The sequence below is a fragment of the Oncorhynchus nerka genome, linkage group LG24, assembly GCF_034236695.1.
Source record: "Oncorhynchus nerka isolate Pitt River linkage group LG24, Oner_Uvic_2.0, whole genome shotgun sequence".
NCBI classification, from domain to species: domain Eukaryota; kingdom Metazoa; phylum Chordata; class Actinopteri; order Salmoniformes; family Salmonidae; genus Oncorhynchus; species Oncorhynchus nerka.
Genome location: NC_088419.1, coordinates 17,069,299 through 17,201,137, shown reverse-complemented (window position 1 = coordinate 17,201,137; position 131,839 = coordinate 17,069,299). Strand labels below are relative to the sequence as shown.

The 131,839-nt window shown below is 44.7% G+C and overlaps 1 protein-coding gene across 1 annotated transcript; it reads right to left on the bottom strand.

Annotated features, from left to right (window-relative positions):
* Nucleotides 1–53,041: 53,041 nt before the first annotated feature.
* Nucleotides 53,042–124,033, bottom strand: kcnk3a (potassium channel, subfamily K, member 3a). Its single transcript, XM_029631018.2, has 2 exons — nt 123,647–124,033; nt 53,042–58,499 (listed from the first exon to the last, which is right to left on the bottom strand). Exons 1-2 carry the CDS (start codon nt 123,927–123,929, stop codon nt 57,535–57,537), a joined length of 1,248 nt encoding a protein of 415 aa, XP_029486878.1. The 5' UTR covers nt 123,930–124,033; the 3' UTR covers nt 53,042–57,534.
* Between the last annotated feature and the right edge of the window lie 7,806 nt (nt 124,034–131,839).

Below are 131,839 nucleotides of genomic sequence, written 5' to 3'. Positions count from 1 at the left end.
TCTCAGATTGAAGGAGTTTGTGGTGTTCACGGGTTGTATTCCCATAGCCGATGGACGGCTATGGGAATTGTAGGAGGGAGAGGGAGTCTGTTCCCTGTCGCCGACACTCGTCCTTGATTTCCACCTCGCCTCAGAGGAATCCCGGAAATCCCCGAAGTCCAAAAATTCCGAATGGATCCGTTGTCGGCCGAAGTCTCTTCCGGAGCCCATCCAACTGGGCAGGGCTAGATTGTCTCCTGCTGAGCGCTTACGCAGACTTAACATCCACTTTTTTAAATCTACCTGTCCATTAAAGAACCAGGCTCATCAAGAAGGTACTAGTATGAGTACGCTGGTGAGCCGTACGGGGAGTTTCCCATCTTCCATTGCTCATACCCCTCTCCATGCTACCCTGTTGTGGGATGACTGGTCCAAATCTCTCTGGGTGCTCATAGACTCTGGGGCCGATGAGAGCTTTATAGACGCTACCCTGGTGTAAGAGCTGGGAATCCCCACACAACCCCTCTCCATTCCCATGGACGTCAGAGCGTTGGATGGGCGCTCTAATGGCAGAGTCACCCACACCACATGTCCCGTTAACCTGAGCGCTTCGGTGAGTTTATGCAGTTCCTGCCCATCGAATCCCCTCATGCTCCCAGAGGCACAATCCCCTGATCGACTGGGCTACTGGTTTATATCCTGGGTTGGAGCATGTTTTGCCATGGGCATTGCCTGAAGTTGGCATTGCCTTAAGTTTGTGCTGCCTGCCCTGGGACGTCTTCCTAAGGGCTTGGGAAAAGCCCTGGATCTCTCCACCATTCCAGCGGAGTACCAGGACCTCCGGGAGGTTTTTAGCAAGAGCCGTGCCACCACGCTTCCTCTGCATCGGCCCTATGACTGGGCCACAACCTTCTCCCGGGCACCTCACTGCCTTGGGGTGGCTTTATTTCCCTGTCAGGTCCGGAGACCAAGGCGATGGTGACGTATATTGAGGACTCCCTGGCTGCAGTGGGGTATCCGTGCTTCTGCCTCCCCGCCGGTACAGGGTTCTTCTTTTTGGAGAAGAAGGACGAAACCCTGCGTCTATGTATCGGCTACCAGGGCCTGAATGACATCACGGTTAAAAAACGTTACCCGCTTCCACTCATCGCATCGGCTTTCGAGCCTCTCCAGGGGTTGGACCTCCGGAATGCCTACCATCTGGTACGGGTCCGGGAAGGGGATGAGTAGAAGACCGCATTTAACATGGCTAGCGGGCACTACGAATACCTGGTGATGCTGTTCGGACTGACCAACGCTCCTGCTGTGTTCCAGGCCCTGGTAAACATGTTGTCTGGGACATGTTGAACTTGTTCGTATTCGTCTACCTTGATGGCATCCTTGTGTTTTCCCACTCGGCTCAAGGACATGTCCTCCATGTCAGACAAGTCCTCCAGTGTTTTCTGGAGAACCAGCTGTACATCAAAGCAGAAAAATGTGAATTCCATCACCCCACCATCTCCTTCCTGTGGTACATCATGGCTGCAGGCAACATCCAGATGGATCCTGAAAAGGTGAGAGTGTTGGTGGATTGGCCACAACCCACCTCCAGAGTGCAGCTGCAATGATTCCTGGGGTTCGCCAATATCTACCGCCGGTTAATCTGGGGCTACAGCACCCGGGATTCCCCCCTGTCAGCACTCACCTCTCCCAAGGTCCCATTTATGTGGGCTCCAGCTGCAGACCAGACATTCTAGGACAAACACTAATTCGCAAACCGCCCCCATCATAATCCATCCAGATCCATCCTGGATGTTCATGGTGGCGGTCGACGCCTCGGATGTCGGAGTGGGGGCTGTCCTGTCCCAGCATTTGGCCCAAGACCAAAAGCTGCATCCTTGCGCTTTCCTCTCCCATCGTCTCAACCCCATGGAAAAGAATTACGACATGGGTAACTGGGAACTTCTGGCGATGAAGATGGTGTTAGAGTAGGGGTGACACTGGTTAGAGGGGGCTGAACACCCGTTCATAGTATGAACAGATCACAAGAACTTGGAATATCTCTGCACCGCCAAGCGCCTCAACTCCAGGCTAGCTTGATGGGCCCTGCTATTCACCCGATTTAACTTCACCATCTCCTACAGCCTGGAGTCCAAGAATGTGAAGCTTGATGCGCTGTCAAGCCTCTATTGCCCCACTGCTAGACCATCAAACCCCAAGACCATCCTCCCTACCTCTTGTCTCGCGGCTGCACTCTTCTGGCGTATAGGGAACCGGGTCCGTGAGGCCTAGCATTTCCAGGGACCCGACTAACCGGATGTTTGTCCCGGACTCTGCCCGTTCCTTGGTTCTGGAATGGGCTCATTCCCCTCAATTGGCCTGCCAACCTGGCTCCCGTTGGACCCTGGCCATTGTTCGACAACGTTTTTGGTGGCCCACCTTGGTTCCTAACATCTCCATGTTCATTGTCGCCTGCACCGTGTGTGCCCAGAATAAGACTCCTCTGCAAGCTCTGGCTGGCCTCCTTCAACCACTTCCCGTCCCTCACCCCCTGGTCACATATATCCCTGGACTTCATCACTGGTCTCCCTGTCTGATGGCAACACGGTTATCCTTACCGTGGTGGACCGGTTTTCCAAAGCCAAGGAGACGGTAGAGCTCATAGTGCAGCACGTTTTACGGATCCATGGACTTCTGGTGAACATAATCATCGATCAGGGTCCTCAGTTCTCGTCCCAGTTCTGGACGGCGTTCTGCACGCTTATTGGATCGTCAGCCAGCCTGTCCTCCGGGTTCCACCCCTAGTCTAATGGCCAGTCTGTGCGAGCCAATCAGGACCCGGAGACGACTCTTCGCTGCCTGGTCTCCGCCAATCCCACCACCTGGAGCCAGCTGCTCGTGTGGGTAGAGTACGCCCGCAACACCCTCCCTTGCCCAGCCACTGGTCTGTCTCCTTTTTAGTGCTCCCTATGTTATCAGCCCCCGCTCTTCCTGGTGCAAGAGGAAGAGGTCAGCATACCCTCAGCCCAGATGTTCGTCCGCCGCTGTCGCCGTACCTGGAAGAGAGCCCGGTCTGCTCTTCTCAAGACCACCTCCTGGTATCGACGACAGGCGGACCGCCACCGGACCCTGGTTCCCCGTTATCGTCTCTCCGGGTAGAGTCCCGCAAACTGTCCCCAAGCCTGCCTGCCGTCCTGTACCTGCCTGACTCTGACCTGATCACGAACGTCTGCCTGCCCTCGACCTGCCCTTTGCCTGCCCTGTGTTTCTAATAAATCATCTGAAAACTGTACTATCCTCCTCCCGTGTCTGCATCTGGGTCATATCCTGAGTAGTGATAAGTATGCTCACAACTGCATTGTGGTTTAGATATTGCTAGCTGTTGTACATATGTATATAATGGTGTTTTATATAATATTTTTTACAAGTGTACTGATAAGTGACTAAATGATTCCTGCTGCGTCAGAAACAAATAGTGTTGACTTCAACTTCTGGATCAATTCATTGTGATATTCATGAAATGTATTTGAATAAACTAGCTTCAATCTTACTGCTAAAACTAATTATGCAGGGAGTTGGTTCATCATTTAAACTTGAATTTGTTTGCAAGTTGTCACGGCTGGCTGAAGGACTGGACCAAGGTGCAGCATGGTAAGCATACATTTTCTCTTTATTAAAAATGACGCAGACAAAACAAAGAACAGAACAAAACCAAACCGTGAAGCTTTGGGCTATGTGCCCAGAACAAAGTCAAAGGTAACTTCCCACAAAACAGGTGGGGGAAAGGGTTAATTATGGTTCTCAATCAGTTACAACGATAGACAGTTGCCTCTGATTGAGAACCACACCCTCTAGAGCGGGGACCCTCGCCGCCGACCCCGGACTGGGGACCCTTGTAGCGGGCCCCGGGCAGGAGGGAGACTCTGGCAGCTCTGGACAGGAGGGAGACTCTGGCAGCTACGGACAGGAGGGAGACTCTGGCAGCTCCGGACAGGAGGGAGACTCTGGCAGCTCCGGACAGGAGGGAGATTCTGGCTGCTCCAGACAGGAGGGAGGCACAGGACTCACCGGGCTGGGGAGACACACAGGAGACCTGGCTCTGGGAGCAGGCACAGGATTCACCGGGCTGGGGAGACATCCAGGAGGCATCTTCCTTGGCCGAGGCACCAGATACACTGGGTCGTGGAGGCGCACTGGTGGTCTCGAGCGCAGAGCTGGCCCCAGCCGTTCTGGCTGGATGCCAGCTTCCACCCGGGAAATGCGGGACGCTGGCACCGAGCACACCGGCCTGTGAATGCTCCGCCTCGACACCGTGAGCATCACCCCATGGCACGGGGCCTGACCAGTCCCATGCTCTCCACAGGGAGTTGGCTCAGGTCTGCTTCCTGACTCTGCCACACTCTTAGTGTGCCCCCTCTCGGGCTTCCTTGCCAGCCGTGTTCCCACATACCGCTGGTTCCTTTCTCCAGCTGCCTCTGCTCTCCTAGCTTCCTCCACCTGTTCCCATGGAAGGCGATCCCTTCCCGCCAGGATCTCCTCCCATGTGTAGACTCCCTTGCTGTCCAGAACGTCCTCCCATGTCCAGGAGTCCACCTTACCATGCTGCTTGGTCCGTTGGTGGTGGGAAGTTCTGTCACGGCTGGCTGAGGGACTGGACCAAGGTGCAACATGGTAAGCGTACATTTTCTCTTTATTAAAAATGACGCCGACAAAACAAAGAACAGAACAAAACCAAACCGTGAAGCTTTGGGCTATGTGCCCAGAACAAAGTCAAAGTTAACTTCCCACAAAACAGGTGGGGGAAAAGGGTACCTAAGTATGGTTCTCAATCAGAGACAACGACAGACAGCTGCCTCTGATTGAGAACCACACCCGGCCAATCAGATAGAAAATCATAGAACATAGAACATAGCCTGCCCACCCAAATCACACCCTGACCAAACCAAAATAGAGACATAAAACTCTCTCTACGGTCAGGGCGTGACACAAGTAAACATGTTTCAATAAAACAGTAGATTAGTCTCAATATAGCAAATAAATAGACATCCTTTATTCAAGACAGTTTATTTGCTCTGGAGACACAGCAGTATGCAGGAACATCTGTGGTAATGTATGATATTCACTATAGTGAATAATTATGTCTGAAACACTCTCTCATCACTCATAATTATGTAGGGAGACTCGAAAAACACTAAAAAAATAGTGTCTAGCAGTGAGTCTCCCTAGCGTCCCACCTGGCCAACATCCAGTGAGATTGCAGAGCGCCAAATTCAAATACAGAAATACTCATGATAAAAATCCAGAAAAGATACAACTATTTTACATTGGTTTAAAGATGAACTTCTTGTGAATCCAACCACGGTGTCAGATTTACAAATTGCTTTACGGCAAAAGCATACCTTACAATTATTTGAGAACATAGCCCAGCAGACAAATCATTACAAACAGTAACCATTTACATTTACATTTAAGTCATTTAGCAGACGCTCTTATCCAGAGCGACTTACAAATTGGTGCATTCACCTTATGACATCCAGTGGAACAGTAATGCATCTAAATCTTTTAAGGGGGGTGAGAGGGATTACTTTATCCTATCCTAGGTATTCCTTAAAGAGGTGGGGTTTCAGGTGTCTCCGGAAGGTGGTGATTGACTCCGCTGTCCTGGCGTCGTGAGGGAGTTTGTTCCACCATTGGGGGGCCAGAGCAGCGAACAGTTTTGACTGGGCTGAGCGGGAACTGTACTTCCTCAGTGGTAGGGAGGCGAGCAGGCCAGAGGTGGATGAACGCAGTGCCCTTGTTTGGGTGTAGGGCCTGATCAGAGCCTGGAGGTACTGAGGTGCCGTTCCCCTCACAGCTCCGTAGGCAAGCACCATGGTCTTGTAGCGGATGCGAGCTTCAACTGGAAGCCAGTGGAGAGAGCGGAGGAGCGGGGTGACGTGAGAGAACTTGGGAAGGTTGAACACCAGACGGGCTGCGGCGTTCTGGATGAGTTGTAGGGGTTTAATGGCACAGGCAGGGAGCCCAGCCAACAGCGAGTTGCAGTAATCCAGACGGGAGATGACAAGTGCCTGGATTAGGACCTGCGCCGCTTCCTGTGTGAGGCAGGGTCGTACTCTGCGGATGTTGTAGAGCATGGACCTACAGGAACGGGCCACCGCCTTGATGTTAGTTGAGAACGACAGGGTGTTGTCCAGGATCACGCCAAGGTTCTTAGCGCTCTGGGAGGAGGACACAATGGAGTTGTCAACCGTGATGGCGAGATCATGGAACGGGCAGTCCTTCCCCGGGAGGAAGAGCAGCTCCGTCTTGCCGAGGTTCAGCTTGAGGTGGTGATCCGTCATCCACACTGATATGTCTGCCAGACATGCAGAGATGCGATTTGCCACCTGGTCATCAGAAGGGGGAAAGGAGAAGATTAATTGTGTGTCGTCTGCATAGCAATGATAGGAGAGACCATGTGAGGTTATGACAGAGCCAAGTGACTTGGTGTATAGCGAGAATAGGAGAGGGCCTAGAACAGAGCCCTGGGGGACACCAGTGGTGAGAGCACGTGGTGTGGAGACGGATTCTCGCCACGCCACCTGGTAGGAGCGACCTGTCAGGTAGGACGCAATCCAAGCGTGGGCCGCGCCGGAGATGCCCAACTCGGAGAGGGTGGAGAGGAGGATCTGATGGTTCACAGTATCGAAGGCAGCCGATAGGTCTAGAAGGATGAGAGCAGAGGAGAGAGAGTTAGCTTTAGCAGTGCGGAGCGCCTCCGTGATACAGAGAAGAGCAGTCTCAGTTGAATGACTAGTCTTGAAACCTGACTGATATGGATCAAGAAGGTCATTCTGAGAGAGATAGCGGGAGAGCTGGCCAAGGACGGCACGTTCAAGAGTTTTGGAGAGAAAAGAAAGAAGGGATACTGGTCTGTAGTTGTTGACATCGGAGGGATCGAGTGTATGTTTTTTCAGAAGGGGTGCAACTCTCGCTCTCTTGAAGACGGAAGGGACGTAGCCAGCGGTCAGGGATGAGTTGATGAGTGAGGTGAGGTAAGGGAGAAGGTCTCCGGAAATGGTCTGGAGAAGAGAGGAGGGGATAGGGTCAAGTGGGCAGGTTGTTGGGCGGCCGGCCGTCACAAGACGCGAGATTTCATCTGGAGACAGAGGGGAGAAAGAGGTCAGAGCACAGGGTAGGGCAGTGTGAGCAGAACCAGCGGTGTCGTTTGACTTAGCAAACGAGGATCGGATGTCGTCGACCTTCTTTTCAAAATGGTTGACGAAGTCATCTGCAGAGAGGGAGGAGGGGGAGGAGGATTCAGGAGGGAGGAGAAGGTGGCAAAGAGCTTCCTAGGGTTAGAGGCAGATGCTTGGAATTTAGAGTGGTAGAAAGTGGCTTTAGCAGCAGAGAGAGAAGAGGAAAATGTAGAGAGGAGGGAGTGAAAGGATGCCAGGTCCGCAGGGGCGAGTTTTCCTCCATTTCCGCTCGGCTGCCCGGAGCCCTGTTCTGTGAGCTCGCAATGAGTCGTCGAGCCACGGAGCGGGAGGGGAGGACCGAGCCGGCCTGGAGGATAGGGGACATAGAGAGTCAAAGGATGCAGAAAGTCAGGAGAGGAGGGTTGAGGAGGCAGAATCAGGAGATAGGTTGGAGAAGGTTTGAGCAGAGGGAAGAGATGATAGGATGGAAGAGGAGAGAGTAGCGGGGGGAGAGAGAGCGAAGGTTGGGACGGCGCGATACCATCCGAGTAGGGGCAGTGTGGGAAGTGTTGGATGAGAGCGAGAGGGAAAAGGATACAAGGTAGTGGTCGGAGACTTGGAGGGGAGTTGCAATGAGGTTAGTGGAAGAACAGCATCTAGTAAAGATGAGGTCGAGCGTATTTCCTGCCTTGTGAGTAGGGGGAAGGTGAGAGGGTGAGGTCAAAAGAGGAGAGGAGTGGAAAGAAGGAGGCAGAGAGGAATGAGTCAAAGGTAGACGTGGGGAGGTTAAAGTCGCCCAGAACTGTGAGAGGTGAGCCGTCCTCAGGAAAGGAGCTTATCAAGGCATCAAGCTCATTGATGAACTCTCCGAGGGAACCTGGAGGGCGATAAATGATAAGGATGTTAAGCTTGAAAGGGCTGGTAACTGTGACAGCATGGAATTCAAAGGAGGCGATAGACAGATGGGTAAGGGGAGAAAGAGAGAATGACCACTTGGGAGAGATGAGGATCCCGGTGCCACCACCCCGCTGACCAGAAGCTCTCGGGTGTGCGAGAACACGTGGGCAGACGAAGAGAGAGCAGTAGGAGTAGCAGTGTTGTCTGTGGTGATCCATGTTTCCGTCAGTGCCAAGAAGTCGAGGGACTGGAGGGAGGCATAGGCTGAGATGAACTCTGCCTTGTTGGCCGCAGATCGGCAGTTCCAGAGGCTACCGGAGACCTGGAACTCCACGTGGGTCGTGCGCACTGGGACCACCAGATTAGGTGGCCGCGGCCACGCGGTGTGGAGCGTTTGTATGGTCTGTGCAGAGAGGAGAGAACAGGGATAGACAGACACATAGTTGACAGGCTACACAAGAGGCTACGCTAATGCAAAGGAGATTGGAATGACAAGTGGACTACACGTCTCGAGTGTTCAGAAAGTTAAGCTTACGTAGCAAGAATCTTATTGACTAAAATGATTAAAATGATACAGTACTGCTGAAGTAGGCTAGCTGGCAGAGGCTGCGTTGTTGACTATGTAGGCTAGCTGGCAGTGGCTGCGTTGTTGACACTACACTAATCAAGTCGTTCCGTTGAGTGTAATAGTTTCTACTGTGCTGCTATTCGGGGCTAGCTGGCTAGCTAGCAGTGTTGATTACGTTACGTTGCGTTAAAAGAACGACAATAGCTGGCTAGCTAACCTAGGAAATCGCTCTAGACTACACAATTATCTTTGATACAAAGACGGCTATGTAGCTAGCTATGTAGCTAGCTACGATCAAACAAATCAAGCCGTTGTACTGTAATGAAATGAAATATGTGATACTACCTGTGGAGCGAAGCGAAATGCGACCGGGTTGTTGAGTGCGGAAGTTCTGTTCGGTAGACGTTGGCTAGCTGTTGGCTAGCTAGCAGTGTCTCCTACGTTAAGGACGACAAATAGCTGGCTAGCTAACCTCGGTAAATTAAGATAATCACTCTAAAACTACACACTCTAAACTACACAATTATCTTGGATACGAAGACAGCAGAGACAACTATGTAGCTAGCTAACACTACACTAATCAAGTCGTTCAGTTGAGTGTAATAGTTGTGCTGCTAATCGGTAGACGGTGGACGTTAGCTAGCTGGCTAGCTGCAGGGCAGATAGCAGTGTAGACTGCGTTAGGACGACGAAATACGATAATTACGTAATTATCTATGATACAAAGACGGCTATGTAGCTAGCTAAGAAGAAATTGCTAATATTAGACAAATCAAACCGTTGTACTATAATGAAATGTAATGAAATGTAATACTACCTGCGGACCGAGTGCGGATGCGACCGCTCGCTCCAACCCGGAAGTGTATGTATGTAACCAGCCAAGTAGAAGAGTTACACAAGTCAGAAATATAGATACAATTAATCACTTACCTTTGATGATCTTCGTATGGTTGCACTCAGAAGACTTTCATTTATTCAATAAATGTTCCTTTTTTTCGAAGTCTCTCTTTATATCTGAAAACCTCCATTTTGTTCGCCCGTTTTCTTCAGTAATCCACAGGCACAACAGGCAGACAAAAAATCCAAATTGTATCCGTGAAGTTCATAGAAACATGTCAAACAATGTTCATATTCAATCTTCAGGTTGTTTTTAGCCTAAATAATCGATAATATTTCAACCGGACAATAATGTTGTCAATACAAAAGGTAAACAAGAAAGGCACTATCTCGGTCGTTCGCATGAAAAAGCTCTGTGACACGGCAGGGTCCACTCATTCAGACTGCTCTTACTCCCTCATTTTTCAGAATACAAGCCTGAAACAATTTCTAAAGACTGTTGACATCCAGAAATCTGGCAATGGCTTCTGATTAAATTTAATTTTCACAGAACCGCTTGTTGCAATCTTTCGATGAGGCTCTCTTGTTCAGATATCGGTAAGTGGACTGGAGGCAGGGCATGAAAGGGATTACGAATCCAGTTGTTTGTGTCATCCGTTTCGGGAAAATACCTGCATAATTGCGAATAACCCAACGCACTCAGGTGCCTCGCTATATCACATTTGACATTGTCCGTAAGCTTGAGTTAATTTCCACGCAAAAAAATCATACAATGATGGAACGACCTGTGTGTTGTCCTTATAGTTGCAGAGAGTTCCTGTAATCCTAGATTTAGATCATTCATGTGGGAAAAAACACCCAGATAGGCCAGTCATGTGAGAAACTCGTCACCATGCAAGCGGTCAGACAAGTGAAAATTATGGTCAGTAAAGAGAACTTTAAGCTCGTCTCTCAATTTAAAAAAATGTGTCAATACTTTGTCCTGATAACCTGCGCACTTCTGTATGTTGTAAAATCGTTACATGGTCGCTGCCCATATCATTGCATAGTGCAGAAAATACATGAGAGTTCAGGGGCCTTGCTTTAACAAAGTTAACCATTTTCATTGTATTGTCCAAAACGTCTTTCAAGCTGTCAGGCATTCCCTTGGCAGCAAGAGCCTCTCGGTGGATGCTGCAGTGTACCCAAGTGGCGTCGGGAGCAACTGCTTGCACTCGCGTTACCACTCAACTATGTCTCCCTGTCATGGCTTTTGAACCATCAGTACAGATACCAACATCAGCAGCAGCTACGTTTGACTACATTCGGACCGTTAGTAGAGTTCCAGCGAGAGAGTAACGGTTAATGTGATTGTATGTTAATTATTTGACTAGGATACCTGTATTTGACATTGTGTTGTTATTTTGCTGAACACTAGATGGTTTAGTTGTATTTTTGGCAGTGAAATGAGACTTCTGAGGCGAGAAAAAAACTTAACCCAAATGTATAGCACCTTCGGAAAATATAAATGGACTGTTTGAAAAAGGTCACATTCAACCTAGCCTGGTTGCTGTCTCTGTTCAGCTATTACATACCACTCCTTGCAACTCCTGTCATTTGCCAAAGAAACGTTCCCCTGCTCAAACGTTGCATGCATCAACCTATGGTGGAGTGCCACGTCGTCGACTGTGCCACCTACGGACAGATTGCTATAACATACGTGATTAGTTGAAATGTAAAATACCTATCCAGGCATTTGTAAGATCTGACATGTGTCAACAATGCCTGGGGCAGAGGAACGCACCCTAAATGTTCAGATCATGATGGAGCTTACATCATGTTCACAAATTTAAGGACCAGACATTGAAATGGGTTTAGAATATTTATTAAGGCAATTGAATGGACGTGAGAAGAATTCAGGAGGGGAATGAGAATGGGCCAGATGAAGCTGAAGGCTGCAGATGAAGGATCCGGTGGGGACCTCCCCCCCCAGGTGTAATTAAAATAAACAATTAAGTATTCAACGTTATCATTCATGGATTACATTATGACATAAAGCACTACAGAGGGATACAGCCCAATACATCACTTGGGCCAACCTTCCAGCCATCAAGGACCTATTTATTTATTTTTTACCTTTATTTAACTAGGCAAGTCAGTTAAGAACTCATTCTTATTTTCAATGACGGCCTAGGAACAGTGGGATAATTGCTTTGTTCAAGGTCAGAATGCCAGAGTTTTACCTTGTCAGCTCGGGGATTCAATCTTGCAACCTTTCAGTTACAAGTCCAACGCTCTAACCACTAGGCTACCTGCCACCCCTATATACTAGGTGGTGTCAGAGGAAGGCCCAAAAAATGTTCAAAGACTCCAGTCACCCAAGTCATAGACTGTTCTCTCTGTTTCTGCACAGCAAGCGGTACTGGAGTGCCAAGTCTAGTTCCAAAGGGCCACCATTTGATCAAATGCACCCACCCCCTACAAATGACCTTGACTAACCTGTACCCCCGCACATTGACCCTGTACAGGTATCACCTGTAAATAGCCTCGTTATTGTTATGTCATTTTATTGTGTTCCTTTTTAAATATTTTTTAAACTTTAGTTTATTGAGTAAATATTTTCTTAACTGTATTTCTTGAACTGCATTGTTGGTTAAGGTGCTTTTAAGTAAGCACATCACAGTAAGGTTTACACCTGTTGAATTCGGCGCATGTGACAAGTACAATTTGATTTGAAATAAAGGTTTAATTAAATCAATAACAATTCAACTTTGCATTGAGTTATTCAATTTCTCAGAGAATAGAAACTACAGAGTATTTTTAATCCATGCTAACATCCAGACACAAAGGTCACTACACATTCATACATTAATTGATCCATAGATAGCTGATGTAAACATGCATTCATGACATGAAGGGTTAATGTTTCTTCTATTATTAGAATCAATGGCTTAATTGTCCTTAGTATAATTCTAGTACATCGGCTAACTCAGGTAATTCAATTTCTGTGGCAAAGTATCAATATTGACATGTAAATCTCCCATGATTTGGCTTAATTGAGGTCACATGAATAACTTGCTCATCCTCCAGGTTACTTGCTGTATTCAAATACATTAGGAATCATTGAATGTTTCAAATATGAACAGCAGATGGCAGCCAAGTCCAAAGTTGTTTGGCTGGCTCTGGCTTGTTCTGTCTCTGAGTTGCTCAGGGCTAGTGTTGATGTCAATCAAGGCAGGTCGGTGAGCAGAGCAGTTTTGTCAAGGACAACCATCATACTTAAAGAAAGGCCCCCAGACGTCACATAATACACACAGACCTGGCTTCATTGACATGAATACCCACAAGTCTTTTTCCTCAGGCATAATTTCAATCCCATGATGTTCACTGCCTCGACTAATATTAATTCCTTAAAATATTGAGGCATGAAAGAAATGCATAACATATAAGTTAGTAAGATAAGATAGATAAGAGTCTAGGGTTTTAAGTTCAGATTGATTTAGAATGACCTCATATCCAGGGCTCAGGCCCTCTCATCTGATGATTATTAAATGAACTGAAATGGGCTGCCTGTTGCATTCCCTCCTGCCTGCGTGTCTGTGCACTCTCCACAGAAATAGCACTTGTGATGAGAATGGTTTCAGGGCAGGGAAATGCCAGGGACTACTTCTCAAACCACTGAGCGAGTTAGGAACCCTTCTCACTCTCTGTGAAGCCACTTGTCTTTCGTCACTGCAGACTGGAGTCCTCTCATCTCTCACCACCACAAGGTCTGTTCAAGTGCCTCTCCACGTGACACAACAAATCAGCTCTCGCCTCGATCCTCTGAGAATGGTATTCCTATGTACTGTATCTTGTCAAAGTGTTTATGGTACAAGGTTTGCCCAGGCTTCCACTCTCATCTGGAGATGGGTATGGTACATACTGCATAGCTAGGGCTTCCAAACGGGAACAGACTATTGTCCTCGGGTTGTTTACCATTTTGGGATAGTGTTTGCAGTCAACGTTGCATTATGACATTAAAAATGAAAGATCACACCAAGCAGTAAGACAAGATACTGTAGGTGCATCGTTGGATCACTTTGATGAGATTGAGTTACTGAGCGGCATACATTTTTCAGTGCTCACACAGTTTCAAAAGCAGTTGAACTGACAGACGGTTGATGCGGCAAGGGCATTTTGAGGTTATGAACAGAGCAGGACAGGAAAATAGACAGTGTATTTATAATCATAATCTAATGGAGATTGCAAAAAAAAGGGGGAAGAAAGCAAAAACACAACATGAAGCTTCCAAACAAACATTCCATCTCTAAAGGCACTAAACCATGAATAAGGTTTAGTGCCAACAAAAAAATGGGGTGGAAGAAATCATAGGTAGATCATAGATGTTCACTAAACCATAGTTCTTCATATCAATAAGTTGACAATGTCAATCAGTCATAGCATGCAGCAAAACATTTGTGTACTGTGTACCTCACAAAAAACGAAATGCCTATGCAACATATGCTGCAAAAATGTTTACCCCATCTACAGAAGTGCCCTTGAAGTGCTGTAACATCTGTGTGAAGGAGACACATGAAAAACAGATGAATAGCTAGAAGCATGTTGATTTCATACCGTCTGACCACGAAGAAGCACTTGATTGACAGCTGCATCCAGTTTTGTCAGGTGGGACCTGAGGGAGAACTGGAGAAGAGGATGTCGGGGAAAACTGTACAGGCTGTTCTGTTGTCGGACCAAGTAGAACGCAGAAAGGTCAGATGGGGAGCTCTGTAGATGCCGGTTAAGGAGTTTGACGTAATGGCAAACCTGTTCTATCAACCTGCCTACTAAATAATCTAAACCGAAATTTGAAGAAGTAGTTTATTTCCATGTTTTATGGATATAGACTAGATCAGGGTTGGGCAACTTTGATGAGGCCACAAATAATCTGAACTCATCATGAGGGGCTTCAGTGGCAAGCAGGTCTGCATACCCACACCCACACATGCAATCAGAGTGGGCCAGTTGCCTATCCCTGGACTAGAGGCATGAAATGAAGGAGAAATAGACAGGAGATATAGTGTGGAAAAAGGACAGTGGGGCCGGGATTCAATCCCATGCAGGCAGGAGGAAATACAATAGGATATGTCCCGGAGGCCAATGCCTTTACGGCTCAACCAAGCCTGGGCATCATGATCCTGCCTTACATTAACCTAAGGTACACACATGATCCTATGGTCGTCTGATGCTCCTATGTTGTAGTTCAGTGTATGGGAGGATTATGTGCTGTCTGTGTATTGTGAGGGTAATATTATATTTGGTCAAATGAAGTAGGTTATTTTTGCTCTTCATCATATTATGCTCTTACAACATAGAGTTGATGAGCGTATGTATGTAGATGTTGTAACAGTGTTTGCAATTAAATCATGAATTAGTCGTATGTCCTACTACTGAGTGTGAATAAAAAATACAACCCCATACCCCCCCCCCCCCCAAAAGTAATGTACATTGGAATTGGGGGGGGTAGGACCGAGTTCGGAAGTCTTTAGAAAGGCTTACATAAGAACCAGTAAATATAAAAAGCTGTATTTAATATTGCACAGACCTTAATACAATACTGAGCGACCTTTTCAAGAGGTGCAGACCTCTTGGCATAATGGTTAAGATGTTGGCTGGACAGAGGTTCGAGTCCGATTTGGGGGTAATATTATTTTAAGCTAACCAGACGGCACAATTTTTGTATTTTTTTACTGATAGCCACTACACACTACAACACTCAGACATAATTTACAAAAAAGCATTTGCGTTTTGTCAGTCTGTACGATTACCAGTAGGGATGAACAGGGATAATCTCTTGATTATTGCGTGAGTTGAACCATTTTCCTTTCCTGCTAAGCATTCAAAATGTAATGAGTACTTTTGAATGTCAGGGAAAATGTATTGAGTAAAAGTACATCATTTTCTTCAGGAATGTAGTGAAGTAAATATAAGAGTTGTCAAAAATATAAACAGTTAAGTAAAGTACAGACACCCCCTAAAAATATTTTAAAGGAGTTTTACTTAAGTACTTTACACCACTGCTCCCAAATCGTCCTATAATAATGTTATGTAATGTCAACTCGAGGCAGACCCAGTTACTCAGAAAAGCTTAACCCCGCTCTCTTGCCTCCTCTTCAATCAAGCAGCTTTTCCTCGCTCACCTAGAACCTAACACTTCAATATTGACTATATATGTATAATTTAATTTGTAAAATGTATTACCTATTATACAGTATCTGGCATAAACACAATCAGTCACAATGTTTTATTCTGATTAGGCTTTTTCAAAAAAAATCCTGTAGGCATGCGCATAAAAGATCCCAGAAATATTCCATAAGCAAAAAAGCTAATTTCTCTCAAGTTTTGTGCACAAATTTGTTTACATCCCTGTTAGTGAGCATTTTTCCTTTGCCAAAATAATCCATCCACCTGACAGATGGCATATCAGGAAGCTGATTAAAAAGCATGATCATTACACAGGTACACCTTGTGCTGGGGACAATAAAAGGCCAATCTAAAATGTGCTGTTTTGTCACACAACACAATGCCACAGATGTTTCGAGTTTTGAAGAAGCGTGCAATTGGCATGCTTACTGTAGGAAAGTCAACCAGAGCTTTGAATATTGAATATTAATTTCTCTGCGATAAGCCGCCTCCAATGTCATTTTAGAGAATTTGTCAGTACGTCCAACCTGCCTCACAACCGCAGACCATGTGTAACCACACCAGCCCAGGACCTCCACATCCGGCTTCTTCACCTGCTGGATCGTCTGAGGCCAGTCACGCGGGCAGCTGATGAAACTGAGAAGTATTTCAGGCCTGCCCATGGCTGTGCCCCTGCCCAGTCATGTGAACTCCATAGATTATTGCCTAATTCATTCATTTCAATTGACTGATTTCCTTATATGAACTGTAACTCAGTAAAATCGTTGCAATTGTTGCATGTTGCGTTTATATTTTTGTTTCGTATACATGTGAGGGACTTAGTATAGAGAAGAGAAACTGCTTTGTCACTGGGGTGGTACCCTAGAAAGACAAACGTGTAGATTTTGGCTCTTTTAAGGTACGAACTGCAAGGGTAAAATTATGCACGTATAACTAATGGTACAATGGACGTACCTTAACAGGTTACCACTACAGTGACAACTGTTTGTACTCCTTTAAGCTCAGTTCAGTACCTTTTTTTTACAGAGCGTGCAGGGCTAACTGACTGTATTCGAACTCCCATTGGAATGTGACACAGTTAGTCACTGATACAAAACTTTCCATTGAAAGTCATATGTCTGTCCAATGTCCTTTGCACAAAAACATCCTCATTAAATTACATCTGTGTCACGCCCTGATCATAGAGAGCCCTTGGGGTTCTCTGTGGTGCAAATGGTCAGAGCGTGACTAGGGGATGTTCTAGTCTAATATTTCTATGTTGGTGTGAGTATGGTTCCCAATTGGAGACAGCTGATTATCGTTGCCTCTAATTGGGGATCATACTTAGTGTGGTCCTTTTCCCACCTGCGTTTGTGGGATATTGTTTTGTTTTGGTTTAGTGCTATGTGCGCTACGAACTGCACATTAGTTTATTCTTTGTTGTTTTTTGGAAGGTTCACTTTAATAAATATGTGGAACTCTACTAACTCTGCGCCTTGGTCCGCTCATTATGTATACGACGAACGTGACAATCTGCATATTGTCAAAAGTACATTCACAAGGTCTACATTCGCTGAATGCAAATCCCACCCACTCTTTAAATCCACACAGCTCATGTTGAGCTCAAGTGTCTCTGCAGAGAAACCAATGCACCATATATCTCTCTCCTTATTGACAGTTTGAATTTGAACACCATTGTATAATAGAACCAAATCCTCATGAATTCTTTAGAATATTGCCTCAACCCCACACTGTGCCTAAAGTATTACACAACTACATTTTATCTGTATAGAAAATGATCTGTAAAGCAGTGGGTTTCACGGAAAACAACGGGTCTGATCTTATAAGGTACCGATCTACAATTTCATATAAGAATGCATAGGTGCATTTCTGAGGTCCATCTTCAATCATGGCTAATATTTTCGGGTGAGACAAGTGTTCCAAACTTTTCACTAGGAAGGTATGTAATGAAAGAATATGTCTTTGATGGCAAGGCCACTGTACTGTACCTTTCAGCCTACATGCATTTTGCCCAATGTCCGATTCCACCATGCTAAACTGTTATTTTAAGGCATGGTCCTGCATGTGTGTTGTTGAAAGTCTGGCAAATGGATCTTCAAACGTATCAAATATCTCTGTTGACTGAATTGTGAAATGCCATTTTGAGCCGATCCCTCAGGTTGTTGAGTAATCCCTGGTACTGCTGCACCCCTGCCACAATGTTGTTAAGGCTTCTCTGAAAAACACAAGAACAAAATAGGGAGAATTGAACATTAATCAGACACTGCTGGATCATGCAGATCATGCAAAAACAATAAAGGGAGGATGACTTGTGATGATGATATACAGTGCATTCGGAAAGTATTCAGACCTTTTGACTTTTTCATTGCAGCCTTATTCTAAATTGATACATTTTTCTTAGAATTCTGCACACAATACCCCCTAATGACAAAACCATTTTTGCAAATGTATTAAAAATAAAAAACAGAAATACCTTATTTACATAAGTATTCAGACTCTTTCCTATGAGACTTGGAATTGAGCTCAGGTGCATCCTGTTTCCATTGATCATCCTTGAGATGTTTCTACAATTTGATTGGAGTCCACCTGTGGTAAATTCAATTGATTGGACATGATTTAGAAAGGCACACACCTGTCTATGTAAGATCCCACATTTGACAGTGCATGTCAGAGTAGAAACCGTGCCATGAGGTCGAAGGAATTGTCCGTAGAGCTTCAAATCAGGATTGTGTCGAGGCACAGATCTGGTGAAGGGTACCAAAACATTTCTGCAGCATTGAAGGTCCTCAAGAACACAGTGGCCTCCATCATTCTTAAAGTTTGGAACCACCAACACGCCAAACTGAGCAATCGGGGGAGAAGAGCCTTGGTCAGGGAACCTAATTGTCTCTCTGAAAGAGCTCCAGAGTTCCCCTGTGGAGATGGGAGAACCTTCCAGAAGGGCAACCATCTCTGTAGCACTCCACCAATCTGGCCTTTATGGTAGAGTAGCCAGACGGAAGCCACTCCTCAGCAAAAGGCACATGAGTTTACCAGATTCTCTGGTCTGATGAAACCAAGATTGAACTCTTTGGCTTGAATACCAAGCGTCACATCTGGAGGAAACCTGGCACCATCCCTACAGTAAAGAATGGTGGTGGGAGCATCATACTGTGCGGCTGTTTTTCAGCGGCAGGGACTGGGAGACTAGTCAGAATCAAGGGAAAGATGAACGGAGCAAAGTACAGAGAGATCCTTGATGAAAACCTGTTCCAGAGTGCTCAGGACCTCAGACTGGGGCGAAGGTTCCCCTTCCAACAGGACAAAGACCATAAGCACACAGCCAAGACAATGCAGGGGTGGCTCTGGCAAAAATCACTGAATGTCCTTGAGTGGCCCAGCCAGAGCCCGGACTTAAACCCAATCAAACATCTCTGGAGAGACCTGAGAATACCTGTGCAGCAATGCTCCACATCCAACCTAACTGCTATTGAGAGGATCTGCAGAGAAGAATGGGAGAAACTCCCCAAATACAGGTGTGCCAAGCTTGTAGCATCATACCCAAGACGACTTGAGGCTTTAATCACTGCCAAAGGTTCTTCAACAAAGTACTTAGTAAAGGGCCTGAATACTTATGAAAATGTGATATTTCCATTTTTTTTATTTGGATAAATTTGCCAAAATTTCTAAAATCCTGTTTTTGCTTAGTCATTGTGGGGTATTGTGTGTAGATTGATGAGGGAAAAAAACAAACAATTTAATACATTTTAGAATAATGCTGTAATGTAACAAAATGTGAAATGTCAAGGGGTCTGAATACTTTCTGCATACGCTGTATTTGGGCACAGCTCTTTGCCAATACTGTCCTGTACTTCTGTACTCCTGTCACATTCAAAATAATCTTTCATCCATCCATTTTGTGACTCTACACAGAAACATAACTGTGACAGGAGGTGTATTTATCTTGCTGTCTACACGAAAGCAGCTGCATGTCTGGCCATAATTTTGTCTTCCGAGTCCTGGCTTATGCTGCTCGCCTATGAAATCAAGAGTACAACGTTTTAGGCTACACCTTGGTGTCTGTGTGTGTATTGTGCCGATATAGTCAAAATAGCAATAACACGAAGTACAATCTAACTGGTTTATCCACAAACTCACTTTCGGTCAAATTTTGGCAAACCAGTAGAATCAAAATTCCCCAAATGTTCCGGTGCTTTGCCAACACATGCCAAATTCCCAAAATGTTTATTCTCTATGTTGGTTGGGGTGTGATAGTGACTAGGGTGGCTCATCTAGGTTTTTTGTATGTCTATGTTGGCCTGATATGTTTCCCAATCAGAGACAGCTGTTTATCGTTGTCTCTCATTGGGGATCATATTTAGGTAGCATTTCCTCATTTGTGTTTGTGTGATCTTGTCTACATTTAGTTGCCTGAGTGCACACCAGTAGCTTCACGTTTCGTTTGTGCTGTATTGTTTTGGTGAGTTTCAGTTTATTAAAATATGTGGAACTCTATTCACGCTGTGCCTTGGTCTACTCATTACGACGAATGTGACAAGGGGTTCTGGTTGCATGTGGTCGCATGTTGTTCTCGGCTAACGACGAAAATACCCCTTGGTCATGGTGATCCCCGGTTGTCCGTCTGTCCATACATCTTGGCGGCAAGAAGGTGCTGAAAGTGGGTTGGCTTGATATGGTACCAGAAAGAGTTGTAGGCTAGATAAGTAACTCTTCAGAGCAGCCATCAATGCCACATACAACACAATAATCAGCACTATGACTACGAGTACTATTTATGTCGCTCAATAAGGATTTAAGTGTCAGAGACACAGATTCATACCAGATCACACAGTGCCAACTAGCTAGCTACCTTTTATTCAGTTGTAGTACCCCATCAAACTTTAACTAATTCCCTCACTGATGCAGAATACAGGTGGAAAGACCGAAATGTTTGATGTGACAACAGTCTTTTCCCCAATGCAGATAAGCCAAAACCACGCCCCGTTACTCAGAGGGACGTTCTACTATGCTCCCATTGGCTAGCTAGCGTTGTCTCACTCACAGGCGATCAGCGCAGAGACAGTGGCTTTCCAAGGTAAGGATGGAAAGTGTAATTTAACAATTAGCTGCCTACCGTAATGCAGGCCTGTTATTATCCTGTTTGGTAACATTTGCCCATGTATTTATTTTCAATGAGTTGTAAAAATGTCTCTGAATTCCTTCAATTGAAGGTCAGCTAAGTTTACCTAGGCTACTTAAAGTTACTAGCTCGGTATTTGAAGTTGTTATATTATCATTAGTAGTCTATTATCAGGTAAAAGCATATGCTTATTCATAATTTCTCAAATATTGATTAGCTAATCATTCAGTTGAATACGCTATGCTACAGACATTGAATTTGTCTTTGAGCATTAAGGGACGTTAATTGTCACGCTGGTATGAAGGGATCGGGAGACAGGCGCAGGAATGCGTGAAATGGGTTTTTATTTTCCAAATTACAGTGTGCCGTGTAAAGGCACGGGGACGAAGACCAAACCAACACATATACAAAACAGGATAGAAATACACAATCGCACAATGATTATCACAAGGGAGGAGACCCGTAATCATCTGCAAAATATACGTGGCACAAAAGCCAAAACAACAGCACAGGTACTCACAGGACCAACGGACATTGGAACAATAATCAAATCAAATTAAATTTGATTTGTCACATACACATGGTTAGCAGATGGAGGCTGAAGAAATTCGGCTTGTCACCAAAAGCACTCACAAACTTCTACAGATGCACAATCGAGAGCATCCTGGCGGGCTGTATCACCGCCTGGTACGGCAACTGCTCCGCCCACAACCGTAAGGCTCTCCAGAGGGTAGTGAGGTCTGCAAACGCATCACCGGGGGCAAACTACCTGCCCTCCAGGACACCTACACCACCCGATGTTACAGGAAGGCCATAAAGATCATCAAGGACAACAACCACCCGAGCCACTGCCTGTTCACCCCGCTATCATCCAGAAGGCGAGGTCAGTACAGGTGCATCAAAGCTGGGACCGAGAGACTGAAAAACAGCTTCTATCTCAAGGCCATCAGACTGTTAAACAGCCACCACTAACATTGAGTGGCTGCTGCCAACACACTGACTCAACTCCAGCCACTTTAATAATGGGAATTGATGGGAAATGATGTAAAATATATCACTAGCCACTTTAAACAATGCTACCTAATATAATGTTTACATACCCTACATTATTCATCTCATATGTATACGTATATACTGTACTCTATATCATCTACTGCATCTTTATGTAATACATGTATCACTAGCCACTTTAACTATGCCACTTTTTGTACATACTCATCTCATATGTATATACTGTACTCGATACCATCTACTGTATCTTGCCTATGCCGCTCTGTACCATCACTCATTCATATATCTTTATGTACATATTCTTTATCCCCTTACACTTGTGTGTATAAGACAGTAGTTTTGGAATTGTTAGTTAGATTACTTGTTGGTTATTACTGCATTGTCGGAACTAGAAGCACAAGCATTTCGCTACACTCCCATTAACATCTGCTAACCATGTGTATGTGACAAATAAAATTTGATTTGATTTGATTTGAGTTGTCCACATATTCTAAGTCAGAACCATCCAGAGTAGTGATGCTGGACGGGTGGGAAGGTGCAGGCAGCGATCAGTTGAAGAGCATGCATTTAGTTTTACTTGCATTTATGAGCAGTTGGAGGCCACGGAAGGAGAGTTGTATGGCATTGAAGCTCATCTGGAGGGTTGTTAACACCGTGTCCAAAAAAGGGCCGGAGGTATACAGAATGGTGTCGTCTGTGTAGAGGTGATCAAAGAATCACCAGCAGCGAGAGCGACATCATTGTTGTTTACAGAGAAGAGAGTCTGTCCCTGAGAATTCAACCCTGTGCCACCCCCATAGAGACTGCCAGAGGTCCGGACACAGGCCCTCCGATTTGACATACTGAACTCTATTGGAGAAGTAGTTGGTGAACCAGGCGAGGCAATCATTTGAGAAACCAAGGCTGTTGAGTCTGCCAATAAGTTGTGATTGACAGTGTCGAAAGCCTTGGCCAGGTCAATGAATACGGCTGCACAGTAATGTCTCTTATCGATGGCGGTTTTGATATCGTTTAGGACCTTGAGCGCGGCTGAACCAGATTGCATAGCGGAGAAGGTACGGTGAGATTCTAAATGGTTGGTAATCTGTTTGTTAACTTGGCTTAGAAAGGCAGTTTAGAATAAACTTTTTTTTTTGTTGGAACACAGTATCTGCCTTGGCAGCAGCTAATGGGCATCCATAATAAATACAAATACAAATATCAAGTTTTTAAAAATACCTTATTACTACTTTTGAGATCACTAGCGCTTTCTCAACAACTAGCTATTTCTACTTATTTCAAGAAATCTTGTCAAGTGAAATTTGCTCATGCCATTGTCAGAATGTTTTACTTAATTCAAGCAATTGTTTCCCCATTCTATGTTTTAAAAAATATATTTTTGAGGTGGATTTTTAGCAGTGCATATGTCATGAAATTGGCAGCCTTCCATATCCCTTAGAGTATATGTAAACAATCAGTCTGCATCATCGTAATAACTTATTTCCAACTGAGGCATGCCGAAGCATTCCTGGATGCCATTTTCCTAGGAGATCAGAGATTCAAATTGGAAAGGCATTCAAACTCAACTGAACACGCACTGGGGACACGGTCATCATTGCCAAAGCTTGAAATCTCCGGTAGCTGTTGACATAAAAGGGAAAAGAAGGGGGATAAGGGCTGGATGGAGAGAGAGAGAGAGAGAGGGAGAGAGAATACAACATGATGGCAAAGTCTTCTATGTAACACTCAGGCAAGTATAAAAAAATATATAATCAGTAAATCAGATGAAAATGTGTAGAGGAGATAAAACGGCCTCTTCGTGTTGTAGAAGAATAACATTGGTCCTGTCATTGTCAGTTGCTTTATAACGGTGTCACATTCCTGAAGTTGTTTGTCTGTGTTTTGCTTTCTCAGCAACAAGTGCAATCTCACGTTTCCATATTTGGCTGTGAAGACTGCGACAGATATCTCTCCAAGTTGGAGAGTGAGCTCACCTAATTTAGTTGGATCTTAAATCTCCAATGGCAAAACACAAACTCTGCAGCCCTCAAATCTAGGTACTGCAAAAACATTAAAGGGATAATTTGACAAAATTACATATTTAGAAAAACGATACAAGTCAGTGTCAACTGTTTAGCATGTTTTTAATTTCATGGCCAAATCATTTCTTGAATGTATTGTGTTGGTGTTATATTAACAAGTTAGGTTTTGTGTGTTTGAGTCACATGGAGAATCTCAATTGCATACTCTTTGCGTCTTCTCTCGTCTCCTTCTGAAAACACATTGGATGAGAAAGCCAGAGGTCCGTCCCAGATTTCATCATGGGAGACAATGACAGGACTGATTCTAAGCAATTAGCCACTATTGTCATTCAGACCTTCTCTCTCACATATAATAGGCCCACTCTATTATAAACTATTGTCACATGGCCTTCATGTATTGTCCAACAAGAGCATCACACTCTCAACGGTACACAGGTAACAAAAGTTGATCAGCACATGAGACAGCCAACCCTTGGTTAGTGTGTCTAATCATCATGCATCAGCCAAAGTCACAGCAGGTTGTCATTGGTTATGCAATCACTCTCCAGTGATCCTCTATGTACTTTTGGATAGAATCGATGCTCTCAAGTTCTCGTGTTTGCCAGAGGAGGCTGTTGAATGCACTTGTCCATGAGAGAATCACTGTGCAGGCATCAGCGCATCCCCGAAGAGATGGCAGAAAGAAACAACAACAACATAGGCCAAGGGCGATGTGCAGGAACGAACAGTAGACATGGGGTACTGCCCCAGATTATGAAAAACATTTTAAAACACATTTCCTACAATTCTACACAGTTTTACATGACTTATTATGCCTCTCTTGAGGGTTTATTGTGAGGGGTTTATGGAGGAGTATTTTGAAAACTCAGTATAAGTGGAAAGATAAGTGGAAGGCCCCCATTTTTTTTGCTGCATTTCAATACATCTAGCCATGTGGTAGAGAATGATTTAATTTTCCATTTTATAATGCTATTCTACACATTTTGTCATGAATCTGAGAGAAAATGTTGCATTTTTTGAAGCAAATTTTCGTCTACTCCACACATTTTGACATGAGGTTGAGAGGAAACTGTCCAGTAGAAATCTCACTTTCAAATGTTAATATTCTCTTAATCCATACCCAAATAATGTTGTTGACTCATCCTATACTCGTATTTGTGGCTAAAGCATACATTGGAGAAAAAACACTTTAAAAAAACACTTCAAACTTGTATCTCAAAAATGCTTGCTATTTCGTCATTGAGGATGATGTCAACCTCCTGAGGAGGATGAGCTGGCCAGGGGCACACCCAGACGTCATATACAAATTGTGCATTTGTGTTTAGTGAGTCCACCAGATCAGAGACAGTAGTGATGACCACGTGTTCTCTTGATAAGTGCGTGAATTGGACCATTTTCCTGTCCTGCTAAGCATTCAAAATGCAATGAGTACTTTTGGGTGCCAGGGAAAATGTATGGAGTAAAAAGTACATTATTTTAATTAGGAATGTAGTGAAGTAAAAGTACAGATACCCCCCAAAAACTACTTAAGTAGTACTTTGAAGTATTTTTACTTAAGTACTTTACACCACTGCTGTTGAGGTATGCCCACACCATTCCAACACAGAAAATTACTATTTCTTACCAATCTCTACAGCTTCCATCCAAAAACAAATCCTGTGAAATGACGTCAGCACATACTGGAGGATTTGCTGGCTAGCTACAAGTGTCTAGCTTAGGTAACGAACTAAGCTAGACATGGGATGCATGACCGGAATGACACATCGATGAAACACCAGTCAAAAGTTTGGACACACCTACTTATTCAAGGGTTTTTCTTTATTTTTGACTATTTTCTACATTGTAGAATAATAGTGAAGACATCAAAACTATGAAATAACACATATGGAATCATGTAGTACCCAAAAAAGTATTAAAGAAATCTAAATATATTTTATATTTGAGATTCTTCAAAGTAGCCACACTTTGCCTTGATGACAGCTGATGAGTCCAAATTAGACATTTTTGGTTCCAACCGCTGTGTCTTGGTGAGACGCAGAGTAGGTGAACGGATTATCTCCGCGTGTGTAGTTCCCACCGTGAAGCATGGAGGAGGAGGTGTGATGGTGTGGGGGTGCTTTGCTGGTGACACTGTCAGTGATTTAAATAGAATTCAAGGCACACTTAACCAGCATGGTTACCACAGCATACTGCAGCAATACGCCATCCCATCTGGTTTGCGCTTAGTGGGACTATCATTTGTTTTTCAACAGGACAATGACAAAACACACCTTCAGGCTGTGTAAGGGCTATTTGACCAAGAAGGAGAGAGATGGAGTGCTGCATCAGATGACCTGGCCTCCACAATCATCCGACCTCAACACAATTAAGATGGTTTGGGATGAGTTGGACCGCAGAGTGAAGGAAAAGCATCCAACAAGTGCTCAGCATATGTGGGAACTCCTTCAAGACTGTTGGAAAAGCATTCCAGGTGAAGCTGGTTGAGAGAATGCCAAGAGTGTGCAAAGCTGTCATCAAGGCAAAGGGTGGCTACTTTCAAGAATCTCAAATATAAAATATAATTTGATTTGTTTAACACTTTTTTGGGTACTACAATAACACAATAACATTTATGAAAAAATCTGAATGACACAACATGTAAAGAAAACCTATGCATATTATGTGAATCAAAACATGTTTGCATGAAATATTGCATGAGAATCCATTCTGTTAAGCGTTATCTCATTATTTATTTATTTATTCTCTATTGCCATCAATTGTGAAGGACTACTGTCCTTTTCAGTCTCCAATGTTGTGTGTGAATTTCACTGAATCGTTTTGAATCAGGTCTGGCTAGTTATCTAACCTCCTCGATTCGAGTGGTAACATGATACAGAGAGCTGGAGCCGTTGAGCGGGCTTCCTCAACATCTTCGGGGAGGACACCTAATCATAACTGACCCAGGAGCAACGCGGCATATTTGACGCTAATAGGCGGTGAAGTCCGAAACATTTCAGTGCTCAGCACTCTGTGGTACTCCCTTTGAAAGAAAATGCAGTAGGCACCATTGCTATGGAGTCATTAGGAACTTTGTGGTTGTATAATTCCTTCTGTACAGCGCTTACTTAAGCAGCAAGGAATGAGGGGGTGTAGTATATGGTCAATATATCACGGCTAAGGGCTGTTCTTTGCACGACTCAACGAGGAGTGCCTGGATACAGCCCTTAGCCGTGGTATATTGGCCATATACCACAAACCACCAAAAGGGCCTTATTGCTATTACAAACTGGTTACCAATGTGAATAGAGCAGTAAAAATAAATGTTTTGTCATACCGTGGTGTATGATCTGATATACCACGGCTGTCAGCCAATCAGCATTCAGTGCTCGAATCACCCAGTTTATAAATATCTCTAGAACAAATCTGTGTATGTTCACTCTCACAAACCCTGTTGCAACATTGCCTCAGTAGGTGAGGTTTGATGAGGATGTTACTGCTGGGCGTTTCCATGTACAGTTGAAGTCGGAAGTTTACATACACCTTAGCCAAATACATTTAAACTCAGTTTTTCACAATTCCTGACATTCAATGCAAGTAAATATTCCCTGTCTTAGGTCAGTTGGGATCAACGCTTTATTTTAACAACGTGAAATGTCAGAATAATAGTAAAGAGAATGATTTATTTCAGCTTTTATTTCTTTCATTACATTCCCATTGGATAAGAAGTTTACATACCCTCAATTAGTATTTGGTAGCATTGCCTTTGAATTGTTTAACTTGGGTCAAATGTTTCGGGTAGCCTTCCACAATCTTCCCACAATAAGTTGGGTGAATTTTGGCCCATTCCTCCTGACAAAGCTGTTGTAACTGAGTCAGGTTTGTAGGCCTCCTTGCTCGCACACGCCTTTTCAGTTCTGCCCACAAATTGTCTATAGGATTGAGGTCAGGGCTTTGTGATGGCCACTCCAACACCTTAAGTTTGTTGTCCTTAAGCCATTTTGCCACAACTTTGGAAGTATGCTTGGGGTAATTGTCCATTTGGAAGACCCATTTGCGACCAAGCTTTAACTTCCTGACTGATGTCTTGAGATGTTGCTTCAATATAGCCACATCATTTTCCTACCTCATGATACCATCTATTTTGTGAAGTGCACCAGTCCCTAATGCAGCAAAGCACCCCCACAACATGATGCTGCCATCCCTGTGCTTCACGGTTGGGATGGTGTTCTTCGGCTTGCAAGCCTCCCCCTTTTTCCTCCAAACATAACAATGGTCATTATGGCAAAACAGTTCTATTTTTGTTTCATCAGACCAGAGGACATTTCTCAAAAAGTACCATCTTTGCCCCATGTGCAGTTGCAAACCATAGTCTGTCTTTTTTATTGCTATTTTGGAGCGGTGGCTTCTTCCTTGCTGAGCGGCCGTTCAGTTTATGTCGCTATAGGACTCATTTTACTGTGGATATAGATACTTTTGTACCTGTTTCCTCCAGAATCTTCACAGGGTCCTTTGCTGTTGTCCTGGGATTGATATGCACTTTTCGCACCAAAGTATATTCATCTCTAGGAGACAGAACGTGTCTCATTCCTGAGCGGTATGACAGCTGTGTGGTCTCATGGTGTTTATACTTGCATACTATTGTTTGTACAAATGAACATGGTCCTTCAGGCATTTGGAAATGGCTCCCAAGGATGAACCAGTCTTGAGGAGGTCTACAATTGTTTTTCTGAGTTCTTGGCTGATTTCTTTTGATTTTCCCATGATGTCAAGCAAAGAGGCACTGAGATTGGAGGTAGCCCTTGAAATACATCCATAGGTACACCTCCAAGTGACTTAAATTATGTCAATTCGCCTATCAGAAGCTTCTAAAGCCATGACATAATTTTCTGGAATTTTCCAAGCTGTTTAAAGGCACAGTCAACTTAGTGTATGCAACCTTCTGACCCACTGGAATAGTGATACAGTGAAATAATCTGGCTGTAAACAATTGTTGGAAAAACTACTTGTGTCATGCGCAAAGTAGATGTCCTAACCGACTTGCCAAAACTATAGTTTGTTAACAAGAAAATTGTGGAGTGGTTGAAAAACAAGTTTTAATGACTCCAACCTAAGTGTATGTAAACTTCCGACTTTGACTGTAATTCTGTTACCAAAAATCTGCATATCTTTAAGATATTTTATGATTTCACTCATAAACTCACATGAAGAGGGAGGATAATGAAAGTTCACAGAAGTAACAAGTAATGGTAGACCTACCATTTAGTTGGAGTGATTTTGCTAGTTTTGCTTTTATGAATTATTAAGTGATTAAAACTCATAATTTCATTACCAAATTGGTAATGCATTTACTGCAACTGAATTGGCTACAATGAGAAATCATAATAGTCACAAACCACAATAGGGTCATCTGCTACCTTCCACTGGCATTCTGTGATGCTCAGCTCATAACTGTTTTCTTTGTTTTTCTGTCATCTTGTGGTCAAACTAAGAGTGTTGAAACAGTCTGAGTCTGGACAACCCCTCTCTCTCTGATTCTCGCTCTCACTCTCCAGTTAATGTCACCTTTTCCAGCTCTGGCACATACCCATGAGCCCCCTCTCTTTTCATTTACTGGAACCAGCATCCTCAACTGCTGGCTGTGCACCGACGGACAAAGGATGTCCATGGACATTGAAAAGTAGTAGAAATTTGGTCAGTCTACCTTGGCCGGACCAGACTGTATCGAATCTGAACCTATGATAGACATACATTATGTTTGACAAATTGTTTAGTACAGTACAATACAATTCAATATAGTACAGTAAATAAAAGTAGAGTATAATACAGTAGAGTAGAGTACAGTATAGTGTTCCCAAACTTTTTTGATTACTGTGCACCCAAATAAATGTTGCTCTGCCCGGAGTACCTTTGAAGTACTCCCACATGTGCATTTTACCAGTAAGCCTATGGTCTCAAGTAGCCCATGTGGATAGGCCAAGTACGCCCAGAGGGCCTAGTACCCCTGATTGGGAACCACTACTCTACTGTTCTCTACTGCAATGTACTGAACTCTACTCTTCTGTGCTCTGCTCTTCTGTATTGCACTACACTGTACTTCACTTTGGTGTGCTGCTCTGTGATGTCCAAACTTGTGAAACATGAGGAGAATTGCATTCATATCCATAATTGTACATTTCTGTGTATTACAGATCAGGGAGCTGTGATGTAATTCCGTTACCGTAATTATGTTACTGGAGGTAAATCCACTTCACTTACTGTAGTTCAATTTCATACTCAAGGTGCCATGTCAGAGCTGACACCACATTCTTTCTGCAGAGTTTCTGGAAAATGTTGGCACATACTGTGGGGCAAAAAAAGTATTTAGTCAGCCACCAATTGTGCAAGTTCTCCCACTTAAAAAGATGAGAGAGGCCTGTAATTGTCATCATAGGTACACTTCAACTATGACAGACTCTTTAAGAGGCTCCTCTGTCCTCCACTCATTAGCTGTATTAATGGCACCTGTTTGAACTTGTTATCAGTATAAAAGACACCTGTCCACAACCTCAAACAGTCACACTCCAAACTCCACTATGGCCAAGACCAAAGAGCTGTCAAATGACACCAGAAACAAAATTGTAGACCTGCACCAGGCTGGGAAGACTGAATCTGCAATAGGTAAGCAGCTTGGTTTGAAGAAATCAACTGTGGGAGCAATTATTAGGAAATGGAAGACATACAAGACCACTGATAATCTCCCTCGATCTGGGGCTCCACGCAAGATCTCACCCCGTGGGGTCAAAATGATCACAAGAACGGTGAGCAAAAATCCCAGAACCACACCGGGGGACTTAGTGAATGACATGCAGAGAGCTGGGACCAAAGTAACAAAGCCTACCATCAGTAACACACTACGCCGCCAGGGACTCAAATCCTGCAGTGCCAGACGTGTCCCCCTGCTTAAGCCAGTACATGTCCAGGCCCATCTGAAGTTTGCTAGAGAGCATTTGGATGATCCAGAAGAAGATTGGGAGAATGTCATATGGTCAGATGAAACCAAAATAGAACTTTTGGTAAAAACTCAACTCGTCGTGTTTGGAGGACAAAGAATGCTGAGTTGCATCCAAAGAACACCATACCTACTGTGAAGCATGGGGGTGGAAACATCATGCTTTGGGGCTGTTATTCTGCAAAGGGAACAGGACGACTGATCCGTGTAAAGGAAAGAATGAATGGGGCCATGTATCGTGAGATTTTGAGTGAAAACATCCTTCCATCAGCAAGGGCATTGAAGATGAAACGTGGCTGGGTCTTTCAGCATGACAATGATCCCAAACACACCGCCGGGCAATGAAGGAGTGGCTTCGTAAGAAGCATTTCAAGGTCCTGGAGTGGCCTAGCCAGTCTCCAGACCTCAACCCCATAGAAAATCTTTGGAGGGAGATGAAAGTCCGTGTTGCCCAGCAACAGCCCCAAAACATCACTGCTCTAGGGGAGATCTGCATGGAGGAATGGGCCAAAAAAACAGCAACAGTGTGTGAAAACCTTGTGAAGACTTACAGAAAACGTTTGACTTCTGTCATTGCCAACAAAGGGTATATAACAAAGTATTGAGATAACCTTTTGTTATTGACCAAATACTTATTTTCCACCACAATTTGCAAATAAATTCATTAAAAATCCTACAATGTGATTTTGTCATAGTTGAAGTGTACCTATGATGAAAATTACAGGCCTCTCTCAGTTTTTTAAGTGGGAGAACTTGCACAATTGGTGGCTGACTAAATACTTTTTTGCCCCACTGTATGTTTTGGGGGTTGTGTCCATTGCTAGTGCTTCCAATAGATGGTTATGCTGAAGTGTAGAGCAAGACGTACAGTTGTGTTTGATTTGCTCTGCTCACAGGTACAGTAGATACTTCCATAATACGACAAGGGTGTGTGGTTACTGGACTGAATACCAGCTAACCCTTCCATAATATATCAAGGGTGTGTGATTACTGGACTGAATACCAGCTAACCATTCCATAATACGACAAGGGTGTTTGGTTACTGGACTGAATACCAGCTAACCATTCCATAATATATCAAGGGTGTGTGGTTACTGGACTGAATACCAGCTAACCATTCCATAATATATCAAGGGTGTGTGGTTACTGGACAGAATACCAGCTAACCATTCCATAATATATCAAGGGTGTGTGGTTACTGGACTGAATACCAGCTAACCATTCCATAATATATCAAGGGTGTGTGGTTACTGGACAGAATACCAGCTAACCATTCCATAATACGACAAGGGTGTGTGGTTACTGGACAGAATACCAGCTAACCATTCCATAATATATCAAGGGTGTGTGGTTACTGGACAGAATACCAGCTAACCATTCCATAATACGACAAGGGTGTGTGGTTACTGGACTGAATACCAGCTAACCATTCCATAATATATCAAGGGTGTGTGATTACTGGACTGAATACCAGCTAACCATTCCATAATACGACAAGGGTGTGTGGTTACTGGACTGAATACCAGCTAACCATTCCATAATATATCAAGGGTGTGTGGTTACTGGACTGAATACCAGCTAACCCTTCCATAATACGACAAGGGTGTGTGGTTACTGGACTGAATACCAGCTAACCATTCCATAATACGACAAGGGTGTGTGGTTACTGGACTGAATACCAGCTAACCCTTCCATAATATATCAAGGGTGTGTGGTTACTGGACTGAATACCAGCTAACCATTCCATAATACGACAAGGGTGTGTGGTTACTGGACTGAATACCAGCTAACCATTCCATAATATATCAAGGGTGTGTGGTTACTGGACTGAATACCAGCTAACCATTCCATAATACGACAAGGGTGTGTGGTTACTGGACTGAATACCAGCTAACCATTCCATAATACGACAAGGGTGTGTGATTACTGGACTGAATACCAGCTAACCATTCCATAATACGACAAGGGTGTGTGGTTACTGGACAGAATACCAGCTAACCATTCCATAATATATCAAGGGTGTGTGGTTACTGGACAGAATACCAGCTAACCATTCCATAATACGACAAGGGTGTGTGGTTACTGGACTGAATACCAGCTAACCATTCCATAATATATCAAGGGTGTGTGATTACTGGACTGAATACCAGCTAACCATTCCATAATACGACAAGGGTGTGTGGTTACTGGACTGAATACCAGCTAACCATTCCATAATATATCAAGGGTGTGTGGTTACTGGACTGAATACCAGCTAACCCTTCCATAATACGACAAGGGTGTGTGGTTACTGGACTGAATACCAGCTAACCATTCCATAATACGACAAGGGTGTGTGGTTACTGGACTGAATACCAGCTAACCCTTCCATAATATATCAAGGGTGTGTGGTTACTGGACTGAATACCAGCTAACCATTCCATAATACGACAAGGGTGTGTGGTTACTGGACTGAATACCAGCTAACCATTCCATAATATATCAAGGGTGTGTGGTTACTGGACTGAATACCAGCTAACCCTTCCATAATATATCAAGGGTGTGTGGTTACTGGACTGAATACCAGCTAACCATTCCATAATATATCAAGGGTGTGTGGTTACTGGACTGAATACCAGCTAACCCTAATCCTTCCATAATACGACAAGGGTGTGTGGTTACTGGACTGAATACCAGCTAACCCTTCCATAATACGACAAGGGTGTGTGGTTACTGGACTGAATACCAGCTAACCATTCCATAATACGACAAGGGTGTGTGGTTACTGGACTGAATACCAGCTAACCATTCCATAATATATCAAGGGTGTGTGGTTACTGGACTGAATACCAGCTAACCATTCCATAATACGACAAGGGTGTGTGGTTACTGGACAGAATACCAGCTAACCATTCCATAATACGACAAGGGTGTGTGGTTACTGGACTGAATACCAGCTAACCCTTCCATAATATATCAAGGGTGTGTGGTTACTGGACTGAATACCAGCTAACCATTCCATAATACGACAAGGGTGTGTGGTTACTGGACTGAATACCAGCTAACCATTCCATAATATATCAAGGGTGTGTGGTTACTGGACTGAATACCAGCTAACCATTCCATAATATATCAAGTGTGTGTGGTTACTGGACTGAATACCAGCTAACCATTCCATAATACGACAAGGGTGTGTGGTTACTGGACTGAATACCAGCTAACCCTTCCATAATACGACAAGGGTGTGTGGTTACTGGACTGAATACCAGCTAACCCTTCCATAATACGACAAGGGTGTGTGGTTACTGGACTGAATACCAGCTAACCCTTCCATAATATATCAAGGGTGTGTGGTTACTGGACTGAATACCAGCTAACCCTTCCATAATATATCAAGGGTGTGTGGTTACTGGACTGAATACCAGTTAACCATTCCATAATACGACAAGGGTGTGTGGTTACTGGACTGAATACCAGCTAACCCTTCCATAATATATCAAGGGTGTGTGGTTACTGGACTGAATACCAGCTAACCCTTCCATAATACGACAAGGGTGTGTGGTTACTGGACTGAATACCAGCTAACCATTCCATAATACGACAAGGGTGTGTGGTTACTGGACTGAATACCAGCTAACCCTTCCATAATATATCAAGGGTGTGTGGTTACTGGACTGAATACCAGCTAACCATTCCATAATACGACAAGGGTGTGTGGTTACTGGACTGAATACCAGCTAACCATTCCATAATATATCAAGGGTGTGTGGTTACTGGACTGAATACCAGCTAACCCTTCCATAATATATCAAGGGTGTGTGGTTACTGGACTGAATACCAGCTAACCATTCCATAATATATCAAGGGTGTGTGGTTACTGGACTGAATACCAGCTAACCCTAATCCTTCCATAATACGACAAGGGTGTGTGGTTACTGGACTGAATACCAGCTAACCCTTCCATAATACGACAAGGGTGTGTGGTTACTGGACTGAATACCAGCTAACCATTCCATAATACGACAAGGGTGTGTGGTTACTGGACTGAATACCAGCTAACCATTCCATAATATATCAAGGGTGTGTGGTTACTGGACTGAATACCAGCTAACCATTCCATAATACGACAAGGGTGTGTGGTTACTGGACAGAATACCAGCTAACCATTCCATAATACGACAAGGGTGTGTGGTTACTGGACTGAATACCAGCTAACCCTTCCATAATATATCAAGGGTGTGTGGTTACTGGACTGAATACCAGCTAACCATTCCATAATACGACAAGGGTGTGTGGTTACTGGACTGAATACCAGCTAACCATTCCATAATATATCAAGGGTGTGTGGTTACTGGACTGAATACCAGCTAACCATTCCATAATATATCAAGTGTGTGTGGTTACTGGACTGAATACCAGCTAACCATTCCATAATACGACAAGGGTGTGTGGTTACTGGACTGAATACCAGCTAACCCTTCCATAATACGACAAGGGTGTGTGGTTACTGGACTGAATACCAGCTAACCCTTCCATAATACGACAAGGGTGTGTGGTTACTGGACTGAATACCAGCTAACCCTTCCATAATATATCAAGGGTGTGTGGTTACTGGACTGAATACCAGCTAACCCTTCCATAATATATCAAGGGTGTGTGGTTACTGGACTGAATACCAGTTAACCATTCCATAATATATCAAGGGTGTGTGGTTACTGGACTGAATACCAGCTAACCATTCCATAATATATCAAGGGTGTGTGGTTACTGGACTGAATACCAGCTAACCCTTCCATAATACGACAAGGGTGTGTGGTTACTGGACTGAATACCAGCTAACCATTCCATAATACGACAAGGGTGTGTGGTTACTGGACTGAATACCAGCTAACCATTCCATAATATATCAAGGGTGTGTGGTTACTGGACTGAATACCAGCTAACCCTTCCATAATACGACAAGGGTGTGTGGTTACTGGACTGAATACCAGCTAACCCTTCCATAATATATCAAGGGTGTGTGGTTACTGGACTGAATACCAGCTAACCATTCCATAATATATCAAGGGTGTGTGGTTACTGGACTGAATACCAGCTAACCATTCCATAATACGACAAGGGTGTGTGGTTACTGGACTGAATACCAGCTAACCCTTCCATAATATATCAAGGGTGTGTGGTTACTGGACTGAATACCAGCTAACCATTCCATAATACGACAAGGGTGTGTGGTTACTGGACTGAATACCAGCTAACCATTCCATAATATATCAAGGGTGTGTGGTTACTGGACTGAATACCAGCTAACCCTTCCATAATACGACAAGAGTGTGTGGTTACTGGACTGAATACCAGCAAACCATTCCATAATATATCAAGGGTGTGTGGTTACTGGACTGAATACCAGCTAACCATTCCATAATATATCAAGGGTGTGTGGTTACTGGACTGAATACCAGCTAACCATTCCATAATACGACAAGGGTGTGTGGTTACTGGACTGAATACCAGCTAACCATTCCATAATATATCAAGGGTGTGTGGTTACTGGACTGAATACCAGCTAACCATTCCATAATATATCAAGGGTGTGTGGTTACTGGACTGAATACCAGCTAACCATTCCATAATATATCAAGGGTGTGTGGTTACTGGACTGAATACCAGCTAACCCTTCCATAATATATCAAGGGTGTGTGGTTACTGGACTGAATACCAGCTAACCATTCCATAATACGACAAGGGTGTGTGGTTACTGGACTGAATACCAGCTAACCATTCCATAATACGACAAGGGTGTGTGGTTACTGGACTGAATACCAGCTAACCATTCCATAATATATCAAGGGTGTGTGGTTACTGGACTGAATACCAGCTAACCCTTCCATAATACGACAAGGGTGTGTGGTTACTGGACTGAATACCAGCTAACCATTCCATAATATATCAAGGGTGTGTGGTTACTGGACTGAATACCAGCTAACCATTCCATAATATATCAAGGGTGTGTGGTTACTGGACTGAATACCAGCTAACCATTCCATAATATATCAAGGGTGTGTGGTTACTGGACAGAATACCAGCTAACCATTCCATAATACGACAAGGGTGTGTGGTTACTGGACAGAATACCAGCTAACCATTCCATAATACGACAAGGGTGTGTGGTTACTGGACAGAATACCAGCTAACCATTCCATAATATATCAAGGGTGTGTGGTTACTGGACTGAATACCAGCTAACCATTCCATAATACGACAAGGGTGTTTGGTTACTGGACTGAATACCAGCTAACCATTCCATAATATATCAAGGGTGTGTGGTTACTGGACTGAATACCAGCTAACCATTCCATAATATATCAAGGGTGTGTGGTTACTGGACTGAATACCAGCTAACTCTTCCATAAACTACCAAGGGTGTGTGGTTATTGGACTGAATACTAGCTAACCCTTCCATAAACTACCAAGGGTGTGTGGTTACTGGACTGAATAGCAGCTAACCCTAGCCTTCCATTATAAATACATGTGAAATAAATAAAATGAATAATAATAATATGACAAGTGTGTGTGGTTAAAAAAAAGTTAATTTGTAAATTGTTATTTTTTTTGTACTGGCTACTGGACTGAATACCAGCTACTGTAAGGTCACAAATATAGTGGACCAACAGTTCTTTCAGAAAGTATTCACACCCCTTGACTTTTTCCACATTGTATTTTGTTACAAGGAGGGATCTTGTCATACATTTTCAAGGATATTTAAGTAAAACCTGTAACTCGCCACTCAGGAACATTCACTGTCTTCTTGGTAAACAACTCCAGTGTAGATTTGGCCTTGTGTTTTAGGTTATTGTCCTGCAGTAAGATTATTTAATCTTACAGCAGGAAGGATTTTGCCTGTGCTTAACAGGATTTAAAAATACCCTTTCATGTTGTCCTGGTTTCCAGTGGTTTGCAGAAGAGGATGTCTTCCTTAATTGACCCCCCATAAACGCAACAGACATATACCAGGAGCTGTGCCAGGCCCGCCACATCGGTTTACTCATCCAGCTGTAAAGCATAGAATTCACTGGCTTGTATGCAAAGCAGTAATTGTTTCAAACATCTCCTGCCATGTCACTGATGCGTCGTGAAACAGTGTTGTTTGATGAAAGCATTGTCTGTACAGGTTTTTGGGCCTTTTCCCCCAGCATTGTCCCAACCATATCCGCGGCAGCAGGAAGAATTCTCCAGAATAGTATGGGCCTGCCTGTCCTAGCCACTCGGTAGCTCACCATATCAGACACTTCGAGACCCTTCTTATTAATGGTATCTGTTGCCTTTATACATGTCTTACTACGTCGACTTAATTCTCGCTCAAAAAACTCCTAAGACTTATTTTCCAAATTGGCATGTTTGGTTTCTAAATGTCTGCTCAAGAGTGAAGGTTTCAATGCGTTGTGAGATAGTACTTTTGTATATATAACACTGTGTCTGAGGAAAGGCACTACTCCCAATATAAGTGAACCCCAAATCAATGTAGTTCTCATCATATTTGTGCCTCTGATGGTCCAACGTCCCTGTCTGTTGTTCGGCGTTTTCCCGGGTAAATGGGCAGTAGCTCTTTGACTGAATCAGATTCACAACTGTCAGTGTCCATGCTAGCTGGACTTACAACAAATGTAGAATTACTGATACTAGCATTGGATGTGCACGTGGAAGCAGAACAACTTGTGTCGTCGACAGGTGCAGGTGTAGTAGAGCTGGTAGTAGCAGTACTACTGGTAGAGCTGGTATGTGTCTCTATGGACGCGGGCCTTACTTTTCTTAACCATTTATCCGTTTTCAAACAAATGGAATGAGCAGCAGCTACGTTTGGCTTCATACAGACCGTTAGTGGAATTCCTGCGAGAGAATAATGGTTAATGTGAATGGATGTTAGGACCGTTAGTGGAATTCCCACGAGAGAGTAATGGTTCATGTGAATGGATGTTAGGACCGTTAGTGGAATTTCCACGAGAGAGTAACGGTTAATGTGAATGGATGTTAGGACCGTTAGTGGAATTCCCACGAGAGAGTAATGGTTAATGTGATTGGATGTTAATTATTTGACTAGGCTACCTGTATTTGACATTGTGTTGTTATTTCACTGAACACTAGATGGGGCGGCAGGGTAGCCTAGTGATTAGAGCGTTGGACTAGTAACCGGAAGGTTGCAAGTTCAAATCCCCGAGCTGACAAGGTACAAATCTGTCGTTCTGCCCCTGAACAGGCAGTTAACCCACTGTTCCCAGGCCGTCATTGAAAATAAGAATTTGTTCTTAACTGACTTGCCTGGTTAAATAAAGGTAAAAAAAAAAGATGTTTTAATGTTATTTCTGGATGTGAAACGAGGCTACTCAAGCGAGACAAAAACTCACCCAAATGTATAGCCCCTTTGAAAAATATATATGGACTGTCTGAAAATGTATTAATAATATCAATAATATTTTATGTATTTATTTTAAAAAATGCTTTAGGGTTTCCAGACAGTGCAGTGGTTCCTTTAGGGGTTCCAGACAGTGCAGTGGTTGATTTAGGGGTTCCTGACAGTGCTGTGGTTCCTTTAGGGGTTCCTGACAGTGCTATGGTTCCTTTAGGGGTCCCTGACAGTGCTGTGGTTTCTTTAGGGGTCCCTGACAGTGTAGTGGTTCCTTTAGGGGCCCCTGACAGTGCAGTGGTTCCTTTAGGGGTCCTTGACAGTGCAGTGGTTCCTTTAGGGGTTCCTGACAGTGCTATGGTTCCTTTAGGGGTCCCTGACAGTGCTATGGTTCCTTTAGGGGTCCCTGACAGTGCTATGGTTCCTTTAGGGTTTCCAGACAGTGCAGTGGTTCCTTTAGGGGTTCCAGACAGTGCAGTGGTTGCTTTAGGGGTTCCTGACAGTGCTGTGGTTCCTTTAGGGGTTCCTGACAGTGCTATGGTTCCTTTAGGGGTCCCTGACAGTGTTGTGGTTTCTTTAGGGGTCCCTGACAGTGTAGTGGTTCCTTTAGGGGCCCCTGACAGTGCAGTGGTTCCTTTAGGGGTCCTTGACAGTGCAGTGGTTCCTTTAGGGTTTCCAGACAGTGCAGTGGTTCCTTTAGGGGTTCCAGACAGTGCAGTGGTTGCTTTAGGGGTTCCTGACAGTGCTGTGGTTCCTTTAGGGGTTCCTGACAGTGCTATGGTTCCTTTAGGGGTCCCTGACAGTGTTGTGGTTTCTTTAGGGGTCCCTGACAGTGTAGTGGTTCCTTTAGGGGCCCCTGACAGTGCAGTGGTTCCTTTAGGGGTCCTTGACAGTGCAGTGGTTCCTTTAGGGGTTCCTGACAGTGTGATGGTTCCTTTAGGGGTCCCTGACAGTGCTATGGTTCCTTTAGGGGTTCCTGACAGTGATGTGGTTCCTTTAGGGGTCCCTGACAGTGCAGTGGTTCCTTTAGGGGTTCCTGACAGTGCTATGGTTCCTTTAGGGTTTCTAGACAGTGCAGTGGTTCCTTTAGGGGTTCCTGACAGTGCTGTGGTTCCTTTAGGGGTCCCTGACAGTGCAGTGGTTCCTTTAGGGGTTCCTGACAGTGCAGTGGTTCCTTTAGGGGTCCCTGACAGTGTAGTGGTTCCTTTAGGGGTCCCTGACAGTGTAGTGGTTCCTTTAGGGGTCCCTGACAGTGTAGTGGTTCCTTTAGGGGCCCCTGACAGTGCAGTGGTTCCTTTAGGGGTCCTTGACAGTGCAGTGGTTACTTTAGGGGTCCCTGGCAGTGCTATGGTTACTTTAGGGGTCCCTGGCAGTGCTATGATTCCTTTAGGGTTTCCAGACAGTGCAGTGGTTCCTTTAGGGGTTCCTGACAGTGCTTTGGTTCCTTTAGGGGTCCCTGACAGTGCAGTGGTTCCTTTAGGGGTTCCTGACAGTGCAGTGGTTCCTTTAGGGTTTCGAGACAGTGCAGTGGTTCCTTTAGGGGTCCCTGACAGTGTAGTGGTTCCTTTAGGGGTCCCTGACAGTGCAGTGGTTCCTTTAGGGGTCCCTGACAGTGTAGTGGTTCCTTTAGGGGTCCCTGACAGTGCTATGGTTCCTTTAGGGGTTCCTGACAGTGCTGTGGTTCCTTTAGGGGTCCCTGACAGTGCAGTGGTTCCTTTAGGGGTTCCTGACAGTGCTATGGTTCCTTTAGGGTTTCTAGACAGTGCAGTGGTTCCTTTAGGGGTTCCTGACAGTGCTGTGGTTCCTTTAGGGGTCCCTGACAGTGCAGTGGTTCCTTTAGGGGTTCCTGACAGTGCAGTGGTTCCTTTAGGGGTCCCTGACAGTGTAGTGGTTCCTTTAGGGGTCCCTGACAGTGTAGTGGTTCCTTTAGGGGTCCCTGACAGTGTAGTGGTTCCTTTAGGGGCCCCTGACAGTGCAGTGGTTCCTTTAGGGGTCCTTGACAGTGCAGTGGTTACTTTAGGGGTCCCTGGCAGTGCTATGGTTACTTTAGGGGTCCCTGGCAGTGCTATGATTCCTTTAGGGTTTCCAGACAGTGCAGTGGTTCCTTTAGGGGTTCCTGACAGTGCTTTGGTTCCTTTAGGGGTCCCTGACAGTGCAGTGGTTCCTTTAGGGGTTCCTGACAGTGCAGTGGTTCCTTTAGGGTTTCGAGACAGTGCAGTGGTTCCTTTAGGGGTCCCTGACAGTGTAGTGGTTCCTTTAGGGGTCCCTGACAGTGCAGTGGTTCCTTTAGGGGTCCCTGACAGTGTAGTGGTTCCTTTAGGGGTCCCTGACAGTGCAGTGGTTCCTTTAGGGGTCCCTGACAGTGTAGTGGTTCCTTTAGGGGTCCCTGACAGTGTAGTGGTTCCTTTAGGGGTCCCTGACAGTGCAGTGGTTCCTTTAGGGGTCCCTGACAGTGTAGTGGTTCATTTAGGGGTCCCTGACAGTGTAGTGGTTCCTTTAGGGGTCCCTGACAGTGTAGTGGTTCCTTTAGGGGTCCCTGACAGTGCAGTGGTTCCTTTAGGGGTCCCTGACAGTGTAGTGGTTCATTTAAGGGTTTCTAGACAGTGCAGTGGTTCCTTTAGGGGTCCCTGACAGTGTAGTGGTTCCTTTAGGGTTTCTAGACAGTGCAGTGGTTCCTTTAGGGGTTCCTGACAGTGCTGTGGTTCCTTTAGGGGTCCCTGACAGTGCAGTGGTTCCTTTAGGGGTTCCTGACAGTGCTATGGTTCCTTTAGGGTTTCTAGACAGTGCAGTGGTTCCTTTAGGGGTCCCTGACAGTGTAGTGGTTCCTTTAGGGTTCCCTGACAGTGTAGTGGTTCCTTTAGGGGTCCCTGACAGTGTAGTGGTTCCTTTAGGGGCCCCTGACAGTGCAGTGGTTCCTTTAGGGGTCCTTGACAGTGCAGTGGTTACTTTAGGGGTCCCTGGCAGTGCTATGGTTACTTTAGGGGTCCCTGGCAGTGCTATGGTTCCTTTAGGGTTTCCAGACAGTGCAGTGGTTCCTTTAGGGGTTCCTGACAGTGCTGTGGTTCCTTTAGGGGTCCCTGACAGTGCAGTGGTTCCTTTAGGGGTTCCTGACAGTGCAGTGGTTCCTTTAGGGTTTCTAGACAGTGCAGTGGTTCCTTTAGGGGTCCCTGACAGTGTAGTGGTTCCTTTAGGGGTCCCTGACAGTGTAGTGGTTCCTTTAGGGGTCCCTGACAGTGTAGTGGTTCCTTTAGGGGTCCCTGACAGTGCAGTGGTTCCTTTAGGGGTCCCTGACAGTGTAGTGGTTCCTTTAGGGGTCCCTGACAGTGTAGTGGTTCCTTTAGGGGTCCCTGACAGTGCAGTGGTTCCTTTAGGGGTCCCTGACAGTGTAGTGGTTCCTTTAGGGTTTCTAGACAGTGCAGTGGTTCCTTTAGGGGTCCCTGACAGTGTAGTGGTTCCTTTAGGGGTCCCTGACAGTGTAGTGGTTCCTTTAGGGGTCCCTGACAGTGTAGTGGTTCCTTTAGGGGTCCCTGACAGTGTAGTGGTTCCTTTAGGGGTCCCTGACAGTGTAGTGGTTCCTTTAGGGGTCCCTGACAGTGCAGTGGTTCCTTTAGGGGTCCCTGACAGTGTAGTGGTTCATTTAAGGGTTTCTAGACAGTGCAGTGGTTCCTTTAGGGGTCCCTGACAGTGTAGTGGTTCCTTTAGGGTTTCTAGACAGTGCAGTGGTTCCTTTAGGGGTTCCTGACAGTGCTGTGGTTCCTTTAGGGGTCCCTGACAGTGCAGTGGTTCCTTTAGGGGTTCCTGACAGTGCTATGTTTCCTTTAGGGTTTCTAGACAGTGCAGTGGTTCCTTTAGGGGTCCCTGACAGTGTAGTGGTTCCTTTAGGGTTCCCTGACAGTGTAGTGGTTCCTTTAGGGGTCCCTGACAGTGTAGTGGTTCCTTTAGGGGCCCCTGACAGTGCAGTGGTTCCTTTAGGGGTCCTTGACAGTGCAGTGGTTACTTTAGGGGTCCCTGGCAGTGCTATGATTACTTTAGGGGTCCCTGGCAGTGCTATGGTTCCTTTAGGGTTTCCAGACAGTGCAGTGGTTCCTTTAGGGGTTCCTGACAGTGCTGTGGTTCCTTTAGGGGTCCCTGACAGTGCAGTGGTTCCTTTAGGGGTTCCTGACAGTGCAGTGGTTCCTTTAGGGTTTCTAGACAGTGCAGTGGTTCCTTTAGGGGTCCCTGACAGTGTAGTGGTTCCTTTAGGGGTCCCTGACAGTGTAGTGGTTCCTTTAGGGGTCCCTGACAGTGTAGTGGTTCCTTTAGGGGTCCCTGACAGTGCAGTGGTTCCTTTAGGGGTCCCTGACAGTGTAGTGGTTCCTTTAGGGGTCCCTGACAGTGTAGTGGTTCCTTTAGGGGTCCCTGACAGTGCAGTGGTTCCTTTAGGGGTCCCTGACAGTGTAGTGGTTCCTTTAGGGTTTCTAGACAGTGCAGTGGTTCCTTTAGGGGTCCCTGACAGTGCAGTGGTTCCTTTAGGGGTCCCTGACAGTGTAGTGGTTCCTTTAGGGGTCCCTGACAGTGTAGTGGTTCCTTTAGGGGTCCCTGACAGTGCAGTGGTTCCTTTAGGGGTCCCTGACAGTGTAGTGGTTCCTTTAGGGGTCCCTGACAGTGCAGTGGTTCCTTTAGGGGTCCCTGACAGTGTAGTGGTTCATTTAAGGGTTTCTAGACAGTGCAGTGGTTCCTTTAGGGGTCCCTGACAGTGTAGTGGTTCCTTTAGGGTTTCTAGACAGTGCAGTGGTTCCTTTAGGGGTTCCTGACAGTGCTGTGGTTCCTTTAGGGGTCCCTGACAGTGCAGTGGTTCCTTTAGGGGTTCCTGACAGTGCTATGGTTCCTTTAGGGTTTCTAGACAGTGCAGTGGTTCCTTTAGGGGTCCCTGACAGTGTAGTGGTTCTTTAGGGTTCCCTGACAGTGTAGTGGTTCCTTTAGGGGTCCCTGACAGTGTAGTGGTTCCTTTAGGGGCCCCTGACAGTGCAGTGGTTCCTTTAGGGGTCCTTGACAGTGCAGTGGTTACTTTAGGGGTCCCTGGCAGTGCTATGGTTACTTTAGGGGTCCCTGGCAGTGCTATGGTTCCTTTAGGGTTTCCAGACAGTGCAGTGGTTCCTTTAGGGGTTCCTGACAGTGCTGTGGTTCCTTTAGGGGTCCCTGACAGTGCAGTGGTTCCTTTAGGGGTTCCTGACAGTGCAGTGGTTCCTTTAGGGTTTCTAGACAGTGCAGTGGTTCCTTTAGGGGTCCCTGACAGTGTTGTGGTTCCTTTAGGGGTCCCTGACAGTGTAGTGGTTCCTTTAGGGGTCCCTGACAGTGTAGTGGTTCCTTTAGGGGTCGCTGACAGTGCAGTGGTTCCTTTAGGGGTCCCTGACAGTGTAGTGGTTCCTTTAGGGGTCCCTGACAGTGTAGTGGTTCCTTTAGGGGTCCCTGACAGTGCAGTGGTTCCTTTAGGGGTCCCTGACAGTGTAGTGGTTCATTTAGGGGTCCCTGACAGTGTAGTGGTTCCTTTAGGGGTCCCTGACAGTGTAGTGGTTCCTTTAGGGGTCCCTGACAGTGCAGTGGTTCCTTTAGGGGTCCCTGACAGTGTAGTGGTTCCTTTAGGGGTCCCTGACAGTGTAGTGGTTCCTTTAGGGGTCCTTGACAGTGTAGTGGTTCCTTTAGGGGTCCCTGACAGTGTAGTGGTTCCTTTAGGGGTCCCTGACAGTGTAGTGGTTCCTTTAGGGGTCCCTGACAGTGTAGTGGTTCCTTTAGGGGTCCCTGACAGTGCAGTGGTTCCTTTAGGGGTCCCTGACAGTGTAGTGGTTCATTTAGGGGTCCCTGACAGTGTAGTGGTTCCTTTAGGGTTTCTAGACAGTGCAGTGGTTCCTTTAGGGGTCCCTGACAGTGTAGTGGTTCCTTTAGGGGTCCCTGACAGTGTAGTGGTTCCTTTAGGGGTCCCTGACAGTGTAGTGGTTCCTTTAGGGGTCCCTGACAGTGTAGTGGTTCCTTTAGGGGTCCCTGACAGTGCAGTGGTTCCTTTAGGGGTCCCTGACAGTGTAGTGGTTCCTTTAGGGGTCCCTGACAGTGTAGTGGTTCCTTTAGGGTCCCTGACAGTGCAGTGGTTCCTTTAGGGGTCCCTGACAGTGTAGTGGTTCCTTTAGGGGTCCCTGACAGTGTAGTGGTTCCTTTAAGGGTTTCTGACAGTGTAGTGGTTCCTTTAGGGTCCCTGACAGTGTAGTGGTTCATTTAGGGGTCCCTGACAGTGTAGTGGTTCCTTTAGGGTCCCTGACAGTGTAGTGGTTCCTTTAGGGGTCCCTGACAGTGTAGTGGTTCATTTAGGGGTCCCTGACAGTGCAGTGGTTCCTTTAGGGGTCCCTGACAGTGTAGTGGTTCCTTTAGTGTAGGTTCCCTGACAGTGTAGTGGTTCCTTTAGGGGTCCCTGACAGTGCAGTGGTTCCTTTAGGGGTCCCTGACAGTGTAGTGGTTCCTTTAGGGGTCCCTGACAGTGTAGTGGTTCCTTTAGGGGTCCCTGACAGTGTAGTGGTTCCTTTAGGGGTCCCCCTGACAGTGTAGTGGTTCCTTTAGGGGTCCCTGACAGTGTAGTGGTTCCTTTAGGGGTCCCTGACAGTGTAGTGGTTCCTTTAGGGTCCCTGACAGTGTAGTGGTTCCTTTAGGGTCCCTGACAGTGTAGTGGTTCCTTTAGGGGTCCCTGACAGTGTAGTGGTTCCTTTAGGGTCCCTGACAGTGTAGTGGTTCATTTAGGGTCCCTGACAGTGTTCCTTTAGGGTTTCTAGACAGTGCAGTGGTTCCTTTAGGGGTCCCTGACAGTGTAGTGGTTCCTTTAGGGGTCCCTGACAGTGTAGTGGTTCCTTTAGGGTGGTTCCTTTAGGGGTCCCTGACAGTGTAGTGGTTCCTTTAGGGTCCCTGACAGTGCAGTGGTTCCTTTAGGGGTCCCTGACAGTGTAGTGGTTCCTTTAGGGTTTCTAGACAGTGCAGTGGTTCCTTTAGGGGTCCCTGACAGTGTAGTGGTTCCTTTAGGGGTCCCTGACAGTGTAGTGGTTCCTTTAGGGGTCCCTGACAGTGTAGTGGTTCCTTTAGGGGTCCCTGACAGTGTATTGGTTCCTTTAGGGGTCCCTGACAGTGTAGTGGTTCATTTAAGGGTTTCTAGACAGTGCAGTGGTTCCTTTAGGGGTCCCTGACAGTGCAGTGGTTCCTTTAGGGGTCCCTGACAGTGTAGTGGTTCATTTAAGGGTCCCTGACAGTGTAGTGGTTCCTTTAGGGGTCCCTGACAGTGTAGTGGTTCCTTTAGGGGTCCCTGACAGTGCAGTGGTTCCTTTAGGGGTCCCTGACAGTGTAGTGGTTCCTTTAGGGGTCCCTGACAGTGCAGTGGTTCCTTTAGGGGTCCCTGACAGTGTAGTGGTTCCTTTAGGGGTCCCTGACAGTGTAGTGGTTCCTTTATGGGTCCCTGACAGTGTAGTGGTTCCTTTAGGGGTCCCTGACAGTGTAGTGGTTCCTTTAAGGGTCCCTGACAGTGTAGTGGTTCCTTTGGGGGTCCCTGACAGTGTAGTGGTTCCTTTAGGGGTCCCTGACAGTGTAGTGGTTCCTTTAGGGGTCCCTGACAGTGTAGTGGTTCCTTTAGGGGTGCCTGACAGTGCAGTGGTTCCTTTAGGGGTCCCTGACAGTGTAGTGGTTCCTTTAGGGGTCCCTGACAGTGTAGTGGTTCCTTTAGGGGTCCCTGACAGTGTAGTGGTTCCTTTAGGGGTCCCTGACAGTGCAGTGGTTCCTTTAGGGGTCCCTGACAGTGTAGTGGTTCCTTTAGGGTTTCTAGACAGTGCAGTGGTTCCTTTAGGGGTCCCTGACAGTGTAGTGGTTCCTTTAGGGGTCCCTGACAGTGTAGTGGTTCCTTTAGGGGTCCCTGACAGTGTAGTGGTTCCTTTAGGGGTCCCTGACAGTGTAGTGGTTCATTTAAGGGTTTCTAGACAGTGCAGTGGTTCCTTTAGGGGTCCCTGACAGTGCAGTGGTTCCTTTAGGGGTCCCTGACAGTGTAGTGGTTCATTTAAGGGTCCCTGACAGTGTAGTGGTTCCTTTAGGGGTCCCTGACAGTGTAGTGGTTCCTTTAGGGGTCCCTGACAGTGTAGTGGTTCCTTTAGGGGTCCCTGACAGTGTAGTGGTTCATTTAGGGGTCCCTGACAGTGCAGTGGTTCCTTTAGGGGTCCCTGACAGTGTAGTGGTTCCTTTAGGGGTCCCTGACAGTGTAGTGGTTCCTTTAGGGGTCCCTGACAGTGTAGTGGTTCCTTTAGGGGTCCCTGACAGTGTAGTGGTTCCTTTAAGGGTCCCTGACAGTGTAGTGGTTCCTTTGGGGGTCCCTGACAGTGTAGTGGTTCCTTTAGGGGTCCCTGACAGTGTAGTGGTTCCTTTAGGGGTCCCTGACAGTGTAGTGGTTCCTTTAGGGGTGCCTGACAGTGCAGTGGTTCCTTTAGGGGTCCCTGACAGTGTAGTGGTTCCTTTAGGGGTCCCTGACAGTGTAGTGGTTCCTTTAGGGGTCCCTAACAGTGTAGTGGTTCCTTTAGGGTTCCCTGACAGTGTAGTGGTTCCTTTAGGGGTCCCTGACAGTGTAGTGGTTCCTTTAGGGGTCCCTGACAGTGTAGTGGTTCCTTTAGGGGTCCCTGACAGTGTAGTGGTTCCTTTAAGGGTCCCTGACAGTGTAGTGGTTCCTTTAGGGGTCCCTGACAGTTTAGTGGTTCCTTTAAGGGTCCCTGACAGTGTAGTGGTTCCTTTAGGGGTCCCTGACAGTGTAGTGGTTCCTTTAGGGGTCCCTGACAGTGTAGTGGTTCCTTTAGGGGTCCCTGACAGTGTAGTGGTTCCTTTAGGGGTCCCTGACAGTGCAGTGGTTCCTTTAGGGGTCCCTGACAGTGTAGTGGTTCCTTTAAGGGTCCCTGATAGTGTAGTGGTTCCTTTAGGGGTCCCTGACAGTGCAGTGGTTCCTTTAGGGGTCCCTGACAGTGTAGTGGTTCCTTTAAGGGTCCCTGATAGTGCAGTGGTTCCTTTAGGGGTCCCTGACAGTGTAGTGGTTCCTTTAAGGGTCCCTGACAGTGCAGTGGTTCCTTTAGGGGTCCCTGACAGTGTAGTGGTTCATTTAAGGGTTCCATACAGTAGAGTGTTGATAGTAAATCTAGACCATTCATTGGGTATGACTCAGTTTTGACACATCGACTGACCTCTATTTATTTGTCCTGGAGGATGTTTACCTTATAATCCTCTGCTTGGACTTAATGTTGAAATGCTTGTGGTGACGGTATTGCAAAACCATGCCCGCCGTTTGATCATGTGCGTAAGTGGTCCCCAAACCTCAGCTGAGTGAGCGAGCTACGTGCGTTATCAAACTGACATTTTTTTTTGCCTAGTGCCAAAAGCTTGCTGCATAGGGCCGCCGCACTGGGCTCGTCTCTGAAGCCAGGGGAGCAGAATGATTGCGAGAATGGGGGGGATCTGGAGAAGATGGGTGGGGGGAGGTGTCAGGCAGCAGCAACAAACACACACACAGCTAGGGGTGGGCTGGGGAGAATGGAGTGGGAGGGAGTGGCAGGGGGCAGATGCTGTGCTGTATCTTGTGTCAGTATAGCATAAGCCCCCTGCCACTCCCTCCCACTTCAAAGCTGGAGGTTACGGTTGCATAACACGGCTAATGTCAACCCCATCGCATGAGATGAGACCCTCCCCGGGATCCTTGACGCTGGCTGCCATTTTCCCTCTGAGTTCGAGGCATCAGCTAAACAATCACCCATTACAGCTGATTTGAACCATCTTTCACGACCAAGCACTCTGTCACCGAGACCAGCCTGCTCAGTTGAATGGGTGTGAAATGAAAGTAAATAGCAGCGTCGGATAAGATTGAATGGGGTCAACGTGCCCTTATTCATCTGATCTATTTTAACACTTCTCTGTATATGACATTTATTTGTCCTGGGCCTCCGTATCCCCTGTGCACACACAGACAAGTAAACACACACATGTATGCCAAACACACACACTCACACACATACCTGGTCCAGTGGATCCTCTGCATATAAAGGCATCAGTGGGAAATCAGGCTACTGGAACTCTACTGTGAGGGAGGAGAGAGAGTGAGGAGAGGAGACATGGAGTGAAAGAGAGAGAGAGAGAAGAGGGAGGAGAGGAGACAGGGAGTGAGAGAGAGAAGAGGGAGGGAGGGAGGGAGGAGAGGAGGCAGGGAGGGAGAGAGAGAGAGAGCAGAGAGAAGGAGGGAGGAGAGGAGGGAGGGAGAGAGCAGAGAGAGAGCGAGGAGAGGAGGCAGGGAGGGAGAGAAAGGGAGGAGAGAAGGAAAGAGAGAGAGGAGAGGAAGGAGAGGAGGCTGGGAGGGAGAGAGAGAGAAGAGAGAGAAGGAACAGAGGAGGTAGGGAGCCAGAGGGAGGAGAGGGAGAAGATGAGGCGGGCAGAGAGGGAGGGAGGAAAGAGAAGGAGAGAAAGAGAGAGAGAGCGAGAGAGAAAGAGAGAGAGAGAGAGTGAGCAAGAGACAGAGAGAGAGAAGGAGAGAGAGAGAGAGAGAGAGAGAGAGAGAGAGAGAGAGAGAGAGAGGAGAGAGAGAATGAGCAAGACAGAGAGAGAGAGAGAGAGAGAGAGAGAAGGAGAGAGAGAGAGAGAGAGAGAGAGAGAGAGAGAGACAGAAAGGCAGACAGACAGAGACACATTAATTCCCCAGACTCCCCACTCCTCTGCCAATACAGGGACACATTCAGTCCTCAGAGTCTCCCCAATCCCCTACTGCCCATCTGACTTCACATGGACATAGTGGACATAAGTTTGTTCCCAGTTTGTTATATGAATATATGCAGAGATAGGACTTTATGCATTGCAAATTTACGAGACCAAATATAATTTTAGGTTCAATGATCTGTTAAAGTGAATGACAAATGTTTCTGTAGAATCATTCAAACTTTCTTCACTTTCTATATCAATATGAATAGTAATCTCGAATAAGAATAAAAATGCGAATAAGAATTTCTCATCTCAAGAAAATGACAACAGCATACAAATGATCTGCTTTATGTTTGTGTGAGGACCAAAACTCCCAACACAAAGACATAAAACATGAGAACCGAGTAAAACGAAGAAGACAGTGTGATTTGTGGGTGTTGAAATTATTAGTTATTACACCTCAATCTGGCCCATTCTCCTGGATGGATGAATTTCAGGGGCTGAAGCAACCATTTTGTGCCTGTATGATTAACGGCAATGAGAAGAGCCAGGTCATTAATGAGATTCAGTGCTGCTGTAATAAAGGCCTAGACAGACATGTTTTTCTGTTTCCTGTGGAAAATGAGTTGGCTAAACGCAACGAGCCCGGAGACTGGAAACGTGAGGAGCTGAATCATCAACAGTCACAAGTGGAGGCTCCAGATAAATCACTGTGTTGTGTGTGTTAACTAAAAGCTGGCATAATGTACCAGTGCCGCAACACTCACCACACCGTCACCCTCCCAGCGTTCATTTATTCCAATGAATGTGTTTTCCCACTTTTCTTAAGAGAATGGCAAAATAAAGGATGCATTGCTAAGATGATTCTGTGAAATGATAATAGCCTGTTCTGAAGTTGCAACAAGGGATGAAAGTAGGGGAGGAGCGGAGACAGAGAGAGAGAGAGAGTTAGAGAACGAGAGAGAGAAAGAAAGAGACAGAGAGAGAGTTAGAGAACGAGAGAGAGAAAGAAAGAGACAGAGAGAGAGAGAGTTAGAGAACGAGAGAGAGAAAGAAAGAGACAGAGAGAGAGAGAGTTAGAGAACGAGAGAGAGAAAGAAAGAGACAGAGAGAGAGAGAAAGAAAGAGAGGGAGGGAGAAAAAAATGAACTAATCTAGCTTCTCCACATTTGTTCCTTACACTCACTAAATTAATGTTGGGATTTGATATTATGGCCATGTCTCATTGATGTTATGATTTCAGATTGTTTTTATCAAATAAGAGTGAAAATATTATGCTGTCCAGCTGGTTTCTCTGTAGCTGCTTGAAACAACTGCTAGCACTCTGACCAGCTCCCATTGGATCAACAACTATCACATCCATCGAACATTTTCATTTCCAGTTGGAATTTAACCTGTGTGGCCTTGGATATGTGCTTTCTGTCAAATAAGGATTTCTGGCAGTTCTAGGAATGCAAATGTTTAATTGTAAAATAACCAGCACATTTGAAATAGGAGAGTTGAAACCTATGAACAGACTTAAAATACATTTACATTTACATTTAAGTCATTTAGCAGACGCTCTTATCCAGAGAATGTACTTAGCGACAGTACAATCCGACTATATCCATTATTGACAAGAGCTATGCACAAATTAGACTGGTAGAGACTATTATGGACCAAGACTAGAATGCATTTTGGTACTGTTGTCTGCTGTTACTTGTTGCTTAATTAAAAGGGAAGTTAAGGATTTTACAAAAATATTTTACAACTTGATGTTAGATGTTTTTTAACCCTGAAAGTAGTCTATGGACCAGGGGAAACTGTAATCCATGGTTCGCTTTTCTCTAAACAGCCACTACAAACTTCAGTTAACTTTAGCCACCGCTAGCTAAAAATCAATGTGAGTGATATGTGCATGTTTTTACATAAACTTGAAGAATCCTGAACGTCCCCTCTTATAACGATTTTGTGATGATTTTATTAACTTTTTCTTTGTCCAGAGCTACTTTCTCCATCCTTAAGCAATGGAGAATGATGAAAGGAAGAATTTCAGAATCCATTTCCTCCTTCTTCCAAGAAAATGACAACCCTGGGTTTGTGAGGTGGTGAGAGCTGAGCCAAAGACAGAGAGGTCAAACAACCAACCTTGATGATTACTGAGAGGAAGTCAAACAGCAACAGGGACCGAGCGATGGTCCGGGACAACAGTGAGTGAAGGATGCAAGGTAATGGCATAAGACGCATTAGGAGGAGCCAAGCCTGTCGCAGCATACTCAGGTCGGACAGGAAATGGAGCGGAAAAGAGGACGAGGGGAGTGGAGAGGAGAATCACTCGAATGAAGGTGGGACTTTGTCAGCGCTTTGACATGGGCTTATGTAAAATGTGTCATGGCGTGGGCTTGGTCAGTTAAGGAGGAGTTGCCTAAACTTTTATTTGCCCTGCCTTGACCATATTTCCGTAACATTATGAAAAAGTTATCGAAAAAGGTTTGTAAAACTATACTGAAGAAACATGCTGATTCTGTTATAATGCATCAGATTTAGAAGTCATAAGTATCTATGAACTGCTTATAATACACAAAGAAAATAGTATATAAACTGATTTATAATACATTCTAAGGGACTCATACAATACATTCTTAAAACAAGTAACAATACATTATAAATGTACACCCTAAGTAAAGTGTAACTAGTTTCTAATATAGGATTGTGATACAAACTACTGTATGTAAAATCCTCAATGCAATTGTTTTTTAAATGGTTGTTGTTGTTCAGAGTTTATAAGTTAGCTTGTTGTTTAGCTAAGCTGTTAAAAATGACCATTATTACACTACTTCTGGACAAACTGGAGTGTCTATTTAAGACACCAAACGTGCAGAGAATAGACTTGGATACTCAGCTGACAACTTTGTTTGAAGATCCTACTGCTATTTGTCTGGGGGCGGTATCAACGTGTGTGCAGGCGTGTGGAAGGCGTTGGACGGCAGATGCTGTAGTCATAGGAGGGATGGACCCTCTTCCTGATGCAGCAGCACCTACTGTTGTGACCCTCTGCTGATCTCAAGGTGTGAAGGAGATGTCTATGACTGGCTCTATTTGAGGCAATGTGGGTCTCCGTTTTGTTTCACCAAGCAGTTAAGAAATAATGTGATGAACTGAGATTTTGACTTTCAACTTGGGTAACCAGTACCACCGAATCATGATGTAAATAAATAAAAATTACAATAACAAAAAATTGTAGTCAATTTCCAATTAATAAACTTTATTAAGAAGATTAGACAAATCAGTGGTAGGATGATAAAAAAAATCCAACTCATAAAGAAATAGGACTGTCTTAAAAGTGTCTGTGGTTATATCTGGATCACAAATATGTGATTTACTGAATAGTCTTTATGCTGAAGAGGTCAAACAATGAGACGTTGTTTAAAACATCATGAGATGCTACTTATATTTTTGAAGGATTTTTAAAGCATTTCACTAAGGTTCATTGAAACTTTTTTTGATTGAATCACTTCAGATGGATTTGAATTAAAACACTTCTTAGGGATCGGCGTCCCGTCCCGGACAGTTGTAAATCATGCAGCACCTTGTGTCACGATTGCAGAATTTAGAGAAACAACAAATGTCGGTACATATAAGTGTCTTATATCGGCTGAAAGCTTCAATTCTTATTAATATAACTGCATTGTCCAATTTACAGTAGCTCTTACTGCGAAAAAATGCCATGTTATTGTTTGAGGAGAGCTCCTAACAACAAAACACTTTTTCACAGCGATAGTTTTTATAAATTCACCTCTGAAGGTAAAATGTGTACTTACATTCTGAAATCTTGCTCTGATTTATCATCCAAAGGGTGCCAGAGATAACATGAAGTGTTGTTTTGTTAGATAAAATCCTTTTTCATATCCTAAAAAGGTCCATATAGCACGCACGATCAATTTTGTTTTTCCACTCGTTCAATTTGCAAAGAAAGGAATCTGTGAAACTCTAACCCTAAACATTGTTTCAGCCAGTCAAATCACGTTCGTATGTATTCGTCAGAGATCCTAGAACGTAACCAGACTTCACACATATTTGGTCAGAGAGCGAAACCTTCATGGCACGCTGAAGAAGTGGGCGGTCTTCACTTGAACGACTAAATTTGCCAAATAAGCACCAATCGGGGTCAAACAAATCCAGCTAGATAGCCAATGAGCTGAGATTTATGGGAGTATCCAGAAACCATGTATCTGTTGGAAAATGTAGCTATTAACCTTGTGCGACAGCATGCCTTTTCCTTTTGGACAAAAATGATAAGAATATTCAGAGTTATGAAGTTATGAAAACTGGTTGTTTTGCAAATTTTGAACTTATAACATGCTACTAATACTGGAAAAGCTAAATCAAAGTACAAGTATACAGATTGTACGATATTCTTGCAGAAAACGTCATATAAATGCAAATGTCTCCTTCACGACTTGCCCAAATGTACCTGGGTGACTTCACACTAAATGTCATGTAGATCGCTCATACTTCAAGATATCCTTCGGAAACTTTGCACATACAGTGCTGCCATCTTGTGGACACCATCGGAATTGCAACCAGTGGGACCTTTCTCTTTCATTTCAAAGATGGTGGTAGAAAAAAACGGTTGTTTTTTTCTTTGTATTTTCTATTGTGTTATATTCTCCTACATTCAATTCACATTTCCACAAACTTCAAAGTGTTTCCTTTCAAATGGTACCAAGAATATGCATATCCTTGCTTCAGGGCCTGAGCTACAGGCAGTTATATTTCGTATGTCATTTTAGGCGAAAATTGGAAAAAAAAGGGGGCTATCCCTAAGAAGATGTGCCTTCTGACGTCATGAATCTGACGTCATGAAGATGCTGTTTTCTGGTTATAGATTTGTTTTCTAGTTGAGGAATCAGCAAATAAACAGATTACAAGCAGTTAAAGACACCCTTTTTCTTGATGTCATCAAGAAGTCATATTTTGGTTGTTATATAGTAAAATAACCAGATTACAGCCAGTTGTAGACATTTTTCTGGATCCTAAAAAGGCATTGAAAAATCTATTTTCAACCAACCCAAACAAAGACATACAGCGCCTTCAGAAAGTATTCAGACCCCTTGACTTATTCCACATTTTGTTGTGTTACAACCTGAATTCAAAATAGATTAAATTACTGTTTTTCCTCAACAATCTACATAATGAAAAGATGAAAACATGTTTTTAGATTTAAACATTTTTTTATTAAAAATGAAATACACAAATATATAATTTACATAAGTATTCACACCCCTGTGGCAATACTTTGTAGAAGCATCTTTGGCAGCAATTACAGCTTTGAGTTGTCTTGTGCAAAGCTGATACAGACATACCCATCTGTATTTGGGGATTTTCTCAAATTTTCTCCAATCCTTGCAGATTTTCTCAAGCTCTGTTAAGGTAGATGGGGAGTGGCGGTGAAAAAGAATCTTCAAATCTTTCCACAGATTTTCAATGGGATTCAAGTCTGGGCTTTGGCTGGGCCATTCAAGGACTTTCACATTCTTGTTCTGAAGCCATTCAGTGTTGCTTTAGCTGTATGCTTGGGGTCATTGTCCTGTTGGAACGTAAATCTTCGCTCCAGTCTGAGGTTGTTTGAATCAATCAGGTTCACATCAAGGATTTGCCTGTATTTGGCTCAATTCATTGTTTTCTCTATCCTTACCAGTCTCCCAGTCCCTGCCAGCTGAAAATCCTCCCCATAGCATGATGCTGCCACCACCATGCTTCACGGTAGGGATGGTGTTAGACGGGTGATGAGCTGTGCCTGGTTTTCTCAAGACAGCGCTTTGCATTCAGGCCAAAGAGATCTCAGAGTCTTTCACATGTTATTTATCAAATTCCAGGCGTGCTGTTGTCTTTTTCTCAGGAGTGGCTTCCTTTTGGCCACTCTCCAATAAATCCCAGATTGGTGAAGTAATGTAGAGTCTGTTGTTTTTCTGGCAGGTTCTCCCATCTCAGACAGGGAACTCTGTAGTCCTGTCAGAGTGGTCATTGGGTTCTTGGTCACCTCCCCTCCCTTGACCGGTTGCTCAGTTTGGTCTGACGGACAGCACTAGGCAGAGTCTGGGTACTTCCATATATTTTTCAATTTCCCAATGATGCAGACCACTGTGCTCTTGAAAACGTTCAACACTCTAGAAATGGTTTTATACCCTTCCCCAGACATATGCCTCATCACAATTATATCTCAAAGATCTGTTGACAGTTCATTGGACTTCATGGTATAGTTTCTGCTCTGACAGGCACTGTCAACTGTGGGTCCTTACAGACAGGTGTTTTTCTTTCTAAATAATGTCCAAACAATTGAATTGGCCACAGGTGGACTCCAATCAAGTTGTAGCAACATCTCAAGCATGATCAAAGAAAATTGGATGCACCTGAGCTCAGTTTGGAGTGTCCTAGCAAAGGTGTATCAATACTTATGTAAATGAGATATTCCTGTATTTCACTTTCAATACATTTGCAAAAATATATAAAAACACGTTTTCATGTTGTTATTATGGGGTATTGTGTGTAGATAGGTGATACATGTTTGTTTTTTGGTTTGTTAATCTATACCAAATTCAGGCTGTAACGTAACTAAATGTGGAATAAGTCATGGGGTATGAATACATTCTAAAGGCACTGTGACTGTAACCACTTTTGCCTGCTGGGCTACGAGCCAAACTAACCCATTTCAAATCTCCCTCTGATAACATTTAAGAGCATGACATCCATAGGAATATATTATTTAGGTACCAAAACATCAGGTGAGTTAGCATAAATTAGGATCTTCAATTCCATGTAATGCACTGGTATCCAGCGCCCTAAAGCATACAATAATGTTATAAAGTGCAGCAGTGAACAAGATTAGACTGTCTACTATGCACAAAGTGAGCCCACATGATCTGAGTAAAACCCTATTATGAAAACATAAAACAGATGAATAGCAAACATACAGTAAAACAATTATACACACAAGAAAAAAAGCATTAAAAAGAAAATGACAAAACGTAGCACAATGTATGATTGATTTTGTGGTTTGAGAGATAAATACAGTAAGTAACTAAAGCAAATCAAATTTAGTTTTTAGAACACTTTCACTAATAAAATTGGTTCTTCCCTAGTAAGTACATTGCTTAAATACAGTATCCATATTACAAATATATTTACATTTATTTAATGGATGATTATTGGGAGTCACACTTCAATACGTCCCTTTCTTCTTTGTGAAAAAGAGACAAACTTCACTCACCAAACTTAAAATCAGGTTTTGTTAAGTCATGTGGCTTATCATGATGCACAGTTTCTTAAAATACATAATCCCTCCATTTCGCATAAAAATATTTGTCTCTCACAGTGTAACGTGTCATCTTATCGTTCAAACAATCTGCACATGGTGAAGAGCAATAACTTCAACCTTAAATACGGCAAACGGTGAAGGGATGCTGAAAATATAGCAGGGATATAGTTCACAGGTGCAAAACTTCGGTCTTCGAGGCCTATTCTTGTTTTTGGAAAATCAGTGGCATTGATCGATCATTTAAAAGTGCCAGGCAAAAACACATCACCCCAGGACAGGGATCCCCTGAGGACTGTAAGTTGAGCACCCCTGATTTAGATCTTGGTTTAGTCCATCGAAAATAGTCCAACAGTATTAGGGTCCTTCCATGCGGTAGACAAGAGGTGTGGGTTGGTTCTTTTAAGCATTGAGTCCTCCAGACTTCTAGATGGAGCTGCGCCGCTTGCTGTGTCCTAGTCTGTACGGGGTGAGGCTGTGCAGGCCCGTGGACACAGAACTGATGACGGAATGGGGGTGGTGCATGCTGTAGACGCAGCCGTTGGAGTGAAGGGGGTGGAGGGCGTCGGAGGAAAAGGCCTCCCCCTGCTCCATGTAGGTGTCAGAGGTGGACAGGTCCCTGGGGATGATCATGGGGATGGAGTACTGCAGCTTCTCCCTGCTCTTGTACCACAGGCAGGAGCACATGGACTGGAAGTGGAGCACCTCCGCATACACGTTACGCAGCCCCCGCCCCGCTCCCCCAACACCACCGTTTCCGCCCCCTCCTGGTCCTCCCGTTCCTCCAGCTCCCCCACTGCACCCTGAGGCAGCCGAGGAGGAGGAAGGCGGGTCGGGGGCGCAGCCCGGGTGGTTGTGCCCTCCTGCCTGGCCATTCTGGGAGAGGAGGGCGCGCTGCTCGGCATCCCGCTTCTCGTCCTCCGCGTTCATGGTCATGAAGCGCAGCACAACCAGGTTGAGGAAGGCGCCAATCACAGTCAGGCCGGTGAGGATGTACATGAAGCAGAAGGCCACGTACTTGGGGTTTGTCTGCAGAGCCTGGTCCTTCTGCAGCGCCACGTAGTCTCCGAAGCCGATGGTGGTGAGCGTGATGAAGCAATAGTAGTAGGCGTGGAAAAAGCTCCAACCCTCAAAGTGGGAGAAGGAGAGCGCACCCACGCACAGCGTGCTCATGCAGGAGATGAAGCCGATGGCCACCATGTTCACCATGGAGACCTCGGTGCGCCGCATGCCAAGGCAGTTCTTCAGGCGATGCAGCAGATAGCGCACCAAGGTGTTGATGCGCTCGCCCAGGCTCTGGAACATGACCAGGGTGAGAGGGATGCCCAGTAGGGCGTAGAGCATACAGAACACCTTCCCCCCGTCTGTGCTGGGGGCAGCATGGCCGTAACCTAGGACAGAGAAGAGACAGGGGTAGAGAGTCAGTGGGATGGAACAGACTAAATATAGGCAGTTTCTTCAGTTAGTTAGTCAATTTAGTTATTTGAGTTACTTAGTTGAGTCAGTTGAGTTAGTCAGTTGAGTTAGTTGAGTTACTTAGTTGAGTTATTTTAGTTACTTAGTTGAGTTATTTGAGTTACTTAGTTGAGTCAGTTGAGTTAGTAGGTTGAGTTGAGTTAGTTGAGTTACTAAGTTGAGCTATTTGAGTTACTTAGTTGAGTCAGTTGAGTTAGTTGTTACTTAGTTGAGTCAGTTGAGTTAGTCAGTTGAGTTGAGTTAGTTGAGTTACTAAGTTGAGCTATTTGAGTTACTTAGTTGAGTCAGTTGAGTGAGTCGAGTTAGTTGAGTTAGTCAGTTGAGTTAGTTAGTCAATTGAGATAGTAAACCCGGTCAGATAGGTGAAGGTCGAGAATGCCAATTCACTACAATTGTATATTCTTAAAACAGCCCATCTGATTAATGTTGAGAGGCTCTGGGAGAATGCAAGGGAGTTATGAATGCACAGCAGTAGTGGTGATGAGATTGGCTCAGTATTGATGTCTTGTGGGAGAGAGAGGCCTTGAATTATTCATAACGAGTCAGTCTCTCTGGGGTTTGGCGAGTACAGACCACTACGGACAGTTGCTTCTAATTAGCACTTTACATTTTTTATGATATTTAAATAAGATCGAGAGCCATGGGGTTTGGAGGAGATGCACTTGCTCTCAATATGAATGCTCATTCTTTTTGAATACAGATCAGTTAGAGGCATTGTTTGTGATCATGTTACTGGTAGGTGTACAAGGTTTGTATTATCATTAATTATACTATTACCAGGCCAACTGAACAGGCTGTGACAGGATTGGTCCAAGACAAATAAATACCAGAGGGAGAGTCCCAAATTAAGCAGAGAGCCCAACTCTAGAAGTCAATGTCATAATGAAATAATGACATATGATTCGACGATTGGCACAGTTCTCTTAAAAGGGTTGCTAGGAGATGATATACCGATTTTAGTGATCTTGCACTTATTGAGAGAGACATTTAAAACCACTTGACATGATGGAATAACTTTTTTTTAACACTTCACAGCAGTTCCTAAGAAATGACTCATCCCGTGGACACTTGCTGAGCTGGCCGAACTTATAAACCCACCGAACGAGTGATCTGCCATGCACCCTGACATTTCAGGTGAAGTATTGTTCAGGTTAAAAACTCAACCTTTAACCGACTATCAAAAGTGCAGCCAACCTCCATCCCACACACATCCTGTCCCACACACATCCTGTCCCACACACATCCTGTCCCACACACATCCTGTCCCACACACATCCTGTCCCACACACATCCTGTCCCACACACATCCTGTCCCACACACACGTGTAATATAACATGGTTGTCAAGGGAGATGTGTTTCCACGGGCAGCAGACCCGTTGCATGCGAGAGCCTTGCAACCCGGTCTTAGATATCAATGACGCTGCAAATGGAAAACACTGTCCAATTGTTTGAAAGTAATTACTTTGCCGTTTGATTTAAATTCAAGGGATATGGTTTTATTGTCACACCAACCTGTGTGGTTAACTAATCTGTCTCTCTGAAGGCAAATCAGTTTAAAGCCTTACCCGCCACGCTGCCAAAAAAAGACAACCATTACGAATGATACATTGCCTCTTGGAAAGGGAAAGCTGTCCTGGGCTTTGGCTCTGCATCCCCGAAATGAGAAGCCATAACTTTAACCTCCTGACGACACTTAGCTATTTTTAGTTCCATCTACTGTGCGTTAAAGCATTTATCTCTCTATCCTGAGATCTTGTGTTATTTTCCAATGAGTTTTCCATCTCTATCTTTCTTCACCTTGTCCTATAGTGGAGATGGAGAGGCTTTAATGGAGCAGAATGTTCTGTTTTCTCTTTTCAAAACGTGTTGAATTGATATTTCTACACTGTAGGCACCTGCCACTTACCACAGGTGCGATAACTTAATTTGGTTTGAAGTGAATAATCTCAATTTCAGTTAAGATTATAATTTTTTTGTGGGGCCCTGTGTGGTTGTAAATCAAACAAATACACGTGAACAACAAAAGTTTTTTCAATTTCAATTAATTTAGGAAGAAATAGTGAATCGTGCAAATATGTCAATATATTTGACCACATCTGTAGGAACTAAACTGTTTAACAAAAATGAATAATGAGATTGATCGACACTGGAATTTATCAAGTAAATGGCAATATTTTCACGTCTGAAATGTTCTATGTTTCATTCACTAAATGTACTGAATGTAACGGCTCAATCAGCCAGGGCTGTTGTGTCAACCATCCGGCAGCCAGTCCTAATCTCTCATTGTCTTCTAATCCTCACGCTTTGTCACACCGGGAACCACATGTCACAGGTCGCTCCCTGCAGCTCCACCCATCTCACACCGTTTCCCTCACTCCATTGATATGCTCCCGGTTGTCAACCTTGAGAAGGACTTTAAAACCAAGGGATGAAGGTGGGATTACTTCACCAACTGATCAACAGGTTCTGTTGTCAATAACCTTGGGTGCGACCTCGATTGGTCTTTTCAAGAAAATTGTACTGCTGTCGTGGTTATGTAAATTATTCTTTACTTCTCCTTTGCAACATTAGATGTATTAGCTCATTGCTGCATTCATAATTCAGCATAGCCCCTAGTCAAAGCTGCTGTTGTTACCTTACGTTTGGACGACAAACTCCCTCCTGGCCAGGAAATCCACATACATCATTAGTCCTCTAAGCAGTAGCTCATGCAGAATGCCTTATGTCTAGTCTGCTGATGTTGGTGTTCAGCCTAGCCGAGGGTTTCAAGGCCCCCCCCCCCCCCCATGCAAATGTTAATTTCCACAGTTCCTCAACCGAGGTCGAATGGAAATGGCTGTGTAGCGCCAACATAACTACTTACGGAAATATTTATATTGTATATCCTTTGTGTCCTGGGTACTACTCTTCAGAGTTCTTCACCCAGGATGGTATACTGTAGGCTACGGATAACTGTAGAACTGCTCTGTAAATGACCGTGCAGAGCTTGTTACACAGTCTAAGTACTCTGTTGGACTCTGTAATGCACAGTGCACACAGTCTTTCAACCAGGGTGTACAGTGCATTGGAAAGTATTCAGACCCCATGACTTTTTCCACATTTTGTTACATTACAGCCTTATTCTAAATGGAGTAAATACAAAAAAATCCTCATCAATCTCCACACAATACCCCATAATGACAAAGCGAACACAGGTTTTTTAGAAATGTTTGCAAATTTATTTAAAATAGGGGTATTGTGTGCAGATTGATGAGACAATAAAAACATTTTAATCGATTTTAGAATAAGGCTGTAATGTAAAAAGTCAAGGGGTCTAAATATTTTCTGAATGCACTGTACACTATAGATGATAGAATAAGTATAAGTACTCCTAGGCCTCGGGGGCATCTTGTGCTGCTGAACCAAGTCTCTCAGGTGACAGTTGAGGAGGCGCTGGTTGAATCCCTGGGCTGTCAGGAGATGTCACGACCAAGGAACAACTCCACAGGACACAGGGAGGTTTGGAGTGACAGTCGGGCGGCTCGTCACTATCGGGCAGTGAAGCTGGAGGCGACAGAGCTGGGAGCCCCCGCAGTGGGAGTGTGGGGAGGCCCCTGTTACACAACAACACGCCCCCTTTACCCTGTGCCTGTGTCCCCTCGCCCCGACATGATGACTCAGGATGTGTCAGTGGCTCTGGCTGACTCTGGCTGGCACGCAGCGGTTGCTCCTCCAGGGCCCACTCACATTGTCCAAACTGATTACAGTCACTGGGAGAGGAGAAGTGCGCCATCACCCTATATGGCAGGTAACGAGTCCACTAACTGTCGACTAAGAGATTAGATTGACGCCTGCCTGACTGACCATCCGACCGACCTATGAACCCATGAACAGCTATTGGATGCTGTCACTGAACCTTTGACCAGCTATTGGATGCAGAAAAAGGTCCTCTGATTTTATTCAGTCATTTTTTATGCCTTTCCTACGCACGCCTTTCCTTCTCAGTAGTTGATATTCAGACTTACCTGAACGGACTTTGCTGCAGCTGTACATAGTCTATTGGTAAATAGCCCACCCATTTTCACCTACCTCATTCCCATACTGTTTTATACTGTTTTTTATTTATTTACTTTTCTGCACTTTTGCACACCAATATCTCTACCTGTACATGACCATCTGATCATTTATCACTCCAGTGTTAATCTGCAAAATTGTATTATTCGCCTACCTCCTCATGCCTTTTGCACACATTGTATATAGACTGCCCATTTTTTTCTACTGTGTTATTGACTTGTTAATTGTTTACTCCATGTGTAACTCTGTGTTGTCTGTTCACACTGCTATGCTTTATCTTGGCCAGGTCGCAGTTGCAAATGAGAACTTGTTCTCAACTAGCCTACCTGGTTAAATAAAGGTGAAATAAAAAAAATAAAAAAAACAGAAACCTATAGCTTGGGTCTCCACATTTCATCACCTCAGCAGATTCAACCCTACAGAAACCTATAGCTTGGGTCTCCACATTTCATCAACTCAGCAGATTCAACCCTACAGAAACCTATAGCTTGGGTCTCCACATTTCATCACCTCAGCAGATTCAGCCCTACAGAAACCTATAGCTTGGGTCTCCACATTTCATAAACTCAGCTGATTCAACCCTACAGAAACCTATAGCTTGGGTCTCCACATTTCATAAACTCAGCTGATTCAACCCTACAGAAACCTATAGCTTGGGTCTCCACATTTCATCAACTCAGCAGATTCAACCCTACAGAAACCTATAGCTTGGGTCTCCACATTTCATCAACTCAGCAGATTCAACCCTACAGAAACCTATAGCTTGGGTCTCCACATTTCATCAACTCAGCAGATTCAACCCTACAGAAGCCTATAGCTTGGGTCTCCACATTTCATCAACTCAGCAGATTCAGCCTTACAGAAGCCTATAGCTTGGGTCTCCACATTTCATCAACTCAGCAGATTCAACCCTACAGAAACCTATAGCTTGGGTCTCCACATTTCATCAACTCAGCTGATTCAACCCTACAGAAACCTATAGCTTGGGTCTCCACATTTCATCAACTCAGCAGATTCAACCCTACAGAAACCTATAGCTTGGGTCTCCACATTTCATCAACACAGAAGGTTCAACCCTACAGAAACCTATAGCTTGGGTCTCCACATTTCATCACCTCAGCAGATTCAACCCTACAGAAACCTATAGCTTGGGTCTCCACATTTCATCACCTCAGCAGATTCAACCCTACAGAAACCTATAGCTTGGGTCTCCACATTTCATCAACTCAGCTGATTCAACCCTACAGAAACCTATAGCTTGGGTCTCCACATTTCATCAACTCAGCTGATTCAACCCTACAGAAACCTATAGCTTGGGTCTCCACATTTCATCAACTCAGCTGATTCAACCCTACAGAAACCTATAGCTTGGGTCTCCACATTTCATCAACTCAGCAGATTCAACCCTACAGAAACCTATAGCTTGGGTCTCCACATTTCATCAACTCAGCAGATTCAACCCTACAGAAACCTATAGCTTGGGTCTCCACATTTCATCAACTCAGCTGATTCAACCCTACAGAAACCTATAGCTTGGGTCTCCACATTTCATCAACTCAGCAGATTCAACCCTACAGAAACCTATAGCTTGGGTCTCCACATTTCATCAACACAGAAGGTTCAACCCTACAGAAACCTATAGCTTGGGTCTCCACATTTCATCACCTCAGCAGATTCAGCCCTACAGAAACCTATAGCTTGGGTCTCCACATTTCATCACCTCAGCAGATTCAGCCCTACAGAAACCTATAGCTTGGGTCTCCACATTTCATAAACTCAGCTGATTCAACCCTACAGAAACCTATAGCTTGGGTCTCCACATTTCATCAACTCAGCTGATTCAACCCTACAGAAACCTATAGCTTGGGTCTCCACATTTCATCAACTCAGCAGATTCAACCCTACAGAAACCTATAGCTTGGGTCTCCACATTTCATCAACTCAGCAGATTCAACCCTACAGAAGCCTATAGCTTGGGTCTCCACATTTCATCAACTCAGCAGATTCAACCCTACAGAAGCCTATAGCTTGGGTCTCCACATTTCATCAACTCAGCAGATTCAGCCTTACAGAAGCCTATAGCTTGGGTCTCCACATTTCATCAACTCAGCAGATTCAACCCTACAGAAACCTATAGCTTGGGTCTCCACATTTCATCAACTCAGCTGATTCAACCCTACAGAAACCTATAGCTTGGGTCTCCACATTTCATCAACTCAGCAGATTCAACCCTACAGAAACCTATAGCTTGGGTCTCCACATTTCATCAACACAGAAGGTTCAACCCTACAGAAACCTATAGCTTGGGTCTCCACATTTCATCACCTCAGCAGATTCAGCCCTACAGAAACCTATAGCTTGGGTCTCCACATTTCATCACCTCAGCAGATTCAGCCCTACAGAAACCTATAGCTTGGGTCTCCACATTTCATAAACTCAGCTGATTCAACCCTACAGAAACCTATAGCTTGGGTCTCCACATTTCATCAACTCAGCTGATTCAACCCTACAGAAACCTATAGCTTGGGTCTCCACATTTCATCAACTCAGCAGATTCAACCCTACAGAAACCTATAGCTTGGGTCTCCACATTTCATCAACTCAGCAGATTCAACCCTACAGAAACCTATAGCTTGGGTCTCCACATTTCATCAACTCAGCAGATTCAACCCTACAGAAGCCTATAGCTTGGGTCTCCACATTTCATCAACTCAGCAGATTCAGCCTTACAGAAGCCTATAGCTTGGGTCTCCACATTTCATCAACTCAGCAGATTCAACCCTACAGAAACCTATAGCTTGGGTCTCCACATTTCATCAACTCAGCAGATTCAACCCTACAGAAACCTATAGCTTGGGTCTCCACATTTCATCAACTCAGCAGATTCAACCCTACAGAAGCCTATAGCTTGGGTCTCCACATTTCATCAACTCAGCAGATTCAGCCTTACAGAAGCCTATAGCTTGGGTCTCCAAATTTCATCCACGGAAATTGAGGGTAAGCAATAAGAATTCGGAAAAACGGCACAGATTTTTATAGCCTACTTCACAGTGGAAAGTCATGTTGGTTTGATTTTCAGTTTGCTTCCATATGACTGGTTTCACATTCGTCTCCTGGGATCATAAGGAAAAATCATCTAAAACAATTGTTATTTGTATTTACAATCCCCTTCTCCAAGACAGATTACTAATTTACCTAGCTATTATAAATAGCTCATCAGTGTATAAATTACAGTGCATGGATAATGCTGTTATTTCTATGAGAAAACATAAGGTAGATGCTTTTTCCACTTTGGAACCTGGCAGGTTCGCTCGACCTGGTGGAGGAATTATGAGGGAATTAAGTCATGGTCAGAATAACTGTAGACGTTCATTTCTTAGATCTCCACCCCGAACGAATAGCGCCAGCAAGGTCAGCATAGGCATATAGAGAAAAGTGTATACATTTGGAATCATGTTCCATTTACGCACGCTTAACTCGGGTTGGAATTCTAAACGACCAGCAAAAGCATTAGATTCCATCTATTGTTTACTCAGTACTTATTGAAACAGTATAAACTGGGTGGTTCGAGCCCTGAATGCTGATTGGCTGACAGCCGTGGTATATCAGACCGTATACCATGGGTATGACAAAACATTTATTTTTACTGATCTAATTACGTTGGTAACCAGTTTATAATAGCAATAGGCACCTTTGGGGTTTGTGGTATATGGCCAATATACCACAACTAAGTGCTGTGTCCAGGTACTCCACGTTGCATCTAGCATAAAGAACTGCCCGTAGCTGTGGTATATTGGCCACATACAGTACCAAACATCCTCGGGCTTTATCACATCAGTCACAGCAGATTGGTATGACCAAAGAAAGAAAAAAGGAATTTAGACACATTGTGGAAAGAAAAATAAATAGACAACACCTCCCTAACTATACTAACCATATATAACCATCTGGGAATGTTCATTACCAGTGAAAGAAAGGCCACTTTGTCCTAAAATGAACTATATACTTAGTTTCTGAATTACTAACCAAACACGACACATCAAAGCGAGACGCCACAAATGGGGCACCAGAGCTGATTGTGTCATTATACAATTTCCACAATTACCATCTGAATGAAAGTATGAAAATTGTGAAAACAGGCTAAACGCAATTGGGGCCTTAAAAATACTAATTAGGGGCTCAGAGTTAGGAGAAGAAAGGACTTGATGAAGGTCACAACACCCAGGTGCACCCTACACACCACCTTGTCTTCACCCCAGCAATGGAGCAGTCCCTTATTGGAAGACCTAAAACACTGAAGTGGTTGTATTATAATGATTCAGCCTTATAGAGAAGTTTATAGACTTTGCCATTTATTGTGTAGGTTAGGTGAAAGATTTTGTAAGGACAACGATATATTTGTCATACATGGGGCAGCAGAGAAAAACTCCTAAAAGTATACCATCATATAGGCAAAGCGATACGAAGGATTTCAGCGAGACCAAATAGCTTCGGCAGCCCTAAGAGTCTGCGTGCCACTTTACCCTTAGCCTTGAGGTACAGGACTGCGTTGTTATGCAATCACTCTGATTTCACAATTTTTAATCCGCCATATTCATTTTACCAGGCCTGTGCTCGGCTTTACGCAGCGTTGAGCCATATTAACCTTCATGCGGATTTTCTCAACTAAATTTCTGATATCTCCCAAAACGTTTTCCCTACAAAACCTGGAGTCGGGTTTGAAACAATGTGATCTGTATATGGGACTTTGGTCACCTTTTGTGGCTATGTCAGTGGGTTCAAAGGTTCAGCCTGGTCTACACATAAGAGTGTAGAGACTGGTTCCCTTGCATGTGATGTGTGCTTTTCCGAGGCATCCACCTGACGCATCTAACCGTCTTGATTATCCTGATTAATTGGATGGAGATAAAAAGAGGCTTTGAAATCACATCAAAGGAGGGCATTATGTGCCTGTTAGGACCCTCTGCCCCGGTCACTCTATTACATTTCCATTGATTACGGAGCACATTTTGTTCTCGCCATAAAGACGAGGAACGCAACCTATTTATTAACCCGCAGAGCACATCACCTTGCATAGTGGGCCGGGATTCTCAAAGAGGGTGATGAATCTATCAAAAATCCATTTAGGAGACATTCGTGAAAAGGCTAAGGTGTATTTCATACTGACCCAGGTCTGGCAAGGAGCTGGAAATCAAATAACCTTGTCCATGTGCTCAAGGCATAACATGAAATTGCAGACATTAGGCAATGCTTAATAGGCATTAGGTATGTTAAGGTATTAGGTCATAAGTATTTTCCCATGGCAATGTAAACAAATGGGACTTGAAAAGGACTATAAAGATTACATATGAAGACATGATACACACATACACTCATCCATCAAGATTGCAAGCCATCAATATACAATAAGAGGGAGTATAGACAAGCCCCAGAGGAGGGGGGGACCATGACAGCAGAAGTGCCTGAGGTAGGGTCATGAAAAAAGATGGAGCCGGAGGGTAGGGCTGCCATCTTATCGGCTCTTTACCAACCATGCTATTTTGTTTGTTTTTTCGCATTGTTAGTAACTTCTTTGTACATAATGTTGCTGCTACCATCTCTTATGATTGAAAAGAGCTTCTGGACATCAGAACTGGGATTACTCACACCAAATTGGACGAGGAGTTTTTCTTCAATGAGTCGGACGCGAGGGATATACTACGGACACCCAACCAGGCCCAGATGCCCGTGACTCGCTGGAAAAGGAAACGTAGGTTTCGCAGAAAGAGATCAGGATACCTTGTGAGGATCAGGCGACGAGTGGCTAATCTGCCCTTGCCTTCTGTCCTGCTAGCTGACGTTCAAGCGCTGGAAAATAAATAGGACGAAATGAAAGCACATATATCCTACCAATGGGACATTAAAAACGGTAATATCTTATGTTTCACCGAGTTGTGGCTTAGCGATGACATTAACAACATACAACTGGCGGGTTATACACTCTATCGGCAGGACAGAACAGCAGCCTCAGGTAAAACACGGGGTGGGGGCCTATGCATATTTGTAAACCGTAGATGGTGCACAATATCTAAGGAAGTCTCAGGGTTTTTCTCACCTGAGGTAGAGTATCTCATGATAAGCTGTTGAACACACTATCTACCTATTCCGCCACAAGCAAACGGGAAAACGCTCTTCCAGAGGAGCGCTCCTAGTGGCCGGGGACTTTAATGCAGGGAAACTTAAATCAGTTTTACCTCATTTCTATCAGCATGTTTAACCTGTTTGGGATAGGGGGCAGCATTTTCACGTTTGGATGAAAAGCGTGCCCAGAGTAAACTGCCTGCTACTCAGTCCCAGTTGCTAATATATGCATATTATTAGTAGATTTGGATAGAAAACACTGAAGTTTCTAAAACTGTTTGAATGATATCTGGGAGTATAACAGAACTCATATGGCAAAATCCAATCAGGAAGTGGGAAATCTGAGGTTTGTAGTTTTTCAACTCTTGGCCTATTGAAAACACAGTGTCTATTGGGGTCAAATTGCACTTCCTAAGGCTTCTACTAGATGTCAGCAGTCTTTAGAACCTTGTTTGATGCTTCTACTGTAAAGTGGGGGCTTAAGGGCTCTTTGAGTCGTGGTCTGGCAGAGTGCCACGAGCTGGTGACGCACGTTCACGTGAGAGTTAGCTTGAGTTCCATTGCATTTCTGAAGACAAAGGAATTCTCCGGTTGGAACATTAGTGAAGATTTATGTTAAAAACATCCTAAATATTGATTCTATACTTTGTTTGACATGTTTCTACGGACTGCAACGGAACTTTTTTTATTTTTCGTCTGCTCGTGCATTCATGAATTTGGATTACTGGGTTGATCGCGTTAACAACAAGGAGGTATTTGGATATAAAGATGAACTTTATCGAACAAATCAAACATTTTTTGTGGAACTGGGATTCCTGGGAGTGCATTCTGATGAAGATCTTCAAATGTAAGTGAATATTTATAATACTATTTCTGACTTCTGTTGACTCAAACATGGCGGATATCTGTTTGGCTTGATTTGTCGTCTGAGCGCCGTACTCAGATTATTGCATGGTTTGCTTTTTCCGTAAAGTTTTTTTGAAATCTGACACAGTGGTTGCATTAAGGAGAAGTATATCTTTAATTCTGTGAATAACACTTGTATCTTTTATCAATGTTTATTATGAGTATTTCTGTAAATTGATGTGGCTCTCTGCAAAATCACCGGATTGTGACGTAGAAGTCCATCACTGGCCGCGGGCAGCTTTTGGTTCTTTAACGCACGCACATATTCATCACTCCTCCCTGCTCCGTTATCAGATAAGGTAACAATGTGGGTCGACACACAAGTTGACTTCTCTATGTTAGTACATACATTTCACACTTATGTCAATGTTCATATTTAATATAAGCAATATGTATTTTACTTATCGATGTTATGGATGAGCGCATTGTTTGTTTGTTTGTTCTGTTCCTCTCTCTCTCCAACTCTGTAACTTCCGGGTATGCTGGATAAGGACCCGAGCTAAGGGAATTGGGCTGACTTTGTAGTGCCTGTCCCGAATGGTTCATTCATGTAAATGGGCATATTGAAAGACACTGTCAGTAGTGATGTAATGTCGTAAATGTTATATTGGGATATTGTTTCATGAAAAACGTGTTGCAAGGTATATCCTTTAGTATGTTTAGTTAATGGAAAATGTAGGTTTGACTAGGTAATTGCTTAATTAATTAGTGTTAATTGATCTGAGGGGAGGGGCTAGCCCTACAAAAGGAGCCTCTCTTTTTAGTTCATGGAGAGGCATTTTGGATTGCGCTGTGGATGGGGCATCATTGTTTTTAGCTGTCCCATAAGGTATATGTTTGATGGCAGTACGGTTGTTTTTGTTCCGGAATCACTTTGTAAATAAACACTCTTGCATAGAATAACTTTTGCGGCTCCGCCATCTTTTTATTTTGATAGAGGTTAGGTTTTCCAGTATAGCCTTCTGGCCTACTCTACGTGACACGGATGTGTTGGAAGCAAAACATTACTGAACGTAACGCACCAATGTAAACTGAAGTGTACCTATGATAAAAATGACAGACCTCTACATGCTTTGTAAGTAGGAAAACCTGCAAAATCGGCAGTGTATCAAATACTTGTTCTCCCCGCTGTATGTGAGAATGATATTAATTGACTACAGCTCAGCATTCAACACCATTGTGCCCTCAAATAGCATCACTAAGCGAAGGACCCTGGGACTAAACACCTCCCTCTGCAACTGGATACTGGACTTCCTGACGGGCCGCCCCCAGGTGGTAAGGGTAGGTAACAACACATCCACCACGCTGATCCTCAACACGGGGACCCCTCAGGGGTACGTGCTCAGTCCCCTCCTGTACTCCCTGTTCACTCATGACTGCACGGCCAGGCACGGCTCCAACACCATCATTAAGTTTGCTGATGACACAAAAGTCTGATCACCAACAATGATGAGACAGCCTATAGGGAGGAGGTCAGAGACCTGGCCGTGGGGTGCAAGCACAACAACCTCTCCCTCAATGTGATCAAGACAAAGGAGATGATTGTGGACTACAGGAAAAGGAGGACCGAGCACACCCCCATTCTCATCGACAGAGCTGTAGTGGAGCAGCTTCAAGTTCTTTGGTGTCCACATCACCAACAAACTAACATGGTCCTAGCACAACAAGACAGTCGTGAAGAGGGCACGACAAAACCTATTCCCCCTCAGGAGACTGAACATATTTGGCATGGGTCCTCAGATCCTCAAAAGGTTCTACAGCTGCACCATCGAGAGCATCCTCACGGGTTGCATCACTGCCTGGTATTGGCAACTGCTCGGTCTCCAACTGCAAGGCACTACAGAGGGTAGTGCATACAGCCCAGTACATCACTGGGGCCAAGCTTCCTGCAATCCAGGACCTCTATACCAGGCGGTGTCAGAGGAAGGCCCTAAAAATGGTCAACAACTCCAAACACCCTAGTCATAGACTGTTCTCTCTGCTACAGCACGGCAAGCGGTATTGGAACGTAAAGTCTAGGTCCAAGAGGCTTCTAAACCTGTTTCCTCCAGTATTTTCACAAGGTCCTTTGCTGTTGTTCTGGGATTGATTTGCACTTTTCGCACCAAAGTACTTTCATCTCTAGGAGACAGAACGCGTCTCCTTCCTGAGTGGTATGGCGGCTGCGTGGTCCCATGGTGTTTATACTTGCATATTGTTTGTACAGATGAACGTGGTACCTCCAGGCATTTGGAAATTGCTCCCAAGGATGAACCAGACTTGTGGAGGTCTTGTGGAGGTCTTGGCTGATTTCTTTTGAAAATTCCCATGATGTCGAGCAAAGTAAGGTAGGCCTTGAAATACATCCACAGGTACACCTCCAATTGACTCAAATTATGTCAATTAGCCTATCAGAAGCTTCTAAAGCCATAACATCATTTTCTGGAATTTTACAAGCTGTTTAAAGGCACAGTCAACTTAGTGTATGTAAACTTCTGACCCACTGGAATTGTGCTACAGTGAAATAATCTGTCTCTAAACAATTGTTGGAAAAATGACTTGTGTCATGCACAAAGTAGATGTCCTAACCGACTTGCCAAAACTATAGTTTGTTAACAAGAAATTTGTGGATTGGTTGAAAAACTAGTTTTAATGACTCCAACCTAAGTGTATGTAAACTTCCGACTTCAACTATACATAATTACCTCAATTACCTCGACACCGGTGCCCTCTGCACATTGACACATTGACTCCCCTGTATATAGCCCCGGTACCCCCTGTATATAGCCCCGCTATTGTTATTTACTGCTGCTCTTTAATTATTTGTTGTTCTTATCTCTTACATTTTGGGGATTTTCTTAAAACTGCATTGTTGGTTAAGGGCTTGTAAGTAAGCATTTCACTGCATTTCACTCTACACCTGTTGTATTGAGCGCATGTGACAAATAAAATGTTATTTTATTTTATTTGACTCTGGACTTCAACCTTGACTAGATGTTCTCAGACATCTGGAGCTCCCTTGAGACATATGCCAGACTGGATGCTGGATGTTTAACTGCCACAGCGGGAAGCTAAAATAATCTGTGTGTGGCGGTGGCTGGTTCAACTCTAGACGTCAGAGGGACTGTAAAATATGGGACACCTGTTGGTTCAATAAACAAAGAATATCTGCAATGATAGTGGAGTTTGTTAGGAGATCCCATAGCTTTACGATGCTGCTCAGCCATATTAGCTAGCCCAGTTTTCCAGAATTGATGGCCACTTCAATCTAGTCTGGTCATATTGTCACTGTGACCTGTTTACATTTGACCCATGTGAGATACCGTATTTAGTGGGAACGTGTAATCTTATAACAGCACACCCATTTAACATTGCCAAAACTATAGTTTGTTAACAAGAAATTTGTGGATTGGTTGAAAAACTAGTTTTAATGACTCCAACCTAAGTGTATGTAAACTTCCGACTTCAACTATACATAATTACCTCAATTACCTCGACACCGGTGCCCTCTGCACATTGACTGTCTTCAAACCTACACCATCTCTAAACTCTCATCATGCATCATCCAGACCATTGTTTTAGCCTGGTGCTCCAATCTGTTGTGTTTTAGCCTGGTGCTCCAGTCTGTTGTGTTTTACCCTGGTGCTCCAGTCTGTTGTGTTTTACCCTGGTGCTCCAGTCTGTTGTGTTTTAGCCTGGTGCTCCAGTCTGTTGTGTTTTAGCCTGGTGCTCCAGTCTGTTGTGTTTTACCCTGGTGCTCCAGTCTGTTGTGTTTTAGCCTGGTGCTCCAGTCTGTTGTGTTTTAGCCTGGTGCTCCAGTCTGTTGTGTTTTACCCTGGTGCTCCAGTCTGTTGTGTTTTAGCCTGGTGCTCCAGTCTGTTGTGTTTTAGCCTGGTGCTCCAGTCCATTGTGTTTTAGCCTGGTGCTCCAGTCTGTTGTGTTTTGGCCTGGTGCTCCAGTCCGTTGTGTTTTAGCCTGGTGCTCCAGTCTTTTGTGTTTTACCCTGGTGCTCCAGTCCATTGTGTTTTAGCCTGGTGCTCCAGTCCATTGTGTTTTACCCTGGTGCTCCAGTCCATTGTGTTTTAGCCTGGTGCTCCAGTCCATTGTGTTTTACCCTGGTGCTCCAGTCCGTTGTGTTTTACCCTGGTGCCCCAGTCCATTGTGTTTTACCCTGGTGCTCCAGTCCGTTGTGTTTTACCCTGGTGCTCCAGTCCGTTGTGTTTTACCCTGGTGCTCCAGTCCAATGTGTTTTAGCCTGGTGCTCCAGTCCAATGTGTTTTAGCCTGGTGCTCCAGTACATTGTGTTTTACCCTGGTGCTCCAGTCTGTTGTGTTTTAGCCTGGTGCTCCAGTCCAATGTGTTTTACCCTGGTGCTCCAGTCCAATGTGTTTTAGCCTGGTGCTACAGTCCGTTTATGCTTCAGACAACTCCTCTCTGTGTTGGTTCATTGTGCCATGCTAAACAGCACAGTCTTGTATGACAATGCTAGAATGTCTATAACATGTCTATAACATGTACAGTGTGAGACCCAGGCTGGGACCTAGGCCAGTTGCGCCTGCCTAGCAACTGTATCGCTCTATGGTAGCTGCTCCAATCTTATGTAATCTTATAACAGCACACCCATTTAACATTGCCAAAACTATAGTTTGTTAACAAGAAATTTGTGGATTGGTTGAAAAACTAGTTTTAATGTTTTAACTAGTTTCTGTTGTGTTTTACCCTGGTGCTCCAGTCTGTTGTGTTTTAGCCTGGTGCTCCAGTCTGTTGACCAATGACCGATGAAGGTGCGTAGACTTCGGCTAAGAACTTCGGATTGCCATGAAACCATTACAGGTTAAGTATAGCATTCCCAGACCTAATGTGTCTCCCCCTCACCAATTTAAACAATAGACCCCGGAGGAGCCCCGACATGAATTTCTAATCATGGACAACTCAAACTCCAAACAACCCCCTGATTGTTTATTCATGCACTCCAACACGGCGCTGGCCCTCTCTTCCCTTCCCTCTCACCCCCCTTCCCTTCACTCCATTAGCCCAGCGAGATGTTGACCCATAAGAGACCCTTGCAAAACAGCTGCTCTCAAAGGGCTCTCGGTGGTGTCCACGTATACACTGTGAGACCAAGAACGCTTGGAATGTGGATTAGTTGGAATAATAATTCAATTCGAGAGTCAATGAGTCTAATCATGTATCCTGAGTAAAAAACTAAACTGTACAAACTTTTACTGGCTTCATTCATGTTCAATCAGCTAAAACAGGAAAAAGGAGAGGCGGGAGGGTCTTTTTAGAGGTAGGATATCTAAAACATGAATTATGTAATATAGTTTCTATTTAGCGCAGTTACACATTGCGACACAATGATCCAGGAGAAAAAGTTGACACTAGTATTTATTAAATACTAGTGTCAACTGAGTTGTTCTGTCATCAACTCCCTGGTTCAGCTCATTCAACCAGACATGACAAATACCAGCCCGGGGTCGTTACAACCAGAAACTGTACAACTAGTTTTGCCCACTGGGTCATTCAATGACGAAACCAACCTCCTTCATGACATATCTGTTGACGCTAGTAGAAAGTAGTCATTCCAAGCCCACATAATTTTCCATGTGCACAAGTGACTTCAGCTGATAGGAGCCAGGGGCCGGATTGGCTCTCATGTTTATGCCAGCCAGTGATCTGTGACCTCAGGGGCCAGTGAAGGTCCACCAGGAGCATTTATTATCTGCAAGCCAATGTGAAGCCGAGAGGAGAGACAGCACATTGGCAGCGCGGCACTGTTTTGGGTTAGGTTTAACTCAGTTACCCGTTCTGCCGGCTCCAGGCTCCTACGGCAGACCATTCAGCACCCATGTTGCTCTCATCACCAGGCTGTGTCAGTCAGTCCTCTAGTAGTCTAGATCAGGCTGTCTGTCTTCTAGTAGCCTAGACCAGGCTGTGTCTGTCCTCTAGTAGTCTAGACCAGGCTGTGTCTGTCCTCTAGTAGCCTAGACCAGGCTGTGTCTGTCCTCTAGTAGCCTAGACCAGGCTGTCTGTCCTCTAGTAGTCTAGATCAGGCTGTCTGTCCTCTAGTAGCCTAGACCAGGCTGTGTCTGTCCTCTAGTAGCCTAGACCAGGCTGTGTCTGTCCTCTAGTAGCCTAGACCAGGCTGTCTGTCCTCTAGTAGTCTAGATCAGGCTGTGTGTCCTCTAGTAGCCTAGACCAGGCTGTGTCTGTCCTCTAGTAGTCTAGACCAGGCTGTGTCTGTCCTCTAGTAGCCTAGACCAGGCTGTCTGTCCTCTAGTAGCCTAGACCAGGCTGTCTGTCCTCTAATAGTCTAGATCAGGCTGTCTGTCCTCTAGTAGCCTAGACCAGGCTGTGTCTGTCCTCTAGTAGTCTAGACCAGGCTGTGTCTGTCCTCTAGTAGTCTAGACCAGGCTGTGTCTGTCCTCTAGTAGCCTAGACCAGGCTGTCTGTCCTCTAGTAGCCTAGACCAGGCTGTCTGTCCTCTAGTAGTCTAGATCAGGCTGTCTGTCCTCTAGTAGCCTAGACCAGGCTGTGTCTGTCCTCTAGTAGTCTAGATCAGGCTGTGTCAGTCCATCCTCTAGTAGTCTAGACCAGGCTGTGTCTGTCCTCTAGTAGCCTAGACCAGGCTGTCTGTCCTCTAGTAGCCTAGACCAGGCTGTCTGTCCTCTAGTAGCCTAGACCAGGCTGTGTCTGTCCTCTAGTAGTCTAGATCAGGCTGTGTCTGTCCTCTAGTAGTATAGACCAGGCTGTGTCTGTCCTCTAGTAGTCTAGATCAGGCTGTGTCAGTCCATCCTCTAGTAGTCTAGATCAGGCTGTGTCAGTCAGTCCTCTATTGGTCTAGATCAGGCTGTCTGTCCTCTAGTAGTCTAGATCAGGCTGTGTCAGTCAGTCCTCTATTGGTCTAGATCAGGCTGTCTGTCCTCTAGTAGTCTAGATCAGGCTGTGTCAGTCAGTCCTCTAGTAGTCTAGATCAGGCTGTGTCAGTCAGTCCTCTATTGGTCTAGATCAGGCTGTCTGTCCTCTAGTAGTCTAGATCAGGCTGTGTCAGTCAGTCCTCTAGTAGTCTAAACCAGGCTGTCAGTCTGTCCTCTAGTAGTCTAGATCAGGCTGTCTGTCCTCTAGTAGCCTAGACCAGGCTGTGTCTGTTCTCTAGTAGTCTAGACCAGGCTGTGTCAGTCAGTCCTCTAGTAGTCTAGACCAGGCTGTGTCAGTCTGTCCTCTAGTAGTCTAGATCAGGCTGTGTCAGTCCGTCCTCTAGTAGTCTAGATCAGGCTGTCTGTCCTCTAGTAGCCTAGACCAGGCTGTGTCTTTCCTCTAGTAGACTAGACCAGGCTGTGTCTGTCCTCTCGTAGTATAGACCAGGCTGTGTCAGACCTCTAGTAGCCTAGACCAGGCTGTGTCTGTCCTCTAGTAGCCTAGACCAGGCTGTGTCTGTCCTCTCGTAGTCTAGATCAGGCTGTGTCAGTCTGTCCTCTAGTAGTCTACATCAGGCTGTGTCAGTCAGTCCTCTAGTAGTCTAGATCAGTAATCAGGCAGGGCCATTATGTCCTACAGTCACTATGAAAACATGATGAAATGACAGGGGGCTATTTCCATACACTTTCTCCCTCGGTTCCTTTTCAGGGAATAAAAGAGGAAACCTTGGCAGATCCCGGTTTTCCATGAGGTCATCAAGCCAGGCATTCCGAGCAGAGTGTGAGATCCCAGGAAGGATTAAGTGATTAATCAGTCACATGATTTATAGACCTGACACACAGTGGATTGGGACACGTTGTCATCCACCGCCACAGGGCCCAGGGTACATTTAAGGCTCAGGTACGTATGTAGAAGACAGGAGGTGGAAAGAGATGGTGGAAAGATGGGGAAGAGAAGGGAGGGTTAGGGGAGAAGATAGGAAGAAGTGTATAGTTCCAGTCAGTGTAAAATAGAGTCCAAAAACAGTAAATAATCTTGTTCTATAATTCGCTCTCTATTTCCATACAAAGCAGTAGTTACTTTAATTATTAACCACTCAATCTAGTGGTGAGGAAGGCTCACATTTGTTGTCATTTCTTATATACTGTACTGACTGTGTGTAGAGGTTTCTTTACAGGCTTTTAGACAGGTATCTTGATGGCCACTTCCGTTTCATCCCATTTGTGACATCCTGTGTGTGTGTGTGTGTGTGTGTGTGTGTGTGTGTGTGTGTGTGTGTGTGTGTGTGTGTGTGTGTGTGTGCGTGCATTTATATAATGGAAGGGTCTAATCCTGAATGCTGATTGGTTAAAACCTCATTCCAGCCGGTGTCTATTCCACAAGTTACCACCGGCTAAATCTATGACGTTAAAATGCCCATTTACTCTGTTCCATCTGACTGCGCAATCCACTGTCTCATCAGCCCAGGCAGGGAAATTATAAACTTGATCTCCACTATTAAAAGCATCTAGAAATTATCTCACATTTCTGTTAGACTAACATTTAGTTTTCAACAGCAGAGATTTGTATAAACCTTACTGTCTGTCTCTCCGACATTTGCAACATTGTTTCAATATTCAAATTCGATCTCCTGCTGTCCCATAGTAATAAATGAGTCGGAACGAGACAGACAAGCAGGCAGCGTTTCTCAGCCAGTCGAAATCATGAATCAGCCGGCATCATTTTTACGGATATATACAACAACAAAAAATCTATTGAAAAAAGGTACAATGAAACGTAGCTAATTTGCATTCTTTCCAGCTTCAGTTTGAAGTGATTGGGATACTGTAGCTGTGTTGTTAGCTAGCTCCTCTGAACAACAGTGTCCTGACGAGTGAGCACGTGTCCTATGTCAGTCGAAATCGCGCCTTATTCGCTCATTGTTATGGACGTATCCAAATAAATGTCACTTGAAAAAAGCTTAAATAAAAGCAAATGCAGCTACTTTGCTGTTATTCTTTTTGACATTACTGTAAGTTAGCTGAAGGTGGCTAGCTAGCAAGCAAGGGATAAGGACGTTGCTAGCCAGTGGAACATTTAGAACGAACGACTGGGTAAGGTCCACAGATACAGAACAAAAAGACTGAACGACTGGGTCACATCTCTAGCAACCCTAGATTTGTGTCGGGACTATATCTTGTGGAAGGATGAAATAATATGAATTAATTAATAAAAATAATGTTTTTAATGAAAATATATGTTATGGCACTGTGTATGTATGTGAAAGCATATGTACATGCTTAACTGAGTTCTACATTTAAGGACCTTGATTGCATAGAATCATATCAAACTATAATAATATTTGCATTATTAAGTCACTATATTTTTTTCTTCAGGATTACAGCAGAGTTAGTCATGCCTAAAGCCTTCTGGCCATTGTAAGCACTACACTCCACTTCAAGCATTGCCAATATTGGTCAGGACATTCCAAAACAAGTAATGTGGTCTGACCAGGAAAAACACTTCGTAACACTTTAGTTAACGTTGACAGGTATGTTTTATTACTTGTTATAAGCACTTATGAGCCCTTATAATGTCTCATTATAATGTCTCTTTATAAGGCTTGTAGCAATTCTACAATGGACTGAACATAGCTGTAATTTAGTCAGGGTCATTATGACATGATACTAAGAAATGGTAACGCTTTAGTTAAAGCTGACATGTAGAATGCTTGATTATAATAAAAGGGCATTGTCTCTATGTAACACATTCAACTGCCTGACATTACAGGAGTGTCATAGACACGTATGACAGATCATAGGCACTCATGTCTTATAATACAATATAATGCAGTCATAATGCATTATAAGACTTGAAAAAAAGCACTTTAATAAGCACCTCCCCACGTTGAGTAATAAGTGAGCCCTGTTTTCCTGCAGTCAGTGTAACCGATGTGAAATGGCTAGCTAGTTAGCGGGGTGCGCGCTAATAGCATTTCAATCGGTGACGTCACTCGCTCTGAGACCTTGAAGTAGTTGTTCCCCTTGCTCTGCAAGGGCCGTGGCTTTTGTGGAGCGATGGGTAACGATGCTTTGAGGGTGGCTGTTGTCGATGTGTACAGAGAGTCTCTGGTTCAAGCTCAGGTAGGGGCGAGGAGAGGGATGGAAGCTATACCGTTACATCAGCATAGCCCTGTCACAGATTACATGTGGGGCTGAGCGGTGATGTGCACATGTGTGTTGTACCCATTGCCATTGAACGCATCCAGCAGGCTATTCATGGCAGGCACCCACCTGTGAACCCTTGACTGTGACACACGTGATCATTGCTATGCAGACGACACACAATTAATCTTCTCCTTTCCCCCTTCTGATGACCAGGTGGCGAATCGCATCTCTGCATGTCTGGCAGACATATCCGTGTGGATGACGGATCACCACCTCAAGCTGAACCTCGGCAAGACGGAGCTGCTCTTCCTCCCGGGGAAGGACTGCCCGTTCCATGATCTCGCCATCACGGTTGACAACTCCATTGTGTCCTCCTCCCAGAGCGCTAAGAACCTTGGCGTGATCCTGGACAACACCCTGTCGTTCTCAACTAACATCAAGGCGGTGGCCCGTTCCTGTAGGTTCATGCTCTACAACATCCGCAGAGTACGACCCTGCCTCACACAGGAAGCGGCGCAGGTCCTAATCCAGGCACTTGTCATCTCCCGTCTGGATTACTGCAACTCGCTGTTGGCTGGGCTCCCTGCCTGTGCCATTAAACCCCTACAACTCATCCAGAACGCCGCAGCCCGTCTGGTGTTCAACCTTCCCAAGTTCTCTCACGTCACCCCGCTCCTCCGCTCCCTCCACTGGCTTCCAGTTGAAGCTCGCATCCGCTACAAGACCATGGTGCTTGCCTACGGAGCTGTGAGGGGAACGGCACCTCAGTACCTCCAGGCTCTGATCAGGCCCTACACCCAAACAAGGGCACTGCGTTCATCCACCTCTGGCCTGCTCGCCTCCCTACCACTGAGGAAGTACAGTTCCCGCTCAGCCCAGTCAAAACTGTTCGCTGCTCTGGCCCCCCAATGGTGGAACAAACTCCCTCACGACGCCAGGACAGCGGAGTCAATCACCACCTTCCGGAGACACCTGAAACCCCACCTCTTTAAGGAATACCTAGGATAGGATAAAGTAATCCCTCTCACCCCCCCTCCCCCTGAAAAGATTTAGATGCACTACTGTTCCACTGGAGGTCATAAGGTGAATGCATCAATTTGTAAGTCGCTCTGGATAAGAGCGTCTGCTAAATGACTTAAATGTAAATGTAAATGTAAATGTGATCGCTAACATAACATGCATGTCGTGCATCACGCACGTGTAAATATAGGGAAGCGAGGAATGAAGTAGTAAGTCTAATGGCTGACATCTTCACAGGCCGGCTGATTGGTGATTGAGTAATTTTCACTGTGCAGCCAGTTAATGTTTTATTCAGTCAAATGCTTTAAAAAAAATGGATAGTGCTTCACTCTTTCTCTCTCACTGTCTCTCTCCCTCTCTCTGGCTCGCTCTTTCTCCAATGCTCTCTCTCTCATTCCCCCTCATTCCCTCTCCCTCTGTCTGGCTCTCTCTCTCACTCCCCCTTTCATTCCCTCTCCCTCTCTCTGGCTCTCTCTCTCACTCCCCCTTTCATTCTCTCTCCCTCTCTCTGGCTCTCTCTCTCACTCCCCCTTTCATTCCCTCTCCCTCTCTCTGGCTCTCTCTCTCACTCCCCCTTTCATTCCCTCTCCCTCTGTCTGGCAGACTGGCAGACACACTCCGATCCTTCTACTCTTGTCACAAATATAAGAATAAAAACAATGTAGAGCTCTCCTGGATGAAAGAGATACGGTTTCCAAGGTTGATAGGTAGCTAATAGTACTTACACCTTCACTGGATGTGGTGGGGACAGGGAAGAGGGGTCTGGGAATTGGGATGGAAAACGGACCCAGAGTGGTTGGTTGAGTGGGTGGACTGGTGCCAGCAGGTCTCTTCAGGAGTGGATGGGTTCACTGTTTTAGATCAATGAGCCGGTGTATCAACACATAGACAGGCAGCCATGATAGTTGTCTAGGCTACGCAGTTTGGGTAGCACCAGGGGCATTTACTGTACCAAAACAGACACATGCGTGACACATCCCTAACACACACACACACACACTCACACTCACACACACACCGACAGCAGGTAGGCGGGCAGGCTCAGGCACAGACGCACACACACACACACGCACAAATACTCACATTCATGACAGCTGGCTGATGCTGTATCACAAAGGCTCTATAACAGAGTCATGGATACCCAAACCCTCTCTTGCTTGGTTCCGAGCCAAATGTAAAAGCTATCACATTGCATTGCACAAGCCTATTATAGGGCCCCTGCATAATGACTTGACATGCAATTAAATCAAGCAACGGATCTTATTTAGCGGTTATATGAACCGCAATTGTTCCTCCTCTGTCTATAGTCTAACACATGTAACAATACTGTAGTACTCGAGTCCTGTCTCGAGACCACATATTGAGTGACTCGGTCTTGTCTCGGTGTCGGATACATTTGTACTCGGTCTTGACTTGGTCTCGGACAGCGAGGACTCGTCATTTCTTTCTGAGACCAGCCGAGACCAGCGGAGTAAAAAACTCCTAATTATCAGCTTCCATTCTGTTAGCGCATACAACCCCTTCGGCAGGCCAAATATATACACTCCTTTCTTGAAACATGAATATCTTAACAGCCTTATCTATTATAGACATGTTTGCACAGTGGCGAACCTAGAATCCTTCAGTCCCTTACAAGAAAGATTGCAGTCAGAGTGCAGTGTAACTGGAGTACACTGTAGTTAGAATGCAGTGTAACTGCAGTATGCTGCAAATACTGCAGAAATATAACACTGTTTTTTTTACTGCCGTAATTTTGCAGTGTAACTGCAGTTACAATGCAGTAAACTACAGTTCAACTGCACTAAACTGAAGTTATTCTGCAATTAATGCGTCCAAAATACCACGGTCGACTGCAATTACTGCACTTTTACTGCAATTACTGCACTTTTACTGCAATTACTGCACTTTTACTGCAATTACTGCAGTTTCAAAATGGCAAACGTTTTTCACAAGGGCTGTGTGACAGGTTGGTGATTCTGAAAGGACAGCAACCGTAACACCAGCGCACTCATGTAGGAGAGAGGACTTTTTGTAAAACACAAAGGGTCAGTGTTTTAGTGGAGGGTATATGCAGGTATAAACTGTATACCCACTTTTTTGTCAGTGGGCATTGCATATACTAATTTCTTAATCCCTACTGATGTGCATCAAAGTGGTGTAGTGGAGGTATAAGACTTGTCAATTATGTAGTACAATGGAGAAATCATGCACAAAGTAGTCAACACAATCGCAATCCACCCACTGGGGAGCCAGGCCCTGACAGGCCCACCCAATCAGATTGATGTGGTTTAAGCATTATTGTGGACTTAGATTATAAGAAAACTCATTAAAAAAACATGGATTTTTCACACAGGGTGCCTTTCCTTCGCTGGGGGGCTGTTTGGGAACTTTGTGGCAAAACTAATACCCACTTCTCCAGGCACCACTACACCTCTGCATAGAGCCGATGGGAAGACAGCAGTCACACACAGCGTGATGTTAAAGCACCACTACACCCCTGCATAGAGCCGATGGAAAGACAGCAGTCACACACAGCGTGATGTTAAAGCACCACTACACCCCTGCATAGAGCAGATGGGAAGACAGCAGTCACACACAGCGTGATGTTAAAGCACCACTACACCCCTGCATAGAGCAGATGGAAAGACAGCAGTCACACACAGCGTGATGTTAAAGCACCACTACACCCCTGCATAGAGCAGATGGGAAGACAGCAGTCACACACAGCGTGATGTTAAAGCACCACTACACCCCTGCATAGAGCCGATGGGAAGACAGCAGTCACACACAGTGTGATGTTAAAGCACCACTACACCCCTGCATAGAGCAGATGGGAAGACAGCAGTCACACACAGCGTGATGTTAAAGCACCACTACACCCCTGCATAGAGCCGATGGGAAGACAGCAGTCACACACAGCGTGATGTTAAAGCACCACTACACCCCTGCATAGAGCAGATGGGAAGACAGCAGTCACACACATCGTGATGTTAAAGCCCCACTACACCCCTGCATAGAGCAGATGGGAAGACAGCAGTCACACACAGCGTGATGTTAAAGCACCACTACACCCCTGCATAGAGCAGATGGGAAGACAGCAGTCACACACAGCATGATGTTAAAGGATAAGCAGTCCATAAACTCTGACATAATAAGCCAGTAGGTCCCAATCATAAGAATACAAAAACACAACCATGAACCATTAATCGAAATGTACAACTATTAGTTCCCATTGCAAAAAAAAACATTTAACGAATGTAACTAAGGCTGGGAAAGTCAATACAATCAAACTAGCAAGGGCAATGAACACAAGTCATTCATAACAGTGCTAATAAACTAGCATAACTTTTTATGTAACAAACTAAAAACACGGAGCCTAACATTAGCTAGATAGCTAGCTGCTAGGAGGATGTCATGTCATGCCATTGAAGGAGTGGGTGAGTGACAGAATTTCTCTCTTCATATCGTTTTTTGGTGGCTATACACAGCTATAGATGCAGGTGTCATTTGGTTAGCTAGCAAGAACTTGAGTGACTGTTGTCCAGTTAGCATATCTCTCGCATTCACAAATTCACTCTGGCTATCTACTCCGATTTCAAAACACTCTATGTGAGTGTACCAGAGCGCAGAACTGATTCATTTACGAACACGCAACACCTGCTGAATATGACCGGTGTCAGTAAACATAGGCAAAAAAAGTACTAGTTAGTCAAGTACACTCTAAATAACATGTAAACAGCCAGCAGCTCTGCTTCGGGCAAGTAAAATCGTCAGAGTGAGGTGTTCTCTCATTTGTGTCTGGAAGTAGCTAGCTAGCAAGCTAGCCAACTTTAGCCAGTTTGCTTGGGTGATTGGTTGGGACAAGCATGCATTGGCAGGAAAGCTGCAGAAGGACAAGGAGGCTACAATTCCCCATCGCTTATCAGTGCAATTTTGATGGCCAACAAGCTGAAAAAGTGTTTATCTAATATTCCTTCGTTAGATTTTAGTTCATCTTTCTCTGGCTAGCATTTGTTGTTGACCTTGTTGTTGAGGTGCATAACTGAGGGAGAGAGAGCCGACCTTTTCATGGTTGTTTGAACAATAGGACTGTAAAGTTCCCAAATGTAAGAGGTCTCCCATGATGTTTACATATTTGCAGAAATCCATTCTGGTGTATTTTGTGGCTTTTGGCGAATGAATGCATTCTAATGATCTAAAGTTGTGCTGTTGCATCTGCCTGTAAACACACAGTCCAGTTCAAAGTGAATGATGGCAGGTCCATCTGCCTGTAAACACACAGTCCAGTTCCAAATGAATGATGGCAGGTCCATCTGCCTGTAAACACACAGTCCAGTTCCAAATGAATGATGGCAGGTCCATCTGCCTGTAAACACACAGTCCAGTTCCAAATGAATGATGGCTGGTCCGTGTGGCAAATGGCTTGTTTGTATATAGACCTACTGTAGCTCTGATTGGTTATAGCGAACCCGTCTGTGTAGACTCCAGTCCTGGACAAGTCAGATGTTTTTATTCCGTTTTATTTACTGCAGTGTCTATTAATTGGCCAAATACATGGCCGCTTTACCACTCTATATTGCTATAGAATTTTCGCAAATGCATTAGTATAGATAATTCCTAAACATAAGAATTTATGAACACTTATATATGGTCATTTTAAGTTGTCGCTTGTCAGAAAATTTTAAAGAAAGTGTTATATTCTTCCTGGGGGTATAAATCCTTAGCTCTTCTCTGAAGGCATAGAAGGCCCATTGGGTTAGTAATAATTTGTAGAGTGGCTCTATTTTACCTCAGCATGCATTTTGTTCGCTATTCTGAATGTCTAAAGAATCCATATGTTGTTCTGAAATATGAATACAGAACACTCTTATTATGGAGGTGATTTGACAAAATTACAATCATGGTCTTAAATTGGACTCTGGTCTTGGTCTTCTGGTCTTGGTCTTAACTCGATCTCGAACCCCTTGTCCCACTCCCGGTCTCGGTCTTGGCTCGGTCTCGAACCCCTTGTCTCACTCCCGGTCTCGGCTCGGTCTCGAACCCCTTGTCCAACTCCCGGTCTCGAACCCCTTGTCCCACTCCCGGTCTCGGTCTTGGCTCGGTCTCGAACCCCTTGTCCCAGTCTCGGTCTTGGCTCGGTCTCGAACCCCTTGTCCCACTCCCGGTCTCGGCTCGGTCTCGAACCCCTTGTCCCACTCCCAGTCTCGGTCTCGGCTCAGTCTCGAACCCCTTGTCCCACTCCCGGTCTCGGTCTTGGCTCGGTCTCACACCCCTTGTCCCACTCCCGGTCTCGGTCTTGGCTCGGTCTCTGGACTCGGTTTCTGTATAAGCACTTTGTGACAACTGCTGTTATAAAAAAGGGCTCTATAAATAAATGTGATTGATTGATTGATTAATTGATTGCGTTACTAGGGACAAGCCCTGACCCTGACACCCTTTTTTCACTACCATGCATATCCAAATGGATGAAAAGACAGGGAATAAAGGAATGGACAAACCACTTTCACCGCTTCTCTCCTATCCACAGCCATGATATCAGAGTGATATCTAATGGAGGTCTCCAAGCCCACATCTGGGTCCTAACAGTATTTGTTTTCCTTAAAATACTTTGAGCGTTTGATTGAGCCTGCCTAGAGTGCCCAATGGACGGGGTTTAAACTTTTCGGACTATTCCATTGTGTTCCATTGCGCCAAGCATGCTAAATCAACCGTAGATAACGTATTTGATCAAATACACAACCATAAACAAATACTATTTCAATCCAGGATTTTCCAGACCGCTACTGGAACCCAGGAACATCTCAGTTAGGCCTGTGTGTCAGTGCTCCTTTCCCTTTGTCCCTTTCAGTCACAGAAAATCGATGTGTTCATAAGCTCCCTACTCCCTCAGGGATAAGCTCCCTACTCCCTCAGGGATAAGCTCCCTACTCCCTCAGGGATAAGCTCCCTACTCCCTCAGCCCCCAGGGGTAAACACCGTTCACCTATTACTGTTATTGCTATTATCATTAGTGTGTGTGACGGTCTCCTGCATCAAAGGTGGCTCACAGAGCTTAAATCAAATGCAAAAACAAAATGGAACATATAGTTGTTGAAGGAGAAGACAATCGCAGCTAAGGTTTCAAAGGGAGAGTATATTACTGGTAACTTCCAAAGGGAGGGTATATTACTGGTAACTTCCAAAGGGAGGGTATATTACTGGTAACTTCCAAAGGGAGGGTATATTACTGGAAACTTTCAAAGGGAGGGTATATAACTGGTAACTTTGAAGTTTACTAGTGAACTAATCAGAACTTTGGTAACTTTCAAGGTTTTTAGGGAATTTTACCACATGACATCTAGTGGCCTTTTGGGGTACTTCAGATTATCACAGGTGTCTGTAATTATCTCTGGCCATCTATGTGGCCTTATCATGTAAAATATATAAAATCATCTGTAAAAACATTATTCAAATGATAAACTTCTTCTTTTTTTTTACACACTTTTATTTATTTTACTATGTTAATATGTCTTTGTTGTAAATGTTTTAGTGCCAAACTGGTGGCAGTTGTGAAAAAAGTTAATAGTTGGAAGAGATGCAGAATTATTCGAAAATAATACCATAGTTGATAAGATGCTTTTTTCATGAATTAGGCTTTTTTCTCTTGAACCATATGCTCTACCTAGAAACTCAAGGACAATATGGACACACATATAAAAAAATATACCATATGAATACTTTAAAAAATATATATACTTAAGTATAAATGACCAACGTTACCATTGAGTGCCATAGATGACCTGTTAATTTGTGGACGCATAAATTCTACACTCCAAAATGCGATGTGGTTTGATGAGAACACAACATTTTTGCCAAGGCAAAGACGAGTGGCTGACACCGAGATGCCCACGGACAGCAGTGGATGTATAAATTCTGGCCTAATGTCATTACACTTTTTGGTGTTTTGTGTAAACCACTGTTTGTAGGCTGGAAATATGTTGCGAGTGGATGAACGTGCCTAGTAAAGGAGCACCTTTGAAGTGATTGTTTGGCTATCAGATGAAAACATCATGACTGGTTGTGTTTATGACACAATAAAAGGTAATCCATTTTAAAAGTTAAATGACAAATCTTTACGACTAGGTCCACAGAGATCCTATGATTAGGACAATACTTTTTTGGGGTGTACATGCAAGTGCGCTTACATATAGGTCTCATAACAGGGATAAATGAACTCTACTTTCACCCCAGGCCTAATTGATCAAATCTATTTTATAAAGCACATTTTTACATCACCTGCTGTAATGCACAAAATGTTTTACAGATAAAACCCCAAAGTGCAAGCAATGCAGAGGCAGAAGCACAGTGGCTAGGAAAACTCCCTAGAAGGCAGGGTCCTAGGAAGAAACCTAACGAGGAATTAGGAAAAATCATTCTAATGCATTGCACTTTGTAAAGGATAGGGAAAATATGCTCTGTTACCATAGCGACCGAACACAACCTTGTTTTTAACATTGAACATCTTGTGAACCTGTAGACAGTTGGAACTGTGTACAAGGTGGTGAGTTGTGAGAAGGCCATCCCAGGTTTGTTATGATAAAGACAGCAATTGATGGTCGTCCATTACTGGATCATAAACACACAGGGTTTGCGTCCCAAATGGTGCCCTATCGCCTATGTAGTGCACTATTTTGACCAGAGCCCTATGGGTAGTGCACTATATAGGGGATAGGCTGCCATTTGGGATGCAGTGAGGGGCAACGTCTCAGAGACGTCTAACAGCTTTCCACACACACTATGGGCAGACTCTGTTTTGCAGCACGAGGGTTTGTGAGGATAGTCAAGCACTGGGATAGTGTGCTTAACTTGCCAACTCTATTGCATTGAGGTACAGGACCACAGAATTGCCAGGGCATCGATATTAAAACTGCCTTGGCTGATAGTGGTGTGAGAGGTGTGTGTGTGTGTGATAGAGAATAACATAGACACAAAAAGTTTCTAGTTAATAGTGATAAGGACAGCTTCTTGCTAAAAGTGAAATGAGAGCAGCCTGTCTGTGTGAGAGAATGATTTATTCCATCACACTATGATGTCCCACTGTTTTCTTTAACCGGCTGATGCACTGTGCTGAGAGAGATAGTTGTTCCTAGGGATTACCACATTGTCCTTCCCAACATCCCAAACACAAACACCCTTCCATCCCTAGCTTCATGAAAGACATCACTTGCAGAGCACACATATTCACAGCTCTGAGTATATTTTTTTAAACTAGGCAAGTCAGTTAAGAACAAACTCTTATTTACAATGACAGCCTACCCCGGCCAAACCCGAACGACGCTGGGCCAATTGTGCGCCGCCTTATGGGACTCCCAATCACGGCCAAATGGTATGCAGCCTGGATTTGAACCAGGGTCTGCAATGACGCCTTAGACCACTGCACTACTCAGACACAGACACACACACACACACACACACACACACACACACAGACAGACACACACAGACACACACACACACAGACACACACACACACATTTGCAGCACAGTAAAACAGAAGTGCTTTAGATCATTCAGAATTTCAGATGAAGCGCGGGTGAACGTGTCTGGAAAAATAACCAGCAAGAGGGCTGGAGATTAAATATGTATATGTAGGGTATATTACCTCTCTCAGGCGTTGCCTTAAAACTTGTGGACAGAGACTCAGTTGATAGACACACGAACATCGCCTGCGGTTTCTGACACCATCTTCAGCAGCATGCAGTTTGTAATATTCTTCCTTTTCGTTTACACAATCCAGCCCTCTACTCATGGGCTATCTCTATCTCCTCCTCCCCCTCTATCTCCACCTCCACCTTCTCTATCACCACCTACTCCACCTCATCCACGTCCACCTCCACCAGAATTTCCACCTCTATCTCCCCTCTATCTCCACCACAATCTTCATCTCTATCTCCACTTCTTTCTTCATATCTATCTCCTCCTCCCCCTCTATCTCCACTTCCATCTTCTCTATCACCACCTACTCCACCTCATCCACATCCGCCTCCACCAGAATTTCCACCTCTATCTCCCCTCTATCTCCACCACAATCTTCATCTTTATCTCCACTTCTTTCTTCATATCTATCTCCTCCTCCCCCTCTATCTCCACCTCCATCTTCTCTATCACCACCTACTCCACCTCATCCACGTCCACCTCCACCAGAATTTCCACCTCTATCTCCCCTCTATCTCCACCACAATCTTCATCTCTATCTCCACTTCTTTCTTCATATCTATCTCCACCTCCATCTCTATATCCACCTCCCTTCTACCCCCTCCTCCATCTCTTCCACTATCTCCATCTCCAACTCCACTCTATCTCCCCCTCCATCTCCACTTCCCCTCTATCTCCACCTCCAACTCTATCTCCTCCTCCCTCTCTAGCTTCAGCTCCACCTCTATAATCACCTCCACCTCAATTTCCACCTCAATTTCCACCTCCACCTCTATGTCCACCTCTATCTCCATCTCCACCGCTATCTCCACCTCTATCTCTATCTGCACCTCCTCCTCCACCACCTCCACTCTATCTCCACCTCTATCTCCATCTGCACCTCTATCTGCACCTCTTTCTGCACCTCCTCCTCCACCACCTCCACTCTATCTCCACCTTCATCTCCACCTCCATCTCCAATTCCACCTCTATCTGCACCTCTATCTGTATATCCACCTCTATCTCCACCTCCACCTCTATATCCACCTCCTCCACCACCTACACCTCTATCTCCACTTCCCCTCTATCTCCGACTCTATCTACACCTCCACTTCTATCTCTATCATCTCTATCTCCACCTCCACCTCTATATACACCTCCTCCACTATCTCCACATATATCTCCACGTCTATCTCCTCCTCCCTCTCTATCTTCAGCTCCACCTCTATAATCACCTCCACCTCTATTTCCACCGCCACCTCTATGTCCACCGCTATCTCCACTGCTATCTCGACCTCCACCTCGACCTCCACCTCAATCTCCACCTCCATCTCCACCTCCTCCTCGACCTCCACCCCCTCCACTATCTCCACCTCCACCTCCACCTCAATCTCCATCTCCACATCCATCTCTAGTTCCACCTGTATCTCCACCTCCTCTAAGTCCAACTCCAACTCCACCTCCTCCATCTCCTCCTCCACCTCTATCTCCATCTCCACCCCACCTCTATCTCCACCTCTGCCTCTATCTCACTATCTCCACCTCCACCTCTATATCTCTATTTCCACCTCTATCTCCTCCTCCTCTATCTCCGCCTGGCGGCAGGTAGCCTAGTGTCTGGATCGAACACCCGAGCTGACAAGGTAAAAATCTGTCGTACTGCCCCTGAGCAAGGAAGTTAACACACCGTTCCCTGGGCACCTGCAACTCTCTGATTCAGAAGGGTTGGGTTAAATGTGGAAGACACATTTGGACAACTGACTAGGTATCCCCCTTACCACCACCTCTATTTCCACTGTCTCAACCTCTTCTATCTCCACTTAAACATCTGTCTCTATCTCCACTATCTCATTCTCCACCTGGCAGCAGATAGCCTAGTGGTTAGCGTGTTGGGCCAGTAACTGGAAGGTTGCTGGATTAAATCCCTGAGCTGACAAGGTAAAAATCTGTTGTTCTGAGCAAGGCAGTTAACCCACTGTTCTCCAGGAGCTGAAGACATGCATGTTGATTAAGGCAGCCCCCTGCACCTCTCTGATTCAGAGGTGTTGGGTTAAATGCAGAAGACACATTTGGACAACTGACTAGGTATCTCCAGCACTATCTCAACTTCCTCCTCTTCCACCTCTATCTCTAGTTCCACTTCTCCTCCACCTCCACCTCCATCTCCACATCCTTCTCCACCTCTGTCTGTCTCCATCTCTATCTATCAGTGGTGTAAAGTACTTAATAAGTAAAATGACTTTAAAGTATTACTTCAGTGGTTTTTTGGGGTATCTGTACTTTACTAGACAACTTCTACTTTTACACCACAAAATTTTGAATGCTTAACAGGCCAGGAAAATGGTCCTATTCGCACACTTATCAAGCAAACATCTTTGGTCATACCTACTACCTCTGATCTGGCAGACTTACTAAACACATATGCTTCATTTGTAAATTATTTCTGAGTGTTGGAGTGTTCCCCTGGCTATCTGTAAATTGAAAATGGTACCATCTGGTTTGCTTACTATAAGGAATTAGAAATTATTTATAATTGTACTTTTACTTTTGATACTTAAGTATATTTTTGCAATTACATTTGCTTTTGATACTTTCGTATATTTCAAACCAAATACTTTTAGACTTTTACTCAAGTAGTAGTTAACTGGGTGACTTTTTCACTTTTACATGAGTCTTTTTCTATTATTAAGGTATCTCTACTTTTACTCAAGTATGACAATACGGTACTTTTCCACCACTGCTTTCTATCTTACTCCAGTGTTTCCCAAACATCTTCCCAAGTTCCCCCAGAGAAATCCATGTACTTGATGTGTTCTATTCAAATAAAATCTAAGTTTATTTGTCACGTGCGCCGAATATAACAGGTACAACAGACCTTATAGTGAAATGCTTATTTACAGGCTCTAACCAATAGTGAAAAAAAGGTGTTAGGTGAACAATAGGTAAGTAAAGAAATAAAACAACAGTAAAAAGACAGGCTATATACAGTAGTGAGGCTATACAAGTAGCGAGGCTACATACAGACACTGGTTAGTCTGGCTGATTGAGGTAGTATGTAAATGTAGATATGGTTAAAGTGACTATGCATATATGATGAACAGAGAGTAGCAGTAGCGAAAAAGAGGGGTTGGCGAGGGGTGGGTGGCGGGACATATTGCAGATAGCCCGGTTAGCCAATGTGCGGGAGCACTGGTTGGTCGGCCCAATTGAGGTAGTATGTACATGAATGTATAGTTAAAGTGACTATGCATATATGATAAACAGAGAGTAGCAGCAACGTAAAAAGAGAGTTTGGGGGGGCACACAATGCAAATAGTCCGGGTAGCCATTTGATTACCTGTTCAGGAGTCTTATGGCTTGGGGGTAAAAACTGTTGAGAAGCCTTTTTGTCCTAGACTTGGCACTCCGGTACCGCTTGCCATGAGGTAGTAGAGAGAACAGTCTATGACTGGGGTGGCTGGGGTCTTTGACAATTTTTAGGGCCTTCCTCTGACCGCCTGGTATAGAGGTCCTGGATGGCAGGCAGCTTAGCCCCAGTGATGTACTGGGCCTTACGCACTACTCTCTGTAGTGCCTTGCGGTCAGAGGCCGAGCAATTGCCATACCAGGCAGTGATGCAATGCTCTCGATGTTGCAGCTGTAGAACTTTTTGAGGATCTCAGGACCCATGCCAACTCTTTTTCGTTTCCTGAGGGGGAACAGGCTTTGTCGTGCCCTCTTCACGACTGTCTTGGTGTGTTTGGACCATTCTAGTTTGTTGTTGATGTGGACACCGAGGAACTTGAAGCTCTCAACCTACTCCAAGACAGCCCCGTCGATGAGAATGGGGGCATGCTCGGTCCTCCTTTTCCTGTAGTCCACAATCATCTCCTTAGTCTTGGCTATGTTGAGGGATAGGTTGTTATTCTGGCACCACACGGCCAGGTCTCTGACCTCCTCCCTATAGGCTGTCTCGTCGTTGTCTGTGATCAGGCCTACCACTGTTGTGTTGTGTTGTTGTATTACAAGCACACCTGATTCAACTGCTCAACTTATCCTCAAGCCCTTGGTTTGTTTAATCAGGTGTGCTGCTGATACTTCAATTGTGGAACTGGCTGGGGGTACTCGAGAATATGTTTGGAAAACACTGTCCTAAAACACTGTTCTACTCAGTTGCTACTTACAATTCGTTACTGGCTGTAAGCTACTGTATAAGTTTCCAATACCTTTCCATTTAAGGTCACGGGAGGAGAAACTTTACAGAGGAACCAAATGTTATCCCAAAGACAGTCATTTGATTACTGTGAGCGTAGCTGGACAGACAGACAACAAAAGGCTGACATTGTCAATCAATGGCTACTTACACTAAAACATTCTAATATCTACGACACAAATCCAAAGGAAAGTTTGAGATACGGGTTTAATATTTTAAATGCTCTGTACTGTACTTTCAGGTACAATGTAGTTACGTTCCATGAAGGACAGTTTATAGAGGACATTACCTGCCAAAAACTATTGTAAGGTATCAAAAAACTCCCCCTCCATCAAATCAATCAAATGTTTTTATTTTTCCCAGAAAATAATATAACGCATGGTGTACTTTACTGACTTTTTGCGTTTTCTAGACATATCTTGTTTCTGTGACGGCACTCTCTTAATATCACATTTCCACTCAAAGGATTAGCACATAAATCATATCGCTAGCTATACCTGTCCAGGAGTCACTAAGAGAGAGAGAGAGAGTGTGTGTGTGTAAACTCTGGGTAGACGAGCGGCCCATAATTCAATATTCTGGGGCCATGAGATTATATCCGTTTTTTCATTCAGAAAACGCCACATGGAAAACCAAGTTCTTAAATCGGATTAAACAGACTGAACTGGAAGGCTAGAAAATGATACAATATTATTTGCCTGACTGCAGTTGATGAATTGTATTTACTTATCCCTTGAACAAACCTGAATGTGTAAATGTCTCAGAGAGATTTAGATCCTATTTAGTCTAGTTTAAAGCTGATCAGATCCCGCTAGCTCATAGTCTTATGAATGAACATGGTCATTTTTTTGTTTAACAAGGTAATCAAGAACTCATTCTTTGTTGAAAGAATAAACACAACAGACAGAGATTCTGCTAACATGTCAGCTGATCATGAGCACATTCTCCAGATATACTCAGTTTCACACGTGTCTCTCGGCAGAACGAGCTTTCGCAGCCCAAAATAGTCTGCATCATTTCATTATTTTTTTCGCTCTCCACTGTACTGAAAATGTGACACTGAAAATCCATTAAATATTTGGACAAATCAGATACTGAGGTGACAAGGATTAATTTCCTTTAAGCTCTCAGTGGGTTACATGAGAGGTGTGTCATTTTGACCCTCCATGGTGTGAATGTGTTTTCATCTATTTGACGATGGCCCATTTCTGCCATGCGAGGGCTATGCCAGGCTTGTTGCTGGTACAGTATTAGGAGTGGGTACTGCCTGATCTCTGACTGGTTCTTCTCCAGCCTAGTGCCACTGACACTCAGAGCTCCTGAGGCCTTGTCACTTTTAATCTTAGTGTGTCTTGATCATTAGCAAAAGGGGGCAGTGCCTCACTGGAGAGCACAGCATCAGGTTAAGCAAGGTTATTTGTTATGTTTTTCATTTGACTTTATGTAAGGGCTTGAGGAAGCAAGGGCTAGGAGGCCACTATCGGCTCATAATAATACAACTGATAATATAATGCTCACTCATCATGCCTCAGCAAGTACTCGCGGTTATCATTTTATTTTCTGAAATGAGGATAAGTGCCTTGTCATCTTTTGGAGGGAGTATTGTGATTCAGGATGAAAGAGGAAGGTACAGCTAATGGGGTGAGGTGCTGGCATCGAAATGGAACCGCTGAAAGAGTTTTTTTTAACATTTAAAGTCTTAAAAGGATAGATTAGAGAAAATGACATATTTAGATAGCCCTACATTGAAAGCAGTCTAGGAACAAAGAGTGACTGCAATCCCGACTTTGCCACTATTATTAACAAGCCACTATTATTAACATTTTCGGGCCCCAGAAAATGTTTGATCTGCATACTCCATCAATATAATGACTTGGAACCAAGAATGAAAAGCTAAATAATTGGTATAGTTTACATAACACATGTAACAAAAGCAATGTATGGATAGAGGTTATCATACGTCATACCTAAACATTCCTAAACAGTCCTCATTGTCAGTCCTCAGCAGACCACCTGCTTTCTCTTGGACCCAGTCCCTCTTTCTCGTCTCTCAACAGATGACTAGATTATCATGGATCAACAGCAGCATCTCTCTGATAGGCAGAAATCTCTTAACATATTGAGCCGTCTTGTGATCAAAAGGATACCAGTTACTCCTGTACACTGGACCTAAAGCATACAGACATCTGAGCATGATGTATTCAGCCATGTACATTTATTTTTTTATTTTTTTTATTTCACCTTTATTTAACCAGGTAGGCAAGTTGAGAACAAGTTCTCATTTACAATTGCGACCTGGCCAAGATAAAGCAAAGCAGTTCGACACATACAATGACACAGAGTTACACATGGAGTAAAACAAACATACAGTCAATAATACAGTAAAAAAACAAGTCTATATACAATGTGAGCAAATTAGGTGAGAAGGGAGGTAAAGGCAAAAAAGGCCATGGTGGCAAAGTAAATACAATATAGCAAGTAAAACACTGGAATGGTAGTTTTGCAATGGAAGAATGTGCAAAGTAGAAATAAAAATAATGGGGTGCAAAGGAGCAAAATAAATAAATAAATTAAATACAGTTGGGAAAGAGGTAGTTGTTTGGGCTAAATTATAGGTGGGCTATGTACAGGTGCAGTAATCTGTAAGATGCTCTGACAGTTGGTGCTTAAAGCTAGTGAGGGAGATAAGTGTTTCCAATTTAAGAGATTTTTGTAGTTCGTTCCAGTCATTGGCAGCAGAGAACTGGAAGGAGAGGCGGCCAAAGAAAGAATTGGTTTTGGGGGTGACTAGAGAGATATACCTGCTGGAGCGTGTGCTACAGGTGGGAGATGCTATGGTGACCAGCGAGCTGAGATAAGGGGGGACTTTACCTAGCAGGGTCTTGTAGATGACATGGAGCCAGTGGGTTTGGCGACGAGTATGAAGCGAGGGCCAGCCAACAAGAGCGTACAGGTCGCAATGGTGGGTAGTATATGGGGCTTTGGTGACAAAACGGATTGCACTGTGATAGACTGCATCCAATTTGTTGAGTAGGGTATTGGAGGCTATTTTGTAAATGACATCGCCAAAGTCGAGGATTGGTAGGATGGTCAATTTTACAAGGGTATGTTTGGCAGCATGAGTGAAGGATGCTTTGTTTGTGAAATAGGAAGCCAATTCTAGATTTAACTTTGGATTGGAGATGTTTGATATGGGTCTGGAAGGAGAGTTTACAGTCTAACCAGACACCTAAGTATTTGTAGTTGTCCACGTATTCTAAGTCAGAGCCGTCCAGAGTAGTGATGTTGGACAGGCGGGTAGGTGCAGGTAGCGATCGGTTGAAGAGCATGCATTTAGTTTTACTTGTATTTAAGAGCAATTGGAGGCCACGGAAGGAGAGTTGTATGGCATTGAAGCTTGCCTGGAGGGTTGTTAACACAGTGTCCAAAGAAGGGCCGGAAGTATACAGAATGGTGTCGTCTGCGTAGAGGTGGATCAGAGACTCACCAGCAGCAAGAGCGACCTCATTGATGTATACAGAGAAGAGAGTCGGTCCAAGAATTGAACCCTGTGGCACCCCATAGAGACTGCCAGAGGTCCGGACAGCAGACCCTCCGATTTGACACACTGAACTCTATCAGAGAAGTAGTTGGTGAACCAGGCGAGGCAATCATTTGAGAAACCAAGGCTGTCGAGTCTGCCGATGAGGATGTGGTGGTTGACAGAGTCGAAAGCCTTGGCCAGATCAATGAATACGGCTGCACAGTAATGTTTCTTATCGATGGCGGTTAAGATATCGTTTAGGACCTTGAGCGTGGCTGAGGTGCACCCATGACCAGCTCTGAAACCAGATTGCATAGCAGAGAAGGTATGGTGAGATTCGAAATGGTCGGTAATCTGTTTGTTGACTTGGCTTTCGAAGACCTTAGAAAGGCATGGTAGGATAGATATAGGTCTGTAGCAGTTTGGGTCAAGAGTGTCCCCCCCTTTGAAGAGGGGGATGACCGCAGCTGCTTTCCAATCTTTGGGAATCTCAGACGACACGAAAGAGAGGTTGAACAGGCTAGTAATAGGGGTGGCAACAATTTCGGCAGATAATTTTAGAAAGAAAGGGTCCACATTACAGTTAACATATACAGCATAGAACATATGCCCAGTGCAAGACTTACATAGAAATGGACCTTGCATGTAAAAACAAAATGCAGGATGGAAGAGTTGGTCTCTATCCATGAGTTAAAGTGAAATGAGCAACAGAGTAGATTATTACTGTATATTATTATATTATTACTCCAGCATATTCAGAACAAGAATTGAAATTCAGTTCATGACTTGAAACAATCCCATTATGCTCTATGATGATAAATGAACACGGTGACACTTATGTATGAATAAACGTGGAGTGTATTTACATGGCTAATTAGTTTGTTCTGTATGCTAATTGTTACTAAGACTAAACAAAAGGTCAAAGGTGAGGGGATAGGGGTTTGATAATTTCCTTGAATCAGCGTCACTGAATTAAAAGCAGCACATTGGAGATGTTTTGATCTTACATTTATAATGAACCATTTACTGTCTCTGCATATAATGTACCACAGAAAAGGCCTTACCCACAATAAAAAACACTGTCCTAATTAAACAAATGCAAATGACTTCCACATTTTGCTGAGCATGAAATTACTGCTATATCAAAGGGATAGGCAGAGCAGAGACAGCTGCCCAGGGAGAATAACCCAGGGAGTCTGTGGCCTGGAATCACCTTGTTTTTGTCAATTATTCTATCACACAGCCATAGCTCCTTTATATCATAGGCACAGTCGCAGGTGAGCCCTGTCATCTTTTGTAACACAATACACGGGGGGGCAAAAAGAAACAAAGCACCAGCTCTGCTTTCGACACCGCTGCTATCTGCTATGTTCAGTTTGTTCCTAGCCTCATGGATGGATGGATGCTCTATAGGCCCGAGTTGCTTATAGGCAGTCAATAGTGTTCATTCAGTCAGTGTTCAGCCAGCCAGTGTTAAGTGATGTGGGAATGACAGCAGGGGCTTATGATGTGAACGTTCCCCCAGACTTGATCAAAACCGTCCCAGTGCCAAGAGGCCCCAGCTCTCTCCCTGGCTCTCTCCCCGGCTCTCTCCCCGGCTCTCTCCCCGGCTCTCTCCCCGGCCAGCTCTCTCCCCGGCCAGCTCTCTCCCCGGCTCTCTCCCCGGCTCTCTCCCCGGCCAGCTCTCTCCCCGGCCAGCTCTCTCCCCGGCTCTCTCCCCGGCTCTCTCCCCGGCTCTCTCCCCAGCTCTCTCCGGCTCTTCTGAGACTCGCAGAGTGCTTTCCAACTGGCTGCTTATTTATTCTCCCCTTGTGGGATTCCTTCCATCGAAACAATCTTTCCCAGGAGATGAGTGGACACCACCTCCCCCTCTCTGAGTATCGTCAGAGTGAAGACTCATTCCTACTAGCAACCTTACTTAGACTTACTCCTTTCCTGTCTTCTCTCCCTTCCCCACTTCAGACAGGCATTTATACTGAGTTATTAGTAACATGCTGGAACCAATCTTTCTCAGGAGGTGGATACTGAATATTTCCAATGGTGGAAACACGTACTTATCTTTAGCAGGTTAATACTATGTCAGGATGATTTAATAAAGGAGTTCTTAGATATGGGTCTTTAAGGGGGAGCGGAACAGAGATTTACTCAAGAGAGCAAGACACTCCCCCTGTTATTTGGGGGGGTTTCACAGATGTATGGTTCTATCACAGAATCCTTCTGTGTTCCGTGGAGAGGTCACTGAAACATTTTCCATGAACATCCTTAGATGTTCTCTCAGAGGCATTTACAAAGGACCACATGTGCCATTTTCCTTTTTCCTCCAAACTCTTGAACCTTATAGTGATATATATTGAACAAAAATATAAAGGCAACGTGTAAAGGGTTGGTCCCATGTTTCATGAGCTGAAGTAAAAGATCCCAGAAATGTTCCATATGCACAAAAAGCTTATTTTTCTCAAATGTTGTGCACACATTTGTTTACCTCCCTGTTAGTGAGCATTTCTCTTTTGCCAATATAATCCATCCACCTGATTGCAGGAATGTCCACCATTGGCTGGGCCTATTCCCTCCCATGCCTACGCATGGCTGTGCCCCATTGGCTGGGCCTATTCCCTCCCATGCCTACGCATGGCTGTGCCCCATTGGCTGGGCCTATTCCCTCCCATGCCTACGCATGGCTGTGCCCCATTGGCTGGGCCTATTCCCTCCCATGCCTACGCATGGCTGTGCCCAATCATGTGAAATCCATAGATTAGGGCCTAATGAATTTATTTCAATTGACTGATTTCCTTATATATGAAAATATGAACTGTAACTCCGTAAAATCGTTGAAATTGTTGTATGTTGCATTTATATTCAGTATAGATTCCACTGGTCCACATGTACATACAGTGCCTTCGAAAGGTATTCAGACCCATTGACTTTTTCCAAATGTTATTACATTACAGCCTTATTCTAAAATGTATTTAATTTTTTCCCCCTCATCAATCTACACACAATACCCCATAATGACAACGCAAAAACTGATTTTATATATATATATCATATTAACATAAGTATTCAGACCCTTTACTAAGTACTTTGTGGAAGCACCTTCTGCAGAGATTACAGCATTGAGTCTTCTTGGGTATGACGCTACATGCTTGGCACACCTGTATTTGAGGAGTTTCTCCCATTCTTCTCTGCAGATCCTTTCAAGCTCTATCAGGTTGGATGGGGAGTGTTGCTGCACAGCTATTTTCAGGTCTCTCCAGAGATGTTTGATCAGGTTCAAGTCTGGGCTCTGGCTGGCCCACTCAAGGACATTTAGAGACTTGATCGGCTATGAAAAGCCAATTGACATTTACTCCTGAGGTGCTGACCTGTTGCACCCTCGACAACCACTGTGATTATTATTATTTGACCCTGCTGGTCATCTATGAACATTTGAACATCTTGGCCATGTTCTGTTATAATCTCCACCCGGCACAGCCAGAAGAGGACTGGCCACCCATCAGAGCCTGGTTCCTCTCTAGGTTTCTTCCTAGGTTTTGGCATTTCTGGGGAGTTTTTCCTAGCCACCGTGCTTCTACACCTGCATTGCTTGCTGTTTGGGGTTTTAGGCTGGGTTTCTGTACAGCACTTTTGAGATATCAGCTGATGTAAGAAGGGCTTTATAAATACATTTGATTTGATTTTTCCCCAAAGCTACTCTTGCATTGTCTTGGCTGTGTGGTTAGGGTCGTTGTCCTGTTGGAAGGTGAACCTTCGCCCCAGTCTGAGGTCCTGAACGCTCTGGAGCAGGTTTTCATCAAGGAGCTCTCTGTACTTTGCTCCGTTCATCTTTGCCTCGATCCTAACTAATCTCCCAGTCCCTGCTGCTGAAAAACATTCCCACAGCATGATGCTGCGACCACCATGCTTCACCATAGGGATGGTGCTAGGCTTCCACCAGACGTGACGCTTGGCATTCAGACCAAAGTGTACAACAAATGAAGGACACCTGCTCTTTCCATGACCAAGTAAATGCTATGATCCCTTATTGACGTTACTTGTTAAAACCACTTCAATCAGTGTAGATAAAGGAGGGATAGGTTAAAAAGGGACTTTTAAGCCTTTAAACAATTGAGACATTGATTGTGTATGTGTGCCCTTCAGTGGGTGAATTGTCAAGACAAAATATTGAATTGCCTTTGAACTGGGTATGGTTGTGACGTGGTGAGGTTGGACCCAGGTGCAGAGAAGAGACCAGACAAGGAATCAGTGGTTAAAGATAAGCATAAATACTTTACTGATAAACAGTAGCCACAGGATCACAGTACCATGGGAAAAACAACAAACACTTCATCTCAAAAACTCACTCAGGAAACAAACAAACACGGTAAACAAAGCTTTTGCAAAGGACACCAGAACACACACCTTTTTTAACAGGTAAATCATAAAGAGTAGTAGGACACACCTGAGTGTCAATGAATGTCTCTAGGACGGTCTCTGCCGCCCTCTGTTGACAGGTGGAACCATGACAATGGTAGAAGGTGCCAGGCACACCGGTTTGTGTCAAGAACTGCAACTCTGCTGGGTTTTCCCATGCGTTACCGTGTGTATCCAGAATGGTCCATCACCCAAAGGACTTCCAGCCAACTTGACAACTGTGGGAAGCATTGCAGTGAATGTTTTCTTGCCTAACATCATTATTTGGAAATGGTATATTGATGATATTTTTGTTCTATGGAGGGGTGATGCAAAACAGCTCCAGGCATTCCATGTTTTTCTTAACTCTTGTTCTGAGCATCTAAGATTTACTATGCAAGCTGACACACGTCAAATCAGTTTCTTTGATCTTCTGAGTTTATGGAGGTTAATGTTCTATACATTTATCTTTACAGGAAACCTACTGATCTTAACAGTTTGTTCAGGGCTGATAGCTGTCACCCGATTCCCTTGAAAAACAGTTTTCCCTACAGCCAATTCTGTAGAGTCAAAAGAATTAGCAAAAAACAATCAGATTTCGAAAGAAATCTGGCTGAGACGCAAAGAAAATTCAAGGAGAGGGGCTACAAAAATGGTCAGATTAATACTGCCATTGAGAAAATCCTAAACAAACCGAGACATGATCTTTTTCAAGGACAGTCTCGCAAAAATAAACATTATTGCGTTCTAACTACCCGCTATTCAAAGTGCTCTGAACAAATTAAGGGAATCATTCACAAACATTGGCATATTCTAAGATCGAATGACAGAATCAGTAATGTGTTTTCGGACCCTCCCTTGGTCGTATTCTTGTGGGGCAAAAATCTCAGAGATCAATTGGTAAACTCTGATTTAACACCCCAAGATATCCCTGCACAACATCTATTTGTGCCTCTACTGGATGGAAACTACAAGTGTAAAACTTCAAGTGTAATGGCTGTGCTCAATACAATGGCACTTATACATTTACAGTTTAAGTCAGAAGTTTACATACACCTTAGCCAAATACATTTAAACTACATTTTTCACAATTCCTGACATTTAATCCTAGTAAAAATGCCCTGTCTTAGGTCAGTTAGGATCACAACTTTATTTTAAGAATGTGAAATGTCAGAATAATAGTAGAGAGAATGATTTATTTCAGCTTTCATTTCTTTCATCACATTCCCAGTGGGTCAAAAGTTTACATACAGTCAATTAGTATTTGGAAGCATTGCCTTTAAAATGTGTAACTTGTGTCAAACATTTCGGGTAGCCTTCCACAAGCTTCCCACAATAAATTGGGTGAATTTTGGCCAGTTCCTCCTGACAGAGAGCTGGTGTAACTGAGTCAGGTTTGTAGGCTTCCTTGCTCGCACACACTTTTTCAGTTCTGCCAAAAACAATTATATGGGATTGAGGTCAGGGCTTTGTGATGACCACTCCAATACCTTGATTTTGTTGCCCTTAAGCCATTTTGCCACAACTTTGGAAGTATGCTTGGGGTCATTGTCCATTTGGAAGACCCATTTACGACCAAGCTTCAACTTCCTGACTGATGTCTTGAAATTTTGTTTCAATATATCCACATAATTTTCCCACCTCATGATGCCATCTATTTTGTGAAGTGCACCAGTCCCTCCTGCAGCAAAGCACCCCCACAATATGATGCTGCCACCCCCGTGCTTCACGGTTGGGATGGTGTTCTTCGGCTTGCAAGCATCCATCCCCCTTTTTCCTCCAAACATAATGATGGTCATCATGGCCATTTTGTTTCATCAGACCAGAGGACATTTCTCCAAAAAGTACGATCTTTGTCCCCATGTGCAGTTGCAAACCGTAGTCTGCTATTTTATGGCGGTTTTGGAGCAGTGGCTTCTTCCTTGCTGAGCGGCCTTTCATGTTATGTCGAAATAGGACTTGTTTTACGGTGGATATAGATTATTTTGTACCGGTTTCCTCCAGCATCTTCACAAGGTCCTTTGCTGTTGTTCTGGGATTGATTTTGCACTTTTCGCACCAAAGTACGTTCCTCTCTAGGAGCCAGAACGCGTCTCCTTCCTGAGCGGTATGACAGCTGAGTTGTCCCATGGTGTTTATACTTGCATACTATTGTTCGTACAGATGAATGTGGTACTTTCAGGTGTTTGGAAATTGCTCCCAACGATGAACCAGACTTGTGGAGGTCTACAAATTTCTTTCCGATGTCTTGGCTGATTTCTTTTGATTTTCCCATGATGTCAAGCAAAGAGGCACTGAGTTTGAAGGTAGGCCTTGAAATACATCCACAGGTACACCTCCACTTGACTCAAATGATGTCAATCAGCCTATCAGAAGCTTCTAAAGCCATGACATCATGACTAGCTTTTTAAAGGCACAGTCAACTTAGTGTATGTAAACTTCTGACCCACTGGAATTGTGATACAGTAAATTATAAGTTAAATAATCTGTCTGTAAACAATTGTTGGAAAAATGACTTGTGTCATGCACAAAGTAGATGTCCTAACCGACTTTCCAGAACTATAGCTTGTTGACAAGAAATAATTGGAGTGTTTGAAAAATGAGTTTTAATGACTCCAACCTAAGTGTATGTAAACTTCCAACTTCAAATGTAGATCCTTCAAACATCCCCAAACAGGGAAACAGATCCTAATTAAAGGTGTTATCACGTGCTCCGCTAAGGCAGTTATTTATCTTATAACTTGTCCTTGTGGTAAAAATTATGTGGGTAAAACAAAGTGTGAATTAAAAGTACAAATCTCGGAGCATCGTAGCACCATTAGGTGCAAAAACTCAACTTATCCAGTTGCGGCCCACATTTTAGAAGCAAACCACTCGATTTCGTCCCTACGTTATATCGGCATCTAACATGTCACCCTCCCTAGGAGAGGGGGCGACCTCGAGAATTTATTGTTAAACCGAGAGGCTGCCTGGATCTTTCATTTAAAGACCCTTGCTCCCTTCGGTCTCAACGTAGACTTTAAATCTGGAGCCATTCTTGTGATTATTGTGATTGTTTGTAGGCCTCTGTTGCCAAATTGTATCTACGATCGTATGCTATCCATTCATGTTTTTGGTATGTTATTTTTATATCTGAGAAATAACCAATAATATCAGGCCACACCCGGCCATGATTACAGACACCTGTGTGTGTCCTTTGACACTATATAACCCTGCAGTGTTTGCCATTATACCCTGATGAAGACAGCTTGTCTGTCGAAACGTTGGATATTAGGTTATTCAATTATTGCATCTGAGCTCCTAGAGTGTGCGGCTCTCCTTTAATTTTTCAAGTGTTCTACTCCGCTAGCCAGCACCTCGCCTAAATAGATGTGTGAGTCAACATGGGCCAGCATCCCTATGGAACGCTTTCAAACACCTTGTAGAGTCCATGCAACAATTCCAAAGATTTACTGAGTTACAGTTCATATAAGGAAATCAGTCAATTGAAATAAATTCATCAGGCCCTAATCTATGGGTTTCACATGATTGGGAATAAAGATTTGCATCTCTTGGTCACAGATACCTTTTTTAAAAAGTAGGATAAAAAAAACAGTCAGTATCTGGTGTGACCACCATTTGCCTCATGGACTGCAACACATCTCCCTCGCATAGAGTTAATCAGGCTGTTGATTGTGGTATATGGAATGTTTTCCCAGTCCTCTTCAATGGCTCTGTGAAGTTGCTAGATATTGGCTGGAACTGGAACACGCTGTCGTACACATCAATCCATAGCTTCCCAAACATGCTCAAACGGTGACATGTCTGGTGAGTATGTAGGCCATGGAAGAACTGGGACATTTTCAGCTTCCAGGAATTGCGTACAGGTCCTTGTGACATGCTAAAACATGAGGTGATGGCGGTGGATGAATGGCATGAATGGGCCTAAGGATCTCTTCACGGTATCACTGTGCATTCAAATGGCCATTGAAAAAATGCAATTGTGTTCGTTGTCTGTAGGTTTTGCCTGCCCATACGATAACCCCACCGCCACCATGTGACACTCTGTTCACAACACTGACATTAACAAACCCACTCACCCACACACCACTATACAACGCTGTCTGCCATCTGCCCGGTACAGTTGAAACCATGATTCTCCAGTGTGCCAGTGGCTTATCGAAGGTGAACATTTGCCCACTGAAGTCGGTTACAACGCCGAACTGCAGTCAGGTCAAGACTCTGGTGAGAACGACGAGCACGCAGATGAGCTTCCCTGAGACGTTTCTGACAGTTTGGGAAATTCTTCAATTGCGCAAACCCACAGTTTCATCAGCTGCCCGGGTGGCTGGTCTCAGACGATCCCGCAGATGAAGAAGCTGGATGTGGAGGTCCTGGACTGGCATGGTTAAAGGTGTTCTGCGGTTGTGAGGCCGGTTGGATGTACACTACTGTTCAAAAGTTTGGGGTCACTGAGAAATATCCTTATTTTTTTAAGAAAAGCACATTTTTGTGTACTTGTCCTCTTGCTCAGTTGTACACCGGGTCCACCCACTCCTCTTTCTATTCTGGTAAGAGCCAGTTTGCGCTGTTCTGTAACGGGAGTAGCACACAGCGTCGTACGAGATCTTACATTTCTTGGCAATTTCTCGCATGGAATAGCCTTCATTTCTTAGAACAAGAATAGGCTGACGATTTCAGAAGAAAGTTCTTTGTTTCTAGTCATTGTGAGCCTGTAATCGAACCCACAAATGCTGATGCTCCAGATACTCAACTAGTCTAAAGAAGGTCAGTTTGATTGCTTCTTTAATCATGACAACAGTTTTCAGCTGTGCTAACATAAATTCAAAAGGGTTTTCTAATGATCAATGAGCCTTTTTAAATGATAAACTTGGATTAGCTAACACAACGTTCCATTGGAACACAAGAGTGATGGTTGCTGATAATGTGCCTCTGTACGCCTATGTAGATATTCCATTAAAAATCAGCCGTTTACAGCTACAATAGTCATTTACAACATTAACAATGTCTACACTGTATTTCTGATCAATTTAATGTTATTTTATTTTAATGGACCAAAAAATGGATGTTCTTTGAAAAACAAGGACATTTCTAAGGGACCCAAACTTTTGAACAGTAGTGTACTGGCAAATTCTCTAAAACAACATTGGATGCGGCTTAAGGTAGAGAAATTAACATTCAAGTCTCTGACAACAGCGCTGGTGGACATTCCTGCAGTCAGCAGGCCAATTGGATGCTCTCTCAAAACTTGAGACATCTGTGGCATTGTGTTGTATGACAAAACTCCACATTTTAGAGTGGCTTTTTATTGTACCCAGCACAAGGTGCACCTGTGTAATGATCATGCTCTTTAATCAGCTTCTTGATATGCCACACCTGTCAGGTGGATGGATTATATTGGTAAAGGAGAAATGTTCACTAAGAGGGATGTAAACACATTTTAGCAAAACATTTGACATCAACTTTTTGTGCATATGGAAAATGTCTGGGATCTATATTTCAGCTGATGAAACATGGGACCAACACTTTACATGTTGCATTTAGATTTTTGTTCAGCATATATATCAACACTGCTCATACATATACTAACTAATTAAAGTTGTGAAATGTGAGACATTTTGCATCATGTGATGTTTCTTTCATCAGTGCATAAAAATAATAAAGATAAAAAATGTACTTTTATTATATTATATCTTCATTTATTTATTTTTGCTTGGTCCTGACCGCAATAAGTCCATATAAAGAGACTGTGGCTTTACCAACAAAATAAATATTACAAAACTGCCACATCCATTTGCAAAGAAATTAACAAAGAAATTACTTCATACAATAGGTTAGGTTTAGGTTTATATCCCTCTGATATCATTGCACATCATTGCATGTACAATAGAAGAGCAGAGTGTGTAATGCACAGGTTTCCACCACCATGCTGGATGCTCTTCTCCTCCGTTTCCTAAACACTAACAAATGTGCCTTGGTGCTTTGTGTCCAGGTTATGGGGTTTCACTAAAGTTGTAGCTGTGTGTCTACGTCTTCTGTGATATGGTTCGGTGTGACTACACACAGGGTCATGACTGTGTTATTGTGTGTGGGGTCATGACTGCGTTATTGTGTGTGGGGTCATGACTGCGTTATTATGTGAGTGTGAGGGGTCATGGCTGTGTTATTGTTTGTGGGGTCATGACTGCGTTAGTGTGTGAGTGTGAGGGTTTATGACTGCGTTATTGTGTGAGTGAGAGAGGTCATGACTATTTTATTGTTTGTGGGGTCATGACTGCGTTATTGTGTGAATGTGACGGTTCATGACTGCGTAATTGTGTGAGTGAGAGGGGTCATGACTGTGTTATTGTGTGAGTGAGAGGGGTCATGACTGTGTTATTGTGTGAGTGTGAGGGTTCATGACTGCGTTATTGTGTGAATGAGAGGGGTCATGACTGCGTTATTGTGTGAGTGTGAGGGGTCATGACTGTGTTATTGTGTGAGTGAGAGGGGTTATGACTGTGTTATTGTGTGAGTGAGAGGGGTCATGACTGTGTTATTGTGTGAGTGAGAGGGGTCATGACTGCGTTATTGTGTGAGTGTGTGGGATCATGACTGTGTTATTGTGTGAGTGAGAGGGGTTATGACTGTGTTATTGTGTGAGTGTGAGGGGTCATGACGGTGTTATTGTGTGAGTGAGAGGGGACATGACTGTGTTATTGTGTGAGTGAGAGGGGTCATGACTGCGTTATTGTGTGAGTGAGAGGGGTCATGACTGTGGTATTGTGTGAGTGAAAGGGGTCATGACTGTGTTATTGTGTGAGTGTGTGGAGTCATGACTGTGTTATTGTGTGAGTGAGAGGGGTTATGACTGTGTTATTGTGTGAGTGAGAGGGGTCATGACTGTGTTATTGTGTGAGTGAGAGGGGTCATGACTGCGTTATTGTGTGAGTGTGTGGGATCATGACTGTGTTATTGTGTGAGTGAGAGGGGTTATGACTGTGTTATTGTGTGAGTGTGAGGGGTCATGACGGTGTTATTGTGTGAGTGTGAGGGGTCATGACTGCGTTATTGTGTGAGTGAGAGGGGTCATGACAGTGTGTCATTGTGTCAGTGAGAGGGGTCATGATGACTGTGTGTCATTGTGTCAGTGAGAGGGGTCATGATGACTGTGTGTCATTGTGTGAGTGAGAGGGGTCATGATGACTGTGTGTCATTGTGTCAGTGAGAGGGGTCATGATGACTGTGTGTCATTGTGTCAGTGAGAGGGGTCATGACAGTGTGTCATTGTGTTAGTGAGAGGGGTCATGATGACTGCGTGTCATTGTGTTAGTGAGAGGGGTCATGATGACTGCGTGTCATTGTGTCAGTGAGAGGGGTCATGATGACTGTGTGTCATTGTGTCAGTGAGAGGGGTCATGATGACTGTGTGTCATTGTGTCAGTGAGAGGGGTCATGATGACTGTGTGTCATTGTGTCAGTGAGAGGGGTCATGATGACTGCGTGTCATTGTGTTAGTGAGAGGGGTCATGATGACTGCGTGTCATTGTGTTAGTGAGAGGGGTCATGATGACTGTGTGTCATTGTGTCAGTGAGAGGGGTCATGATGACTGTGTGTCATTGTGTCAGTGAGAGGGGTCATGATGACTGCGTGTCATTGTGCTAGTGAGAGGGGTCATGATGACTGTGTGTCATTGTGTCAGTGAGAGGGGTCATGATGACTGTGTGTCATTGTGTCAGTGAGAGGGGTCATGATGACTGCGTGTCATTGTGTCAGTGAGAGGGGTCATGATGACTGTGTGTCATTGTGTGAGTGAGAGGGGTCATGACTGCGTTATTGTGTGAGTGAGAGGGGTCATGACTGTGGTATTGTGTGAGTGAAAGGGGTCATGACTGTGTTATTGTGTGAGTGTGTGGAGTCATGACTGTGTTATTGTGTGAGTGAGAGGGGTTATGACTGTGTTATTGTGTGAGTGAGAGGGGTCATGACTGTGTTATTGTGTGAGTGAGAGGGGTCATGACTGCGTTATTGTGTGAGTGTGTGGGATCATGACTGTGTTATTGTGTGAGTGAGAGGGGTTATGACTGTGTTATTGTGTGAGTGTGAGGGGTCATGACGGTGTTATTGTGTGAGTGTGAGGGGTCATGACTGCGTTATTGTGTGAGTGAGAGGGGTCATGACAGTGTGTCATTGTGTTAGTGAGAGGGGTCATGATGACTGTGTGTCATTGTGTCAGTGAGAGGGGTCATGATGACTGTGTGTCATTGTGTGAGTGAGAGGGGTCATGATGACTGTGTGTCATTGTGTCAGTGAGAGGGGTCATGATGACTGTGTGTCATTGTGTCAGTGAGAGGGGTCATGATGACTGTGTGTCATTGTGTCAGTGAGAGGGGTCATGATGACTGCGTGTCATTGTGTCAGTGAGAGGGGTCATGATGACTGTGTGTCATTGTGTCAGTGAGAGGGGTCATGATGACTGCGTGTCATTGTGTCAGTGAGAGGGGTCATGATGACTGCGTGTCATTGTGTCAGTGAGAGGGGTCATGATGACTGTGTGTCATTGTGTCAGTGAGAGGGGTCATGATGACTGCGTGTCATTGTGTCAGTGAGAGGGGTCATGATGACTGTGTGTCATTGTGTCAGTGAGAGGGGTCATGATGACTGCGTGTCATTGTGTCAGTGAGAGGGGTCATGATGACTGTGTGTCATTGTGTCAGTGAGAGGGGTCATGATGACTGCGTGTCATTGTGCTAGTGAGAGGGGTCATGATGACTGTGTGTCATTGTGTCAGTGAGAGGGGTCATGATGACTGTGTGTCATTGTGTCAGTGAGAGGGGTCATGATGACTGCGTGTCATTGTGTCAGTGGGAGGGGTCATGATGACTGTGTGTCATTGTGTGAGTGAGAGGGGTCATGACTGCGTTATTGTGTGAGTGAGAGGGGTCATGACTGTGGTATTGTGTGAGTGAAAGGGGTCATGACTGTGTTATTGTGTGAGTGTGTGGAGTCATGACTGTGTTATTGTGTGAGTGAGAGGGGTTATGACTGTGTTATTGTGTGAGTGTGAGGGGTCATGACGGTGTTATTGTGTGAGTGTGAGGGGTCATGACTGCGTTATTGTGTGAGTGAGAGGGGTCATGACAGTGTGTCATTGTGTTAGTGAGAGGGGTCATGATGACTGTGTGTCATTGTGTCAGTGAGAGGGGTCATGATGACTGTGTGTCATTGTGTGAGTGAGAGGGGTCATGATGACTGTGTGTCATTGTGTCAGTGAGAGGGGTCATGATGACTGTGTGTCATTGTGTCAGTGAGAGGGGTCATGATGACTGTGTGTCATTGTGTCAGTGAGAGGGGTCATGATGACTGCGTGTCATTGTGTCAGTGAGAGGGGTCATGATGACTGTGTGTCATTGTGTCAGTGAGAGGGGTCATGATGACTGCGTGTCATTGTGTCAGTGAGAGGGGTCATGATGACTGCGTGTCATTGTGTCAGTGAGAGGGGTCATGATGACTGTGTGTCATTGTGTCAGTGAGAGGGGTCATGATGACTGCGTGTCATTGTGTCAGTGAGAGGGGTCATGATGACTGTGTGTCATTGTGTCAGTGAGAGGGGTCATGATGACTGCGTGTCATTGTGTCAGTGAGAGGGGTCATGATGACTGTGTGTCATTGTGTCAGTGAGAGGGGTCATGATGACTGCGTGTCATTGTGCTAGTGAGAGGGGTCATGATGACTGTGTGTCATTGTGTCAGTGAGAGGGGTCATGATGACTGTGTGTCATTGTGTCAGTGAGAGGGGTCATGATGACTGCGTGTCATTGTGTCAGTGGGAGGGGTCATGATGACTGTGTGTCATTGTGTGAGTGAGAGGGGTCATGACTGCGTTATTGTGTGAGTGAGAGGGGTCATGACTGTGGTATTGTGTGAGTGAAAGGGGTCATGACTGTGTTATTGTGTGAGTGTGTGGAGTCATGACTGTGTTATTGTGTGAGTGAGAGGGGTTATGACTGTGTTATTGTGTGAGTGAGAGGGGTCATGACTGTGTTATTGTGTGAGTGAGAGGGGTCATGACTGCGTTATTGTGTGAGTGTGTGGGATCATGATTGTGTTATTGTGTGAGTGAGAGCGGTTATGACTGTGTTATTGTGTGAGTGTGAGGGGTCATGACGGTGTTATTGTGTGAGTGTGAGGGGTCATGACTGCGTTATTGTGTGAGTGAGAGGGGTCATGACAGTGTGTCATTGTGTCAGTGAGAGGGGTCATGATGACTGTGTGTCATTGTGTCAGTGAGAGGGGTCATGATGACTGTGTGTCATTGTGTGAGTGAGAGGGGTCATGATGACTGTGTGTCATTGTGTCAGTGAGAGGGGTCATGATGACTGTGTGTCATTGTGTCAGTGAGAGGGGTCATGACAGTGTGTCATTGTGTTAGTGAGAGGGGTCATGACGACTGCGTGTCATTGTGTTAGTGAGAGGGGTCATGATGACTGCGTGTCATTGTGTCAGTGAGAGGGGTCATGATGACTGTGTGTCATTGTGTCAGTGAGAGGGGTCATGATGACTGTGTGTCATTGTGTCAGTGAGAGGGGTCATGATGACTGTGTGTTATTGTGTCAGTGAGAGGGGTCATGATGACTGCGTGTCATTGTGTCAGTGAGAGGGGTCATGATGACTGTGTGTCATTGTGTCAGTGAGAGGGGTCATGATGACTGCGTGTCATTGTGTCAGTGAGAGGGGTCATGATGACTGTGTGTCATTGTGTCAGTGAGAGGGGTCATGATGACTGTGTGTCATTGTGTCAGTGAGAGGGGTCATGATGACTGTGTGTCATTGTGTCAGTGAGAGGGGTCATGATGACTGTGTGTCATTGTGTCAGTGAGAGGGGTCATGATGACTGCGTGTCATTCTGTCAGTGAGAGGGGTCATGATGACTGTGTGTCATTGTGTCAGTGAGAGGGGTCATGATGACTGCGTGTCATTGTGCTAGTGAGAGGGGTCATGATGACTGTGTGTCATTGTGTCAGTGAGAGGGGTCATGATGACTGTGTGTCATTGTGTCAGTGAGAGGGGTCATGATGACTGCGTGTCATTGTGTCAGTGAGAGGGGTCATGATGACTGTGTGTCATTGTGTCAGTGAGAGGGGTCATGATGACTGCGTGTCATTGTGCTAGTGAGAGGGGTCATGATGACTGTGTGTCATTGTGTCAGTGAGAGGGGTCATGATGACTGTGTGTCATTGTGTCAGTGAGAGGGGTCATGATGACTGCGTGTCATTGTGTCAGTGAGAGGGGTCATGATGACTGTGTGTCATTGTGTCAGTGAGAGGGGTCATGATGACTGTGTGTCATTGTGTCAGTGAGAGGGGTCATGATGACTGCGTGTCATTGTGTCAGTGAGAGGGGTCATGATGACTGTGTGTCATTGTGTCAGTGAGAGGGGTCATGATGACTGCGTGTCATTGTGTCAGTGAGAGGGGTCATGAGGACTGTGTGTCATTGTGTCAGTGAGAGGGGTCATGATGACTGTGTGTCATTGTGTCAGTGAGAGGGGTCATGATGACTGCGTGTCATTGTGTCAGTGAGAGGGGTCATGATGACTGTGTGTCATTGTGTCAGTGAGAGGGGTCATGATGACTGTGTGTCATTGTGTCAGTGAGAGGGGTCATGACAGTGTGTCATTGTGTTAGTGAGAGGGGTCATGATGACTGCGTGTCATTGTGCTAGTGAGAGGGGTCATGATGACTGTGTGTCATTGTGTCAGTGAGAGGGGTCATGATGACTGCGTGTCATTGTGTCAGTGAGAGGGGTCATGATGACTGCGTGTCATTGTGTCAGTGAGAGGGGTCATGATGACTGCGTGTCATTGTGTCAGTGAGAGGGGTCATGACTGTGTTATTGTGTGAGTGAGAGGGGTCATGACTGTGTTATTGTGTGAGTGAGAGGGGTCATGACTGCGTTATTGTGTGAGTGTGTGGGATCATGACTGTGTTATTGTGTGAGTGAGAGGGGTTATGACTGTGTTATTGTGTGAGTGTGAGGGGTCATGACGGTGTTATTGTGTGAGTGAGAGGGGTCATGACTGTGTTATTGTGTGAGTGAGAGGGGTCATGACTGCGTTATTGTGTGAGTGAGAGGGGTCATGACTGTGGTATTGTGTGAGTGAAAGGGGTCATGACTGTGTTATTGTGTGAGTGTGTGGAGTCATGACTGTGTTATTGTGTGAGTGAGAGGGGTTATGACTGTGTTATTGTGTGAGTGAGAGGGGTCATGACTGTGTTATTGTGTGAGTGAGAGGGGTCATGACTGCGTTATTGTGTGAGTGTGTGGGATCATGACTGTGTTATTGTGTGAGTGAGAGGGGTTATGACTGTGTTATTGTGTGAGTGTGAGGGGTCATGACGGTGTTATTGTGTGAGTATGAGGGGTCATGACTGCGTTATTGTGTGAGTGAGAGGGGTCATGACAGTGTGTCATTGTGTCAGTGAGAGGGGTCATGATGACTGTGTGTCATTGTGTCAGTGAGAGGGGTCATGATGACTGTGTGTCATTGTGTCAGTGAGAGGGGTCATGATGACTGTGTGTCATTGTGTCAGTGAGAGGGGTCATGATGACTGTGTGTCATTGTGTCAGTGAGAGGGGTCATGACAGTGTGTCATTGTGTTAGTGAGAGGGGTCATGATGACTGCGTGTCATTGTGTTAGTGAGAGGGGTCATGATGACTGCGTGTCATTGTGTCAGTGAGAGGGGTCATGATGACTGTGTGTCATTGTGTCAGTGAGAGGGGTCATGATGACTGTGTGTCATTGTGTCAGTGAGAGGGGTCATGATGACTGCGTGTCATTGTGTCAGTGAGAGGGGTCATGATGACTGTGTGTCATTGTGTCAGTGAGAGGGGTCATGATGACTGCGTGTCATTGTGTCAGTGAGAGGGGTCATGATGACTGTGTGTCATTGTGTCAGTGAGAGGGGTCATGATGACTGTGTGTCATTGTGTCAGTGAGAGGGGTCATGATGACTGCGTGTCATTGTGTCAGTGAGAGGGGTCATGATGACTGTGTGTCATTGTGTCAGTGAGAGGGGTCATGATGACTGTGTGTCATTGTGTCAGTGAGAGGGGTCATGATGACTGTGTGTCATTGTGTCAGTGAGAGGGGTCATGATGACTGCGTGTCATTGTGCTAGTGAGAGGGGTCATGATGACTGTGTGTCATTGTGTCAGTGAGAGGGGTCATGATGACTGTGTGTCATTGTGTCAGTGAGAGGGGTCATGATGACTGCGTGTCATTGTGTCAGTGAGAGGGGTCATGATGACTGTGTGTCATTGTGTCAGTGAGAGGGGTCATGATGACTGCGTGTCATTGTGCTAGTGAGAGGGGTCATGATGACTGTGTGTCATTGTGTCAGTGAGAGGGGTCATGATGACTGTGTGTCATTGTGTCAGTGAGAGGGGTCATGATGACTGCGTGTCATTGTGTCAGTGAGAGGGGTCATGATGACTGTGTGTCATTGTGTGAGTGAGAGGGGTCATGACTGTGGTATTGTGTGAGTGAAAGGGGTCATGACTGTGTTATTGTGTGAGTGTGTGGAGTCATGACTGTGTTATTGTGTGAGTGAGAGGGGTTATGACTGTGTTATTGTGTGAGTGAGAGGGGTCATGACTGTGCTATTGTGTGAGTGAGAGGGGTCATGACTGCGTTATTGTGTGAGTGTGTGGGATCATGACTGTGTTATTGTGTGAGTGAGAGCGGTTATGACTGTGTTATTGTGTGAGTGTGAGGGGTCATGACGGTGTTATTGTGTGAGTGTGAGGGGTCATGACTGCGTTATTGTGTGAGTGAGAGGGGTCATGACAGTGTGTCATTGTGTCAGTGAGAGGGGTCATGATGACTGTGTGTCATTGTGTCAGTGAGAGGGGTCATGATGACTGTGTGTCATTGTGTGAGTGAGAGGGGTCATGATGACTGTGTGTCATTGTGTCAGTGAGAGGGGTCATGATGACTGTGTGTCATTGTGTCAGTGAGAGGGGTCATGACAGTGTGTCATTGTGTTAGTGAGAGGGGTCATGACGACTGCGTGTCATTGTGTTAGTGAGAGGGGTCATGATGACTGCGTGTCATTGTGTCAGTGAGAGGGGTCATGATGACTGTGTGTCATTGTGTCAGTGAGAGGGGTCATGATGACTGTGTGTCATTGTGTCAGTGAGAGGGGTCATGATGACTGTGTGTCATTGTGTCAGTGAGAGGGGTCATGATGACTGCGTGTCATTGTGTCAGTGAGAGGGGTCATGATGACTGTGTGTCATTGTGTCAGTGAGAGGGGTCATGATGACTGCGTGTCATTGTGTCAGTGAGAGGGGTCATGATGACTGTGTGTCATTGTGTCAGTGAGAGGGGTCATGATGACTGTGTGTCATTGTGTCAGTGAGAGGGGTCATGATGACTGTGTGTCATTGTGTCAGTGAGAGGGGTCATGATGACTGTGTGTCATTGTGTCAGTGAGAGGGGTCATGATGACTGCGTGTCATTCTGTCAGTGAGAGGGGTCATGATGACTGTGTGTCATTGTGTCAGTGAGAGGGGTCATGATGACTGCGTGTCATTGTGCTAGTGAGAGGGGTCATGATGACTGTGTGTCATTGTGTCAGTGAGAGGGGTCATGATGACTGTGTGTCATTGTGTCAGTGAGAGGGGTCATGATGACTGCGTGTCATTGTGTCAGTGAGAGGGGTCATGATGACTGTGTGTCATTGTGTCAGTGAGAGGGGTCATGATGACTGTGTGTCATTGTGTCAGTGAGAGGGGTCATGATGACTGCGTGTCATTGTGTCAGTGAGAGGGGTCATGATGACTGTGTGTCATTGTGTCAGTGAGAGGGGTCATGATGACTGTGTGTCATTGTGTCAGTGAGAGGGGTCATGATGACTGCGTGTCATTGTGTCAGTGAGAGGGGTCATGATGACTGTGTGTCATTGTGTCAGTGAGAGGGGTCATGATGACTGCGTGTCATTGTGTCAGTGAGAGGGGTCATGAGGACTGTGTGTCATTGTGTCAGTGAGAGGGGTCATGATGACTGTGTGTCATTGTGTCAGTGAGAGGGGTCATGATGACTGCGTGTCATTGTGTCAGTGAGAGGGGTCATGATGACTGTGTGTCATTGTGTCAGTGAGAGGGGTCATGATGACTGTGTGTCATTGTGTCAGTGAGAGGGTCATGACAGTGTGTCATTGTGTTAGTGAGAGGGGTCATGATGACTGCGTGTCATTGTGCTAGTGAGAGGGGTCATGATGACTGTGTGTCATTGTGTCAGTGAGAGGGGTCATGATGACTGCGTGTCATTGTGTCAGTGAGAGGGGTCATGATGACTGCGTGTCATTGTGTCAGTGAGAGGGGTCATGATGACTGTGTGTCATTGTGTCAGTGAGAGGGGTCATGACTGTGTTATTGTGTGAGTGAGAGGGGTCATGACTGTGTTATTGTGTGAGTGAGAGGGGTCATGACTGCGTTATTGTGTGAGTGTGTGGGATCATGACTGTGTTATTGTGTGAGTGAGAGGGGTTATGACTGTGTTATTGTGTGAGTGTGAGGGGTCATGACGGTGTTATTGTGTGAGTGAGAGGGGTCATGACTGTGTTATTGTGTGAGTGAGAGGGGTCATGACTGCGTTATTGTGTGAGTGAGAGGGGTCATGACTGTGGTATTGTGTGAGTGAAAGGGGTCATGACTGTGTTATTGTGTGAGTGTGTGGAGTCATGACTGTGTTATTGTGTGAGTGAGAGGGGTTATGACTGTGTTATTGTGTGAGTGAGAGGGGTCATGACTGCGTTATTGTGTGAGTGTGTGGGATCATGACTGTGTTATTGTGTGAGTGAGAGGGGTTATGACTGTGTTATTGTGTGAGTGTGAGGGGTCATGACGGTGTTATTGTGTGAGTGTGAGGGGTCATGACTGCGTTATTGTGTGAGTGAGAGGGGGTCATGACAGTGTGTCATTGTGTCAGTGAGAGGGGTCATGATGACTGTGTGTCATTGTGTCAGTGAGAGGGGTCATGATGACTGTGTGTCATTGTGTCAGTGAGAGGGGTCATGATGACTGTGTGTCATTGTGTCAGTGAGAGGGGTCATGATGACTGTGTGTCATTGTGTCAGTGAGAGGGGTTATGACAGTGTGTCATTGTGTTAGTGAGAGGGGTCATGATGACTGCGTGTCATTGTGTTAGTGAGAGGGGTCATGATGACTGCGTGTCATTGTGTCAGTGAGAGGGGTCATGATGACTGTGTGTCATTGTGTCAGTGAGAGGGGTCATGATGACTGTGTGTCATTGTGTCAGTGAGAGGGGTCATGATGACTGTGTGTCATTGTGTCAGTGAGAGGGGTCATGATGACTGTGTGTCATTGTGTCAGTGAGAGGGGTCATGATGACTGTGTGTCATTGTGTCAGTGAGAGGGGTCATGATGACTGCGTGTCATTGTGTCAGTGAGAGGGGTCATGATGACTGTGTGTCATTGTGTCAGTGAGAGGGGTCATGATGACTGTGTGTCATTGTGTCAGTGAGAGGGGTCATGATGACTGCGTGTCATTGTGTCAGTGAGAGGGGTCATGATGACTGTGTGTCATTGTGTCAGTGAGAGGGGTCATGATGACTGTGTGTCATTGTGTCAGTGAGAGGGGTCATGATGACTGCGTGTCATTGTGTCAGTGAGAGGGGTCATGATGACTGTGTGTCATTGTGTCAGTGAGAGGGGTCATGATGACTGCGTGTCATTGTGTCAGTGAGAGGGGTCATGAGGACTGTGTGTCATTGTGTCAGTGAGAGGGGTCATGATGACTGTGTGTCATTGTGTCAGTGAGAGGGGTCATGATGACTGCGTGTCATTGTGTCAGTGAGAGGGGTCATGATGACTGTGTGTCATTGTGTCAGTGAGAGGGGTCATGATGACTGTGTGTCATTGTGTCAGTGAGAGGGGTCATGACAGTGTGTCATTGTGTTAGTGAGAGGGGTCATGATGACTGCGTGTCATTGTGCTAGTGAGAGGGGTCATGATGACTGTGTGTCATTGTGTCAGTGAGAGGGGTCATGATGACTGCGTGTCATTGTGTCAGTGAGAGGGGTCATGATGACTGCGTGTCATTGTGTCAGTGAGAGGGGTCATGATGACTGTGTGTCATTGTGTCAGTGAGAGGGGTCATGACTGTGTTATTGTGTGAGTGAGAGGGGTCATGACTGTGTTATTGTGTGAGTGAGAGGGGTCATGACTGCGTTATTGTGTGAGTGTGTGGGATCATGACTGTGTTATTGTGTGAGTGAGAGGGGTTATGACTGTGTTATTGTGTGAGTGTGAGGGGTCATGACGGTGTTATTGTGTGAGTGAGAGGGGTCATGACTGTGTTATTGTGTGAGTGAGAGGGGTCATGACTGCGTTATTGTGTGAGTGAGAGGGGTCATGACTGTGGTATTGTGTGAGTGAAAGGGGTCATGACTGTGTTATTGTGTGAGTGTGTGGAGTTATGACTGTGTTATTGTGTGAGTGAGAGGGGTTATGACTGTGTTATTGTGTGAGTGAGAGGGGTCATGACTGCGTTATTGTGTGAGTGTGTGGGATCATGACTGTGTTATTGTGTGAGTGAGAGGGGTTATGACTGTGTTATTGTGTGAGTGTGAGGGGTCATGACGGTGTTATTGTGTGAGTGTGAGGGGTCATGACTGCGTTATTGTGTGAGTGAGAGGGGTCATGACAGTGTGTCATTGTGTCAGTGAGAGGGGTCATGATGACTGTGTGTCATTGTGTCAGTGAGAGGGGTCATGATGACTGTGTGTCATTGTGTCAGTGAGAGGGGTCATGATGACTGTGTGTCATTGTGTCAGTGAGAGGGGTCATGATGACTGTGTGTCATTGTGTCAGTGAGAGGGGTTATGACAGTGTGTCATTGTGTTAGTGAGAGGGGTCATGATGACTGCGTGTCATTGTGTTAGTGAGAGGGGTCATGATGACTGCGTGTCATTGTGTCAGTGAGAGGGGTCATGATGACTGTGTGTCATTGTGTCAGTGAGAGGGGTCATGATGACTGTGTGTCATTGTGTCAGTGAGAGGGGTCATGATGACTGTGTGTCATTGTGTCAGTGAGAGGGGTCATGATGACTGTGTGTCATTGTGTCAGTGAGAGGGGTCATGATGACTGTGTGTCATTGTGTCAGTGAGAGGGGTCATGATGACTGCGTGTCATTGTGTCAGTGAGAGGGGTTATGACTGTGTTATTGTGTGAGTGTGAGGGGTCATGACGGTGTTATTGTGTGAGTGTGAGGGGTCATGACTGCGTTATTGTGTGAGTGAGAGGGGTCATGACAGTGTGTCATTGTGTCAGTGAGAGGGGTCATGATGACTGTGTGTCATTGTGTCAGTGAGAGGGGTCATGATGACTGTGTGTCATTGTGTCAGTGAGAGGGGTCATGATGACTGTGTGTCATTGTGTCAGTGAGAGGGGTCATGATGACTGTGTGTCATTGTGTCAGTGAGAGGGGTCATGACAGTGTGTCATTGTGTTAGTGAGAGGGGTCATGATGACTGCGTGTCATTGTGTTAGTGAGAGGGGTCATGATGACTGCGTGTCATTGTGTCAGTGAGAGGGGTCATGATGACTGTGTGTCATTGTGTCAGTGAGAGGGGTCATGATGACTGTGTGTCATTGTGTCAGTGAGAGGGGTCATGATGACTGCGTGTCATTGTGTCAGTGAGAGGGGTCATGATGACTGTGTGTCATTGTGTCAGTGAGAGGGGTCATGATGACTGCGTGTCATTGTGTCAGTGAGAGGGGTCATGATGACTGTGTGTCATTGTGTCAGTGAGAGGGGTCATGATGACTGTGTGTCATTGTGTCAGTGAGAGGGGTCATGATGACTGCGTGTCATTGTGTCAGTGAGAGGGGTCATGATGACTGTGTGTCATTGTGTCAGTGAGAGGGGTCATGATGACTGCGTGTCATTGTGTCAGTGAGAGGGGTCATGATGACTGTGTGTCATTGTGTCAGTGAGAGGGGTCATGATGACTGCGTGTCATTGTGCTAGTGAGAGGGGTCATGATGACTGTGTGTCATTGTGTCAGTGAGAGGGGTCATGATGACTGTGTGTCATTGTGTCAGTGAGAGGGGTCATGATGACTGCGTGTCATTGTGTCAGTGAGAGGGGTCATGATGACTGTGTGTCATTGTGTCAGTGAGAGGGGTCATGATGACTGCGTGTCATTGTGCTAGTGAGAGGGGTCATGATGACTGTGTGTCATTGTGTCAGTGAGAGGGGTCATGATGACTGTGTGTCATTGTGTCAGTGAGAGGGGTCATGATGACTGCGTGTCATTGTGTCAGTGAGAGGGGTCATGATGACTGTGTGTCATTGTGTCAGTGAGAGGGGTCATGATGACTGCGTGTCATTGTGTCAGTGAGAGGGGTCATGATGACTGTGTGTCATTGTGTCAGTGAGAGGGGTCATGATGACTGCGTGTCATTGTGTCAGTGAGAGGGGTCATGATGACTGTGTGTCATTGTGTCAGTGAGAGGGGTCATGATGACTGTGTGTCATTGTGTCAGTGAGAGGGGTCATGATGACTGCCTGTCATTGTGTCAGTGAGAGGGGTCATGATGACTGTGTGTCATTGTGTCAGTGAGAGGGGTCATGATGACTGTGTGTCATTGTGTCAGTGAGAGGGGTCATGACAGTGTGTCATTGTGTTAGTGAGAGGGGTCATGATGACTGCGTGTCATTGTGCTAGTGAGAGGGGTCATGATGACTGTGTGTCATTGTGTCAGTGAGAGGGGTCATGATGACTGCGTGTCATTGTGTCAGTGAGAGGGGTCATGATGACTGCGTGTCATTGTGTCAGTGAGAGGGGTCATGATGACTGCGTGTCATTGTGTCAGTGAGAGGGGTCATGATGACTGTGTGTCATTGTGTCAGTGAGAGGGGTCATGATGACTGTGTGTCATTGTGTCAGTGAGAGGGGTCATGATGACTGTGTGTCATTGTGTCAGTGAGAGGGGTCATGATGACTGTGTGTCATTGTGTCAGTGAGAGGGGTCATGATGACTGCGTGTCATTGTGTCAGTGAGAGGGGTCATGATGACTGCGTGTCATTGTGTCAGTGAGAGGGGTCATGATGACTGTGTGTCATTGTGTCAGTGAGAGGGGTCATGATGACTGTGTGTCATTGTGCTAGTGAGAGGGGTCATGATGACTGTGTGTCATTGTGTCAGTGAGAGGGGTCATGATGACTGTGTGTCATTGTGTCAGTGAGAGGGGTCATGATGACTGTGTGTCATTGTGTCAGTGAGAGGGGTCATGATGACTGCGTGTCATTGTGTCAGTGAGAGGGGTCATGATGACTGCGTGTCATTGTGTCAGTGAGAGGGGTCATGATGACTGTGTGTCATTGTGTCAGTGAGAGGGGTCATGATGACTGTGTGTCATTGTGCTAGTGAGAGGGGTCATGATGACTGTGTGTCATTGTGTCAGTGAGAGGGGTCATGATGACTGTGTGTCATTGTGTCAGTGAGAGGGGTCATGATGACTGTGTGTCATTGTGTCAGTGAGAGGGGTCATGATGACTGTGTGTCATTGTGTGACTACAGTATACAATACACAATATAGTAGAGTGGATGAGAGGCCAGTTAAACACTACAGCTCTGGTGTTGCCATCAATATTTAATGGCGGAGTGAAAAGCCAAACACTGTGTCATTGCCAGCCCGGTGGGCTCACAATTACAGCATGCCGTTTCAGCCCCCCGGATCAGGTTTGTATCCAATTAGCCCTCTACATGTGGTAGGGTTACCACCACCACCCTGGGTCACCAGCTACAACTGGCCCAAGTGGCTCCATACAGAGCGAAGGCTGAGGTGGAAGTGAGGACTGGGATGAGGGCATGGGACAGGCTGGGGGTGAGGGTGATGGTAGGGAGGGGGGGTTTGAGAGTGAGGCGGGGAATAAAAGTGAGGGTGAGGTATAAGGGTGGTAAAGGGTGATGATAGGGGTGAGCTTGTGTGTGTATGAGAGAGAATGTGAGTGAGTTAGTGAGGTTGATGGATAACAGGTGATAGTGGGAAATGTGGGAGTGAGGGATGAGGATGAGTGAGGGATGAGGGAGAGTGAAGGACGAGAGTGAGTGAGGGATGAGGGTGAGTGGGGGATGAGGGTGAGTTTATTTTCCTAATCATGTAGGCTACATTTGTCTTTAGGCAGTAAAAACAAATCACCCGCGGAAAACAAATACTGTAGCAAGACCCCTAATGGTTACACATTTCCAGTCATTTTCCAAAGATTGACTCCTTTTTATTCTTGGTCGTGTGAAAAAGGAGACCAGACTATTCTCTTCTATTTCAAAAATGTTCCTATCCTTATGTCATTAGGGGTAACTTCCAAAGGGGGCAGTGGACATTAGCCTGTCTACTGAGCTTATAATACACCGGGCCTGGTTTTTACTAGCACTTTCAAATTTAAATATTATGATGAGATGATTTTGATGAACATACAAAATATTATTCGTAGAGACTTTTAGAAGACCTCCTTTTGGTTAGGCTGAGCATTTGCACCTGATGCTGCTGAACATCCATTATTAGTCCAACGGCTCTTGAGAGGATTAGGACCGCAACCTGTTAACGATCATATTTGTTCTAGGGTTGTGATGGATTGCTTTGTAAGACATACTCCAAAGCTTTAGTGTTAGTGTTATGTTTTGTGAAGTCCATCCAAAAAGCAGCAGGGTCATAACACGATTAAACACCACGTTTGCGATGATATCTCACTATTACACAAATAATAATAAAGTTTATCTTAACGAGTCCCAAACTTGCTGCGAACTCTCATGCAACCATTTAGAAATATAGTGTAAATGCATTTTAAATGTATTTCTCTGTTTGCTTCAGACATGCCTCTGCTAATAATAATAATGTGTTCTAATAGACTGAAGCAAATAATATTGATTGTCAACTAAAAATAGCATGAAACATGATGTCATCTTCAACAAGGTCATAAAGGCAATAGTTTGAATAACTTACCGAACTTGCAAGGCGATGGAGCGTAGCCTATGTATAGCCTACCTAGGTTTTTGCTTTGATTTATGAAGCACAATCAAGTGCAACATATTCAGGTAAGATTTACGTCACTGTTTAATAAATCTTACCTATGGTCGTGATCACAGTGATTGCGAAGTAAAATGATCCAGCGAATTTCCACTGTAACCCGGCTTTATGAGGCTTCAGCTGCAACACCACTTCCTCGAGTTCATCGAAGTTGAGTTTAGTGAGATTGTATTTGTTCCTAAGCTCTTGTTTTCTGTCGTACACTTTCTTCTTCTGAGTCGTCTCCTTCTTAGATTCCAAGGCATCGAAGACAGCCGCACCGACTAACAGGTAGATGAACGTGCAAATGATGAGCGCAAGGGTCCTCACGTTTTGTCTCTTCATGGTCAGGGTGAGTAGACGGGCTCCAAAATTGTGAAAGCGAATCTTGAGGATGGGGAGCTCGGCTGGTTCATTGCGAGGCTGGCTCTATCAACAGGGACAGTGGCGCGCAGAAAGCTCTCTGATGACTTTATTTGCCCAAGCGCACATTTTCTCTCGGAGCTGTTCGTTTCAGCACCACCCCTTCCAACCGCCCTCCCACCGCGTGCTCGCCTGAATGCGTTCTAAGGTCTGTGCGTATGTATGTACAGTGTGTCTGTATGCAGAAGAGAGTGGGAGGGAGGCTACTGTAGACGGCAAGTTTACGGTAATATCACCATTAGCTAAAATAGTGCTGCTGTTGGAAAATGCATTATAAGGAAAAACGTATGTGTCACAATTATTAGTTTTATAATTTAGGCTAAGCAATAAGGCAAACCTCTCACATGCAACAAATGAATGCAGAACAGGCAGCTAGCTACATGCTACTGAAGCCCATTCCCGCCACCCCAAATATTTATACTCAAAATGTTGACTTATGTATCTCTACATTTGTAGACAGTAGCTCAGAAGTTTTACTTACTTATCAAAACATTTCGAGATAGGTATGGCAAGTCAAAATTGTGAGATACTATCTCAACATTTCGAGATAGGTAAGTCCAAATTGCAAGATATCAAAAGAATTCGAGATAAGTAAGTCAAAATTGCGAGATCCTATATCAAAATGTAATAATACTGACTGGAAATGACAAGATATTAGACCTTATTTTCTTAATTTGTTCCATTGTGTGGTGATTACTGAGGTGGCATCCGAGAGTGGTGGGGGGGAATTTGTTTTCCTGGGACCCAGAGTTTTTCCTGATCTGGTAGGCTAACTTAACAAGGTAAAATTCTGGACCCTAGTTGTAGGGAATGACATCATTCTGGAAGTATTCAGATCCCTTTACTTTTTCTACATTTTGTTAAGCTACAGCCATATAATACCTCATAATGACAAAGCAAAAATGTTTTTTTTTTTTAGAAATGTTTGCAAATTTCTATGAAAAAAAAGGTATTCAGACCCTTTACTCAGTACTTTGTTGAAGCACCTTTGGCAGCGATTACAGCCTCAAGTCTTCTTGGGTATGACACTACAAGCTTGGCACACCTGACTTGGGGAGTTTCTCCCATTCTTCTCTGCAGATCCTCTCAAGCTCTGTCAGGTTGGATGGGGAGCGTCGCTGCACAGAGATGTTCGATTGGGTTTAAGTCCGGGCTCTGGCTGGGCCACTCAAGGACATTCAGATACTTGTCCCGAAGCCACTCCTGTGTTGTCTTGGCTGTGTGCTTAGGTTCGTTGTCCTGTTGGAAGTTGAACCTTCGACCCAGTCTGAGGTCCTGAATACTCTGGAGCAGGTTTTCATCAAGGACCTCTATGTACTTTGCACCGTTCATCTTTCCCTCGATCCTGACTAGTCTCCCAGTCCCTGCCACTGAAAAACATCCCCACAGCATGATGTTGCCACCCCCATGCTTCACTGTAGGGATGGTGCCAGGATTCCTCCAGATGTGACGCTTGGCATTCAGGCCAAAGAGTTCAATATTGGTTTCATCAGACCAGAGAATCTTGTGTCTCATGGTCTGAGAAGCCTTTAGGTGCCTTTTGGCAAACTCCAAGTGGGCTCTCATGTTCTTTTTTACTGAGGAGTGGCTTCTGTCTGGTCATTCAGTCATAAAGGCCTTTGTGGTGCTGTAGAGATGGTTGTCCTTCTGGAAGGTTCTTTCATCTCCACAGAGGAACTAGAGCTCTGTCAGAGTGACCATCGGGTTCTTGGTCACCTCCCTGACCAAGGCCCTTCTCCCACGATAGCTCAGTTTGCCCAGGTGGCCAGCTCTAGGAAGAGTCTTGGTGGTTCCAAACTTGGGGACCTTCAATGCTGCAGACATGTTTTGGTACCCTTCCCCAGATCTGTGCCTCGACACAATCCTGTCTCAGAGCTCTACGGACAATTCCTTCGACCTCATGGCTTGGTTTTTGCTCTGACATGCACTGTCAACTGTGGGACCTTATATAGACAGGTGTGTGCCTTTCCAAATAATTTCCAATCAATAAAATATACCACAGGTGGACTCTAATCAAGGATGATCAATGGAAACAGGATCCATCTGAGCTCAATTTTGAGTCTCATAGCAAAGGGTCTGAATACTTATGTATATAAGGTATTTTGTTTTTTAATTTTTAATACATTTGCAAAAATGTCTAAAAACCTGTTTTTGTTTTGTCACTGTGGGGTATTGTGTGTAGATTGAGGAAAAACATTTCTTTAATCAATTTTAGAATAAAGCTGTAACGTAACAAAATATGGAAGAAGTCAAGGGGTCTAAATACTTTTCAGAATGCACTGTATACCAAATTTGTGCTGTGGTTGTTAGCTATGGTTGTTATCAGTATGTTTCAGTTGATAAGACAGAAGCACATATTCATTGTGCACAAGTTGTCAAATCATGAGTCAAATCAGTCTTAACAACCTCTTCCTTTCTGTCAATATTTTATTAAACCAAATCAAGAGTGCTGGGGCAAATGTCAGCTCGCCACATGTTTTGCCTTTGTCCTTGCTGTGAGGATCTCTGCAAGGTGGACAGATGTAAATCCCCACACAATGCTACAAATGAAAACAACACATCCTGTATGATCTACCATCTCCAAATTTTGAGAAAGTGTCTCGAAATGTTTGGCCTTACGTATCTCGAAATGTCGAGATAGTATTGACAGGTAACAATGGCACCGGAGAAGAAGGCTGACGTTTTACGTGTCCCCAAACGATTGTGTTTTTTATTTTTTTTATTTGCGTTGTTGATAACTTGTTTTTTTACTTATTTTGTACAAAATGTTGCCGCTGCCATCTCTTATGAATGAAAATAACTTCTGGACATCAGGACTGCGATTACTCACCATGGACTGGCAGAATCCTTTTTTTCCTTTAACAAGTCTGATGAACCCGACTCGAATGATATACTGCTTTCTCGGGAACAGGCGCAGATCTCCGTGATTTGCGTGAAGAGGAGGCAGAGAAAAAGGGGCCAGAAGGCGGGCTGCCTTCTGAAAATTCGTAGGCGACCGAATAAACCTCCACTTCCTTCCATTCTGCTAGCAAACATGCAATCTTTGGAGAATAAATTAGACGACCTACGCGGAAGATTAAACTACCAACAGGACATTCAAAACTGTAATATCTTATGCTTCACAGAGTCGTGGCTGAACGACGACACTATCAACATACAGCTGGCTGGTTATACGCTGTACCGGCAGGATAGAACAGCGGCGTCTGGTAAGACAAGGGGCGGCGGACTATGCATTTTTGTAAATAACAGCTGGTGCACGATATCTAAGGAAGTCTCGAGCTATTGCTCGCCTGAGGTAGAGTATCTCATGATAAGCTGTAGACCACACTATCTACCACCACTCTACCTACCTAGAGAGTTTCAACTGTATTTTTCGAAGCTGTTTACATCCCACCACAGACTGAGGCTGGCACTATGACAGCATTGAATGAGATGTTTTCCGCCATAAGCAGACAAGAAAACGCTCACCCAGAAGCGGCGCTCCTAGTAGCTGGGGACTTTAATGCAGGGAAACTTAAATCTGTTTTACCAAATTTCTATTAGCATGTTAAATGTGCAACCAGAGGGAAAAAACTCTGGACCACCTTTACTCCACACACCGAGATGCATACAAAGCTCTCCCTCACCCTCCATTTGGCAAGTCTGACTATAATTCTATCTTCCTAAAGCAGAAAGCACCAGTGACAAGATCAATAAAAAAAAGTGGTCAGATGAAGCAGATGCTAAGCTACAGGACTATTTTGCTAGCACAGACTGGAATATGTTTCCGGGATTCCTCCGATGACACTGAGGACTACATCACATCAGTCATTGGCCTCAGCAATAAGTGCACCGATGACTGTATGTACATACCCCAACCAGAAGCCATGGATTACAGGCAACATCCACACTGAGCTAAAGGCTAGAGCTGCCGCTTTCAAGGAGCGGGACTCTAACCCGGAAGCTTATAAGAAATCCCACTATGCCCTCCGACGAACCATCAAACAGGCAAAGCGGCAACACAGGACTAAGATTGAATCGTACTACACCGGCTTTGACACTCGTCGGATGTGGCAGGGCTTGCAAACTATTACAGACTACAAAGGGAAGCACAGCCGAAAGCGGCCCAGTGACATGAGCCTACCAGACGAGCTAAACTACTTCTATGCTTTCTTCGAGGCAAATAACACTGAAACATGCATGAGAGCACCAGCTGTTCCGGAACACTGTGTGATCACGCTCTCCACAGCCGATGTGAGTAAGACCTTTAAACAGGTCAACATTCACAAGGCCGCGGGGCCAGACGGATTACCAGGACGTGTACTCTGAGCATGCGCTTACCAACTGGCAAGTGTCTTCACTGAGATTTTCAAACTCTCCCTGTCCGAGTCTGTAATACCAACATGTTTTAAGCAGACTAACATAGTGCCTGAGCCCATGAACACTAAGGTAACCTGCCTAAATGACTACTGACCTATAGCACTCACATCTGTAGCCATGAAGTGCTTTGAAAGGCTGGTCATGGCTCACATCAACACCATTATCCCAGAAACCCTAGACCCACTCCAATTTTCATAATGCCCCCAACAGATCCAGAGACAATGCAATCTCTATTGCACTCCACACTGCCCTTTCCCACCTGGACAAAAGGAACATCTATGTGAGAATGCTATTCATTGACAGCTCAGCGTTCAACACTATAGTGCCCTCAAAGCTCATCAATAAGCTAAGGACCCTGGGACTAAATATCTTCCTCTGCAACTGGATCCTAGACTTTCTGACGAGCTGCCCCCACGTGGAAAGGGTAGGTAACAACACATCCGCAACGCTGATCCTCAACACAGGGGCCCCTCAGGGGTGCCTGCTCAGTCCCCTCCTGTACTCCCTGTTCACTCATGACTGCACAGCCAGGCACGACTCCAACACCATCATTAGGTTTGCTGATGACACAACGGTGGTAGGCCTGATCACTGACAACGACAAGACAACCTATAGGGAAGAGGTCAGAGACCTGGCCATGTGGTGCAAGGACAACAACCTCTCCCTCAATGTGATCAAGACAAATGAGTTGATTGTGGACTACAGGAAAAAGAGGACTGGGCACTCCCCCATTCTCATCAATGGGGCTGCAGTGGAGCAGGTTGATAGCTTCAAGTTCCTTGGTGTCCACATCACCAACAAACTAACATGTCCAAGCACACCAAGACGTTCGTGAAGAGGGCACGACAAAACCTATTACCACTCAGGAGACAGAAAAGATTTGGCATGGGTCCTCAGATCCTCAAAAGGTTCTACAGCTTCACCATCGAGAGCATTCTGACGGGTTGCATCACTGCCTGGTATGGCAAGTGCTCGGCCTCCAACCGCAAGGCACTACAGAGGGTAGTGCGAACGGCCCAGTACATGACTGGGGCCAAGCTTCCTGCCATCCAGGACCTTTATACCAGGCGGTGTCAGAGGAAGGCCCTAAAAATTGTCTAAGACTCCAGCCACCCTAGTCATAGGCTGTTCTCTCTGCTACAGCACAGTAAGCGGTACCGGAGTGCCAAGTCTAGGTCCAAGAGGCTTCTAAACAGTTTCTACCCCCAAGCCATAAGACTCCTGAACATTCAATCAAATGGCTACCCAGACTATTTCCATTCCCCCCCTCCCACTGTTTTACACCGCTGCCACTCTCTGTTGTTACCATCTATGCGTAGTCACTATAACAACTCTACCTAAATGTACATATTACCTCAAATAACCGGTGTTCCCACACATTGACTCTATGCCGATACCCCCCTGTATACAGTATCGCTATTGTTATTTTACTGCTGCTCTTTAATTACTGGTTACTTTTATTTCTTATTATTTTCCATATTTTTTTAAACTGCATTGTTGGTTAGGGGCTCGTAAGTAAGCATTTCACTGTTTTATTCAGCTATTATGACTAATACAATTTTGAGTTGATTTGATTTGACATTGTCCTTTTTTTGGTGGCAGGAATGATGCAGAGCTACAGACACAAAAAGCTAGGCTAACAGTACTGGCATGTCCCTGTTGACAAGTAATCTGTCATTTCTTATCTCTTATGCCTGCTGCCCGGCTTGGCTTTTGCTCAAGGCTATTTCACACCTGCCTAAATTTTTTTATTTATTTATTTTTTATTTTACCTTTATTTAACCAGGCAAGTCAGTTAAGAACAAATTCTTATTTTCAATGACGGCCTAGGAACAGTGGGTTAACTGCCTGTTCAGGGGCAGAACGACAGATTTGTATCTTGTCAGCTCGGGGGTTTGAACTTGCAACCTTCCGGTTACGAGTCCAACGCTCTAACCACTAGGCTACCCTGCCGCCCCAAATGTCAGTCAACTATTATTTCATCCACAAGACATTTCGTAGAAGAGCCTCACTTTGCAACTCTATACAGTACACTGGGTGAGAGACATGACTAGCCATTGTTTGATGTGCATACTTTATTTTATTTTATACTTACAGTGATGGTCATGGATTGTCATATGTGAATGGTTGGACCACTCTGTTACATTTGTAATTAATGGAAGTTGAAGATGTGTACTTGGCAGGTTGTCTAGGTACATCTACAAGCATCAGCCAACAATTTAAGAGTCCGCTCCTAAGTTAATAAGATCATCAGTCATGCTTATGAAGGGTCAGTTAGAGATAAGCATGGCAGGCTAGGGTTGCAAAATTCCAGTAAAAACTGTGTCATAACAACCTAGGATCTCTCGCTCTCTGATAGGCTTTGTCAGTGAATAATTACAATGTTCAATCAAATAGGATCCACAGTGTCATATCCTAGAATCTGGTCTGTGATACGTCAATGGGAGCCGGGGACCAATAGATGATGAGTGTGATGCTCAATCAACTGCCAAGGGAGCCATTTGAAATCATTCAAATATACTTTAAGTGTTTGCTTTAGCCTGTCTGTGGTGCCTGATGGGCAGGGTTTACTTTTTAGATACATTTTTATTAGTTGTATTGCAACAGGCAAGCTCAAATAAGCAAAGCTAAAGTATTTGTAATGATTTCAAATGCAATTTGAACCCAGGTCTGCAAGGGAGTGCTGACTGAGGGCTCAGATAGAAACTGAAGGCTATCGTTATCAGCTTTTATTATTTCCTGTTGGTCCTCATTTTGATTTAATGTTGTTCCCGCTACGATAAGGATGTGCACTCCCCTGCCCCTTTGTTTCACCATGTCACTGTATTTATCTCGTCCTGTGACGTTGGCGATTTCGATGTGTGCACCGATAAGTTTTGGGCGTGAATAATAGCTTACAAACACTTTTTTCCCCCGCTGTGACATCGCCTAGAATCTAGCTAGTGTCTCAAGGCATTTCATGAACAATCATGAATGACGCACGCACAGCATGTTGGGAATGCAACAGGAATAAACCTGAATTCATACAAATGGAAGAGAATATTAGAACATATCTTAAACACTGATTCTCTATGGTCTTTGTAACATTGTGGCAGTTTCTGGTGCAGTCAGTGTTTTATTGCACATGTGGGGCATGTTAAAAATAGCTTTATCTTCAATATTGAGCTCAGTGTATTGAACCGAGACTGAGCCCTTTCCATTGTGGTCCAAAGACCACAGGCTCTGAAACGGTCGATACGATCAATGAATCAATGACATTTAATTCCAAAAAGGTGCCTCTTAAAAATTGTTTTTCCACGTAGCCCTGACGATTGTGATAAATTTAAACCACGAAAATGTCCACATCGCAGTAAATACTTTCACATTAGTGAGAGTGCTGTCGTGCAAACCAGGACAAGACACTTACGGGCTGTATTTTGGCCAAGATAAAGTGTAACTTAGGCCAAGCTCTTGTGGGGATCCTTCAAGCACTC

Coding starts and splice junctions, on each gene's coding strand:
- kcnk3a (XM_029631018.2), bottom strand. CDS start 123,929: ATGAAGAGACAAAACGTGAGGACCCTTGCGCTCATCATTTGCACGTTC. Junction 58,500..123,646: donor CACTGTGATCACGACCATAG/GTAAGATTTATT, acceptor TCTCTGTCCTAG/GTTACGGCCATGCTGCCCCC.